General features: G+C 46.1%; 3 protein-coding genes across 5 annotated transcripts in view; 2 read left to right on the top strand and 1 right to left on the bottom strand.

Moving 5' to 3' along the window:
* RIN3 (Ras and Rab interactor 3) overlaps window positions 1–24,649 on the top strand; it is a 124,306-nt gene extending 99,657 nt beyond the window's left edge. For both annotated transcript variants that reach the window (XM_086708951.1, XM_086708950.1), the window contains exons 8-10: window positions 14,980–15,111; window positions 20,609–20,772; window positions 23,502–24,649. In XM_086708951.1, coding sequence (XP_086565077.1) covers window positions 14,980–15,111; window positions 20,609–20,772; window positions 23,502–23,822 — 617 coding nt within the window. In that variant the 3' untranslated portion in view covers window positions 23,823–24,649. The remainder of the gene's footprint in view (window positions 1–14,979; window positions 15,112–20,608; window positions 20,773–23,501) is intronic.
* Window positions 24,650–33,500: 8,851 nt separating this feature from the next.
* On the bottom strand, window positions 33,501–69,079 carry LGMN (legumain). Its single transcript, XM_086708949.1, has 14 exons — window positions 68,947–69,079; window positions 58,884–59,050; window positions 47,928–48,025; window positions 46,586–46,667; window positions 44,812–44,897; window positions 43,436–43,511; window positions 42,666–42,728; window positions 41,812–41,878; window positions 40,844–40,962; window positions 40,668–40,757; window positions 38,538–38,738; window positions 37,278–37,448; window positions 34,304–34,371; window positions 33,501–34,035 (listed from the first exon to the last, which is right to left on the bottom strand). The coding sequence occupies exons 2-14, from the start codon at window positions 59,019–59,021 to the stop codon at window positions 33,993–33,995; spliced, it is 1,302 nt and encodes a 433-aa protein (XP_086565075.1). The 5' UTR covers window positions 59,022–59,050; window positions 68,947–69,079; the 3' UTR covers window positions 33,501–33,992.
* A 154-nt stretch (window positions 69,080–69,233) lies between these two features.
* Window positions 69,234–135,363, top strand: GOLGA5 (golgin A5). 2 transcript variants are annotated; one of them, XM_086708948.1, is made up of 13 exons: window positions 69,234–69,625; window positions 103,937–104,510; window positions 111,558–111,785; window positions 113,540–113,759; window positions 114,215–114,338; window positions 117,061–117,264; window positions 120,953–121,123; window positions 123,552–123,680; window positions 126,160–126,258; window positions 128,182–128,407; window positions 131,446–131,551; window positions 132,940–133,003; window positions 134,871–135,363. In XM_086708948.1, exons 2-13 carry the CDS (start codon window positions 103,967–103,969, stop codon window positions 134,949–134,951), a joined length of 2,196 nt encoding a protein of 731 aa, XP_086565074.1. In that variant the 5' UTR covers window positions 69,234–69,625; window positions 103,937–103,966; the 3' UTR covers window positions 134,952–135,363. The 2 variants fall into 2 exon arrangements, with proteins under 2 accessions (XP_086565074.1, XP_025775319.2); XM_025919534.2 differs by lacking the exon at window positions 69,234–69,625 and adding an exon at window positions 101,620–101,827.
* Window positions 135,364–143,279: the final 7,916 nt, after the last annotated feature.

Below are 143,279 nucleotides of genomic sequence, written 5' to 3'. Positions count from 1 at the left end.
GCCCTTAGCAGGCGCCGGGGAGGCCTTTCCAGGTTCAGAGCCCTGTTGGGGCAGGACGAGGCATGGCGGAGTGGAACCCCGGGCACCTCTCCAGCATTACCTGGGGGTCACGAGGGGGCCAGGATTAGCTGCCACGATAGAGCACGGCACACAGGCCATGCTCAGTGTGTGTGTTGATCAGGAGAAGGTGCTATATTCGTGTCCTATGGCTGCCGTCACAAAGGGCCATACACGAGGTGGCTGAAACAGCACCAATTGATGGTCTCATGGTTCTGGAGGCTGGAAGTTCAAGATCAAGCTGTGGGCAGGGTCATGCTGCCTCTGAAGGCTCTGGAGAAGAGTGTGTTCCAGACCTCTCTTCTGGTAGCTTCTGGTAGTTCTTGGCTTGTGGCAACACGCTCCAGTCTTCACACGACATTCTCCCTGTGTGTGCGTGCGTGCGTGTGCGTCCAAACTTCCCCATTTTGCAAGGGCATCAGTCACATTGGATTAGGGGTCCTCCCTACTCTGGTATGACCTCATCTTAACTGATGACATCTGCAACGGCCCTATTTCCAAATAAGGTCACACTCCTAGATACTGAGGGTTAGGGCTCCAACGTACGAATTTTGGAGGGACTCAGTTCAACCCACAACAGCCACCTCAAGCAGTTAGCATTTATTGTTTGCTCACGACGAGGTTTGGCAGTTATGCTGATCAGGTCAGGCGTGCCTGAGCTTGTCTGGGCTGGCTCATGGGTCTGTGGTCAGTGGGGTTGTTTGGAGGCTGGCTGGGCTAGGGCGGCCTTGCTCATATGTTGGGGGGCTGAGTGGCTGTTCACTGGTCTGGAATGCAGGTTACTGGGCCATGTTTCTCTTTCTCCAGCAGGTGAATCTGGGCCTGTACCCATCACTGTCACTGGGGTCCAAGAGAGCAATTGAAGCCTGCAGGGCCTCTTAGGATCTGAGTTGGACTGGCACAACACAATTCTGACATTTCACTGACCTATTTAGTCACAAGACTGGCTCAGATTCAAGGGGCAAAGGACTAAACTCATTTGATAGGAAGAGCTTCAAAGTAACATTGCAAGGGGGTACAGATGTAGGGAAGGGAATATTGGGACCATTTACAATCCGTTTACCACAGCACTCCTCTAGCAGACAAGAACAGGCATTATTGCACCATGGTGTATGCCTTGGTGAACAGAACGATGGCTGGATTTTATCCCCTGATCACCTCTTCAGCTGGATGCCCTTTTGCAGTGAGCAACCTGTGTGCCCGTACATGACAGCCGTGGTAATGCAGAGCAAAAGGATTGTTACCTTTGTTGTCACACAGACGTGGGTTTAAATTTCTGATCTGTTGCTTACTCTCTTTGTGACCTCAAATAATTAACTTCACCCCTTAAAGCTCAGTTTCTTCACCCAAGGAAGCTGTTTTACAAAGCGGAAACTCAGACCCCTAATAGTTCAAAAGCCATACTCAGTCACTTATGAATATTAGAAGCAACATATAAAATGACATGTAAAATGTCAACCTCAATGCGCAGGACCTAACAGACCCAACAAATGGTGGCTGTTTTAGGGGAGGGATTCTCTCCATCTACCTTGGAGAAGAGCAGGCCCGTTTGGCCATAGGCCAGCAAAAAGCAATTGAGGGATGGTGCAAGGTCCCCTTCCCCTAGGAAAGCTCCCTCATAGGCCTGGTACTGGCCACCATTCCAGGTTGGAGTCACTCTTTGGGGTTAAATTGACTTGTGTCCCATTGCTGTCATTAGAACGAACACTGTTCCCTCTAAGCAGATACCATGTTCAGTTAGAGCCGTTGAGCCGCGCCTTCAGCATTTAGCGTAACGTTGGAAATGTGACTGGAAAAGAGACTCTGGTAGTGGGGACGGTATGGCAAAGTGGAGGTTTTCTTATCGTGGGGCGGATGTCAGACTTTGAGACCCAGCGTCCTGTGCAGTCCGGACCCCAGAGAGCAGTCCAGCATGTGAACTCCACAACCAAGTAAACTCCTTAAAAATCCCCAAGGAAATAAGGTGAGGGCAGCAAGCAGCCTTCAGAACCCCGAGCTCTCAATCAGAGTTCGACGTGCTTGGTCCCGAGGGTGTGGGGCCCTGGGAAAGTATCCGGTGTGGCTCACGGCAGCAATGTGGAACGGAAGGTTAAGACCCTGTTGTCAGGTGGCAAGGGGCCGGCCAGGACCTTCTCAGTCCTTCCCAGAGCCAGGCTACCCCAGATGTGCAGCAGCTGGGGAGGGGAGCTCGGGGTGTCCTGCCCAGTGTGGGCAGGGAGCAACAGTACAACCGGATCGAACCAGAGAGGAGCCAGAGCCCCGCAGGACCCTTTGCTGGGAGCAGCCTCAGAGAGAGAACAGAGAGGCTGGCCTGGGACCTCAGAGGCATGTGGTCGGGAAAGATCCAGGTTTCCTTCCCAGCTATGTGACTGTATCCTGGCTACATAGGTGCTTGGAGCCTTAGTTTACCCCTGTGTTAAACGGGCAGAGCCATACCCACCTTATGGGGCCATCACGAGATGTAATTAAGTCTGTAAAGTTGCATCTAGCTCAGCGGCTGTCACTTAATCAGGGCAATTACCTTCCCTGTCTGAACTCCTCATTTGGGGAATCATTTCTCCCGGGGCCGCGCCGAGGCTCGGGGTAAAATCCGAGCTAAGGACTCTGCAGACCCTGAGACGTTATCAGGGAGACGGTCTGGGGCCTGAAGGGGACAGTTCCATTCCCAGTAAGTCCTGGTTTACTCAGAAGCCTTGGGCTTTCTGCAGTTGTTTTAAACACCCTATTTCTTGCCAGTGACTTCAAACACCATGATTCTTGCTGACCGTGAATTTACTCACTCAGACCTTACCAGAGACCAGGGAATGGGGGAAGGAATAGCTAATGTCGAGGGAGAAGGAAAGGAAAGAAAGGCAGTCGCTGGAGAGGATGTGCCCAGGCAAGGCACATGAACGAACAGAGAGGAACGAGGACGCTCAGAGTTTCCCTGTCCTCGCGGGAGGGAGGCTGGACTCTTCTCTGCTGATTCAGAAGCCAGCTCCAGGCAGGGAAACTCTGAGCCCAGAAATTCAGGCCAGGGCCGGGGCTCCGTGGGAAGATTTCCCCGCTGGGAACAAATGAGTCTCTTGTCAAGGAGCAGTGTGTTCCCCTCCCGCTGCTGGGGGAGCACTGGGCTGTGAGCCCGCGGGCTTCCAATCTCACCTCTGCCATTAGCAGGCTGGGGCTGCCCCGCTCCGAGCCCCGGCTTCCTCACCTGGGAGGAAGCAGCTTCTGCCAAGAAAAGCGGGGGCTTTGGCCTCGTTCATAGACCTGGGTTTGAACTGTAGCTTCAGTGCTGTAGCCTTGGACATGAATCTCATGGGGCCTCTGCATGCATATGAAACAAGGATGATAAGACCTGCTAATCAGGTTGTCATGCAGGAGCGGGGAGAACACCTAGAAGGCATCTGGATGTTTTCCATCCAGGAGGGACTAATCTCCTAGGGACTAATCATCTCCTAGAACCTTGGTTTTCTCACTCATAAAATGGGTTTGGGAATGCCTCTCAGGGCTGTTTCGAGGACCAGATGCAACCAAATACTTGTGTGAGTGTCTGACATGTTAGGATGCAGGAATGGCTGCTGCCTCCCCACCACTCAGTGGTCTCCATGCTGGGTTCCAGGAGGCACCCCAGGGGCCACCAAGGGGACACAACACAAGCTGGGCCACGACCTTGTTTGTCCCTGTTTTACACATGGAGTCCCACATGGGATTTTGTTTGCAATAACCAGTTCTGCTGCTAAATATTTTAGCTTTTAAAACTTCCATTTGGAAATGGGTTCAGACTTCACAAAGCTTGAGAATAGAAATACTACATTAAAGTAAGAACATCCAGGGGTGCCTGGGTGGTTCAGTCAGTTAAGCGTCCCAATTTGGCTCAGGTCATGATCTCCCGGTTTGTGGATTCAAGCCCCTCGTCTGGCTCTGTGCTGTCAGCTCAGAGCCTGGAGCCTGCTTCCAATTCTATGTCCCCCCCTCTCTCTGCCCCTCCCCTGCTCTCGCTCTGGCTCTCTCTCCCTCCCTCTCTCTCTCTCTCAAAAATAGATAAACATTTTTTAATAGGAACATCCACATACCCTTTGTGGATTGTTAACATCTTGTTTCATTGGCTTTATCACTTAAACACTCTCTCTGTGCATACATAATGTTCTTCCTGAATCATCTGAGCTTAAGTTACTTACATCTTGGCCCTTTACCCCTAGATACTTTTCTAAGAACAGGGACATTCCCTTGCATAACGACGGTAAAGTTGTCCGCTTTGTAAATTCACGCTGATACAATATTTTTACCTCGGCCACCCTCTGTATTCCGGCTTGTCACTGGAGCTAATAAGGTCCTTGCTGGCTTTTCCTCCTCCCGTTCTGGATCTGGTCAGGAGTCAGGTATCACAATTAGCTGTCATGTGTCTCTTACCTCCTTTAACCTGCAACATTTCCACAGCCTTTCTCTCTTTGCTTTTTTATGACATTGATGTTTTGCAGGAATACGGGTTTCCCTCCCACCACCCCACCCCCTCACCGTTGGTTCTTTTTGATGAAAGTTCCTCATTTTGTGTTTGTCAGATGTTTCCTCATGATTAGATTGAGGTTATGCACTTGCAGCCAGATCCCGACTGACTCTTAAATTCTCTTCTGACTTCGACATTCTGCGATCTTAGGACCCGGCCCCCTATCCCCAGACACTCAGCCGACACCTCCCTCCTGCCAGATGCTTCCCGAGGCTTGCTGCTCGAAAGTGTGGTCCGCAGACCAGCAGCCCTGCATGGAAGCTCTGGGAGCTATCGGTGGCCCCGTGAAAAGGCACACTCCAGCTTGGGTCCCGCCTACCTCTACCACTGACCCACTCAAAGCCGAAAACAGCCCTTCCCTCCCACTCCCACCCCCACACCAGTCCCCTCATCTCCAGGGAAGAAGCTCCACCTGCCTACCTCTGACATGACACTGGCAATAGCCTGTGGTGTCCCTGTGGCCTGGATGCTGGCAAGGCCCGCTGGCGCACAAAGAGAAGGACTGAACTTGGAGACGTCTGAGTTAACTGGCCGGGCCGTCTTTCCCAGAAGGGTATTGTTCTTTATGCCCAGGGTTCAAAAGGACCAGGATTTGAAGCCAACGGCTCCTCACTCCAAAGCCTGTGCTTTTGTGACTATAGGCAGCAGCCAGCCTAGAGACAGATCCCAAGGTTCCTGAATCCCAGTCACGTGCTTCCTCTACGGTGGCAAGTTTAGGGGCCCGAGTCAGGCAGGGCAGGTGTTCGTGGAGACAAATGGCTTTGGGTAAGCCTGGCCCTCCATCCTGCAGCAAAGACCAGACTGGGTTGCTCATGGACTTCATGAGGCTGGGGGAGAGCAGCCAGAACTTCTAGAATCATTTCTCCTGTTGCTTCCACAAACAAGCTCTTCCCACCTTCTCAAAGTCTAAGAACCTTCTCAGTGTCGAAGAACAGGGTTGGCCCCGCCCCAAAATGCAAGAGGGAGGAAGGAGGAAGGAGTGTGGGGTGTACGTATGCGGGGCGCTTCCTAAAAGAACAGGAAGAACCTTCTTTTGATGGAGAGCAGGCAACAGGAGGGGGGCAATGACGGCCAAGAGGTTGCCTTTTTTCTGTGCCTTCAGTAGTCCGTGTAAACACCCAGATGCCATGCCGCACGAGATGCAACCTGGCCCCTGACCCTGGGGGAGGGGTGTCCAGCAGCCAGGTGTTTGGATGGAAGGGCCAACGGGGTGGTGGTCTGAGGGTCCTGGAGCCCCTCTAGCCCCTCACCATTCACCCCACTCGCAGACATCGCAGAGCCAGCTGGGAATCTATAGCTGGTTCAGGTGGGGGCAGAGGCTGCGAGGGCAGACCCCGGGGAGCCTGTGACATTGACCAGGGGTCAGGGGGACACAGAGGGAGGTCAGGCTCTTGGGTTTTTTTTTTTAATCTGTGTTAAAAAAAAAAAAGTCTCCTCCGATTTCTGATACAGAAGTCACTAATAATGTTTGTTGTTGAAAAAAGATGATGAGTATCTTGTTGGATTTCTTTCTGGTCTTCTTGAAAGAGATATAGATAGGTAGATAAATAGGTCATTAGTTAAGGAAAATACTTGCTGCTATATTTGCTAACATATTGATACATATTATATATATATTGCTATGTATTATAGCTATGTTGCTAATCCCCGCAATCTCTTACCCAATAAAAGTGCATTTCTCACTCATGTAAGTCCAAGCGGGTGGAGAAGGGGGGGCGGGGCTCTGCTGCATCGAGTCATTCAGGGATCCAGGCCGAGGGAGACTGTCTGAATCCTCCTGGGCATTGACATCCAGGTGACAGAGAGAGAGAGAGAGAGAGAACACAAGGGCCAGGCCTGGAAGCAAAGCACAACCTTGCTTTTACGCCCCCCACCGCACAACAGAAATGGCGCTCGGGCCCTCTAGGATGTCGTGCTCTGAGCATCAGAAGACACGTTGCCCTCCTGGCTGGCATTTCTCACATGCCGGTAGCCCGACGGGCACCGTGTTCATCACTGCCCACCTGTCTTGCCACCGAATCCTCAGAACCCCTTCTTGAGGTTAGACACTATTGTTGCCCCCACTTTAGAGCCGAGGAGACTGAGGCTCAGCGAAGCTGGGCAGCACACTCAGCGTCATCCCCGAGCAGGCGAGTGGAGCCAGGTCCCGCGCCCAACCGTGCGCTGTCCTCCCTCTCTGGGGTGTCCTGGGGTCAGCGAGGACCTCAGAGAAGTCAGGCCCGAGTCAGAGGAGGCCTCGCGCCTTTTCCAGCCAGGCTTGGACTTTGGGCCGCAGGGCTCTGAGCCCGCGGCCTGTGTGGCTGGACTGGCTCGCGGGCTGAGCTCTCCGAAGAGGAACCTGGTGAGCTGGAGTAATTTCCTCGGGGATGCGGTGTGGCTCAAAGCAGAACTGAGGCTTAAGCGGCGTCTGCAGAAAGCCCACACGACCCAACGGGGCAGCTTTGGAGGGGGGTTCAGTGGGCGGAGGGCTGGCTTCTCATCCCACGTCAGCCACAGACTGCGGGGAACCCTCCACCCCTCTTCCCTCCTCCCTGGGCTCCCGCTCTTTCAGCCGTGCAGCTGCAAGTAGTTCAGACTAGACCAGTGGTTTTCAAACTGGCAGCCGAGAGCTCCCCAGAGGCCACAGACATAGCCGAGGGCCATTTGCAGGGGACAGTGGAGGGAGAGAAGAGCAGGCCAGCCCCCACGGTGAATCAACCAGAGAAGCCAAGTTCTTCCTAAAATACCCCTTAATGAAAGGCTTCCCTGGGCGCCTGGGTGGCTCAGTCAGTTAAGCGTCAGACTCTTGATTTTGACTCAGGTCGTGATCTCACGGTTCGGTGGGATCCAGGCCTGAGCCAGCCTCTGTGCTGACAGTCGGGAGCCTGCTTGGGATTCTCTCTCCCCCTCTCTCTGCCCCTCCCCAGCACACACGTGCTCCCCCCCCCCAAAAATAAATAAACATTAAAAAAATGAAAGTCTTCCACTATAAAAGTAAACTGAAAACCTCCTGTTACAGGTGCTGCTCTCTACTTCCTACCATCCCGTGTGTTTATCAAATAAGTTCATTCATTCAACAGTGGGACTAACAAGAAATGACAATAGGGATGTTAACAGGAAAACCCAGTCCCTGTTTTTAAGATGGTCACAATTCAAGTGGGATAACGGAGCATTAAACAAGTGACAGTCATACCGTGTGACAAATGGTATCCATTCATTCATTTAGCAGATATATTTATTAAGAACCCAGTGCGTGGGGCATCTGGGTGGCTCAGTCGGTTAAGCGTCCGACTTTGGCTCAGGTCATGATCTCGAGGTTCATGGGTTTGAGCCCTGCATCAGGCTCTGTGCTGACAGCTCAGAGCCTGGAACGTGCTTCTGATTCTGTGTCTCCCTCTCTCTCTGCCCCTCCCCCGCTCACACTCTGTCTCTGTCTCTGTCTCTCTCTCTCTCTCTCAAAAGTAAATAAACATTAAAAAAAAAAAGAACCTAGTGCAGGTCAGGCACAGTGGAAATACTGGATATGAACAGTGAGCACGATGAAACCCTTGCCTTCACAAAGCTTTCATTCTATGAGGCGAGGCAGGTAATCAATAAGAAACCAGAAGCATAAACTATGTCATTAGATGCTGAAACGTGCCAACAGGCTGAATCAAACACGGAGAAGGGTCTGGGGAATGTCAGAGGTGTTTGCCGCTCTGCATTGGGTGGTCAGGGGAGGCCTCTCTGAGTTAATGTACAGTATCCGTTTTCCCATTCTGCAGGGACAGGGCAGGGGAAACCCATCATAAGGGCATTAACCTAGTTTGTGGGAAGTGGGGGTCTTCAGTTAATACTTCCTGGAGGAAGGAAGTGACTTGAAGTGGGAATCATGGTGGAAAGTAAGAGTCAAAGTACATCACAGTCCTGTACCTTGTCTGCCCCAGGACTATTGCATCAGCCACCACTTTCAGTAAGAGCCCGGTCAACAAATTTGGAGGGACAGTTATAGTAAGATGATACACCCTTCCTCTATCTAGATCAGGAGTCTGCAAACTATGGCCTGCAGGCCAACTCTGGCGCCCTACTTGATTTTGTAAATAAACGCATAGAAACAGCCACACCCATTCATATACAGTATCTGTGGCTGCGTTTGTTACAACTGCTGAATCCAGTAGTTGGGATAGAGACCACATAGCCCTCGAAACTAAAAATAACTACTACCTGGCCCTTTACAGAAAGATAGGCCAACTGCTCATTTAGATCATTGAGAAATGATCTAAAACCTAATTTTTAACCCAACCACTCACTTGAGGTTCACAGCAACCTGGCATGACAATCGGAATTAATTTTTTTTTTTAATGTTTATTTATTTTTGAGAGAGAGCAAGAGACACAGAGTGTGAGTAGGGGCAGAGGCGGGGCAGAGAGAAGGCTCCAGGAGGAGCAGAGAGCAGGCTCCAGGCTCCGCGCTGTCAACACAGAGCACGACGCGGGGCTTGAACTACGAGCTGTGAGATCATGACCTGAGCTGAAGTCGGACGCCCAACCGACTGAGCCACCCAGGCGCCCCCAGTCTGAAGTCTGAGTGAGTTTTATCATCAGCCCGTTTTCACATGAGAAGACTGAGGCTCAGAGTGAGCGGTCCCAGATCACACAGTGAAGGGACAGAGTTGGGGGCTTCCTGATGCAGTACTCACACGGTCTGCACGAGGCGAGCGCATTCAGCGCCTTTTTATCAGAACTCTCCTCGAAAACCTGCCCGCCGATGAAATATGCATGAGGCACCGAGCCAGCCCTTTAATGTGTGATTGCCCACCGCCCCCCACCCCCCATACCTACTGATGGAAAACAGATGTGACTTTGGCATGAAAAGAAAGCAGAAATCACTAGGCACTGCAGGCTGTGGCCCAGCAGGGCTCTGGGAGGCACAGCCTGATGGACGTGGTCTCTGACCCGTGCAAGCCAGATGTTCTGATCACGGAGAATTACTTTGGAGCTGTGCCTCTGTATCCCAGTGCTGCTGGCTGAGGCCCCCTGTGCACAGGCTGAGCTCATGCCTTGGGCTCCTGGCTTCACGGGAAGGAGACCGCAGCCCTACCTAGCCCTGGAATATCAGAGAGCTGGAGCATTTAAACAATGCTTGTGGCTTATGTTTGTCTGCAAGTAGCTATCAAGTCAGAGAGTCTGTGTGGGCCTTTCCCACCTACATCAGCGAAGAGAGACCCAGATTCTAGTCATAGATCCATCACTAACCGGCTGTGGGGCTTTGAGCAAATTTCTCTGGTCTCTGAACCTCGGCCTCCTCACAGTGAGATTGGGCTTGATGAATCCAGGGCCGCTGGTGTCCTGAGTCAGCTGGTCATGCCATGAGAGCTAATCATGTGCCTCTCTCCCGTTCCACGTTCGTGTCGGTAGCTTGAAATGGGCCGCTGTGGAAATATTTATACCACAGAAATTGGCAAACCCTGCAAATCAGAGCTTATTTTTCCCTTCGGAGAGGCAGTTGTTGGCCATTTCCCAGCTCACCACTGTCTAAGACCCACAGAGGATCCTAGTATCCTTGACCATGGCCCCAGCCCTGGACAGGACAGAGCGGAGGCCAGTGGGAGCACACATGTGGCTCCATTCAGTCCGTTGTCAATGTCCAACATCCCAAGCCCTGTGCTGGGGACTGGAAAGGCAGTGATGGGGCAGAGGCTCAGAAAGGTTAAGAGACTTGCCCAAGCTCACCCAGCCTCCGTCCTGGCCCTCGAGGAGCTCATAGTCCAAGGAAAAGGGCAGCCTCTGAAGTCGAGGTGTTTGGGAGCTGGAGCAGGAAGTGCTCACCTGTGCCTGAGGATGTGGGAGACGGCAAAGAAGGAGAAGTTTGTTCGGGAGAGCTAGGGAAGGTGTCCCCGGGAGAGGGAAATGGGTGTGCAAAGGCACGAGGAATGGAGTTCGGGGAATGGCCCATGACTCAGCACGGAGGAATTTGTGTGAGAAGGTGATGAAGGCAGCATGTCGTTCTGAGCTGGAAGTTGGAATATAGAATAAGCAGTGGTGGCTGGGGGCAGTCTAGGAGGGCTTCGTGGAGGAGGTGGACTTGAAGGAAGAATGTTGAAGTACCAGGTACCTGGGATTGTGGGTAAGAAAAAGTTGGGTTCAAGTCCTGGTTCACCACATCCTAGCCATGCAACCTTAAGCAAGTAGCTTAACTTCACTGGGGCTCACTTTCCTCATCTATAAAGTGGGCACAATGGATCTAACCCACCTCACAGAGTTGTTTTAGGAATCCATTGGTATAATATTTATAAAATATGCTTTGCTTTTAGAATGGCCCACAAATGTTGGTGCTGTGTGGGAGGGGGAAGGTAAGGACAAGCCATGCTTGATAGGTGACTGTGGCAAATACCAAGGGGCCAGAATGCAGGTGACTTGTTCTCAGGCCATCAACTAGACAGTGTGGCTGGAAGAGAGTAATCATACTGGACAGGTGTTTATGGGCCCAGTTGTGGAAGGCCTTGAATGTCAGGGTAAGAGATCCAGACCTGATTCTCTAAGCAGGGGGGAGCCATTGATGGTTCTTGAGAAGAGAAATAGCATGATCAGAGCTATACTCGCAGGAGATGGGTTAGTGGACAGAGTGGATCAAAGGACAGAGACCCTGCTGGGAGGGCAGGCGTAGGGAAGTAGGGCCGGAAAAAGCAAAATGTGAGTGCAGGGAGCAGTTAGAAGGAAGATTCGTCTGGGACTCTGACCTGCCTGGCCACAGGGAACAGAGAACCCCAGAGGAAGAAGGGGACTCCCAGGCCTTGCACCCTGGGACGGGGGGCAGGGAGCCGTGGGCTCCTTGACAGAAATGGGAAAGTTTGCAGCCAGGGCTGGTTTCCAGGAAATGACAAAACACTTGGTTTGGCCCCTGGTGAGGGGAAGGACTCGTGGGGTGTCTGTAAAGGTCCACCGGAGCCTGGGGAACTTGGGGAGGCACCCCTTCCTGCTCACCGCTGCTGTGCCCTGCTCTGTGTCCCGGGGAGACAGAAAGGGGATGTTCACGGGTAGCTGGAGGGACAGTCGTGGGATCACGAGAGCCCTTGCAGTAGGTGGCTAAGCAGAATGTGCTGGGGACTGAGGAAGTGGGCCCCAAAGCCCTTCCTGAGCATTGGCCAGGCTTCTCAGGGAGAGCATGGGGAGACAAAGAAACACATGAACCACATTCTATCCCCCACAAGGCACAGAGCCGCAGTCCGGAGGGCCTCTGAATCCTAAACTTAGGGCCAGAGCTGGACCATCCTTGCTGAAAGTCACTGCCCCCGGAAGCAGAGCTTCTGGCCCTTAGAACTATAGACATTTGGGGCTGAGTAAATCTTTATGATAGAGGGTTGTCCTGGGCATCGCAGGTGCCAGTAGCACCCCCACTCTGATGTGACAACCCAAAAGGACTCCAGATACTGCCAAGTGACCCCTGAAGGGCAGAACCACGCTGGCGGAGAACCACTGCTCAAAAGCAAATTTGCTTGCCTGATTGTATCCCTTGGTGAGCTATTAACACAATACCAGGACGAAATCAGTGTTCTAGTAAAATTCAGTAAAAATTCAATCAGCTCTAGGCCGGTGCGTGAGTTATAGGTGCATTCCAAAAGGCACAGGACTGTTTCACATCAGTTCCTAACTCGTAACTCAAACAAGAAAAGAATCTCCTGTAGGCCAGGATTCTAATAATTAAATTATCAGCATGAAAAACATCTCCCGGCACAAAATCTTTCCCCAGGAACTCGTTGGTTGTGTCTCTGGCTTATAAAGGTTTAGGGGAGAGCTTTCTCCAAAACGGATTAATTTTGTGTAGGGACGGGACAGGAATTTTGAAACAAATAACCAGAGAGCCTCGGAACACAGAGCTGCAGGGGTGCCTGGGTTGGCTCAGACAGTTAAGTGTCCGATTCTTGATTTCGGGTCAGGTCATGATCTCATGGTTCATGGGTTTGAGCCCTGCACCAGGCTCTGTGCTGACAGTGCGGAGCCTGCTTGGGATTCTTGCTTTCCCTCTCTCTCTGCCTCTCCCCCCCTCAAAATAAGTAAATAAACATTAAACACACACCTGTGCGCGCGCACACACACACAGAACTGGAATGGGAAGAAGGCATTTCCATGGGAGCATGTGGGAGTGCTATGGGTAAATCCTTAAATCCTTGTATAGAATTCTCACCAAAATCCTATGGGATGTCGTGTAATCTGTGGCACATCATGCATGACTAGAAATACAGGCTCAGAGAGGTCAAGCAGTTAGCCCAGGTCACACAGCTGGTAAGAAGTGCATTGAGGCTCACGCTCTGGGTCCGGCTCTGCTTTTCAGTGCTGTGTGTTACCAACCCCTTCAGCCTGTTTATTTCACAGGTGGGAAAACGGAGGCCCCTTGAGACAGCAGAATAGAGACGTCATAATAGCTCACTTTTCCGTAGCACTTTACAGGTACCAAACACTTTGCTGTTTTGCTCACCTTATTCTCTCAAAAATCCCAAAAGGCCATCAGGGCTCGTGCTGCTGGCCCCATTTTGCAGATGTAGGAACTGAGTGTGGCCAGGAAGCCGGCCACAGGGCACACTGTTTTCTGGGAAACCGACCAAGGATGGGTTGTAAGCAGAAGGGGCCCCCATGGGAGAGACATCGTCAGAGGCCCCCGCGGTGCCAGCACTGTACCGTGGGGAGCGTGGAGGAGGAGCGCGCTGGCCTGTGCTGGAGAGGCGTGGACACACGGAGCCCACGGAAGCGCGGCTCGATCGTGCCTCCCGGCACCCAGGGGTGGACGGCCTGTGCAGGCATGGGCAGCGGGACACAGGGCCTCCGGAGGGGCTGCTAAACTCAACACTGAGCTTCCACTCTTCTCAAACCTCTGTCACACCATCTCCTTTACTCACATCTTTCTGGTCCCTCCTGGAATCCAGAAAAAATCAGATCTTATTACCTGGGCAGGTGACACCCAAGGAATAGGGTGGTTAGTACAAGGGCCTAAGTGAATGAATGAATGAATGAATGAATGAGCGAGTGGGTGGGCTCTTATGAGCAAGACTCCTCCTGGGGCGCCTGAGGGGCTCAGTCAGTTAAGCATCCGACATCGGCTCAGGTCATGATCTTACAGCTTGTGGGTTCGAGCCCCGTGTGGGGCTCTGTGCTGACAGCTCGGAGCCTGGAGCCTGCTTCCAATTCTGTGTCTCCCTCTCTCTCTCCCTCCCCCACTCACGCTCTCTCTCTCCCTTCAAAAATATATAAACATTAAAAAAAAGAGGGGGGGGAATGCCAATGTGCCAACTGAGGGACTCCAGGGGATTCTGTCCTTGTAGGAATTCTTCCCTCCACATCCAGCCCGTGCCGTTGTATTGCCAGTCAGTCACCAGAGCCATCCCGGAGCCCAACAGGGGAGGCATCTCATAGGCCCACTGTCCACCCTTGTCTCTGCCCCAAAGCATCTATTATTGTCAAGATCCTCTGAGCCATGAGAACATCTCCCACAAAAGCAGAAGTGATGAGTTATTCCTTTCAGAGGTATTTACGTGTTAAAAGAACCCCTCAGGACAGGGCCCTGCTTAACCCAATACAGTGAAGGTTGAATGGTGGGATTTCCAACCACGTAGTACTGATTGAGGGAGGGCTTTCTGTTTTGCAGATGCAGAGGGAGATGTGGTTAAAAGGGACAGGGGAGGGGCGCCTGGGTGGCGCAGTCGGTTAAGCGTCCGACTTCAGCCAGGTCACGATCTCGCGGTCTGTGAGTTCGAGCCCCGCGTCAGGCTCTGGGCTGATGGCTCAGAGCCTGGAGCCTGTTTCCGATTCTGTGTCTCCCTCTCTCTCTGCCCCTCCCCCGTTCACCCTCTGTCTCTCTCTGTCCCAAAAATAAATAAATAAATAAATAAATAAATAAAAACGTTGAAAAAAAAAAATTAAAAAAAAAAAAAAAAAAAAAAAAAAAAAGGGACAGGGGACCCTCCCGAATACATCACTGTTAGACAGCTGCTTCTGGATGGCTTCCTGAATAAGTGTGACATGAACTTGACTGTCAAGCAAGCAGCGAGGGTGGGAGGCACCTGGCTGGCTCTGTCGGTGGAGGGTGCAACTCGTTCTCAGGGTTGTGAGTTCGAGCCCCACGTTGGGTATAGAGATTACTTTAGGGATAAAAATCTTAAAAAAAAAAAAAAAAAAAAAAAAAAGTTAGCAGCCAGGGGCATTGAGGGGGAAGAGCTGGGGAAGAGGGAGGGGCTGGGACTTGACCACTCCAGTGGAGGGTGGCTCTCTCAGTTCCTTCTTCCTAACCCTGGGCTGTGTCTCAGACATCCCTGAGAAGGCTGGTCCCAGGTTGCCCCTGTCCTGAGTCCTGAGAAGGCTGCAAGGTTCCTCTTCCAGGGGAGACCAGCCCCCACCCAGCGAACCGCTGTCCTCTTCCCGAGGGCAGAGAATGGCTCACAAGGAGAACCTCACACTCACTACTTTCTGCATCCTTTCTCCTCCCAGGGAAGCCCTATGGGGCAGACGACTTCCTGCCCGTGCTCATGTACGTCCTGGCCCGCAGCAACCTCACGGAGATGCTCCTCAACGTGGAGTACATGATGGAGCTCATGGACCCTGCCCTGCAGCTGGGCGAGGGTGAGTCCCCACCCCAGGCCCCTCTCCAGGCCGCCAGGGTCCGCTGCACGGCCCAACAAGCAACTTCCCGGATGCCAGATTCCACTGAGCCCCGAGGACAAGACACAGGGCCTGGACACGGGCCCTGGCCTGCGGGAGCTCACAGACCAGCAGGGGAGCTGGGCCAGTAAAGAGACCCTGTCACCACTGCTTGACAGATGCTGGAATGATGGGAAGTCCACAGTGTATAGGCGCGTGGTGCCCAGGCTGTGCAGTCAGGGAGGGCTTCCAGGAGGAGCTGATACCTGAGCTGAGTGTTGAAGGCTGGAGAGGAGCCAGACCATGAAAGAAGTGGGAGAGCCATTCTTCACAGAGGGAACAGCATTTGCTGGTAGCATAAAAGATAAGGCTGAATCAGTGGGTGGACCCATCAAGGGAAGGAGTCTGAGCAGGGAATAATGATCAGTTCTTAGACTGATCCCAGGGGTGGCCCTGGGAACTGTTGGCCCCCTCCTCGTTCAGCCGTGGCCAGGTCCTGTGTCCATGAGAGAAGGTTGATGCTGGGACATGGAACCTGCACTCCCGAATAGGATGATGGCAGAGGTGTGTTTGCTCACCCCATGCTCAGTTTCCCTTCCCCTTTCCTCCTTCCCACCACTTCCCCCCCACCCACTTTGCCTTGGCCACTCCTCCACCAACAATCCTTGAGGTGCAGACAGCCCAGATATCAGCTCTGACACATCAGCCACAAAGGACGAAGTGAGACTCTCGGGGCCCGAGTGTCCTCTTTGGGCCTTGTGGTTCTTGAGATAAGCTGGCCCACTTTACATCTGTTTGCATTTTTAGCGTGTGTTGGCCTCTGGGGTGACAGTGTGACATGGGTGGTTCTGTGAGTTCTTGGAAACTCAGGGGAGCGTGTAAAGCCTTGAAGTTTGCTGTCCCGTATAACTTTGACTAGGGCCCTGGGACCTCCGGAACTATTTTTTCTCCTCTTCAGTTAAAAATGTTCTGCAGTTAACCCTGTGTCGGGCTCCACTCTGGGCATGGAGGCTGCTTAAGATTCTCTCTCTCCCTTTCCCTCTGCCCCTCCCCCACTCGTGTGTGTGTGCACTTGCATGGGTTCTCTCTCTCCCCCTCTCTCTCTCTCTCTCTCCTCTCGAAAAAAATTCTGCAGTTGTAACAACCTGTCTTCCAGAGGGTGTAGGAATTCAGTGGAAGCCAGGCTTCCTTAGGCAGTGCTTATCTGCTGTCCAGTACATCCATCCATCCCTCCATCATCCACCCACCCATCTGTCTAATCTATCCATCCATCCTTCCATCCATCTATCCACCATCCACCTATCCATCCACTCACCCGTCCACCCATCCATCCATCATCCACCCACCCATCATCCACCCACCCATCTGTCTATCCATCCATCCATCATCCATCCACCCATCTATTCTGTCTATCTATCTATCTATCTATCTATCTATCTATCCATCCATCCATCCATCCATCCATTCATCTACCCATATACCTACCCACCCACCCATTCATTCATCTACCCATATACCTATGCACCTACCCATCCACCCACCCTTTCTTTCATCCATCCATCCATCCATCCATCCATCCATCCACCAACCCAACTATCCATCTTTCAAATTTTCCACCAAGGGCACTGCTGCTGATGTACGTGGGAAGAAATCACTTACAAATCCTATTAAAGAACTAGCCCCAACCCCATAGGTTTTTCTAGTGTCTTAGAGACAGTGTTGGAGAAAAACACTTGAGGGGTGGAATAATGGAGCTAGACCATGGGGCTCTGCCATGGTCTGAGTCCTGGCTTGCTCTCTAGCAGCGGTCAGCCAAGCCTTGGCCACTATGACTCCTACTCCCTTCTCAGCCTGAATCTTTATGGCCAAAGGAGGCTCTAGGCCAGGCATAGCAGCTGAACAGGGAGAGGGCAGGGACGTCCTTGGCCCAGCTACCCTCTCCTAATGGGCCTGCGATCCCCACCACAATCCTGCCATGGCCTCCTAGGATCCTTCTTTCTATTCCTGAGGCTACCCGGGGTTTGGGTAGGAAAGCAAAGGTCCTTCAGGCGGGAATGCTGGTCTATTCTGGGCTATGTTAAGTGCTTTTGAGACAAGGCAAGTACCAGTAAATACATAAAGGTCTTAGTTTACAGTTTCTGACCCAAGGCTGCCTGAATACCCTGTACCCTGCCCTCTTTCAAACTGAAGTAGTCAGTCTCTGGCTCCATGGGAAGATTTCTTTTTTTTTTTTTTTTTTAGAACCTAGATCCTTTTTTTTTTAAGGTTTATTTTTTTATTTTTGAGAGAGAGCGAGCACAAACTGGGGAGAGACAGAGAGGGAGAGGGAGACACAGAATCTGAGGCAGGCTCCAGGCTCTGAGCTATCAGCACAGAGCCCAACGCGGGGCTCGAACCCACGAACCCTGAGCTGAAGTCAGATGCTTACCCAGTGGAGCCACCCAGGCACCCCCATGTGGGAAGATTTCTAAGGAATCCTTGAGGTGTTTGCTGGAAGTAGAGAGGCAGGCAGGGCACACACAGCCTTGCCATGCACTGTATACGGCCCCTCCCAGCATCCCTTCCCGGCCCCCACCAACATTGGTGATAGAGCCTGCCCATGGCAGCTCTGAGGCCCAGAGGACCAACTTTACATCATGCTGCATACACCAAGAGGCCTCCCTGTACCTCTCTCTGTTCCTACTCTGATAGTCAAGGTGGGAAGTCCCAGCACCCAGGACAGGCCCAGCCTCATAGGCGAGGCCTCCGGTAGTGAGATGATGTGGGTGTCTTCAGCTTGGGCCGGGGAGTCCACCCTTCAAGTCTGACAGCCAGCAGACCTTCATCTAGAAGTAACTGGGCCGAGGGGCAGAGGGACAGAGCACGAGGGGGACAGCGTTCCTGCGTTTCCCCAGCTTTGCAGCCTGTCCTAACTGGCTGGTATGGCACACAGGGTGCTCCGTTCCCAAAGCCCCTGAGGCTCAGATACAAAGAAGAGCCTGCCTTACAGGGGGGTGGGTGCTCTGAGGAGCTCAGAGATGCCTGGGACGGGGCAGGCTCTCAGGGAGCCCCCACTCTAGAGAACGTCAGTTCCTCCATCTTAAGAGGAGAACTAATACCAGTGTAGTAAAAAGAACGGTTTGCAGGCTGGATTTCGGCCCCGGTTCTGCCTCTGATTGGCTGGAGACCTTGGACAAGTCCCGTAACGTCTCTGGCTTGGGAAAGCACATGTGCTGGGCTAGATGTGGGGTTTTCACACTGTCTGGGTGCCCCAGCATCCTGCATTCAACCAAAGGCCTTGAGAGTCTGACTGCATTCTTTGACACCCTCATGTTCTTCCAGCTGGTTCTGAGTGCTGCTAATTTGGTAAAAAGACCAGTTATTGGGTCCTGCTTTCGTTGAAGCAGGCTTATCAGGCATGAGAGATCAGGGACTTCCTATAAGAAGTAGAGAGCACCTGAACATTGGGCTGATCGGATCCCAGCCTCCTTCTAGCCTCTCTCTCTGCAGCTCCCACAAATCTGGGCAAATACGGGCAGACGGGAGACCCTGGCAGCTGCTGTGCACCTGGCTGGAGCCAGCTCAAAATCCAAACCTCTTCTAGAAGCACCCCCATGGTCACCTTTGCCCACATCCCCTCTGCACTGATTGACATCTGGCCATGCTGTGCCAATATCTTTTTTTTTTATTAAAAAATTTTTTTGGGGGGGCGCCTGGGTGGCTCACTCAGTTGGGCATCCGACTTCGGCTCAGGTCATGATCTCGCGGTCCATGAGTTCGAGCCCCGCATCGGGCTCTGGGCTGACAGCTCAGAGCCTGGAGCCTGTTTCGGATTCTGTGTTTCCCTCTCTCTCTGACCCTCCCCTACTCATGCTCTGTCTCTCTCGGTCTCAAAAATAAATTAAAAAAAAATTTTTTTTTAATTTTTTTAAACATTTTTAACATTTAATATTTTAACATTTTTTTTTAATTTTAAAAAATTTTTAACATTTATTCATTTTTGAGAGACAGAGTGTGAGTGGGGGAGGGACAGAGAGAGAGGGAGACAGAATCCTAAGCAGGCTCTATGCTCTGAGCCATCAGCACAGGGCTTGATCTCACGGACCATGAGATCATGACCTGAGGTGAAGGTGGACGCTTAATCAACTGAGCCACCAAGGTGCCCCTGTTTAAATATCTTAAAAGGGGTAGTGAGTTTTCTCCATCAAAGGACAACACTCTCCCCAAAGGGAACAACCAGCTCCCAAACTCACAGTGGGAGGGGTTGCCTGCCACCTAGTGGTCCTGGCAGGCACTGCATGGCATGGCCCCAAGTCAAGGGGAAGTTGTCTGGGAGAAGGTGAGAAGCCTCTAGAGCATCTCCCTTAGGTCACCTAACTACCTACATTACTCACATTCGATTAAGCCCTGCACTCGACAGTATTCATCTCATTTACTTTTTACAACATTCTGGGAAAAGTAAATGAGGAAACTGAGGCATAGAGAGGACAGTAATTCCCCCAAGATCACAGGGCTGGCTGCTGAAGGGCACAGACCTGGACTGTGCTCTCTGACTCCAAACCTGAACGCTCCCAGTCAGTGCACTGCACTCAGCTCCTCCGTTACTAGCCAGGGAGACATGATCACTGGTGGGGACAGTGCCTTGGAGGCATGCCAGCTAGAGGAGATGGGCTCTCAGGGCAGCGAGGGCTGGGGCCCCAAGGAAGGGTGCCCGGCACAGTTGGCTTTAAGCTCAACTACAAAGGGATGCGCATGCCTGGTTTATTGGCTCTTCTCTGATACGTGATGCCAGCCCAAGTTCTGTGTTCGCCGTGACATTAGCTCACAACCTCCCCAGCCAGGGTGTGGACTTTTTCCATATTGGTGTGGAATTTGTAGACATGTGTTGGCAGCTTCATCCAATGCAACAGGCATGCTTGGGGCTGCAGGTGACTCACGGTGTAATAATAATGGTGTGAATCAGAGTAAGGGGCTGGTTCCTCTCTTCAATCAAGAAGTCCTGGGAGGGCCTCCTGGGCGGCTCTGTGGGTTGAGCTACAGACTTCGACTCAGGTCATGATCTCAGTTCCTGAGTTCCAGCCCTGCATCCGATCGCCGCTGCCAGGGCAAAGCCCGCTTCCGGTCCTCTGCCTCTCTCTCTCTCTCTCTCTCTCTCTCTCTCTCTCTGCCCCTCCCCACTCAATGCCCCCTCCGGCACGTGCGCTCTCGCTCTCGCGCTCTCTCTCTTTCTCTCTCTCAAAAATAAATAAACATTAAAAAGATAAATAAGTTCCGTCTGAAAGGGAAGCCAAAGACAATCTTTGAGCAGAGCCTGACAGCTGGGACGGGGTTGGGGAGGGGGAACGCTGGACTTGAGGGAGCCTGTGCATTTGCAGGGGTGAGCGCAGGGCTGCAGCTCCGCAGGGGAGGGTGCTGCAGGTGCGCCCCAGGCAGCGGCGGGCGGAGCTTGGAGAAGCGGGCGAGGGGTCCCAGCTCAGCCTCCACACCCTGGTCTCCGCAGGTTCCTACTACCTGACCACCACGTACGGGGCCCTGGAGCACATCAAGAACTACGACAAGATCACGGTGACCCGGCAGCTGAGCATGGAGGTGCAGGACTCCATCCACCGCTGGGAGCGCCGGCGCACGCTCAACAAGGCCCGGGCCTCGCGCTCCTCCGTGCAGGTGATGCGTGGGACTCAGGGTGGGTGGGGGCCGGCGGGACCGTCCCGCGGACGCCAATCCCATGGCCCCCCAGCTCAGGAGCCCGACATCGACGGGATACTTTAGAAAAGTCTCTCCAGGCAGCATCAGTGTTTTAGTTGAGCAGGCAAGACAGGATGGGAGAAATGAGACTTTTGTCCAACACTCCTTAGTGTCTGCAGTGTCCTAATGTCCTAGTGCCCAGCTGGGCCTGGAGATATGGACATAGTCTTGCCAGTCCCACTTTGGGGAGCCCACGGCCTGATCCACGGCCTTGCCCCTTTTGTTTCTGGACAAATGCTGCCAAGGTGCCTCTGCACCTAGCCTGCCCCTCCAATCCAGCCCCCATCCCTCCCCACCTCTCTCTAGACACACTCAGTATTCAAGCCATGGACGGCGGGAATCCTGCCTCCTACACTCTCATCACCCCACACACCCCCACGCTGCGTCCAGTCAAGCTGCTCCCGATACCCTGAACGTGCGGAGCTCCACTCCCTGGCACTCAGCCTCTGGCCCCACACTGCTGCCACAGCCTGTCCTCAGTTTCACTGAGAAGTCTTCTTTGAACGACCTCCCCACCCGTCTCCCACTCCCTATGGCCCAGGTTAGATGCCCTCCTCTGTGTTTCTTGCTGCTACTTCCCCCATTATATCCCCATGGCATATATCACACCATGTGACCATCTGTGTATGAAGCCATTGCCCTGGAAGGGAGGGCCCGTGACTCACATGTCTGAGGGGCCCCAAGCCCAGGGCCTGGGACAGATTGGGATAGGGGTGTGTGCAGAATGAAGACATTAAAACATCAGGCCAGGCAGCAATCCAGAGCTGTAAACACTCTACCGTCTCACTCCCTTGGCACCTGGAGCACACTAGACCTGAACCCCACCCCTGGCTTTCAAGATGGCCCCACTGTAACAGATAGAGCCCAGGCCTGGGAGGCAAAAGCCTGGAGGTCTGGACCCAGCTCTGTACTAGCTTGCTATGTGGCCAGGAGCAGCCCCTGCCCCTCTTCGGGACTCAGTGGATCAGATGAGCTCTGCCTCCCAAGTACATGTTCTAGGCTGCCAAGATGATATCCCCCCACCACTTATCAATGGTGTCTTGATAATATTTACCAACTGGCTTCTGGGGAGAAAAAAGGCAGCTCTGATTTTAGCTGCTGTCAGTTTCCATGGTGCAAATACTCCCATCATGGCCAATTTCAATCTACTAACTTGGGATTGCCGAACTTGGAATTGGAAAGAGATGTATGCAATTGGCTTTCTCAAGCTGGATATGAGCCAGCATAAGTTGGTACAGGCGGCCTCCAGCACATCACTGCTCCCCATTCCCTCCTGGAACGCCCGTCTCTCCACCAACTCTGGCAACAGGGGCTCTGCTGGCCCATGTCTGACCATGGCATTGCTCACTTCTTGCTTCTACTTTGTAGGTTCCCAGTGCTAAAGCAGGCAGAGCATCAGTGCCTCTCACTGGGGAGGTAAAGCTTGAGAGGCTTGGATGGGGGATGAGGAAGCCCCCCAGCACTATTTCCGGGGTCCAGGGAGGGCACCACCCCCTGCTTCCTCTCAGCACCTCGTCTGCACTCACCACCCTGTAACCATAGTTATCATCACTCTTAAGTTGCGGTCGCCTTGTTCCTGCTCATCATCTTCCCAATGGTCAGACAGCTGTACTGCGACCAGCCTTCCACAAGGGGGCAGCCCCTCACACACCGCTTCCTACCTGCCCTCAAAGTGCTGGGGGGAAAGGGGACTCTTCCAGGCGCTGAGCTAGTTTGTCTGCTTCCTCCCAGCCAAGGTTGTAAGGGAATGGTGTCATCCCAGTTTAGAGTTGAGGAAATGGAGGCGCAGAGAGGTCAAGGTCACACAGTGCATGGGAGCAGATTCAAAGCCAGGCAGGAACTCAAGGGCCCATCCTTCCACCATCTGGTTCCTCCTCTGGGGCTCTTGGAAGGTGTAGATGCTGTTCAGGTTTGTGCGTGTGTTCCTATACCCAGCCCCACAGGCATCGCCTCACCCTTGCCCGCCTAGCTCGGGCGGTGCCCCTCTCCCTCCGTCCTAAACCCGCCTTCAGGCCCAGCTCCCCTACCCTTTCACTAAGCCCCCCTCCTGCCCCTGCAACGAGGAACCTCCACCCCCCAGGCTGAACTGTTTCCAGCCTTAAGGACTGAACTGTTTCGCCAGCCTTAGTAGCTCCAGCTGCACCGTGAGCTGCTGGTCCTGCGGTCTGCACATTCTATTTTATTTATGCCAGCCTCGGTGCCCCAGCGTCGGGCCTGGGGTGGGAATGCAGGGGGAGCCTCGGGAGGAATTGTTGAGGAACTGAGTGACAGATGAGCCCGCGGACTGGCCACCAGGGGGCGTGCTCACTCCTCATTGCCGAGACCCGCCCCGTCTGACTCCCCCAGAATGGTCAGCCCGTTGGGAGGCGAGGCTCAGAGAGAGAAGGACCTTGCCTTGCGGAGGTCACACGGCAGGGTCAGCCGCAGATGCTCCTACTTCCAACCCCCCGACTTCCAACCCGCCCCTGCAGTCCCCTCTCTGTGTGTAGAGAGGAGCCGGGGGCCCAGAGAGGGCATTGGACTTGTCCGAGGCCACTCAGCCCCTCGGCGCCTTGCAAGCTCCCAGCGTCGGGGTGGGGGTGAGACGGGATTGAGACGGGATGCCCCCCACCCCGGTGACGCAAGACCCCTCCGTCTCCCTCCCGCAGGACTTCATCTGCGTGTCGTACCTGGAGCCCGAGCGGCAGTCGCGGACGCTGGCGTCGCGGACCGACACGCTGGCCGAGGCGCTGTGCGCTCAGTGCGCGGAGAAATTCGAGGTGCTGCAGCCCCAGGACTACCGGCTCTTCGTGCTGGTCGACGGGCGCTGCTTCCAGCTGGCGGACGAGGCGCTGCCCCACCGCATCAAGGGCTACCTGCTGCGCAGCGAGCCCAAGCGCGACTTCCACTTCGTGTACCGACCCCTGGATGGCGGCGGGGGCGGCGGGGGCCCGCCCTGCCTCGTGGTGCGGGAGCCCAACTTCCTTTGAGGCCAGGGCTCCCCCCGCCCCTCCAGTGGCAGCGTTCAAAGCCTGGCTGGCGCGGAAGCGGGCAGACTGGGCTCCGGCTCGCTCACCAAGCCCCCAACACGTGCATGCAGGAGCCCCCCATCTGAACACGCGCACACTCCCAACGTGGATGGGATGCCCACCTGGCACACTCATTTGCAACATACCGAGCATGCGTAGGCCAACACAGCAGAACAGCTGTGAAGATCCTGTGAGGAGCGTTCGAGGGGCCAAGTTCTTCGTTAGACACAAGGGGAGACTGAGGCTCAGAGAGAAAAGGGACTCTGCAGCCAGCTGCGGCAAACAGAGCCCAAGCCTGGCCCCCTGTTCACTCACAGCCCTTCAGGCTGGTCCTTCTGCTCCAGCCTCAGCCCGCCCAGTCCTGTCTTTTGTGGGAAGGGCTGACTTTCCCCAGGACTGTCCTTAGGAGGAGCGGCCTGGCCACAGCTGCCCACCGCGCCCCCAGGACGGAGCTGGACGTTTTGGCCCCTCCCAGCATCTCAGGAGCATTTCTCAGGGTGTGCGTTGAGACGACCCCCCCATCCCTACACCCCCTACACCGGAGACTGCCCTCAGCTACCAGTGCCCGCAGTGGCCCTCCTGCCCCCAGGTTCTGAGTCCCTCCGGAAGCAGCCAAACACCAGATCCACCAAGTAAAGGCTGGCTCAGCGTCTACAAGGACAAGTTCAGCTTCGGCCACAGGAGAACACTGACAGAGCCCTTTCCCTGGTGGGCACGCCCCAGGGCTGTGGCAATGTGGCCAGAGACGCCGTGTGGGGAGAATTTAATAAAAGCCCTTTTAAAAACGGCATCTTTTTTCCTCAAGAGGCTTGAGCCCTGCTCAGCCGGCCAGACCCCCCCCCCCCCCATGAATGCCTAACTCCCTTCCCAGATGGGGTTCGGAAGACCTCCCCCTCCTTTCTCCCGAAGGCCCTGTCTTTTGACAGAATCTGCAGTGTGCTATCAACCATCCTCAGCTCCCATGGCCGTGGCCCCTGTCTGCCCCTCGGCCTGGTCATCTGTTGCCTCCCCCACCCCACCCTTGGTTCCCGTCATTCCCACCTCTGTATCATTTCAAAAATGATCTCACACCTTCCTGCTTCTGCTTCTTATCCCTGGAATACCATTTCCTGGAGTCACTGGTCAAACTCCTATTCATCCTTCAAAGCCCATCTCCTCTAGGAAGACTCCTCTGACTTCCTAGGCTGGCAAGAGAGTCCTTATACACGTTTCCACAGCCCCCCAGGCTCATCTCCTCACGAGAGATAGCAAACTGCTCTTGTCTGTTGATACTTCTGCTCTGTCCTCCAGATTCCAACCATTCACATCTGTGTCGTCCACGCTGATTAAAAATATGTATCTGTTGAGTGCCTGTTAACTGTCAGCACTCTTCTAGGCCTTGGGAAACAGAGAATAAAACAGACAAAGTTCGGACGGAGCCCCAGCGTGAACGGCATGAGCAGTGTGCCCAGGGAAGGATGGCTGGACTCGCCCGAATTAAACCTCTGGGCATCAGCCGGCTCGTTTAGCCAGTCAACAAACAGCTGTTGGGCTCTGGGCTCTGGCTCCAGGCCAGCCCGGTGTGAGATACAGGATTGCTTCAGGACGCTGCTGGCCGGGAGGACTTTCCAGGCCAGGGGTGAGCGTAGATGGGCAAATGTACAGAAACCGAGGGTAGCCAGGCACGGTCCCAGGTTGCCCCTCCCTCTCCTCCTCCCCCCGCTACAGGATGCAGACACTGTCCCCTTCCTGGGGTTCCAGTCCCCACAGCCCTGAGCTGAGCTTGCGATGCGGCCTTGCGCCCCCAGCGGTAAGGTAAGTGCCCACCGCCTCCGACAAGGCCCGAGGCAGTTGGGGAAAGTAGAGGGGCCTCAACATGGGGTGGGGTTGGGATTCAGAGGGTGGAGTGGGTCCTAGCGCAGCCCTGGGGTCTCATGTCCAGCTCCCAGGAAGGGCAGAAGCAGCCAGAGAGTTGGGCTGACGGGGCCGCCGTAAGATCAGTGCGAGTGTGTGTGTGTGTGGGTGTGTGCAGGGCCCAGCATCCTCAGGCCAATGCCGGGATTCACCCAGGAGAGGCCAGAAGGCAGGAGGGGTGGGGCTGCCCGGACTCCCTGTTGTCTAGATGTCTCTGCCCACAGGGAGGTGTGATCGGACAAGGACAGGGGTGCGGGCCTCATCCAGGGCGTCACACACGCTGAGCCCTCAGGGGAAGCCTGGCACTGGTTAGTGATTCCCCAGCATTCTTTTATTTAATCTGCAAACAACCCCTGCAGGGAGGTATTTGCAGATGAGGACATCGAGGCTCGAAGAAGGGGGCATATGAGTCTGCTTGGGCTGCATAGCAAAATACCACAGACTGGGGGGCGTAAACAACACATTTGTTTTCTCACAGTTCTGGGGGCCGTAAGCCTGAGACCAAGGGGTCAGCAGGATTGAGTTCTTGGCTCACAGGTGGCTGCGTCTCGCCGTGTCCTCATGTGGCCTTTGTTCTCTTGCATGAGCCCCCCTCTGTCTCTTCCTCTAAGGACACCAGTCCTATTAGATTAGGGCCCCACCCTTCTGACCTAATTTACATTAATGCCCTCTTTTTGTATATGTATATTTATATTTTGGGAGAGCACAAGCAGGGAGGGGCAGGGAGATGGGGACAGAGGATCCGAAGTGGGCTCTGTGCCGACAGGCTGACAGCAGTGAGTCCGATGCGGGGCTCGAACTCACAAACCGTGAGATCAGGATCTGAGCCAAAGTTGGACGCTCAACCGACAGAGCCGTCCAGGCGCCCCACCTTACTCCCCTCCTTAAAGGCCCTGTGTCCAAATACAGTCACTTTCTGAGATACTCGGGGTTAGGGCTTCCACATAGGAACTTTGGGAGGACACAATTCAGCTGATAACAGGGTGTTGTACCCAAGCTTGTGCAGAGGTTTGAACTCAGGGCTGACCTACCCCAAAACCTAAGGCTTTTTCCTGACCCACACAGCATCACAAGTGACTTGGTAGAAAACCAGTCATCAAACCTTGCCTGTTAGGTCCCAGCTCTGGGTGAACTTGCCTCAGGCAGCCAGCCATGGTGAGTGTCACAGGGTGGCCCCGAGCAAGCGGTCAGGAGTCCAGAGCTGTGCATCAGTGTGTGTGTGTGTGTGTGTCCAAGGGTGACAGGGACAAAGAATGTGACAGGGGCTCATCTGTCTCCTCCCTGGCATGTGTCCCCTCTCCCCTTGGCAGGCTGGCTCCCTCTTCTGCTTTTACTAGCCTTCAGCCTGAGGCTGGAGCTGGGGCCAGCCTTGGAGAAAGCAGCCACCAGCTTTCTGCAGAGAGACTGAGTCACGCCCGGGCCCTGCTACTCCTGCTTCTCCCAGGCCTCCCAGTGACAGCTGGGTACAAAGTCCTGCCCATCGAGAAAAAATCTCAAACAGGCCCTGAAGATGCCTGGCCCGTGATGGCCTCACAACACCTTAAGGTGGCGTATCCGATTTGCCCAACTATGAGCTGGAGGGACGAGGGGCGGGCCTACAGGAGAGATGCGCAGAGAACAGAGGCCCTGAGAGGGAAGAGGGGCAGAGAGAGGGGGAGAGAGCCGTCTGGCTGCAGCAGACACCCCCCCTCCCCGGTCCCCCACTACAGACACACCCATCTTCCCACTTGGCAGGCCGAGGCTGTGTCTAGAAGTCTTGGCACACATTTGCAGACGCGATTGCTGTGTATGCCCTCAGTTGGCCTGGATTCCGGGACCGGAGCTGCCTCCTGCTGGGCAGTGTCATCTGGGAGGAAGTGGGCAGCAGCTGTGGCAGGAACCAGGCCCTTCCTTCGCAGGAAGGCTATATAGAGCTGGGCTCTGGGGACGAAAGTGCCAGCTCACAGCGGTGGCTTCCCCTCTTCCCCAGGCACCACGCGATTTGCCGGGAAACATTCTTTTCTGAGGAAGGCTCTCCAGGAATCGTTTCAGCCCACGCAACCCTAAGCCAAAAGGAAACTCCAACATCTGTTTGCTTTCAAAGTCAGAAAAACCTGCTGAGCAGTAAGGGTGGGAAGAACCTCGGAGACCTGGGCTCCAGCCCAGCTGGGAGCCCTCAGCAAGTCACGGAACATCTCCAGCTCCCTCTTTTTTTTTTTTTTTTTTTTTTTTTTAATGTTTATTTACTTTTGAGAGATAGAGACAGGGCACAAGCAGGGGAGGGGCAGAGAGAAAGGGAGACACAGAATCTGAAGCAGGCTCCAGGCTCCGAGCTGTCAGCACAGAGCCAGACATGGGGCTCAAAGTCACGAACCGCGAGATCATGACCTGAGCTGAAGTCGGATGCTTAACCGACTGAGCCACCCAGGCACCCTTCCCTGCTCTTAAAATGAGCGTTTATATCCCGATTTCCCAGGCTTGTTGCAGGGACCACACAAACTCCTGCCGGGGGGGGGGGGGGGGGGACAAGCAAGGGAAGCCTCAGATCTTTTTGAAAAGGTAAAAATAAATTGAGGGCTTGCATATATGGGCCGGGAGGTCATTCACGGCCAAGGTTGCACAGCTGAGGTGATTAAGTGGACTGAAATTCAATCTGGACTCCAAGATTGGCTACTCCTTGGAACAGCACCATGTCCGCTCAGAAGAAGAGATGCCTTTTCCAAATCTATACGAAGGCACTCTATGGTCTATAGGGTAGAGGTGAGCTCAAATCTGGGGGTTGCTGAGCCATGCACTGATTTTCAGCTTAGTGTGACCAGTTTGATGACAGCAGTAAGCACAGGATGCTCTGGGGCCTGAGGGAGTGGAGGGTAACCCACTTGGATGAAGCAAAGAGGGCTCCCTGGAGACAGGGATATTTGAGCTGGGTCTTGAAGGATAAGGAGCTGGCCGAGGGCAGGAGGGACTAGAACTGCAACATCACCAGGAGACAGTCCGTATGTCCCTTGCATTTCCACATGTCTAGTGACGGGTCATTGACAGCTTTTATTCTAGTCATCTTTTTAAGAGTATTTGAATAGCCTTGAATTATATAGTTTCCCCCTCTGGAGAAGAAGGCAGATTTTTTTTTTTTTTTTTCCTGACCAGGAAAATGAAATACTCTCTCTCACCTTGGAAGACAGTGTCTCCCTCCAGGGCAAGAGTTGCACAGGTTTGCTAGCAGCATTTTTGAAAAGATCAGGGAGTTTTCCTAAGCTCAAGATTTCTCAGCCATGACCCAGACCCCACTGTGTACACAGCATCCGCCTGGGCCCACCTTGGCCTCCGTACACATGGTGGGAAGGGAGGATGGAAGCAAATGTGAAGCTCATGCAACCTGAGTGTGGGGAGTAACATAAAGTCCTTTGTCTCTGCCCCAGGGGTCTCCTATCTTCTGCCAGCACCTATGAAACTGCGGCAAGTGACCTTGTTAGCTTGCAAGTGGGGTAAATTCTCAGACCCACAGTTCTTTTTCCTTTTAATGTATTTTATTTATTTATTTATTTTTAAAATTTTTTTAACGTTTTATTTATTTTTGAGACAGAGAGAGACAGAGCATGAACGGGGGAGGGGCAGAGAGAGAGGGAGACACAGAATCGGAAGCAGACTCCAGGCTCTGAGCCATCAGCCCAGAGCCCGATGCAGGGCTCGAACTCACGGACCGCGAGATCGTGACCTGAGCTGAAGTCGGACGCTTAACCGACTGAGCCACCCAGGCGCCCCTGTATTTTATTTATTTTTGAGAGCGAGAGAGAACGTGAGCAGGGCAGGAGCAGAGAGAGGGGGATAGAGGATCTGAAGCAGGCTCTGTGCTAACACCAGAGAGCCTGATGTGGGGCGCGAACCTACCAACTGTGAGATCATGACCTGAGCTGAAGTCAGACCGAGGTGACCCAACCCAGACAGTTCTTGACAAAGATAAGAAAATTAAAAACCTCAGAAAAAAACGAAACCGAAGAATGCTGTATGCAGGGTAACCGGTCATTTCAAGGTGGCCTGAGGCCAGGGGAAGTGCGAGATGGAGCGGGGCCCAGCCCTAGTAATCCTGGTTGGCACACAAGGAGTGTGGGAAGTTTCCACTCTCCTGTAGCGGCACTGGAAGGGGGCCAGGCAGGAGGCAGGGGGTCTACAGAAGCCGGCCGCAGGAACCTAGGGCAGAGGTGAGGTCTGGACTGGGAGGGGGTTGGGGACGGGCAGGTTAAACCTGAGAAGCATTGAGGAGGCAGCGGCAAGCAGGATGCGCTGGACGGTGTGAGGGAGAGGAAGGGTCCTAGGTGGGCCTCTGGATTCCCGGCTTGCACGCAGCGGTGGAGGGATGTGCTCTCCACTGAGCTCGAGGGGCACACAGGCTTGAGGGGGGACCCGACTGCCCCAGCTTCAACAGAGTACAGCGGATTGAAACCCATTAGATGTGTTTACATCCATGAGTTCAAAATATTTAGAAAGTTTACTGGGTCACCTTTTGAGGGGGAGAGGGAACCAATTCAAACACAAATACATAGCAGAGAAGTTATTGCAGCTAATAAAGGAGAAGAAAATGATAGAATTTTACCAGTTTGCAATCCTCTGATGAATTAATGGATACAGGCACTGAGCGTCAACTACTATGAGAAAGGAGTAGGGGCGCCTGGGTGGCTCAGTCGGTTGTGTTCGACTCTTGGTTTCGGCTCAGGTCATGATCTCACAGTTTGTGGGTTCGAGCCCCGCATCGGGCTCCATGCTGGCAATGAGGAGTCTGCTTGGGATTCTCTCTCTCCCTTTCTCTCTGCCCCTCCCCTGCTTGCTCTCTGTAAATAAACTTTTTTTTTTTTTTAAAGGAACAAACCTCAGCCGGCGTGCCTCCTGAGCAAAGAGCACAGCCTGCTTTCATCCTTTGCCAAAAGGAGCCAACCTGAGCATGCTTGAGCTGCTGATTTGTAGAGGACACGGAGGAGTGAGCCGGGAGCATGCTTAACACCATAGCATGCAGTCATCAAAACCCAGGCTGAGAAACTCTACCACTCAATAGCCTGGGTTCAACAGAAGCTGGAAAGAGATGGGGAGGAAATCTGTAGGTTAAAGGAGCTGAAAAGACATTTACCGTTTTTGTTAAGTGGGCAAGAGCGAACAGTGTCTGGGGATGCACACGTGTGAACGCCACAAAGAACACAGGAGAGTGGTCATGGGGGGGGGGGGGGCGGGGGGACAATGCCGTGACCGGGATGGAACAGGAGGGGCTTCTGGATGGCTGGTGTGGTTTATGCGTCGACGTGGAGTGAGCCACGGCGCCCAGATATCTGGTCAAATGTGATTCTGGATGTTTGTTGCCAAGGTGTCCTTTGGATGTAATGACCAACAGGGAAATTGGTAAGACTTTGAGCAAAGGGGATCGTCCTCTGTAATGTGGGTGGGTCCCATCCAATCAGTGGAAGGCCTGCCTGGAGCGAAGTCTGGAGCAAGAAGGAATCTACCTGCAGACAGCTTTTGTACTTACGCTGCAACCCCCCCCCCCCCCCCCACCCCGGGTCTCCAGTCTGCTATTGGTTCTGTTTCTGCAGACGACCTTGACTACTACAGCTGGTAAAGTTCAGTTTCTTGACTTCGGTGATAGTTACAAGGATGTTCACCTTATAATTCACTAAGCAACATATTTGTTTTGCATGGTCTCCTATACATTTTTATAATGAAAAGGTTAAAAAAAAAGTCTAATTTGCATATAGGTATGTTAATAGAGAGGAAGGGGATTCTTGATGAATACCAAACTGCTCTTTGGGATTTATGGGGAGGAAAAGAGATGGCCACAATTTGCTCTGAATATTTTTGTGTTATGTGACTCTTATGCCAGAACATGTCTCTACGTTTTGGATGTAATTACAAAAAAAAAAAAAAAAAAAGGCTGATCTTAGTTGTGACACACATGGAAAGTTCAACCTCATTAGAAATTGAACAGAAAATTACAATATGAGGCACAGAGAGCCCATTTCTACTGGGGGCCTGTGGAACCACAAGAGGAAGGGAGAAAAAAGAAACCAAAGCACTGTGAACTATGCAATTGCCGTTTATTTCAGAAACAAAATATAGCTGTTCTTAACCCTTAGGACCATGAATGCTGTTGGAGTTTCTGTATTTATTCAGTAGATAAAACATATTTTCATTCTCCAGAGGACAAATGGAGAACAAGAGTATCACAGTTCGTGGAAATAGAAGAACAGAGCTTCTTCCCACCTGTATCTTGAGGCCTTTTTAAAGTACTCCTTTTAAAAGTTCTCCTTTTCAGTGCTCACGTTTCTTTGAACATCAGCCAGCCCTCCGTTTCCCCCATCACTGACCATTCGTGACGACACACACACTATGCTTCGTGTACTTGTTACCTAACACCCTAGGGCTCCCCCAAATCTGTAGGATGGTAAGAGTTCTTTATCCTGAGGTCCTTTGATAGCCGGAGGACAACCTCGCTGAGAAAGGGTAATCTGTGCTGGTAGAAAGTGGGCCCATTACAGACAAAAGTTAACACCTAGAATTTGTCACGGGCATAACCCTTCTGGCCAGTGTCCCAACGTCCGATCCATAACTCCAAACTTTAAAGGCATCCATCAGGGGTGCCCGGGTGGCTCAGTCAGTTAAGCGTCCGATTTTGGTTCAGGTCTCATGGCTCGTGGGTTCAAACCCCACGTTGGACTCTATGCTGACAGCTCAGAGCCTGGAACCTGCTTCAGATTCTGTGTCTCCCTCTCTCTCTGCCCCTGCCCTGCTCACGTTCTGTCTCTCTCTCTCAAAAATAAACATTAAAAAAAATTTTTAAGGGCATCAATCACTGTTAAGTAAGACAGGTCTCACTTCATAAAGACAGGTGGTCATGAATATCGGGGTTTACTTAGTGTTTCGCATTTGCTTTCTCTCTAGCTAGCTAGCTACACAGCATCTGGCTATATGGCTTGTTTTTAAAAACAGCATCACTGAAATGTAACGAGTAAACTGCATAATTCCACTGAACGTGTACAATTCTGGGGCTTTTTTGTATTTTCAGAGTTGTGCGGATATAAAACATTTTTAGTCACCGCTAAAAAGAAATCTGCATAGCGATCAGCTACAGCTCCTTCCCCGTTCTCTGCTCGCCCCACTGCCTGGCGCCATTCACCCACTTTCTGCTTCTATAGACTTGCTTATTCTGGACAAATAGATACGAATGGAATCGTGTAGCACATGGTCTTTGGTGACTGATAACTTGGCTTAACGTTCCCACATGAAGAGCTTCGTTCCGTTTTAATGCTCTGTGATATTCCGCTGCGTGGATATGGTTAGTGTTACTTACGTGTCTTTAGCGAGCCCGACGTTGGGTACCTCCCAGTGTGGGGCACTGGGCCAAGAAAACAACAGTAACTTGGGCAGTCTCTGCCCTCCAGGAGCTGAGACACCCCCTCCCCAGTAAAGGCAGATCTTGATAGGTGCTGTAAGAGATACAAATCAACACAGAAAGGGGAGAGGACCTTCGATGAGGGGGTCAGGGGGCCATGAGGAAGTGGAAGAAGGTTCAAGGGAGACATGGCACCTCAGATACACCTAGAGAACCTACCACACGCAGGAAAAGGCACTCTGGGGCAAGAGGACCAGTAAGTAGCAAAGGCACAGGAGGCTGAGAAATCCGAGAAGTACAGAGGGGCAGGAAGGGCAGAGCCGTGGGAAGGGGTGAGGGAGCTGAGACCCAGAGCATACACTAACCAAGTCAGGGGCCTGAAATTAATACTCAGATTCCATTATAAAATTTTATTTTTTGAGATTTGCCCATTATTGATAAATAAGATACAAAAGCAATCAAAAATCATGAGATTTCTAAAAATAGTTTTCCGTTTGGGGCATACATCCCTCTTCGATAAAATCACCCTACCTGCTTCAAATTCCGCAGAACAGACTTTCACTGGCTACAGAGGCCCCAGTGAACTTCCTGCTCCTTCAAACCAATGAGCACAAACACCTCCCAAGAAGCAATTATACTCAACAGAGCTTTCCCCACACCAATCTGTGGTTTTATCGGAGCATCACACGGGACCTGCAGGAGGCTGGGGAAGTAGGCAGCGGTGAGCAGGTCTCTGTGCAAGGCCTAGAGGGTGGCCCGGGAATGTCCGCGCTCCCCAGGAGGGCCTGGGAGGCTGGCCTCCCTCTTGTTCTACCTCTTCTGCCCGGATTAGCACGCATTCTGAGTGGCAGTGTTCCCACGTGGAAACCCGTCAGGAAGGCAGTGTTTCAGTAGTAATGAAGGCACACCTTGTCCATGGACAATTTTATTCTGTGCAAAACAGGAAGAAGACGTTGGTGACCCATGTCAACTCTGAAGAAAATTAACACAAACCTAATCCAACCTGGAACAGGTCATCCTTTATGACGGACCCACCCAACAATTATCTCACGGAGGATGCATCAGTTTTGGATTCCTCTCCCGTGAGAGGGGGTGGCTGGCAGAAGTCAAAGTGTCCACTTGCAGAAAAGGTTTAGCAATGCTGCTTGCTTCTGCTTTTGGACTGACACTGACCCCGCAAGGCCCAGGGCTGGCTCACCTGTCAATCGGATAAGGTTTTTCACAAAGGTTGACCAGCACGTACAGATGTCTCAAAGCATACTCGTACTAGAGGAAAACACCAAAAAAGACATCGTCAAACACCATCACCACCACACAAGCAACTTCTAACCTGGGAATATCCCACTGTTGTGGTTTTGGGGGTAAAGCACCTCGATCTGTGCCTCTTGAGCTTCTTCAGCTCATGGATGCCCCCCTCCACTTTTCGGTAATCTGGAGAAGATTCATGGGCTCCCTCTCCTGTGAAAAATGCAGCCCTGCCTGAGGGCTGGCGAGCCTCCCGGAGCGTTCTCGGTGCCGGGCCAGGCCTCCTGACTGAAGAGTCCACATGGCCCTGCTCCCTTCTATTACCTAGGACCTCCCCACCCCGCCCACCTGGCTTTTGGTTCTGGGAACCTCATTCTGGGAGGGACGCACTGATGAGAGATGGATGGGGAGTGGATACCAAACTGGATGGCACGCAACAGGTAAGACTGAAATAACCGGGATGTTTGTCTTGAAAAACCTTCAGGAGAATCTGAGAACTCTCATGGGGAAGAAGGAGCAGATTCATTTTGTGTGATTCCAGAGCACAAAAGAGTAACACCACCAGGGCTCAGTTGGCTAAGCGTCCGACTTCGGCTCAGGTCATGATCTCACAGTTCGTGGGTTCAGGCCCCGCTGAACAGCTGTGCTGACAGCTGGGAGCCTGGAGCCTGTTTCAGATTCTATGTCTCCCTCTCTCTCTGCCCCTCCCCTGCTCACACTCTGTCTCTCTCTGTCTCTCAATAGTGAATAAACGTTTAAAAAAAAAAAAATTAAGAATGGATCTTGAGAAGTAAAATTTCTACAAACTTGTAATACATTTATTTTTAGTAAAGTTAAAAAGTATTACATATAAGCAGGAAGGTGTACAAATCAAGGGCATAGCTCAGTGAAATTTGAAAAAGTGAATATATGTGTATAACCACCACAGACGGTCCATCATCCTAGGAACCCGAGAACCTCCTAGAAGGTCCTTCCCAGTCATTAATTGTACTCTTCCCCAAAGGTAAGCAGTAATTACCAACACCAAAGATTCATTTTGCCTGTTTTTGAATTTTATGTAAATGGAGTGATGCTGTATATACATTTTTGGGTCCGTGTCTTTTGCTCAGTATTGTATTTGTGAGGTTCATCCATGTGGTATGTTGCAGGAGCTTGTTCATTTTCACGGTTGTACAGTGTTTCATTATATGAACATACCACATTTGTCAGTGCTGTTGTTTTTTTTGTTTTTGTTTTTGTTTTTTAATCAGTGCTACAATTGAGGGACATGTCTGTTCTAGTATTTGGCTATTTCGAATAGTGCTATTAGGAATGTACCTGTACTTGACTCGTAGTACAGAAGTGTGGACACTTCTGTTCGGCGTATACTCAGGAGTGGGACTGCTGGGTTATAGAGCAGGCCTAACTACAAATCTACCATAAATGGTACCAGTTTTCCACAGACGGTGACCAATTTCCACTCCCAACAGCAACGAATGAGACTCCCATTCGCACCTCGTCATGACCGGGAGTCATCGTTTTCTGTCTCTTTCATTTTAGCCATTCTGTTAGATTTGCCTTTTTCGTGTTTTGTTTTGTTTGCTTGTTTGCATTGCCCTGATGAATAACGAGGGACTGCGCCGGTTTTGTTGTGTGTGTGGCTATTTGGGTATCTTTCTTTGTGAAGTTTTTATTTAGCTCCTTTGCTCATTTCTCACCTGGCTGTGTTTGTGTTTTTCATAAAAATTCATTAGCATTAAAAATACGTATATAAAAAAAATTTTTTTAAAAAGAGTAACACCACCAGGAGACAGTGCATTTATTAAATGAGGGGGACATTTTAAATTATTTAATAGGTAAGAAAAACACTTCCCTTACAAAGGTAAATAAATGAAAAAATAAAATCGAGAGCTTCCAAGTAATGGAGAGCTACATCCGAAGTGCCAAGGACTCCATCTCTGGAAGCATTCAAGCATGACCAGGTGTGCCCGTCACGGCCCGACAAAGCTTTCTACGAGGACGGAAACGTTCTACAAAATTCTCCAGTTTGGCAGCCGCTGGCCGCCTGTGGCAACTGTACAACTGAAATGTGGCCGATGCCACTGAGAAACTAAGCGTTACTGCGTTTGAATTAATTTAATTCATTTAAGTTGAAATGTAAGTAGCCATACGAGGCTGGCAATTACCGTACCAAAGAGCACAGCTCTAAAGCAGAAGTCGGCGAACTTTTTCTGTAAAGGGCCGGATTGGAAATATTTTAGGCTTTGTGGGCCGTATGAACTACTCAATTCTGCTGCAGTGTGAATGCAGCCATAGACACGATGCCATAATCAGAGCAGGGCTGTGTTCCAATATAACCATTTATAAAAACGGGCTGCGGGTAGGATCTGGCCCGTGGGCCGGTTTGCTGACCCCCTTCCGTAGGAGGATCCCGGCATCACGTAGCGCTGACCACAGGCGCCTTCCACCTGACGTTCTACAATCTGCAGAAGCTTGTTACCTTGTCCTCCACGGGCCAGCACCTGACTCCAACAATAAGGCTTGGGGAGGGGTCAGAACAGACCCGAAAGGGAAAAAGCCTATGTGACCGGTGTTTGGCCGGGACAGCACAAGTGTACAGAGAAGGAATGCGCCTTCAGTCAAATATAAATGGGAGTTGAGTCATGACTGGTAAGCTCCTACCCACAAAACAACTGAGTGTGTCTGGGGCCAGGATTTATGGTCAGTGAATTTGGCTGAACTTCCTCCTCTTGTCCCCATCAAAGGCCTCTGAATGAGTCCATTGTTTCCTCAGCCTGGATGGAACCTTCTACAAGGCAACGCATCCCACGTGATTTCTAGTGGACAACCTTAATTTAGCTTTAGGGGTTGAAGACACAGGGAAAGGCTAAGTTGACCCAGGGGAGGCAGGGTGCAGCAGCCAGCGGCCGCCGGGGGTCCGGGCTTACCGTGGGTGAGTGCCAGTTGAAGCAGTGTGTGCGGAAGTGAGACACGGCTGCCTGGTAGCAGTCGTGCGCCGTGAGCTCGGCCCTCTCAGACAGCAGCCCCTCTGCCTCAGCACCGGACCTCGCAATCAAGGAGACGATCTTTTGCACTGACTTCTCAATGACATGCCTAGCCTGTGAAGAAACACATCTTTTCAAAATGTACCTTACTTAACGCAGTCTCTCTTGGAACCCTGGATCAGGTTAGGAGCCCATTTAAAGGCTTCTCTTCGTGCAACTTCTAACCCAGGATGTCGAAAGAGATGCCAACAGAGGCGTCCTACAGAAGGCAAGAGGTTGTGCACGCGAGGCTTCTGGAACAGCTAGAAGCCTTTAGAAATACCCTGCCTTTCCGATGTCTTCTCGCACAACGTTAACATTTAAATCTAAATACCTAAAGAGCAGGCATGGCCCACTCTGAGAAGAGGAGGGGGACGTAGTAATTGTGTCAAAGTAGACTGTTGTCCCACAAACGGTGCAGTGTGTTCACAGGCACTTTGCCTCTTCCAGAAACCACCAGACAGATAGAGGGGCACAGAGCAGGGCATCGTTTCCTTCCCAAATGATGAATAAAAAAAAATACCTTCGCACAAAATGAGTTTATTACTGCTATTTCTAAATCGGTTAATATTTTTAAAATCTCAGTGTTCAGGGGCTCCTGGGTGGCTCAGTGGGTTGAGCATCCGACTTTGGCTCAGGTCATGATCTCATGGTCCGGGGGTTCAAGTCCCACATCAGGCTCTGTGCTGACAGCTCAGAGCCTGGAGCCTGCTTTGGATTCTGTGTCTGCCTCTCTCTCTGCCCCTCCCCTGCTCACACTCTGTCTCTCTCTCTCTCTCAAAAATAAATAAACAGTAAAAAAAAATTTTTAATCTAGTGTTCAACTAGCAAAATAAAAATGTCTTCTAAGCAACTAGGTATAAAAGGGAAACACCCACATGCCATGACTTCTTGGCAGGATACAGGACAGAAAAAGAGGTCAAGGTCAGCTTACTAATGAACAATGAAGATGAGGACAGCCACTGCTCACTCCTCTGTTACACAGAGCACAGACTAGTCTCCTTTCCCACATACCCCCGTGTGCCAGGCGGAGTGGCCCCAGAGTGCTGTCACCTGGCTCCAACAATGCTGGATAACTGTCAGGAGGCAGAGACCAAGTTCATACATGCTGCCCAGTGAGGCTGGGAGCAGTATCCGGAGATGGTTCCTTTAACCACTACTTACGTCCAGATGCCTGTGGATCTTCTCCACGAGCTTCCTGGACTCCTGAAGATCATTGGTGCTCATCAGCTTCCTTTTCATGATGGTGAGGGGCACCTCAGGGCTTGGGGTGAGGTCAAGGTCCTTGACCGGAGGCAGGGAGATGGGAGAACTGGCTTTGTGTTTCATACCCTGAAACTGCATCACCTTCATGGAAGAGATCGACTGAGGAGAGACGGAGAGAACCAGTCTGAGTGGGAAGAGTGGATGTGCCACACATACCCTGGGTCCCGCCTCTCCGTGGGAGGCTCACAGTTCACACCACGTGGTTTCAGGACCACCGAACAGCCACAGTTGCAGCCGGAAAACAGAGGCTTGGCCCTCAGCAGTGAGCAATGCAACACATTTGAGCTCCTGAAATCCACCGATGATGAACTTCAAAAATACCCAGCATCCAGGGGCACCTGAGTGGCTCAGTCAGTTAAGCGTCCGACTTTGGCTCAGGTCATGATCTCATGCCTTGTGGGTTTGAGCCCCGCGTTGGGCTCTGTGCTGACAGCTCGGAGCCTAGAGCCTGCTTTGGATTCTGTGTCTCCCTCTCTGTCTCTGCCCCTCCCCCATTTTCACTCTCTCTCTCAAAAATAAACATTAAAAAAAAATAAATAAAATAAAATAAAATAAATATCCAGCATCCTTTGGAGGAGAACTGCTAATTATTTCATATATAGACGATCCTTACTCCACAGTCATGCAGAGCTGGGGCCAGAGTCGTTTCAACCAGTGACGACCTGGGTTGTGTTCCCCTATCCATGTTAACCTGCCTGTCCCTAGAGACCAGGAATAGGAAAGTGCAAAGCGTCCATTCAGGTTGCAGCTGAGGCCTGGGTCCACTGAGATGGACAGAGCTAAAGCCACAGAGGGTCCGGCTGACAGTCGGGGCCAAACAAGCACGATGGCCAGACTCTGTTTGCCTGCACAGGTCACTCCAGACTGGATCCCAATCAGAGGAAGAGAAATGCTACAAGTATTCTTGTTCCTAAACCAAGCAACAATACTCTAAAAAAGTTCTAAGACAAAAAAATAAATACGCAGAAACATGTAACATTTGGCAAAGATCCATCATACCTCTTCGACCAAGACCAGGAAGGGCCAGCGCCGAGGAAATCACAAAGTGAACAGGAAGCCAGGGACAAGGAGCTGTGGCTGGGTGCCCTCTCCCCCGTGAACCCCCCACACGGCCAGGGCGGTGCCACGTCTGACCCTGCCTCATCCAAGTCACCTCCCCCCTTGCCTTCTCTCTGCTCCCCGCTCCGGAACCCCCACTCAGAAGCCCGGCCAGGCCCGCGGCATCCTGAAGGCCTGTCTCGTGGCCTCCAGGCCCCAGTCCACACTCTGTGAGGGACGAGCTGAAGGCAGCTGGCCTGACCAGCTCACAGGTTTTTCTAGAAGGCCCATGCTTGGATCAGAGGAACGGGTCTCAGCCGGCGAGCACTCAGATGGTGGCAGGCCGCTTGGGGAGTGGTGTCTGGTCACATGGAGAGGTACACAGACCCCCTCCTCCTCTGCGCATCCCAAGGGCTGCCCCCCCACCCCACGCCTGCCCGTGGTGGCACGTAAGGCCCAAGCCTTCAGCAGACACCTGCTGTGACCTCTGTCTAGGCAGCCCTGATCATCTTACCCATTTAACCACCTAGGTCCCTTCTGGGCAGTGGCGGGGAGGGGAAGGGGGGAGCGGAAGTCCCTAAGTTCTAGCCAAAGGGTGAAAGTAACAAGTGCAACGTGCAGGATGTGGGGTCCTAGGAGGCAGAAGCTTTCAATCCAGGGACCTCTTAGTGTGTGCCAGCCCTGTTCAGTGCTTTGGGTGCACGACCTTCTTTAATTGTACACTGAGGCTCTGACCAAGGAGGAAAGGGAGATTCAGTGAAGCTAAGGAGCTCGCCCTGAATCTCACAACTCTGAGAGTTTGAGCCTGGTAAGGTCCGACTCCAGAGCCCGGGCCCGGGGCCCAGGATGCAGTTGGCTCTGAGAGGCAGGGACATCGCCGCCCTGGCCATTTCTCCCCTGGGTCCCCATCTCTCTTCGCCAAGAGATCGACGTTCCAGGTGAGTCAGCCTGAGGCTCGGGAATCCATGAGGGCCAGGCTGCCCTTCTCACCTTGTTTCCATACTGCATGACGTGGCTGGTGTTGGTGTGGGATTTCACCAGCTGGTACTGCTTGTGGAGGGTCTCTTTGGTCAAGTCCTCCTGCAAAGATGCAAACGTTGAAGTCCTCTGACAAGTCAGAGCTGACGGCTCAGCCTCAGCTGGACGGCCGGACCCTCGGGACTCACCACATCCGAGTCCTCCATCCAGTTGACGCTGTACCAGTCCCCCAGGTACGTGGACCTCTTCTCATCATAGTAACAGGCATAGGACGACTCGGTGGGGTTGGCAGCCGTGGTCGCGTAAACTAGTAGGAGTTAAAGACATCTTTTGATTATGTTCTCCCCTCTGCCGTGGCTCCCACCCGATGCGTGAGCCTCTTCCTCCTGCCCGGTGTGATCAGAGCTCGTCACCTGCCAACAGCACGGGCAGGACAGAGAGACACGGCCGTACCCAGCCCTGCTCACTTGTTTACAGCAACTGCCTAAGATGAAATGGGGAAGACAGAGAAGCTGGCTGACGGACGCGGCCGGCGGTAATAAGCAGCCCACGTGCTTGTTAGGATGTTAAGCGATTCTAGAATAATCTGAACCATTTCAATAGCTCTGGAAACTTGAACGTGTACCTAATTTCATTTCTGGAGAAAGCTAACATTTACCAAACAAACGAACACTTTGAATATACACAATAGCTACCGTTTACTACCCAGCTGCTATGGGCTCAAAATCATGCTAGGCAAGTGGTAGCACTTAAAATGCAACTCTCCCAACAGACAGCATCTTCATCCCCATTTCACAGACGGGGGTAACTGAGGGCCAAAGAGGGTAAGTCAACTGCCCAAGATCAGATGGCCGGCAAGCAGTGCATCACAAAGGGACCGAAGCTGGTCCAAAGGCTATGTGATCTTGGACTTAAGTAGCTTTACTAGAACCTGGAAGAGCACCATGAAGCTCACATCACATTCTTTATTGTTTATTTATTCTTTATTCCTGCCCACAGTAAACCCTTCACCCCTGCTTCTGTGCACCAGGCTGCCCTAAGCCCCTTCTTATACACATCGCCTGGTTCTTCACGTCGGCAGAATCAATGACCAACTGCGCCACTGAGCAACCTGCCCACCCAGCCTGGCTCAGAGGCCAGCACGACCACCACGTACCATTGATGTCGGAGGGCAGGTGGCGCATCATGGACCCAGACTCACAGGCTTCGATGTAGAACACCATCTGTGAGGTGAAAGAGACACATGACCTCACACCCTGGCCAGGCACGGACCTCTCACAAATGCGGGCTCTGCTCACATTCCTGTCCCATCCTTAAGGGTCTTTTAACTCTTGCTTCTGGGAGAGATCTCTGCCGTGAGAGGCTGCTGCTGGAGGCTACAGAACCTGCTGTCGTGCAAACCGGAAGGACTCAAACCTATTCATCGCTAACAGACGAAAATGATCCATTAGTTGAAATGGTGCAGAGCGAATGGTGCCATAGATAATGCTAAGGAAAACTGTTCCACCGTCCAGTTCAGGGAGACAGTGCGGCAGGCCCTCTTTCCACATTTCTATCACGTGCATGCTCGAGCTGGTCAGTTTCTATAAAGGGTGCTACAAGGGCGAGCGACGGCCAACGTGAAAATAAGACGATGGCGTTTTCCTCCCCGGCTGCTCCCAGTTGAAGTCAGTGCTAGAACAGTGGTCTTCAAAGTGGTCCCTGGACCATCAGTATCCATGTCAATTCAGAAAGGCAAGTTCTCAAGCCTCTCCCCAGGCCTCCAAGTCAGACTCTGGAGGTGGGGTCCACACTTTGTTTTAACAAGAGCTCCAGTGATCCTGATCTAACAGCTAAAGCCCTAGAATTACAACAGTTTAATCCCGGGAAACCAGCGGTCAAGACCGATCCCGAGGAGACTCCCCAGAAAACAGCCATTTGGGGCTGGGGCAGTCACGGTATACGGCAGGTTCTGTGTCTACTGCCTTCCTTGTACTCCTCCCCACAGGCTGCCCCAAGCGCTGACGTTACCTTTTGGTACATTTTGTGTTTGTACATGTACTGGATGGTCTTATTCAGATCCTTTATGTGAAGCTGAAACATAAGAATACGGACATTCAGACCAACATCTCCAGAGAACCCCCCTAAAAAAAGTCCTAATGATGCTTTGTAAATTGTTATTTACCGGTCCTTAGAAAGAATCACGGTGAACAGCACTATCCCAAAGTGGCATCTCATGTGTTTTATTCAAATATTTAAAAAGGGGAAGAGAGGGGCGCCTGGGTGGCTCAGTCGGTTAAGCATCCGACTTCAGCTCAGGTCATGATCTCACACTTCGTGGGTTCGAGCCCTGCGTCGGGCTGTGCTGACAGCTCGGAGCCTGGAGCCTGCTTCGGATTCTGTGTCTCCCTCTGTCTCTGCCCCTCCCCCGCTCATGCTGTCTCTCTGTCTCTCTCAAAAATAAATAAATATTAAAAGAAAAAAAATAAAAAGGGGACAAGAATGTGCTCTCTCTTCCATCACTTTGTCTGAAGCGTTCAGAGACCGTGTTCTATTACTGCCTCTACTGCAATGCACCCAGGTCTGGAGACCTTTTACTAAGGCTCAGATACGAAGACAAATGTAGGCAAAACTTGCCAGACAGATTTCAAGCCGCTACGCGTGTCCCCCACACTCACCTGCCACACACAGAAACCAACCCTGGCAGGACATGAGAAACACACATCCCAGGTTTCATGTCAATGCCAAGGTTTTGTTTGCTAGTCTCCTACTTTGCATTTATAATTTTAAGGAAAACTCACGTCGTCATTAGGAAACACCAGTATTCCAGTAGCTCCATGATCGGTGAAGTAAACGAACACATGATCCCGGGGGCCGCTGCCGAGAGAGCAGGACACACAAGGTCAAAATTTCCACTATTTCACTTTGACTTCTCTGAAAAGTTGCTCCATCAAAAAAGTAAGAAGATGCTCCAGGACTACGGTCTACTGTTGGGTGGTGCCCTCTGCTCCTGCTGAGGGTGATCCTGAACCACAAGGCACATCCCAGAGCCTCAGAGCTGTGAGTTACAGTCCGGGAGGAGACATCTGCCGGGTGGCTTGGCTTATGGACCAGGTATGATTCAAACAGTGAGGTCCTTGGGGCGCCTGGCGGCTCAGTCAGTTGAGCGTCTGACTTTGGCTCAAGTCATGATCTCAAGGTTTGTGGGTTCAAGCCCCACGTCAGGCTCTGTGCTGACAGCTCAGAGCCTGGAGCCTGCTTAGGAGTCTGTGTCTCCCTCTTTCTCTGTGCCTTTCCCGCTCATACTTGGTGTGTGTGTGTGTGTGTGTCTCTCTCTCAAAAATAAATAAATATTAAAAAAAATTTTTTTTTTTTTTCAAACATTGAAGTCCTTTGGCAATCGGGCCTCATGCCAGTGGCCATACTCTCCAACCAGAATGCCCTAAGATGAGGGAAGGAGGTCAGCACACACAGCTGAACACAGTCCTTCAGCTCAGACTTCTTCCCTTCCAGGCCCCTCAGCCTGCACACAGTCTGCCCACTGTGTGCCCGGCCCACCTGCCCATCCTTGTGCCCACTGTTCCCTTCTGGCATGAAAGGAACAGCACCATTTGCCAAGGATCTGAGAGAGTCTGAGGGCATGTTACTGAAGTCCCTGACATCACTTAAAGTGCTACATGAAGAGATGCTAACAAGCCATCGGTCACGGTCACCCAGGGCCGGCAGCAAGCAGTGGGGTGGTTTTCCCCAGAACGAAGGTGAGAGCTGTGTATACGCATGTACGCCTCTCCCCCACTGGGCTGACCTCGAACACAGCACAGAACTGGAAGGCCAGACCCTACAACCTGACCGGCCGCAGGGCTTCCCGCCTGTCTCAGTGTTTTGTGCTGGCAGTGAAAAATACCAGCCCTAGGATCGTGGACAACAAAAAGCAGTCGCTTCAAGTGACAGAGAACATTTCATTAATGATAATGAAGGACCCTGGCTCCTAGGGTTAATTCAGTACAGAAATACGCTCCCCAGTGAAGCCATCACTTCCGTGCGGCCTGTCGTAAGTCAGGACAAAGCTCCCGCTCTGTTACTTCTCATGAGTAAACAGGACGGGAGCAAAGAACAACACCTATTTGGGGGCCAAGTCATTAGGAAAGTGTGGGAGCCTTTATAAAACAGACATTACCTCTTCAAGACCTTTCCAGATCCTTTGCCCTTCACTGCTTCTTCATCACCTCTTAACACAGCAAGGAAATTTTCTGGGGTCACATCCTACAAAGAATTTGGAAGTCAAAATCAGACATAGGTGTCATTCTCAATCAGAGCATTTGCTGAGTCTGTAGCAGACCTGAGCCAGCGGTCCACAGATCTCTGAGGCTCAAGGTTTAAGAGCAAACACTTTGGAACCAAGGTAGACCCAAAGCAAGGCCAGTGTTTCTGGGGCCTGTGCATGACCTCTTCTCAAATATCATCTTGCCTTTGGCTGATGGCAACTCAGCAAGCCCGCCTTTCCTTCCTAAACATCCCAGAGTCCATGTGCGGAAACCCAAAGATGCTGGTAGGTAGGGACACACAGCCAGGGAAGAGCAAAGCACCTCAGAGGCACAGCAGAAAGGGAGGAGAAGCACCAGCACTGGGCCTCCCTTTGCATCCAGCTTGCTGCCTAGGAGGTCAAATCCCAAGGACACCTGATGTCCTTAAAGATTTTATAGTGCTGATGCCTGATCGTTTAAAAAAGCAATACAGGGGCACCTGGGTGGCTCAGTCGGTTAAGCATCTGACTCCTGATTTCAGCTCAGGTCACGATCATGGGATCAAGCCCCAAGTCGGGCTCTGTGCTGAGTGTGGAGCCTGCTCAAGATTCTTTCTCTCTCCCTCTGCCCCCCTCTCCTGTACATGCTCTCTCTAAAATAAAAGATAAAAATAAAAATAAAGCAATACAGAAAAGTACAAAGGGGAAAAACAATCACCAAAAACCCTACCCCCTACCACTAAGATTCCAGGTATTTCTTTATCACACTATATAAAAACAATTTCATAAAAATGAGACCATCTATGTTACAAGCATGATGTGTTCAATTCAACTGTGCTGGAATTTAAAAAAAAAAAATTGAAAGAATTGCTGAATTTCAGATAGATGCTCCTTTATTACCAGGAATATTAGTTCCTAAGAGATCCCTCTACAATCCGGAAAGCCATGCGGTGGCAGTCATTATGGTATCTTCAAAAATGTGTCAATTGATAAAGCCTCAATCAATTGGGAGGGACAGAATTCAATCGGGAGCGATATAATTCATAAGTGATACACAATTACAATTAATGAAAAACTATCTCAGCAAAATCCAGTGATGCTTTCTTTGCACCAGGGCTGGTGCTGAGAAAATCCATTTTCAGACAAGAGCACAGCTCTATAATCAGATTAGCAGCAAGGATCTCTGCTAAGATCTCAAGAAAATCAGGTATTGTTGAAGGAAATCCATTATCAGGCTTAAAGTAGAAGGCTAGATGGGGCACCTGGGTGGCTCAGTTGGTTAAACGCCTGATTCTTGATTTCGGCTCAGGTCACGATCTCAAGGTTTGTAAGTTCAAACCCCACATCAGGCTCTGCGCTGACAGCGTGGAGTCTGCTTTGCGATTCTCTCTCTCTCCCTCTCTCTCGGCCCCTCCCGCACTCACGCACGCACGCTCTCTTTCTCTCTCAAAATAAATAAACTTACCAAAGAAAAGACTAGAAACTAAAGATCAGTAGACTACAACTTACTTCTAGCTTTTTTCCTTTTCTTTCCTCAGCTTTCTTTCAAAACTCTCAGAAATTACTCAAGTGCAAATCTTAATACCAACACGAAGCACCGCCCAGAAATCAGTGTCGTGAGGTTCTGATCCCGGAAATGCGAGAACGAGGGGCATACTGTCACTGAAATGAACACAAGCCCTGCTGGCTCCAACCTCGCACCGCTCACCTCGCCGGTGTAGTCCTTCAGGACCCCCGCGTACACGTCCGAGCCATTGGGTCTGTTGATCACGATTCCTGGCGTGGGGTTGCTGAAGAAAACAAAGAAACCGAGGGACACATTTGAAGCACGCGGTGTGATATGGCTCTGAAATCTCTCTTCAAAACTATGCCCCCGTTACGTACAAAAACAGTGAGTGACCATGTTTGTCAGAGACCTTTCTCATCACCCTCACAGCCGCCAACGTGCTAGTGACTTTAGAGCCTGGGGATCTCAGGCAGCCCACAGTTCTCCGGTTCTTGGTGGGAGCAGTGAAGGGCTGTCCTGAAAATGACAGGTGTGGCTGGCCTCCTGCGGGAACCGTACAGCCTTCTGGGGGCAAGACCCGAGCGAGAGATGTCTCAGAGCAAAACTCTTTACAGAAACAGATGGGACGGAAGACAAGACTTTAATACAAGAGCTCAGGCGAGAAAGCTCAGAATGGATTCTGTGCTGTCGTGTGATCAGCCGTCCTTGGCCACAGCAGGGAAAACAAGGAGTGGGGGAGACTAGCACCGGTGCAGTTTAGTAGCCATAATGCTGCTCCTGATCTCAAGACGGCAGATAAGCAGGCATGAGACGACTATTTGTAAAGCTGAATTCAACAAACAATAAAAGCAAATTAGCACGGAAAGAAGGGCAGTAGGATCCAGCCTATAAATAAGAGTTTCCTGCGCACAGGGCCACCGAGGCAACCCCTCTGTGCTGCCTGCCCCTGCTCGGAGGTCGGGAATGAGCACTGCAGAGCCCAATGGTGAGTTCTCCAAGCTGAGAAGGAACCTACACTTTTTTTTTTTTAATTCTTTTCTTGACGTTTTATTTGAGAGAGAAAGAGAGAGAGAGAGAGAGAGAGAGAGAGAGAGAAGTGCAAGCGGGGGAGGGGCAGAGAGAGAGGGAGACACAGAATCACAAGCAGGCTCCGGACTCCAAGCTGTCAGCACAGCGCCCGACATGGGGCTCGAACCCACAAACTGTGAGATCATGACCTGGGCTGAAGTCAGACGCTTAATCGACGGAGCCACCCAGGTGTCCCAAGAAGGAACTTACACTTTAAACTCTCCCAAAGCCACCAGCCCCAAACACCCTTCAGCAGCTCCTATGCCAACTGACACTGCCAGGGTGCCCCCCCCCCCCCACAGTTGTGTTCAAAGCTCTACATGAAGCAGCCCTGTGGGATTTCATCTGCCAGTCTGTGCACGTTCTAATGTTTATATTCTAATATTAATTCTAAAGATTCCTTTGAGCGGGTATGCATTTAAAAAAAAAAAAAATCCCGAATTCATCACCAAGTTCAAAAACACTCCCTACTTACTCTTCAGAGTTGGCAATGTCATCATACATCATCACAATGATCTGTTCATCAGGAATCCCGTTTCTGTGAACAATCTGGTAGGCGTGGCATGCATCCGCCTGGGAGAAAGGATTTTGTCAAGTTTTAGATTCTGCCCAGAAGGAGGTCAATTTTGGAGTTCTAAGGAGCAACACGGTTCTTTCTCATGGAACATGTGTTATAAATCACTCCTTATTGTTCGAGTATTTAACTTATTTTAGGGGAGCCTGGGTAGCTCAGTCGGTTAAGTATCTGACTCTTGGTTTTGGTTCAGGCCAGGATCTTATGGTTCATGAGTTACAGCCCCAGGTCAGGCTCTGCGCTGACAGTACAGAGCCTGCTTGGGGTTCTCTCCCTCTCTCTCTCTGCCCCTTCCCTGCTCGCACACTCTGTCTCTTTCAAAAAATAAATAAAATCAAAAAAATTAAAAATCAATTATTTTAAACCATATACATTAGTCTTTTTTCAATTCAATTTTTAATTTTTTGAAATGTTTTTATTTATTTTTGAGAGAGACAGAGCGTGAGCAGGGGAGGGGCAAGAGAGAGAGGGAGACACAGAATCTGAAGCAGGCTCCAGGCTCCCAGCTGTCAGCACAGAGCCCGCTGTGGGACTTGAACCCACAAACCATGAGATCATGACCTGAGCTGAAGTCGGATGCTTAACCAATTGAGCCACCCAGGCACCCCTTAACTCAATTTTTAAAACTCCCCACCTCAAACATTAAAAAAAAAAAACTTTTTTTTAAGGGAGGTGACACCTGGGTGGCACAATCCATTAAGCGTCCAACTTCGGCTCAGGTCATGATCTTGCGGTCTGTGGGTTCAAGCCCTGCGTTGGGCTCTGTGCTCACAGCTCAGAGCCTGGAGCCTGCCTCAGATTCTGTGACTCCCTCTCTTTCTGCCCCTCCCCTGCCCGTGCTCTGTCTCTGTCTCTGTCTCTCTCCCAAAAATAAACATTAAAAAAATTTTTTTCTTTAACTCCCTACCCACACCCATTATCCAAACTCTCATTCACCTGGTAGCTGGCATATATGTGGGTTACGCACAGCACCACCACTATGGATAACAAGGGCCTTAAAAAGTCTTGAAGAATTTACTTTCATTTTTCCACACCACATAAAAGTCTCCCAAAAGCAAAGAATTAGGTCTGAAAAACAGAATGATGAACCACAGATTAAAAACTTAGTTTTGGATCAGACAGGATTCTTCCAATTCAAGTAATTTTGGCTGCCATCGTCGCTGTTCAGGGAATTGAAAACTCAGAAGGTCAGCTCAGGTATTGAAAGGAGGAAATGTACTCTTTAGTTAAAAAAAAAAAAAAAAAATAGCAAGAGTGACAACATTAGGGCTTAAAGAAAAACTCTGTTAACGTGATTCCTTGTCCATAAAAGGGTGAAGGCATTCTTTGCTTCCTTTTTCAGATGACACGTGGTCCACTCCGGAACCTGGGAATCATTTGAGGTCAGTGAGGAAAAACTTCTCTCACTTTCTGCTCCTGTGTGTCTTTCACGAACAAATAGACACACATGAAGAGCATAGTGAGCCCAGCTCTCTGCCCCTCTGAGGAAGGGAGCTCTAGGAACTGGACCTTCAGTACACATCACATTCTACACAGTACGTAGCATGGCAATAAAGCTTATCGAGCATTAAAACCCGGCGGTGTAGATGCCTCACAACAAATGGACTTCACAGCTAGCGATGGGTGTTAAATACACAGTTCTGAATGTTGGGCGAGTGAGTCCAGGGTCTGGCACTCCGGAGCTGTTGCATGAATGGGTGACTGAATCAATACATAACAAAAGCTCATACATTTACTGACTTTCTAGTACGTGTCAGGCACCGTGCTGAGACTTTCTAGGCGCCACCTCATGTGACTCTCATAGCAATGCTACATGACTAAGGTAATGATCCCTACTTTATAGGAGAGGAATCTGGAGCTTAAGGAGGTAAGGTGACCTACTCAAGTCACCCAGCTCATAGCGAGATATCCCAGGCACTCTGCCTCCAGAACTTGACGGTGCTTCATGCAGGGACAACAGAGAAATCGGAAAAATTAGAGAAGCCTAGAGAGGGGGAGGAGCTGAAAATGTGAACAGGTTGTTTTAAGATAGTTACTAAGATAAGTATTTTATACATATACAAATTGCTAAAATGTTTAAATCCCCGTTTCTGTGGAACAAGGAAGACCTTCAATACTAACAGTCGTAGGAAAGAAAATAGCCCCCACAGATGTCCACCTCCTAATCCCCAGAACTGGTGACCATGTTGCACTACCTAAGAAAGGGGAATTAAAACAGACGGATTTAAGATGGCTCATCAGCTGACCTTAAAATAGGGAGGTTATCCTGCATTATTCCAGTGGGCCCAGTGTGGTCACAGGGGTCCTTGTGTGTAGAAGAAGGAGGCAGTGAATCAGTGTTGCAGGGATATAATGTCAGAAAAGACTCAATTGCACCATTGCTGGCTTTGAACATGGAGGAAGGGGCCATGAGCCAAAGAATGAGGACAGCCCGTAAAAGCTGGAAAAGGTAAGAACATGGCACCTCCTTCAGAGTCACGAGAGAGGAACACAGCCCTTTTGACATCTTGATTTAATGTAGTAAGACCCCCCCCCGTTCAAGTTTCTCACCTCCAGAACTGTAACATAATAAATGTGCATTGTTTTAAGCCACTAAGCTTGTAGTGATTTGTTATAGCAACATTAGAAAACTAATCCACTGATGGTGGAAGTTTAGTGTGATTGGCATTCTACTTGGGAGCATATCTTGCCATTACCCAATCAACTTGAAGCACATTCCCTCCAACCCAGGGATTCTGCTCCTAGCGAGACCTTAAAAAAACTCTAACCTGTGCAGTAGAGGATTATTCATAGCAAAAGAAAAAAAAAAGGAAGAAAGAAAGAAAGGGAAAAAGAAATAACCCAAAGGACCATCAGTAGCTGGAAAAAATAAACTGTCATATGCTCATATAATGGAATACCATAAAGCTCCGATGGATGGATGGATGGATGGGTGGGTGGGTGGATGGAAGGAAGGAATACAATCCATGTTTCAAATAGATGAATCTCAGGAACATAATGCAAACAAGAATAAGTCACACAAAAATGCATTCACTATGATTACAGTTATATAAAGGCCAAAACAGGCGAAAGTAAACATTTTGTTGTTTATAGTTAAATACACATATGGTAAAACCAGAAAGCAAAATGAAGGAATGATTGACAAAAAATTCAGGAGCTTGCCATCAGGCAGGAAGGGAGGGGGACTGAATCAGACAGGGCATAGGGTCTTAGTAATGTTTTTTGTTTTTTGTTTTTTTTAGTCTGATACAGGTATTCATTATTATTATTATTATTATTATTAATAGTCTTTAAATTGCACACACAGGTCATATAGATAGTTCTTTGCTTTCCTTTTCATTAAAAAAAATCAAACCAATATTATGTCAGATTTAACTTATTCTTATGATGAAAGTGAAAGTGACCAGGTATACCCACCCACTCCCCTTGGTGACAACCATCCTATTATTTATTCCTTTTGTCAGAAGCCAAGTTCATTTAAAAAAAATAAAAATAAAAACACTTAAGAATAACTCTAACAAAAGTGTCAGACTGGTACACTGAAAATCTGAAAATGTTGAGGGAAATTAAAGAAGATCAAAATAAACAGAGAAACACCTCATGTTCATGGATGAGAAGACTTAGTTAATTCTATTTTAAAAATGTTTTTAAATGACCAGCAGGCTTTTTTGCAGAAGTGAACAAGATGATCCTAAAATTTATAGGAAATTGCAAAAACCCAAGAACAGCCAAAATAATTTTGAAAAAGTTGAAGGACTTTTACTTCCTTTTGCATACTATATGTATTATGTACTGTATTCCTACAAGAAAGTAAGCTACAGAAAAGAAAATGTTACTGAGAAAATCATAAGGAAGAGAAAATGCCTGTATAGTACTGTATCATATTTATTGAAAAATATCTGCATATAAATGGATCTGTGCCGTTCAAACCTATGTTGTTCCAAGGATCAAATGTACATCAGGGACAGAACAGTCTTTTCAACAAATGGTGCTGGGACCATATGGAAATCCACACAAGAATATGAACTTGGGCCTTCATTTCACACCACTCACAAAAATTAACTCAAAATGGGTCACAGGCTTAAATGTAAGGGCTACAACAATAAGACTTTTGGAAGATAACTTAGGACAAAATCTTCAGGACCTTGAGTTATAACTGCAAAGATGTTGTAGATATGACACCTAAAGTAAGGTCCATAAGCCAAAAAAATTGATACGCTGGACATCGGCAAAATTAAATACTTGAATGCTTCAAAAGACACCATTAAGAAAATGAAAAGATAAGCAACAGGGTAAGAGAAAATATATACAAAACACGCATCTGATAGAGAATTTGCATCTAGAATATGCAAAGAACATTGATAAGACAATCAACCCAATCAAAAGTGGATAAAGGATTTGAATTAACGTTTCACCTAAGATACACAAATGGCTAAAAAGCACATAAAAAGATGCTCATTATCATTAATTATTAGGGAAATGTAAATTGAAAGCACAAGACACCAATTCACAGCTAGACAGACAATAACAAGTGTTGGTGAGGATGTGGGAACCAGGAACCTCCTCCATTCACTGCTTGTGGGAACGTAAAATGGTGCCGCCATTTTGGAAAGTGATTCAACAGTTTCTCAAAGGTTGAACTTAAAGTTACCACATGACCGAGCAATTCTTTCTGCCCAAGAGAAACAAAAACATTTATCCAGCCAAGATTTACAGACCAATGTTCTTAGCAACACTGCACATAATAGGCAAAAAATGGGAACAACTCAAATGTCCACCAACTGGTAAGACGACAGATAAAACGTGGTCTATACATACTCTTTAATATTCTTTGCCAATAAAAAGGAACAAAGTACTGACATGCTACAACACAGATACATCTCAAAAACATTATGTTCACAGAAACAGAAGACTACATGTCAAATGGCTCCACTGATATGAAACGTCCAGAAATGGCAAATTTATAGAGACAGAAGGTGTATTTTCAGTGGTTGCCTTCTGAAGCTGGGGGCTGGGGCTGCAAATGGGCTGGAGGGAATCTAACTGGGTAGATGGAAATGTTGTAAAACTGATTTATGGTGATGTGTGCACAACTTGGTAAATTTACTGAAAAAAATCATTGAATTATATACTTGAAATGGGTGAATCACATGTGATATGTACAACATGCCTCAATAACGCTATGTATTTTAGAAAGGGCAGGTTCAGCGTGTCCCGTTTTGGCACTTCTCCTACACGATTTGGACTCCTCACCACCACCTTGGCAGGCACATGCTTTCATCCCTATTTTGCAAATGGGGACAGACTCAGCACAGACTCGGCAATTCAAACACAGGTCTCCTGACCCCGACCATGCCTTGTGCCCTTCTTCCACAAGAAGCAGTCTCACAGTCAGGTCATGGGTCTCTCCGAGGTCCAGAGGTACTTGGTTGCCTCTAACTTTGTTAACCTAAAGGGGCTCCTTGTTAGACTCAGTATTGACTGCTGCTCAAAACAAGTAAGAGTAGGGTTAAACCAAGTCAAATACTTGAGAAATGGTGCTAAAAGCCACTTGAATAACTTCCTTTGCACTATCTGGCCCATATGTTATTTTCCCCTGAAAACCAGAAAAGCCTACAAAGCAGTATGTGAGGACGGTATTGAGCAAGATTTTCTAAAGAAGGCAAGGCCCTCTGGGCTACTGAGCAGACACTGCCATGACTCAGCTTGGTTCACAGCTTGTGTTAGGAGTTCTGACGACAGGCCTGTAAAGCATCCCGTGATTCCCTGATGCAAGCCACTGTCCGACAATGCCTGCCTGTGATGCTGCCACCTCAGGCCAGCTGTCAGCCAAATGAGAACCACCGCTTTAGAACAAAGGTTAAACTCAATTGGCACATTCCGGTCATGGTCAGTGTAAAGGGGTCCACTTGCGAGCCAGGTAAGGATCTGAGAGAGGCGCCTCCTGGTCTGCTCATTGCCGGATGTATGCATATTATCACTTCCTGGTACATACTGTGTGCTGCCTGGGTGAGGCAGTCCCTGGGTCAGGGACTTTGCAGAGTTGCCTCACTGAGCCCACCACCAACTCGAACTTTCCAGAGGAGAATCAGAGGTTTAAAATGAGATGGCAGGGGAGTGGGTGGTAAAGTTGAAAAAAAAAAAAAAAAAGAAAAGAAAACAGAGACAGAGAGCAGTGGTTGCATGGGGCTGGGATGGGAGCAGGGACTGACAGCAAACCGGCATGAGGGAACTTTCTAGAATAATGAAAGTGTCCTAAAAATGGACTGTGGCCATGCTCGCAGGGCTGTATAAATTTGCTGAAACTCACAGAAAGTATACAATTATAACAGATGAACTGTAGGACATGTAAAGGTATGCCTCCATAGAGCTGTTTTAAAAAGTGGTGATTGCACCCATTTTTTAAAAAAATCTATAAAATCAAGTGCTCCTGCATGGCTCAGTCAGTTAAGCATCCAACTGATTTCGGCTCAGGTCATGATCTTATGGCTCGTGGGTTTGAGCCCTGTGTCGGGCTCTGTGCTGACAATGTGGAGCTTGCTCTCTCTCTCAAAAGTAATAAAAACATTTTTTAAAATCCATAAAATGAAAACTGGTCTTTTTTTTTTTTAACTTTTTAATGTTTATTTATTTTTGAGAGCCAGAGCATGAGCAGGGGAAGGGCAGAGAGAGGAGACACAGAATCTGAAGCAGGCTCCAATCTCTGAGCTGTCAGCACCGAGCCCGATGTGGGGCTCGAACTCACAAACCGCAAAATCATGATCTGAGCCGAAGTCGATGCTTAACCAACTGAGCTACCCAGGTGCCCCTAAAGGTGGTCTTTTAGAAACGTGATGACTCTGTCGCTTGGCCCTCTATCACACGTCTTTCTCCCAGTTCCAACAAGAAGAGTGAGTTCTAGGCTTCTCCTTCTCCCTCTCTGCCTCAACTGAAACCCGCCTATCTGCCTCCCAGCTCCTGGAACAGATGCTCTTAAAGCTTCCAGGAGAAGGTGGCGGCCCCCTTTCTCTCCGCCGCCACCCAACTCCAGACCAGACCAGCGGAGTGGGGGGGCGTCTGCCAACACATGGCAAACCTTGGAGCCCCACTGCCAGCAATGGCCTCAAACCCTCCCAACCCCCATCCTTTGAGTGACACATGGTCACATGTGCCTCTCAATTCCTGTCACCCCCAAAGTCCCCAGGGGGCCGTGAACTTCGCCAGCAATCTATTTCAACAGCCACGGTTCCACCTGAGGTCTTCCTCCTCCACATGCTCAGACCTGTCCTGAAAGAAACCCTCCTCCAACCCCAGTTCCTCCTGTAGTGGCTCATTCCATTCCCCTTGACAAGCCTGTCCCCGAGTGCTGTTTGCACTTCCAGACCTCTCCCTCTCTCCTCCGCCCGGACACTGCAGGCACTTGCCCTGGCGAGGCCTTACCTCCCCCCTCTCCCCTGCAACTGGCTGAGGGCACCAGATACAGACCTTCCACCCACCTCGCCTCAGACGAACCCCCTCGAGGCCATCCAGTAATCCCACCCCAAAATGGAAATCAGAGAAACCCAGTCTGTCAAGACAAAATATGATTTAAATAACCATCATCACGCACACAGCAAAGCACTCAGCAGTTATTTAAATTGTGCCTGGTGTCCCCGTCCTTCCGCAACAAAAGGAATTTGTGGGAACAAGCGCTGTGTCAATCCAAGAAGGTAAACCTCCATCAAAACATAGGTTGAGGGGCGCCTGGGTGGCGCAGTCGGTTAAGCGTCCGACTTCAGCCAGGTCACGATCTCGCGGTCCGTGAGTTCGAGCCCCGCATCAGGCTCTGGGCTGATGGCCCATAGCCTGGAGCCTGTTTCCGATTCTGTGTCTCCCTCTCTCTCTGCCCCTTCCCCATTCATGCTCTGTCTCTCTCTGTCCCAAAAAAAAAATAAATAAACGTTGAAAAAAAAAAAATTAAAAAAAAAAAAACATAGGTTGAAAAGTCTGTGTAGGTTCTAGGAGGAAAGTTCTTTCAAATGCTCTTTTAATGATTAGTCTCCAAAGCCAAGAAGGCCAATGTTGGCAGCGGCTGAGGACAGAACCAGGCCAGTAGTGCTAAGTGCTGAGTTCAGCGATGACTCAGCGCTCGCGTTTCCTCCGCTCGGCCTCTGTCCTCTTTACTCAAGGATGAGTGTTTTTCACTCTTTCTTTTGGGAAGCAAGTGCTTCCCTTCATTCTGTTTCGATATTATTTTACCAGGGGAAACTAGCACCCTTCAACAACAACAACAACAAAAAGCAGAAAGGGTTTTCTCAGAGGAAAGGGTCATTGGAACCCTATACTTTATAATATTTAACCAATAATATTCTTTCTAAGTGGGTTGTACAAAAACCAGCGTGGCAAGGGGTGCTTGGGTGGTTCCGTCGGTTTTAAACATCTGACTCTTGATTTTGATTCAGGTTATGATCTCATGGTTCAGGAGTTCAAGGCCCTCATCAGGCTCCATAGCATGCAGCCTGCTTGGGATTCCCTCTGATTTCCCTCTCCGTCTCTCTCTTTCTCTCTCTCAAAATTAAATAAGTAACATTTAAGGGGCGCCTGGGTGGCTCAGTCGGTTAAGTGTCTGACTTCGGCTCTGGTCGTGATCTCAAGGTGAATGAGTTTGAGCCTGGGATTCTCTCTCCCTCTCTCTCTCTCTCTGTCCCTTCCCCACATGTGTGTGTGCGCTCTCTCTGTCTCTCTCTCTCAAAATGAATAAACTAAAAAAAAAAAAAAAAAAAAAAGGCTGACTGATGAATCATCCTGTTCACCATCGGTGACCTGTATTTAACACCTTATCTTTCTCCTGCCTGGGAGAGGGAGGAGAAAATTGAGAGACGGATCAGCCATTTACTCAGGTTGCTCCTCCGTAAATAGGTCAGGTCTGTGGTTAAGTACTAAGATGTTAAAAGGGATCATCTTGCCATGACAACAACGTTTCAGTCAAGCCAAATTTCTTGTTCGGCAAACACACAAAAACATTCACGAAACAGGTCATTCAATAATCATCACGTTCCGGAGCTGGTAGGGAGGTCTTCTAAACCAATGCCCTGCCTAACAGATATGAAAACAGACAGCCCCGGAGGGTAACGCGCGAGCAGCGCTGCCCAGGCCGTGGGTGCACAGACTCCAGGCCTGTGTGCTGTCCTGTACAGCAACTCCCGGGGCAACCGAACACTTCAAGTACGGCCCGTCCAAACTGCATAGATCGTGAATGTAAATGCATACCAGATTTTGATGATATAGTGTAAGAAAAAAAAAAAGGTAAAATATCTCATCATTAACTTTTTATATTGATTACAGTGAAATGATAGTTTGCATATATTGGGATAAATAAGATGTAGCAAAGTTACTTTCATCTGTTTCTTTTTATTTCTCAAAAATGTGGTTGGGGCACTCGGGTGGCTTAGTCGGTTAAGCATCTGACTTCGGCTCAGGTCATGATCTCACGGTTCGTGAGTTCGAGCCCCACATCGGTTCTCTGCTGTCTGTGTAGGGCCCGTGTCTGAGCCTCTGTCCCCCTGTCTCTCTAGCCCTCCAGCATGCACATGCTCTCTCTCTCTCTCAAAAATAAACGTTAAAAAAAAAAATGTGGCTACTAGAAATTTTACCACAACACACGTGGCCCTCCTACTAGACGGCGCTGTTCAGAGCTAGTCAGCCCAGGTTTGATCCAGGCTCAACCACCTGCCGTCAGTGCCTCACTGGGTGGAGGACTGACTTTCTATGCCTCAGTCCTCTCGTTCACAAAGAGGAAACAAGAACTGGGCCTACTGTGCATTGCTCCACAACGACGGGGTGAGATGAGTTCACTTGTGGAAGCTCTCTTAGACGAGAAGCCAGCACAACCTGCATCCTGTTTCTGAGAATTGACAGATTAACTGATGGTTTAAGCAACAACTTTACCGAACTCTAATTCACATAAAAGTCAGCTTTATAAAGTATACAACCCATGGTGAGCCACAGTCGGTTAAGCATCTGACTTGGGCTCAGGTCATGATCTCCTGGTTCACCGGTTCAAGCCCCGCGGTTGGGCTCTGTGCTCACAGTTCAGAGCCTGGAGGCTGCTTCGGATTCTGTGTCTCCCTCTCTCTCTGCCCCTCCCCTGATCATGTTCTATCTCTCCCTCTCAAAAATAAATAAACATTAAAAACAAAACAAAACAAAATATACAACCCAGTGGTATCCAGGATATTCACAAAGTTGTGTAACCACCACCCTCTCGAATTCCAGAACATTCTTATTACCCCAGAGTCACTCCCCATTCCCCCCTCCACCCAGACCTTGGCAACCACTGATCAATTTTCCATCTCTACAGATTTCCCTATGCTGGCCTTTCATATCAGTGGGATCCTATGTGGTCCTTTGTGACTGGCTTCTTTCACTCAGCATGTTTTTATGGTTCATCCACGCTGAAGCCTGCTTCAGTACTTCATTCCTTTTTGTGGCCAAATAATACCCCTTGTATGGACGTACCACATTTGTTTATCCACTCGTCAGTTGATGGACATTTGGACTGTTCCCACTTTTTCACCAGCATGAACAATACTGCCATGAACATTCATGTACAAGCATCTGTGTGGACATATGTGTTCATTTCTCTGGATGCATACCTAGGAATGGAACTGCTGTGCCATGTGGTGACTCAATGTCTCACCTTTTGGGGAACTGCCAGTGATCCAAAATGGCTGCACCATTTTACGAGCCCCCCATTTCTCCACATCCTTGCCAACACACATGCTTTGGCCAGCCTTTGGGAGTGTGAATGACTTTTTAAAAAGTCTGTTCTATTGACAATGTGCAGGATTGTTTACAGAATACCAGGGTCATACAGAAAAGCATTAGTCATGGTCTTACCTGGTGCCTATAATTATACCAGCCATTTGAACCTGCGACAATCACCACCCAGTGCTTGCCCCCATCCTCGGGATCATCCATGGGAACAGCACCGATTCCCAGGACCACGCTGAGCAACACAGCTCCTTCCCAAATCATTCTGTGCCTCAGAGTTCAACGGCAGGAACCTGGGGAGAAAAAAGCAGAGAGTCAAGCAAAAAAGGAATGACAAAAACAGAATATTGTTGGTCCCTAAGGAAATATCACAGCAAATGGGTCAAAAAGATAAGACCAGTTAGTCATCAGATAGAACAGGCTAAGGACAAAAATGATGACTGAGCAGAATTTTATCTTTAGCTCTGTGACCCCTTTCCCTAAGGGGAAAAAGGTCTACTCATATCTCCCTCACTATAGGTTGAAGTTATGGGTATAAACCAAAGAATACTGTGAAAACTCTTTAAAAAGTTTTTGTCATGGGCGCCTGGGTGGCTCAGTCAGTTAGGCGTTTGACTTCAGCTCAGGTCATGATCTCGCGGTTCATGAGTTCGAGCCCCGTGTCGGGCTCTGTGCTGACAGCTCAGAGCCTGGAGCCTGCTTCGGATTCTGTGTCTCCCTCTCTCTCTGCTCTTCCCCTGCTCTCGCTCTGTCTTTCTCTCTCTCTCTCTCTCAAAAATAAATAAACATTAAAAAAACTTAAAAAGTTTTTATCACAACTTGGAATACAGCAGATAAAACTCACCACCACCACCAACAAAACTCACTGTATTAGAAGAATGTCTACCACACTGTATGAAATGTTTGCAAGGAAAGAATACATATGTAATGTGTGCGTAGAAAAATGTGAAGGGCAGACATAGAAATTTAACAGTAGATAGTGATTGGCGGCAGGTAGAATTCAGGATGATTTCCTCCTAGCTCTCTTTTTACTACAATTAACAGATATTATTATGCAATAAAGTTCGTAAAAATTCAAACACTGAGGGGCAATTTATAAGTTTGAGTGAGTTACCTGGATAAGCTATAGTCAGACATTGGCAGCTCAGCTCAATGCCTTTGTACAATATTTACAACCATACACGAATTCAGTAAAGCAGGCAGAGCAAATATTTTATTCCTTGTTATAGGAAGGGGAGATTAAAGCAAGAGAAGTGACTTGTCCAATATCCAGTCAGCCAGCTCTGGCCAGAGACCAGAACCCATGCCTTCTGAATTCCTGGTTCAGGCTTTCTGCCACACAGTTCTACATTGAGACTTTATTCTTTTTTTTTTTTTTTTTAATTTTTAACGTTTATTTATTATTGAGAGACAGAGATAGAGCATGAGCATGAGAGGAGCAGAGAGCAGGGGAGACACAGAATCTGAAGCAGGCTCCAGGCTCTGAGCTGCCAGCACAGAGCCCAATGCGGGGCTCGAACTCACGAACTGTGAGATCATGACCTGAGCTGAAGTCGGACACTTAACCAACTGAGCCACCCAGGTGCCCTGAGACTTTATTCTTAATGAAGTACATGCCCAATTTTATACTGCACGGCCAAAACTTTAAAGTTTTAACACATAAGAGGCAGTACCCAGGCCGAGTCCCGGCGACTTTGCCTTACTCAGATCAGACACTGCCCTATGTCCTCCTGAATGTTATTCTAAAATAACAGCCTTCCTGTGACAGATACCAAGCCTGTCACACTAAGAGAAGAGGAAAACCAGTCTCCGAGATGTAGGGATTCGGCAGAACAGTCTGCAAAGCTGACCTCTGACACTTATGCCATTTGTCAAATAGGGCTCACTCACCCATTCACTTACTCATTCATTCATTCACCCAGTTGGCCAGAGTCTCCTGGACACCCACTCTGGCAAAAAGCATGCTGGATGCTCTGAACGCAGCAGGACAGGACAAAGCCTCTATCCTTGGTGAGCATGCTGCCGGCTAAGGGATGAACCACCTAAAAGCCTAAGAAACCACCCTTAGCATTCTGTACCTAACACTGCTAAAATTCAAAAATGGATTGAGTAGTGGATTTTCCCCCAAAAAGTGAGGAAACAGGAAGCCCTGAATCCAATAAAAGTTTAAAAACCTAACAGTGTCTTAGTCCAGTGCTTCTCCAACCTGACCGTGACCCACATCCTCTGGAGATCTTGTTAGGATGCAAATTCTGATTCAGGAGGCCTGGGCTGGACCTGAGTCTCTGCATTTCTAACGAGCTACAGGTGATGTCTAGGACTATATTTTGATGCAACAGCGTTCTTCATTAACCTTGGCGGGCTCTAGTTCACCTCTGGCCCAAAGTCTCATGACCTGAGGCTACTCTTTCCCCGCCACCCCCTCCAGGGTGATAGCCCCTCCAGGAACTCAATTCTTAACGTGTAACCCGAGTTGGTCCTAGATCCGCATTTCTTTAGCACCACGCAAGGTCTTCCACAGGTGAACGGGGAACCATGATAAGATGCCCCAGATTTGTGTTTAAGCTTATTCAGAAATGGCCATGCTTTTTGTTTGTGCTTGTTTTAGAGTGAGAGAGGGCAGGAGCAGAGGAGGGGGACGGTGGGGGGAGGGAGAGAGAGAGAGAGGGAGAGGGAGGGAGAGAGAATCTCAAGCAGGTTCCATGCTCACTGTAGAGCCTAATGTAGGGCTCAATCCCACGACCCTGGGATCATGACCTGAGCTGAAATCAAGAGTCGGATGTTCAACTGACCGAGCCACCCAGATGCCATAGTTGGTCTGTTTTTTAGTATGGTATATGACAGATGAAGTCAGAGAACAGATGAGGGCAGCAGACTGCCCAGGCGGCCATCCTGGTACCCAAACCAGCTGGCCTATTAATGTATTAATGTGCACATGAGGACACTCTCCCAAGTCCTCTGGACCTGATGGGGGCTCGCCACAGGGCTGGGAGGTAACGGCAGAGGTGACAGTGACGACGGAGATGACCCCCCCAGGAGCTCTTTGACCCCAAGCTTGCCAGGCGGCCTCCTCACTGCAGTTAAGCCTCCCTGGGAAGCCTTCCCCCGGGCCAGCAGCTGGCACCTTTCTTCTCTAAAAAGCTGGACAGAACTATTTTACCTTGCAGATCGCACCATCTCCCTCAAAACTGTCCGGCTCTGTCGCTGTCCTGTGCGCACAGCCAGAAACCATACATAAACCAGTGGGCATGGTGATGTTCCAATAAAACCAGGGCCAGGTCTCTCTGACCCGCCCCAGGGAGCGAGAATATACTCCCAGCCAGCCCACATGACGTGACGGGCACAGCGGCCGGTTCTTATCATCTTCCATCGGCAGTCATTAAGCGGGCTCTCTGGTGGGCACACCAGTCTCTTCCAAGTTTGGTTCACGTGACTTAATCACAAGGAGGCTCATTCCTCTGGAGGCCCTGCCATGTGACTTTTTCCCTTCATGTTTAGGGACAAAAAGAATATATAAAGGGACGCCTGGGTGGCTCAGTAGGTTAAGCATCCGACTCTTGATCTTGGCTCAGGCCATGATCTCACGGTTTGTGAGATGGAGCCCCTGTGTCGGGCACTACGAGGACAGCATGGAGCCTGCTTGGGGTTCTCTCTCTCGCTCCCTCTCTGCCCCTCCCTCTCTCTCTCTCAAAATACATTAAAAAAACAAAAAAAAAACAAAAAAACCCAGAATCAAGAAGTTGGCCTGACTGTGAACCCTAGAAGGGACACCACCAGCTTAACTGCCTATATTGGCAAACAACACAGCAGGTACTGAAAAAGCACCGCCAGGTTATTTTTACAAATTCAAATTCATTTGTCATTCTTCTACTAATACACTAGCATGCTACCCCTCAGTGGGGAAAAGTGCTTTGTTAATATGCAAGTGACATTTTCATAGCTAACATTTGGCAACGGTTCCTGTCTGCGATTTTTTGTTGTTGCTGTTTCTTATAAACACGCAGTACGGTTCCTTGAACAGAATGGCAAGTTAAAGGCCTCACAGTATGACACTGATGGAAAGTATCACTTAAAAAAACAAGTGTTAATACCATTTGGGGAAACATATTGGGGTCTAGAATGAAGATGAGTAACATAAGCTTTCCACTGCCTTCAGCAAGAACACGTCTCAAAGCAACCAGCCTCACCCAGCCATTTCCTGATCAGCAATACTCTTGACAAAGTCCAAGCATCAGGCAAAAGTCACAAATAATCTCGCGACATGCCTGTGATTCTTGTTCTGTCAAAGAGAAAAGTTCACGAAGGCAAAGTAAATGATCCCTACTGAACTAGCTCTTCAGGATGGCTATATTTTTTTAGTTTATTTATTTATTTTGAGAAAGAGATAGAAAGTGAGTTGGGGAGGGGCAGAGAGAGAGAGAGAATCCCGAGCAGGCTCCACACTGCCAGCACAGGGCCCAATGCAGGGCTTGAACTCATGAACCGTTAGATGATGACCTGAGCCGATACCAAGAGTCAGACACTTAAGTGACTGAGCTGCCCAGGCACCCCCATGATGGCTATTTTTACAGTCCGACCCACCCACCCATCCATCCAACAAACACAGCACAGAACGGCGAACCAAATGACAGAATCCTTCACTGAGCTGACATTCTAGTGGGAAGACACACGACTGAAATCCACACGTTGTCAGGGGGGATGACCATCAGGAGCAAATATAAGGCAGGAGGCAGAGTCCAGTAGAAGTGGGAGGCATTATTTTTCAAAAGGGAAAGACTTGTCTACGGCCACACCACCCTAAACGCACCCGATCTCGTCAAAAGGGAAAGACTTTAAGGAAGTGAGGAAGCCCACCCATTCTAATGGCAAAATGTGTCCTCTACAGAGGGCTGTCGAGTTAAATCAGCCACGGCACACACTTGCGATGGGGCACTGTTTTAACCTGTTTTAAAACAGTGGAAAGATCTCCAAGGGGACTGTAGTGGGGATGTGTTTAGTCTGCTAACCATCTGTGGGGAGAAAATGACACAGACGCGTGTTACCCCTACCAGAGGAGAGAAGGTCTCCCCTACAGAGACACGTGTTCACATGCTGCACAGGGCGGCACAGTGGGATGCTTGCGGGTTTCTGCAATGAGCCGCGCCATGTTCACTCCACCCAATCCTCGCGAAAGCCTGTGAGCCAGTCTCATCGCTCTATTCAGAGCTGAGAAAAGCGAGGCCGGACAGGGAGACAAATGAGCTGGTAAGCGGCAAGCCTGGGGCTGACACACAGATCTGGTCCAGAGGCTGCTTTTTTCGCTGTGTCACCTTGCTCGTCACAAAAAAAGAGCTGTTTATGTGGATGTCTGCAAAACCGGGTAACCACAGGTGGGTGCACAGCACCCCCTACCCAGGGCCCAACCCCTCCACCAGCAGGTCGTCCCCGGTGCTCCTCACCACCTTACTATTTTAAGGCACTTGTGGGCCATCTGTACAAGGAGCTCTTCTCTTAAAAGAACCTACCAAAGGAGAACCTGAACCACACAAAATCAAGACCATCGGTCAAACCTTTACGAATGAATTTTACCCGCCTCCAATGACAAGTCCTCTGCTGTTCCCACTAGCCCTGCGTCTCTCTCAGGCTACAGAGTTACACAAGGTCAGTAATTCCATCAAAGGACTCCACTTGACTTGAAGTATACTAGCAAGTAAGGTTCCATTCATTTGCTAGGTGTGGGACAGAGTGCCCATTCTAGATAAACTGTCACCAGCAATACAAGTAATGAGGAGGCCCCAATCACAGGACTACCCCAAGTAGCACAGTCAAGTTCAAACCAACGTCTGACACCAAAGCCCACACCTTAACCACCACTGGGTGTGACCTCAATGCCAGTCCCCAATTTGCTACTGACTCTTTAGAAACAGGGAACCATCAAAGCCAAGCAAAGCAGCTAGCTAGTCAAGGACATCTGAAAAGAACCTTCCGATCCTGAAGGTCTTTGATCCTGCTCTCTACTCTCCTGGGGCTTACAATAAGATCAACATTAGTGGACCCTGACTGACAGTATGCAAGACACAGGGAGAGATGATAAGGACCCATCCTTGACCGAACTGGAGTCAAGTCCCTCTGAGCCCCCTTCTCACTAGGTCTTGGCCTGGTGAGCTCAGTTTAGCAAGAATCAAAGCCCCCCTTTGATATCCAATCAAGTCCCACTTAGTAATTTTCCGTCCACTGACCCCGTCCACCTATAAATCCTAGCTATCCTTACTGTATTCTGAGTTGAGCTCAGATCTACACTCAAGCACCTGTCCCTAATAAAACTGCTGGAATAAAACCTGTCTTGCTGTTTTTAACAAGCGTGTAGTGCCAAGTTCTAACATAGGACACACAGCTACTAACTCACAGGAGAAGCTTCCGTCTCTAGGGAATTGTCTATCTGTACAATGATAGTAGAACTAAATTATTTAGGGCAGATTCAGCTCTCAAACCTTTAAACTTCCTGTCTGAAGACTGAGACTGAAACAAATCCAACTGGATCGTATCTTAAATCTCAATTGAAAACTGTATCTTATTCAGGGTAATCAATATTTTTCCTATACGGATAATTTCTGAGTCCATGGCAAACTGAATTCTATATTAGAGTACGTCCTTCAAGGTTACCTAATTCTGACTCTATGGAACTTTTTCTTCACATCTCTGTAAACTGGATTAACAGCAATGCAAACAATTCTTTTTTTTAATGTTTATTTTTGAGAGAGAGAGAGAGAGAGAGAGAGAGAGAGAGAGAGCACAAGCGGGGAAGGGGCAGAGAGAGAGGAAGACACAGAATCTGAAGCAGGATCCAGGCTCTGAGCTGTTAGTACAGAGCCTGATGCAGGGCTCCAACTCATGAGCCGTGAGATCACGACCTGAGCCAAAGTCAGCCCCTTAACTGACTGAGCCACCCAGGCACCCCAAACAATTTTTATCTAAAGATATACAAATGAATTCTATCAAGCTGAGGTTCAGTTGATTTCTGGTTGTAGAAAGAAGCCAGTTTTGCCTGCCATTTGCATATTTATTTCATTATTTCTGATCTACAAATATATCCATACCATGGAGTCGCCTTTGAACTGGTTGTAACCACCACACTAAGTTTCCTCAATGTAAGTTAAATGTAATCTTTACTACTTGCTCACCCTTGTATCTATAGAGTGATGACTTTGCCTTTTTAAAAATTATTTTTTAACATTACAAAAAGTCTGAGCAATTGAAACATTTCAAAATGGACAGTCAATAAACACTTTTAAAATCTCCTAACGGTTAGAATAATTTTGGAATTTAGCAAAGTAAAATTTGCCCAATGGTTAAGTTTATCCAAATTTTTATTTTCACGGCTATCTGACACTTGAATTCCTTTTACCAAAATTACTATTTTTGAAACCTGATATCAGTTTAGTTTGTAGAATTTTACCAAAATGACTGAAAGACCTTTACAGTTAGATGTTAATTCTTAACTTAAATTTTGTTAATTTATACTTCAAGAAATTGAAGGGTAGGGGCACCTGGCTGGTTCATTCAGTTAAGTGTCTGACTCTTAGTTTCGGCTCAGGTCATGATCTTTCGGTTCATGAGTTCAAGCCCCGCATTGCGTTCTGCACTGGCAGTGGGGAGGCTGCTTGGGATTCTCTCTATCTTCCCCCTACCTTGCTTGCTCTCTCTCTTTCTCTTTCTCTCTCTCAAATAAATAAACTGTAAAAAAAGAAACTGAAGGGTAAACATTAAATTACAGAAATGTACAAAGTATAATGTAAAACAACTGTTAACTTATCATTAAGCCCATGAACTGTTAATATTTTGCAAATCTGTGAAGAGTCTTTCCCCATAAAACCAATAAAATGTTACAGATGAAATTTGTTTCCATATCTTGTTCTATTCTTCCCACACCACAAGATAACCACAATCGTAAGTTAGCATTTTTTTTCATTCACTTTATTATACCTTTAAAAACACATATGTGTGCTTTATAAACATTCCCTTCTAAAGGACTTTTAGGCAGTTTCAAAACATTATCACTATAAACAAAGTTGCAATAAACATCCTAATACTCCTCTCCTTGCATACAAATGTATATTTCTTTAGGCTACTTTCTAGAAGTGGAACCACTAGGTCTTCAGGTATACTCATTTCGCTAGTAGCTATACTGTTCTAAGATACCCTTCTATCACTAGTGAATCTTTCCCTCAAATACCTATCATTTCTTTTTTTTTTAAATACCTATCATTTCTTAACTGCACTGAACTTTATAATTCCTAATCTGATGGACATAAAGTGATCTCATTATAGGTTTAATTTGCATTTTCTGGATTACAAGAAAATTTAAGTGTTATCATCAGCTTACCCTTTCAGATTTCAACATCTTTGATACATGTGACAATTTCCCCATCATTAACTGGGATGTGAATTATGGTCTACAAAGCAACTTCTGCAGTTAAAAAAAGAAGTGCTGGGTGGTTCTTCTCGAGATAGTGTATAGGTTGGAAAACTCAAGAAACAGCATTCACTTCAATATACTTTTACTGAACAATATTGGGTATGGTGTATTTCACCTCCTTAACAGTTCAGAACGTTTTCTCTTTTCTTCTCCTTCCCAACTGCAACTGTTTTTCAAAAAGCCTCACCAATTCTCCTGGGAATTACTGCCTGTGCTCCCTGCTGTGACCTCTCTCCAATATTTTTCCACACTACAGACTACCTAACGTACACATCTACTGAATTCAGCTTCCCAAGCTTCCAGAACAAGATCTAAACCTCTTACAGCAGCACAGGACGCCTTGCAGGATATACCGCTATCTTCTCATGAAACAGAGCTCATGAAATCCACCACCCACATGAGATCCCTTGTTCCAACCAGGTTTCAAGATTCGAGTCCAAAATCCTTGCTCTCTCTATGCCTTCACCCACTGTTTTCCAGGTGAAACGTTCTTCTCCATCACACTAGCTCTTGCGCATCCCTCAAACTAAGTTCTACCTCTTCCCACAAATCTAGATTTGGGCTAGATTTGCCAATGGGCTGCCCCTGGGCAAACCCTTTTAACACCGGACTGGTTCTCTATAGGCTGCCTCTCCCCTTTACAAATGCCCCCTGCTCAAAGAGCTTAGTAAGGCTCAATAAACGTTTGCTAACTAATGGAACCCTACAGTAAAAGAGCTGAGCTACGCCACTCACCACTTACACAGTGCAAGTCTCAAACCCCAGGCATTTATTTGCATCTATAAAACGAAGCACGTGGTAAAAGTTCCTTTTTCCAACTCCCGGATCCTACAATTCTTGGCCTGGAATGACCCATGTCGGTACAACCTCACCTCTAATAGGGGCAGGGGACCAAACCAAGCTTTCACCTTCATGCTTGAAGTGAATCATCCTATGAGTCCCACCAGCTCAAGCCTCTGGGAACTAGGGCACCTCTAACTTCTGGGAAGGGATGTTTTTACACGTTCGGGTATTTCTGTTGTGGTAGTTAAGTGGGTGGAAATGGATGCAACCCTCCGCATTAAAAACTCCAAGAAGCTGGGGCGCCTGGGTGGCCCAGTCGGTTCAGTGTCCGACTTCGGCTCAGGTCACGATCTCACCGTTGGTGAGTTCCAGCCGCCCTCCGGCTGGGTGCTGACAGCTCAGAGCCCGGAGCCTGCTGGGGATCCTGCGTCTCCCTCTCTCACGGCCCCTTCCCCGCTCGTGCGCGCTCGCTCAATCTCTCTCTCAAAAAATAAACATTTAAAAAAAAAAAAAAAAAAGGGCAGCAAGAAGCTGAACTGCTCCCAGATCCTGAAGGTCGGAACCAAGCCCTAGACCCTGCCCGGCACGCCCTGCCTGTGGGACCAGAGCAAAATACTCTCTCCGCGCGCCCGCTTCTCCCTGCGCCTGGGAAGAGCCTGGGCTTCCAGCCAGAGCTCGCGCAACAGAGGACCCCCATCAGCCCACGACCACCCTCCGGAGGGCGGGCTGAGAGGTCGCCGCATTTCCCTTGGGATTCACCGCTTCCCGAAATCCTCTTTCCCGGGGTGAGAAAAGGATTACTCAAAAAGGGTCGGGGAAATTGAAAATCGCGGCCGTGAGACCCAGAGCCGCGGCAGAGAAGCAACCCTGACCCGGGACGTGAGCAGAGAAGCAACCCTGGCCCGGGACGTGCGGCCTAGCCCGGGTCCCCGGATGGGGCTTGTAATTACCTGCAGCAGACCGACCGCGGAGGCGGCGGCAGCGGCGGGCGGCAGGACCGTGGGAACTCCTCGCGGCGCGCAGCCTCAGACGAGCCACCTCGTGATGTCCGCCCTGCAGTGATTGCGGAGCAACGTCCGGCTCCAGACTTTAATGGCCAGCCGCGCTGCGGTGATTGGTGGAACTTCGGGGTGGGCGTCTGAGAAAGCCAATGGAAGGCGGGGCGAGGCGGGGCCGGCAAACCAAAGGGACTACAAGTCCCAGCATGCACCGGCCGGGGCTTCTAAGCCAGGGTCTCACTAAGCCTGGGGAACAGGGTTAGCAACGAAGTAGGGTTGGGGGGTCCCGGGGTGCGCGGGACCTCCTGGTGATGCAGTAATTCCAGAAGTGTCCACCAAAGGATCAAAACCAGCGCGCGGAGCACTTTAACCCAGTGGCTTCCAAACTCGTCGCACTTTGGAATCATCTAGGGAAGTTTCAAAAGTACTGAATGGCCCTGTGTCACCCCAGACATGTTGTGAGTTCGTGGTCTGCACTTGTCCTGGGTTTTGGAATCTTTAAAGATCCCCCGGAGATTCGGATATGCAGATCCGTTTAATCCTCGAGACAACCCTATGAGCGATAGGCACTGTTATTGTGGCCCTGGCTTTGCAGGTAGGACGACTGAGGGAGGTTCGGTCACTCACGGAAGGTAAGTTAATCTTGTGATCACATAGCTGTGAAGTGGTGGGGCCAGAACTCACACCCAGGCAGTCTAAGTTCCAGAATCCTATCCTCTTAATCCCTATGCAATGCTGTTTCTCAAATGTTTGGTATTATCTCACAAGGAAATGGGAAAAAGAAGAAATACTATGCGTGCCAGTGCCATGTGGCACAGTAAATTGAACTGAATGGAACTGATGTGAGGGAATAAGTGCAATCCTACCGAAGGACATCAAGTGTAAGATCTAGGGCCACACTCATGGGTTGCCTCATTTGATCTTATTTTTTAATCTTTTCTTACTGTAAGTCCTGTGTCAGCAGGCCCTGGGCCTGCTCCCTATTTTTGTAAATAAAGGTCTGTGAGAACAGAGCCACTCCTACTGGCTTAGCTATTATCTCTGGCTGGTCTTGCAAACACTGCAGAGTTGAGTAGTTGCACAAGAGACCATGTGCCCCACAAAATCAAAAATATTTGCCGTCTGACCATTGACGGAAAAAGTGTGCCAACCCTGAGTTAAGTACTCCTCCACACTCATAGCTTCAAAGTGACCATGATCTTTAAGCCCAGCTCTGTCCAAGTCCAAAACCAATTCTCATGACCGCTATGCTTTCACGGTCTTCCTCCGAGGGGAGTGTTGGGAGGTCATTCAGTCATTTATTCAAGGGCACATTTCGTGGATTTCCCTTATGTGCCAAGTGTAGCTGAGCCTTGAGAGAAATGGGAGTCTGTTCCTTCCCCCTTGGAAATTCACTGTCTAGTAAAAGAGGAAGAGCGTGTCCTCAACCACTCCCTCAAGTCACCCAGAATAAATGGTGACATTTGGCTGGTTAGGTTTTCACAGGTGAAAGGGAAAAGAAGTGGTGGCCTGATGCCAGACATGTTTAGGCAAATGAGGGGCCAGGGAGAGTCCCTTCCGTCTCCCTCAGCAACTCTGAGCTCAGAGTGTGGGACAAGAGAAGATGGCTGAAAGTTGAGGGAGGACTGATGAGCTGCTGGGGTTTGCCATGGTAATGGCCGGGCGAACCTCAGAAGAGACTGCAAGGCGGCCAGCTTAGCCCAGTCGCAATGAAGAGGCTGAGAGGAGAGGGGCCTGGAGTGAGAACCGGGTTCACGCTCTGCCGTCCAGCTACCTGGATTCCAATCCCAACTCCAGCACTTACGAGCCGTGTGACATGAGCTAAAGTTACTTAGCTTCTCAGTGCCTGGGTTTCCTCAACTGTAAAATGAAAGAACAGCACCTACTTTGTAAGGTCTCTTTGTAAATTACATGCCCCACGAATATTAGCTCCCCCCCCCCCCCCGCCCCGGGTGAAGAGCATGATGAGAACAAGATGGGAAACTCTGACCTTGGGCACCGCGTGTGCTCTGATACCTGTATGTGCATTAGCGGATGGTGTGGGAAGGGCAGCACCAGTGGGGTGCACCAGGAGGGAAGAGGGAGGCACAAAACAATTCCAGGGTGGCAGGAGGGTGGCAGGCTTCCTGTAAACATATAGGCATGGGGACACCCCCTCAAATGTCCCCAGAAGAATTCTCACAAGGAAAGTCACAGTGTGAAACTCAGGGCTTAGCGAGGCTCAAACCAGATATAAATATGTGATACTGCAAGAATGCGGCAGATAACCCAGTCACCAGAGATAAGAGCACTGAGGAGCCATTTCACATTCGGTCCTTTTTTTTTCTTTTTTAATCTAATAGTGGGAAACTATGTGCAAGATTAAGATTATAAAGCAATAAGAGTTGGAGAGAGCATGAAAGAAATTGGTTAAGTTTAGAGGAAGGTTCCTTCACCTGAGCACGACTGACATTGGGGCCGGGTAATTCTCTGCCCTGTGGGGGACGTTGGGGGACTGTCCCGCGCCTTGAATGATGTTCAGCAGCATCGACATCCCTGGAGGCGATCCGGAGCACCCTCCCTTCAAGTTGTGACAACCAAAAACATCTCCAGAGGTTGCCTAAAGTCTCCCTGGGGAGGGGGAGGGGAGGGGCAAAATCTGTGCACACACACCTCCCTCCACCTTGAGAACCACTGGTTCAGAGAGAGAGAGGGCTCAACATACCATTCAGTCAGTCAGTCAGTCAGTCATTCTGTTCGATGTGAAGATTAAAGGCATGGACTCTGGATCCGGACTTCCTGGGTTTCTCCTGGCCGGGGGGGGGGGGGGGGGGGGGGGGGGGGGGGGTCCTGGACCATCCCTTCACTTCTCTGTGTTTCGTAGGGTTGTTGCTAAGTTCAAGTGACTTGAAACACAAAGTGAAAAAAAACTCAGAACAGAGTCTAGCCAAGTGCCAGCTATTTATTGAGTGCATGGTAAAGTGTCAGGCATTAGCCTGAGCCCTGAGGATTCCTACAGTCAATTGTCCCCACCGCAGAGAGACCGACCTTTTTTTAAATGTAACTGTTTCAACTGAAGTATGTAATATTGTTGATCTAAATAAAGGGGTAAACGGAGGCAAGTGCAAAAAAGATGAGTTTATTTGGGAATAGCAGAGGAATTGCAATTTGAGACAAGCAAACTGTCCCAAGCTACAGGGGAGTCCATTGAGGGTTTGGGGTAGGTTGTATTTGGGGGCAGGGGAAAGTTCAGCTAGAGGTTAATTAGAATCAAACTCAAATGGAGACCAGTTTTGAAAATGAAGGGGTTCAGGACAGCCCCCACCCTCCCAGAATGTGCCACTTTTTTTTTTTTTAACGTTTACTTATTTTTGAGAGAGAGAGAGAGAGAGAGAGAGAGACAGAGTGGGAGTGGGAGATGGAAAGAGAGAGAGAGGGAGACACAGAATCTGAAGTAGGCTCCAGGCTCTGAGCTGTCAGCACAGAGCTCGACCCAGGGCTCAAACTCACAAACAGTGAGATCATGACCTGAGCCAAAGTCGGACACTCAACCAACTGAGCCACCCAGGCGCCCCTGCTCCTCTTATTACGTAAAGTGCATAGGTTTCTCTGAATTCCAGACCGCTATCCCCTTTCCTTAGTTCAGCATGACTTACGTTTTGCTTGTGTTTAGAATTTCCATGTCCGTGTGGATTCCCAGTACATCATACACCATGAAACTTGATTTTCTCCTGTCAACCTGTCTTATGTCAATTTGATTCTTAGTCCAGCTAGAAGGACCTTTGAGGGGACCAGAATTCTTGCTCCCTGACCTAGTAAAATGTATATAATATAAAATTTGCCATTTAAACCATTCTTACACGTACAGTTCAGTGGCATTACTCACATTCACATGGCCGTGTGGCCTATCCACTTCTGAAACTTTTCATCAGCTTAAAAACTGTCCCCCTCTTCCTTGAATAAAATCCTACCTGGCTAATATCATCTGACTCCTGCTTATTCCCATGACCTCGTTTCTTGCCACCAGACTCGCTCCACTCCAGCTCCTGTGGTCTTCTTGTCTTTGCCTATGCAGTTCCCTCTTCCTGGAATGCCCTTCCCCTTCCAGTCGCACAGCTGGCTCCTGCTCCTGAGAGATGCCATCCTAGGCCAGCTGACCTAAGATAGCACAGAAAAGCCCGTCTACTCTATAGCCTTTCACCCTGCTTTACCATCTCTCTTTATACATTTCTTAATTTCCTACCCTAGCGCCCCAATAAAATTGAAGAGCAGAGGCTGAGTCCCTCTTATTTATTTCTATACCCCAGTGCCCCAAATAGTAGCTGCCATGTCAGTCAATAAATATCAGTTGAATTAAATGGCAAGATAAAGGCACATTCAGGTTGCTGTGGTCCTGAACACATGGGGGTGGGGGGTGCCGTCTATTCCTGGTTGTTTTTGAAAGATTTCCAAGCAATCAGTAAACATTTATTTAACTCTGTGGTAGACAGTGTTCTTAGAATGGCATGCCCAAGTAACCCTTAATCAGGTATAATCTCCTCTTCCTTCAGGGTGGGTGAAACCTCTCAATATGATGTGTTAAAAAAGAAATGGCAGATCCAAAATGGAGTCGCTTATGCTAAGCCCCACGCACCAAACCAAGACTTCGTGCCTAACCTAATTGCAGTTTCAGCCTTTCCCAAGAGTGGAATTTTAAATCAATCAGCCTGGAATTTTCCTGATCGACACTAAGGAGATAATCTGCATGATAGATGCCTACCCTTCCCACCCCCATGGCCTCCTGCCCTCCAGGAAAAGTGACCTTGCCTGAAACAGTCCTGTCTTTTCTTTTACCGATAACTTCCTTGTCCCACCCATTTCTGCCTGTAAGTCTTCCATTTTATACAGCTCTTCTGAGCCTCTTTCTACTTGCTAGCAGGGTGCTGATTCGTGAATCATTGAATAAAGCCAATTTGATCTTCAAATTTATACAGTTGAATTTTTGCCTTTTTAACAGATTACATATCGCTCCCATGATTATGTTATGTGGCAAAGGGAGATTATCTGGGCAGGTGAGCCTACTCTAATCATGAGAGCCCTTCAAAAGCAATTGCCTCCGGTTGGTGGTAGAGATTCATTGCTGATAGAGACAAAGGCACATCATAGTAATTACTCAATAGTTGTTCATTTTCATCTTCATTCATCCCCACTGCACTTTCTAGATGAGTCTTACAACCATCTTGCAACCTGCCCCCTACAGAGCAGCCTGGCAACTGACACTTTTAGATCTTACACTTCTAGAAAGAAGATCTCTTCTCTGTCCTAACCAAACCTTACTGTGGCCTACAAGGCCCTCCGTGACCTGGCTCCCCTGCTCCCTCTCTGACCTCATCTTACCACCTGCCCCCTCCCTCCCTCCTTGCCAGCCACATTGGCCTCTTGGTGACACTGAGACATGCCCATTTCATTCCTACCACAGACTCTTCCATTGGCTTTTTCCTCTGCCTGAAAGGCTCTTCCCACTGAATTTCCAAGACTTATTTATTTTTTTATTTGTATTGTGAAATATAGCAAGTGCACAGAAAAGTGCATAAAATGTAATTGAATGAATAGTTGTAAAACAAAATCACCCATGCACCACCCAGGTCAAGAAATAAAATGTCACCAGCACCTCAGTAGCCACCATATGCCCCAACCTGGCCAAAATTCCTTCCCCACCCTCCAGAGACTGATCCTGTCATTATGGATGGGGTTTTGGAGTGATGGGGCTCAGAGCTGACAGCCAAGAAAGAATTCTTGAAGACATCTTTGGTGCAAAAAGATGATTTTATTAAGGCACAGGGACAGGACCCGTGGGCAGAAAGAGCTGCACTGGGGTTGCAAAGAGTGACTGGTTATATAGTGTGGAGTTGGGGGAGGTAAAGTCAAGAGGAAATTTCTTAAAGTGATTTCCATATGCGAAAGAAGACTCACAGATTACTGGAGGCTTAGCTATTGTCAAGCTAAGGTTGTTTTTCTCTCTAGCAAAGCATTAGCATTAAGACAGTAGGGAGGTCCTGGAGATTAGGCTATTAATAAGATTGCCCTTTTCTCCTAATATTACTAAGATATTTGTAAACTGATGGAGACTCGATCAGTTTAACCATTTGTTTTCTGTCCTTTTCTTTGTTCTTGGGCAGCTGGGAAAGCCTGAAGAATTTTATACATTTCCCACCTGCGGGGAGGAGGGCACATTTCTGGGGTGTCAGCTTGCCTTATGCTCTCTCATCAGTAATGACCATTATTTCTTTGCATTTCTTTGTACAGTTAACATCTAAGTTTGTAACTTTAAACAATATAATTTGATTTCACCTCCTTGCCCACCAACAGAGGTGAGTCATTGAATTCACACAACTGTGATCATACTGTTCTTTTATGCCTTGTTTCTTTATTTAAAAATACTTTTTAATGTTTATTTGAGGAGAGAGAGAGGGAGAGAGAGAGAATCCAAAGCAGGCCCTGCACTGCCAGCACAGAGCCCAATGCGGGGCTCAATCTCATGAACCGTGAGATCATGACCTAAGCCAAAACCAAGAGTCAGACGCTTAACCGACTGAGCCACCCAGGCGCCCCTTTATTTAAAAATTTTTATTACTGGGGCACCTGGGTGGCTCAGTCGGTTAAACATCCAACTTCAGCTCAAGTCATGATCTCGCGTTTCATGAGTTCAAGCCCCACGTCAGGCTCTGTGCGGACAGCTCAGGTCCTGGAGCCTACTTCGGATTCTCTATCTCCCTCCCTCTATGCTCCTCCCCCACTCACACTCTGTCTCTGTCTCTCTCTCAAAAATAAACATTAAAAAAAATTTTTTAATGTTTATTGTTGAAGTACAGTTGAAATAAAATGTTATATTAGCTTCAGGTATACAACACAGAGGTTCGACAATTCTGTACGGTACATAATGCTCTAACTTTTTTTATTGAAGTATAATTAACATACAATTTTATGTTAGTTTCAGGTATACAGCACATTGAATCAACAATTCTCTACATTATTCAGTGCTCACCGTGATAAATGTCATCACCGTACGTTTTTACAATAATAGTGACCATATTCCCTATGCCGTACTTTTCGTCTCTGTGATTTATTTATTTTATAACTGAAAGTTTGTACCTCTGAATCCCCTGTATCTATCGGGCCCAGCCCTCCACTCCCCTGCCTTCTGGGAACCATCCCTTGTATTTTAAGAGTCTCTTTGGGTTTTTTGTTGTTGTTTTTGTTTCGTTGTTCATTTGTTTTGTTTTTTAGGTTCCACACATAAGCAAAATCATATGGTACTTGTCTCCCTCTGTCTGACTTATTTCACTTTTGCATGACTTACTTCTTTTGGTAAATGTTACGTGGAGGACAGTCTTCCCCGCGGCCGCTTATAGAAGTAGCCCGTTCGTTCTCATCGCAGCATCTTACCTAGTATCATTTCACGAGGAATCATCTTTCTGCTGTCAGTGAACATCTGGGCCGTTTCCCAGTCGGAGCGATGCTGACATGAATATTATTATTTCCGTGTCCTGGTGCACACTGTGCATGAGTTTCTCTTAGGAGTACGCGGGATAAGTGACATTTCAACTTTTCTTCACAAACCCAAACCTGTTTCCAAGTGGGTTGTCCCACTTCACATTCCCACTAGCCATGTATGCAATTCTCATTTCCTCCACGACCCCACCCACACTTAGTACTGTCAGACTTTTTACCAATCTCGTAGGTTTATGATGGCACTTCGTTTGGGATCTTTAATCCACTTGGAACTGATTTTTGTATATTGATCGAGGTATTTCCTCACTTAATTCAGTTTCAAATGTCATTTTCTCAGAAAGGCCTTCCCAAATATTAAATAACATAGACATCCTTACCCCTACCCCGCACCCTCCCTCTAGGGTCCCTTCCATCTATCACTCACCATCCTCTTACCTGGTTTTCTTTTTCTTTTTTATTTTTTTTTTAAGATTTTATGTATGTATGTATGTATGTATGTATTTTAATGCTTATTTATTTTTGAGAGAGAGCTAGCACAGGGGAGAGGCAGAGAGAGAGGGAGAGAGAGGATCCAAAGCAGGCTCCACGCTGACAGCAGAGAGCCCAAAGGGGGCTTGGACCACAAACCATGAGATCATAACTGGAGCCAAAGTCAGATGCTTTAACCAACTGGGCCACCCAGGAGCCCCTGGTTTTCTTTTCTTTGTTTTTTTATTTTAATGTTTTTTGTTTTTGAGAGACAGAGAGAAACAGAGCATGAGCAGGGGAGGGGCAGAGAGAGAGGGAGACACAGAATCTGAAGCAGGCTCCAGGCTCTGAGCTGTCAGCACAGAGCCCGATGTGGGGCTTGAACTCACAAACTGTGAGATCATGACCTGAGCCGAGGTTGGACGCTTAACTGACTTAGCCACCTAGGTGCCCCTAGTTTTCTTTTTCTTAACTTCCAACATTGTATTCTGTATTTATTTTTCTTCTGACACTGTATGTTATATTTATTTGGTTGAGTGATATTTCTCTTCTTAACGGATACCAGCTGTGGTCTAAAGGCTTTGCATGCATTCTTTTTTTTTTTTTTTTTTTGCATATATTCTTTTAATCCTTACAATAATCCCATGAGGAGCAGTCCTATATGGCAGATACTATTATTAGCCCATTCTATAGATGAAGAGACTGAGGCTGGAGAGATTAACTAACATGCCGAAGGTCACACAGCGATAAGTGGCAGAGCCAGGCAATAATGCAGGGGTTCCCTGGTTTTTGTATGGTTCTCCACTAGAATGTGAGCTCCAGAAAGACAAAAGCTGTGCACGTTTTGCTTATCTTAGTACCACTGGTGCTCAGATAATGCCTGGTAAATAGGAAGTGCTCAATATGTGCTTGTTGACTAGCCTTGGAAAAGCCCTGCTCTAAGTTCTTTTTAAGAGCTGGATGTGGTATCTGAGATTGATCTTTAGAATTGTAGTGGAGGCTGACTTCAGCTCAGGTCGTGATCTCACAGCTTGTGGGTTCCAGCCCCGCATCAGGCTCTGTGCTGACAGCCCGGAATCTGGATCCTGCTTCATTCAGATTCTGTGCCTCCCTGTCTCTCTCTGCCCCTCCCCCGCTCACGTTCTGTCTCCCTCCCTCCCTCTCTCTCTCTCTCTCTCAAAAATAAATAAACATTAGGGGCGGCTGGGTGGCTCAGTCAGTTAGGCATCCGACTTCAGCTTGGGCCGTGATCTTGCAGTCCATGAGTTCGAGCCCCACGTCAGGCTCTGTGCTGACAGCTGGGAGCCTGGAGCCTGCTTTGGATTCTCTGTCTCTCTCTCACTCTGCTCCTCTCCCGCTCATGCTCTGTCTCTCTGTCTCTCGAAAATAAATAAACATTTTTCAAAAGTTAATAAAAATAAATAAGTAAACATTAAAAAATTAAAAAAAAAAGAATTGTAGTGGAGAGATGATTAAATCTAGTTCTCATTCCCTGCAAATCATATTGCCTTAGAGTGCTTCCTCGATGAAGGCTAAGCCAGGCTACGTAGCCTCAGCACTATTGACATCTTCGGCTGGATAATTCTTTGTGTAGGAGACTGTTGCATGTGTGTATTACAGGATGTTTAGCAGCCTCCCCTCCCCCAGCTGTGACACTTCAAATGTCTCCAGACAGTGCCAGATGTCCTCTAGGAATTGTCATAGATCAGGTCCCTAGAAGCAAAGCCTGAGAGATGATTCTAGTGCTACTGAGCTGCAGAGGGCTCGCTCGTGGTACAGACCTGGAGGGGACTGTTGGAAGGGGACAGGGCAGGGGAAAAGGGTCAGGAAGAAGTGGGCCTCAGGCTGATCCCATGAAGACTCTGAAGTACAGTTTTACCATAGAGATGTTTCTACCCAGAGGCAAGAGGGCTGAGCTGTCAATTCCCACATCAGCCAGTCACTGGCCATGAAGAGAGAGTGTTACTTCCCAGGCATCTCCTGGCAGGGGACAGCTTCCTTTAGCCCATTGGCAGGGTGGGAACTGAGCAGGGCACCAAGAACATCCCTTATACTGAAACCATCACAACTTACATGTGACGCTCAAGTCAGGTGTATATGATAGTTTTCTGGTTATTTGTTTTTGATAGACTTTCTTTTTTTTAGAGCAGGTTTTTATTTTGCTTTGTTTTATTTTAGAGAGGGAGAGTGTGAGCCAGGTAGAGGGGCAGAGGGAGAGAGAGAGAATCCCAAGCAGGCTCCATGCTCAGCATGGAGCCCAACAGAGGGCTTGATCCCACGACCCTGGGATCAAGTCCTGAGCCAAAATCAAGAGCCGGATGCTCAAACGACTGAGGCACCCAGGCGCCCCTTTTAGAGCAGTTTTAGATTCACAGCAAAATTGAGCAGAAAGTACAGGCAGTCTTCATATATGTCCCCCATCACCCACGTGCACAGAGCCTCCCCAAGCATCAACATCTTGGTCCATTTACGACAATCAGAGAACCTATGCTGACGCATCATTGTCACCCAACGTCCACAGTTTACATTAGGGTTCACTTCCGGGGTTGTTCGTTCTATGGATTTTGACAAATGTATGATGTAGCCACCATTATAGTATCAAACAGATTAGTCTCACTGCCCTAAAAATCCTCTGCTCTCTGCCTGTTCATCCCTTTCCGCCAACCCCTGGCAACCACTGATCTTCTTACTGCTTCTATGGTTTTTGCCTTTTCCAGAATGTCATATAGTTGGAATCCTACAGTATTTAGCCCTCTCAGATTGACTTCTTTTTTTTTTTTTCTTTTTTTTTTTTGAAGTAATCTCGGGGCACCTAGGTGGCTCAGTCAGTTGAGCATCCGACTTCGGCTCAGGTCATGATCTCGCCGTCTGCTGTTCGTGGGTTTGAGCCTGCATCGGGCTCTGTGCTGACAGCTCAGGGCCTGGAACCTGCTTCGGATTCTGTGTCTCCCTCTCTCTGCCCCTCCCCTGCTCGTGCTCTGTCTCTCTTTCTCTTAAAATGATAAATAAACATTAAAAAAAAGAAAGGCCATATTGCCTCGTTCCATTTATATGAAACGTCCACTAGGCAAATCCACAGAGTCACAAAATAGTGGTTGCCAGGGGCTGGGAGAAAATGGGGAGAAACTGTACAACAGGTACAGTTGTATTTAGGGGTGATGAAAATGTTCTAAAATAGACATTGGTGATGGATGCAACAACTGAGAATATGCTAACTGCCACTTTGCACTTTCGATGAGTGATTTTGGTGGTATGTGAATTACATCACAATATAATTGTTACTTTTTAAAGTTTGTACTATAGAGCTAAGAGGTATAAAAATTTTAGCTGAATATTTATGTGGCATCCGGCTGGAGCATGCGACTGTTAGTCTCGGGGTTGTCAATTCGAGCCCCACATCGGGTGTGGAGATTACTTAAAAATAAAGTCTCGGAAAAAAATTCTAGTTGAATATTTTCTCTGGACATTTGTAACAATTTATTTTTTTATTTTTCTTACGTTTATTTATTTTTGAGAGACAGAGAGAGACAGAGCACAAACAGGGGAGGGGCAGAGAGAGAGGAAGACACAGAATGTGAAGCAGGCTCCAGGCTCCAAACTGTCAGCACAGAGCCCGACGCAGGGCTCGAACCCATGAACCGCGAGATCATGGCCTGAGCCAAAGCCGGACGCTTAACTGACTGAGCCACACAGGCGCCCCCAATTTATTTTTTTTAAGTTTTTAAATTTATTTTGAGAGAGACAGAGACAGTGCATGTGGGGAAGGGGCAGAGAGAGAAAGAGAATCCCAAGCAATGCAGAACTCGAATTGGGACTTGAAATCACCAAACCATGAGATCATGACTTGAGCCAAAACCAAGAGTTGGACACTTAACCGGCTGAGCCATTCATGTTCCCCTCTAGACATTTTTAATGAAAAGTTGAGTTTCAGGTCAGAAAATGACGTCCATATTTACATAACTTCATCCTTCAAAACTGCCTTCAATCCTTTCTGGAACAAGACTGAGAGTAAACAAAAAAGATAAAGACAGAAATACCTGATTCGTCTTTGCATTCCCCAAGTGTCTTGACCTTTGGGGGTTTAGATATTGTCATAGGTGCCTTTGTAGTATATTTTCAGAAGCAGGAGTGAAACCGAGAATGTCACGTTGGGGTCCATGCCCAGGGGTCACGTGTCCCACTCTGCCGAGTCTTGGGGAAGTACTCTTAGTTACCCACACAAACAGTCAACATCTTCTCCCTTGGGCCAGTAAACACTTCTTAGTCATTTGGCAGAAGCACTTCAGAACCTTTGACTGTCATGTGATGATGTGGACTGGTCTGGGTCAGGTGACTGACCCAGATGATTTCCCCTCAGTGGAGCCAAGCATTTCCTTTGAGCTGTGTCCCTGGCGAAGCCTCTCCACCTGTTGATCTGCCTAGAATGTCCTACCTTAGTGTGTACTGATGGGAGGACTGACAAAGAATTCTTAGACTCCCGGAATCAAAATGAGAAGAGAGAATGAGCAGTGAGAATGGAAACAAATGAACGACCCAGAAGCTGGCTGGGCAACCTTGCACCAGGGGCTCCACCACCAGGGGCCTTCTCCCCTTTCTCATCTTGAAAATGAGAAATTTGAATTCAATGATCCCTCAGACCTCTTCCCACTTGAACAGATCGCCTGGCCTAGGGCTTCCCAAACTCTTGGATTTCTCAGATCAGTACAGTTTTTACAAACATTCAAGAGTTGACACAGGGTGTTTTCTTTTTGTTTTTTTTTTTTTAATTTTTTTTTAACATTTATTTATTATTGAGAGACAGGGAGAGACAGAGCATGAGCATGGGAGAGGCAGAGAGAGAGGGAGGACACGGGGTGATTTCTTTTTGCTTTACATGGAAGGGCAATGAAAAAACAACTATTATTACTGCCAGTTTTCTATCACATCATTTTCAGAAAGGAAAGATAGATTAAAAAAAGTAGGAAGGACGTAATCTCAGAATGAAAGTTCTTGTTAAGAACAGGGTTGGCAACATCAACGCCGTGTACTGGTTCTGTCTTCCTCATTTTTAAAAACAGCTTTATCAAGATATAATCTACATATCATACAATTCATTCCTTTTAAGCGCACAATTCAATATTTACAGTAAACGCATAGAGCTTGCTCAGCAACCATCTCACGACCTAATTTTAGAACATGGCCATCACCCCCAAAAGATACCTTTTGCCCATTTGCAGTCACTCCCCATTCCCACCCCCCACCCCAGGGCTGGGCAACTGTCATTCTACTTTCTCCCTTTGTAGATTTGCCTTTCCTGGACATTTAATATGATGGAATCATATACGGCCTCCTCTGTCTGGCTTCTTTCACTTAGCATAACATTATCAAGGTCTATCCATGTTGTAGCATGTATGAGTACTTGATTTGTTTTCCTGGCTCAATGATACTTTACTGTACGGATATACCACATTTTGTTTAATGTCATTTCCATTTGTTGGCTATTATAAATAATGCTGCTAGGAACATATCTGTCAACAAGTTTTTGTATGGAATGTTCATATACAAGTTTTTTTTTTCTTATTGTTTTTAATTCTCTTGCGAATATACCTACAAGCAGCATTGCTGGATGTAGCAGGCATAATAATGGCCCCCTAACCATGTCTTCGTCCCAAGCCCCAGAACCTGTGCATACATGTCCTTGTGTGGCAAGAAACTTTGCGGGTAGGATTAAGGATCTTGAGATGAGGGGCACCTGGCTGGCCTTGTCAGTTAAGCGTCCGATTTTGGCTCAGGTCATGATCTCACGGTTCATGAGTTTGAGCCTCACATGGGGCTCTGTGCTGACAGTGCGGAGCCTGCTTGGGATTCTCTCTCTCTCTCTCTCTCTCCTTCTCTTTCTGCCCCTTCCCCGCCCTCGCTCTCTTTCTCTCAAAATAAATAAACTTTTTTAAAGATTTTGAGATGAGGAAATTATTTTGGATTATCAAAGTGGGGCTAGTGTAATCATTATAAAGGAAGGGGAGACATGGGGCGCCTGGGTGGCTCAGTCGGTTGAGCGTCCGACTTCAGCTCAGGTCAGGATCTCGCGGTCCGCGAGTTCGAGCCCCGCGTCGGGCTCTGGGCTGATGGCTCAGAGCCTGGAGCCTGCTTCCGATTCTGTGTCTCCCTCTCTCTCTGCCCCTCCCCCATTCATGCTCTCTCTCTGTCTCAAAAATAAATAAAAACGTTAAAAAAAAATTTTAAAAAAATAAAAAATAAAAAAAAATAAAGGAAGGGGAGACAAAAGCCAGAAAGTGTCAGGTGGTGCAGCATGAGATAGACTCTGGCTGTCGCTGAGTGTGGAGACGGAGAGAGGCTATGAGTCAAGGAATGCAGGCAGCCTCTGGAAAAGGCAAGGAATTCCTTCCCAGGGCCTCCGGAAGGAACACAGCTCTGCCAACACCTTGATTTTAAGCCAGTGAGACCCATTTTGGACTTCTGACCTCCAGAACTATCGGAGAATACATTTTTGTTATTTTAAACTGTCAAGACAGTGGTAATTTGTTACAGCAGCTGCAGGAAACAAATACACTGGGCTATAAGGTAATCCCAGCTTTACTTTCACGTTACTAACAGACCCATTGAGGGAGTCATCAGTGGATGGAATTAAGAGCACGTTTGCCAGGTGTATGGGTTCAAATCCATCTCTACCATTTATTGTGTGTCATCCCAAGTAGGTTTTTTAGAAGTGGTGCATTTCTGGAGCACCTGGGTGGCTTAGTCGGTTGAGCATCCAACTCTTGATTTCAGGTCAGGTCACAATCTCACAGTTTGTGGGATCGAGCCCCGCGTCGGGCTCTGCGCTGACAGTGTGGACCCTGCTTGGCATTCTCTCTCTCCCTTTCTCTCTCTGCCCCTCCCTTGCTCTCTATCTCTTTAAAAATAAATAAATAAACATTTAAAAATAAATAAAAGTTGTGCATTCCTCAGCTTCCCCATCTATAAAATTGGGTAAATAAAAGTATGTTTCTTGCATTCTGTTATGAGGATTAAATGAATACGTTGAATCGGACTTCGTATAACCCCTACTAGATGAGAAGCACTACACAGAATCATTTACCCTTATCATTATTCACATGATCTTCCCCAAACAAAGAGTAATAGCCTGTCCCAGAAATGAAACCAAAAGTCTAGTCAAACCTTTCAAAAAGATGTTTTCTTCCTCCCAACAATCTTATTAAAATTTCCAAGTTCTTAAAACCAAGTTTACCCTAGAACTCAAGCTAAAGGTTTCAAGAAAGTCTCCTCCTTAGAGAATTATCTTTGAGAAGAATGCTTTTCCCTAAGCTCCTAGCTGTAGAAGACATCAGAGCCCCAAAATGCTCTTGGCAGTTCTGGTCCCGTCCAAGACATCTTGCTCAGAAATCACCGCTTAGTCCATGAACAACAATCTGGTGTATGTTTTTATCCAGTCCCTCAAAACATTGTAAGCACCTCACAAGTGTTGGCTGAATACCAAATAAATAAATGAGAGGGAGTTGAGCAGAAGAGCCCTCTAGTTCAAACTTCTAGTGATCTTCTTTCCAGAACAGATGAAGACCCTTTTATGACTTATGGATATAAAAAATGGGGAACCTGAATAACTTTGGGGGTGATATGGCACAGGACCCTAGTTTTGCAAATAAAAAAATTGAGAGACTGAAGGAAACATGCCACCTAACAGTATCCAGCAAGTTGGCCACAAAGCAGGACTTGAACACAGCTCTTCTGTTCTCTGGCCCAGATGCCTCTCAAGATGTTGCTACCGATGAAAGGGGCTAAGACTTTGGACTAAATGGGGTGATCTCAGGTCATGCCCTCAGAATCACTTGTTGAATCAAGTTCCTGGTATCACCTTGTTTCATTTTCTTATACTTCTTCTCCCAAATAAGGCTTATTATTTTTAATTTTTTGATTTTTTGATGTTTATCCCTTTTCTGAGAGAAAGAGACACAGAGCGTGAGCAGGGAAGGGGCAGAGAGAGGGAGACACAGAATCCGAAGCAGACTCCAGGCTCCGAGCTGTCAGCACAGAGCCCGATGCAGGGCCTAAACTCACAAACCACGAGATCATGACCTGAGACGAAGTCGGATGCTCAACCGACTGAGCCACCCAGGCACCCCTATAAAGCTTTTTTTTTTTTTAATTTTAGGGTTCAGTAAATCAAGGAAATGCTTTCAGTACTATCTCTTTTCATATCATCTATCTTCAGCTCTCAATGAGCGTGAAAAGACATTGGCAAAAGCCACTATTATCTTTGGCCGGTATCCTGGGACCCATGACTTCCCCAAACCCGGCCTGAATTACACAAATAGTAAGACTGGCTTGTGATGTTCAGCAAAACACAGAGACAATAATTAACATGAACTCAAAAATGAAAAGAGTTAGTAGGAGGCCAGAGTTCCTCTTTTTCTTTCTTCCTGTACAACAAAGCACTTGATTAAATGTGAGACTGCTGACTGAAGAAATAAAAAATCAAAACAGGAAGTGATAAATGGCTAACAAAGCACTATATTAGAAAAGAAGACTCTTAGATAACCTTTATGCTTTCAGAAATGAGTAGACAGAACTTGACTCAATGAAAAGTTATGCAGAGTATATGAACACATTCAACATCCATTCTCTTAGGAATACTTAATGTGAATAAACTCCCAGGGCCTCTTACCTTCCTCTTTTCAGGGAAGGGGTAACCTTATCACATGCATAGATTCATATATAAAAAATGTCAAGATACAGACCTATTTCACCAACATAAAATAAACATAATCTTAACACTATTACCACCCTAAGTAAATAATTCCTCAATATCATCAAAATCCTGTCATTATTCAAATTTCCCCACTCGCCTGCTTGCTTGTTTTCTCTCTTTCAGTTTCTTGGTTTTGTTTGTTTCAATCAATATCCAAGTAACAGCCCTACATAGATACATAGGAATCTATAGGTCTCTCTCTGTGTCTCTCATTTCTGTTATAGTTTTATTTTTTTATTTTGAAATGTGTTTGTTGAGGGGGATGCCTGGGTGGCTCAGTTGCTTCAGCATCTCACTTTGGCTCAGGTCATTATCTCAATGTTCGTGTGTTCGAGCCCCTCCGCCACTCGCACTTTCTCTATCAAAAATAAACATTAAAAAAATTTTTTTAAATGTTTTTTTAGGGGCGCCTGGGTGGCTCAGTCGGTTAAGCGGCCGACTTCAGCTCAGGTCACGATCTCACACTCCGTGAGTTCGAGCCCCGCGTCGGGCTCTGTGCTGACCGCTCAGAGCCTGGAGCCTGTTTCCGATTCTGTGTCTCCCTCTCTCTCTGACCCTCCCCCGTTCATGCTCTGTCTCTCTCTGTCTCAAAAAATAAATAAACGTAAAAAAACAAAAAAATTTAAAATAAATGTTTTTTTAAATGTGTTTGTTTTGAGGAAATCAATTTGTCTTATAGAATGTCTCTCATTTTGGATTTTGCTGATTATATCTCTATGGTGTTAACATGTTCCACCCCGGAGGCTTAATAAGATTCAGATTCTCATTTTTGATGAGAATGTTTCTTCAGGAAGCACTCCATGCCTGGTTACCTCTCTCTCTTTTTTAAGTAACAGCGTTATTGATGTACAATTCACATCCCATAAAATTTACTCTTTTAAAGTATATAATTCTATGGTTTTCACCATATTCACAAAGTTGTACAACCAACACCATTATTTAATTCCAAAATTAGATAGAATTCCATCATCCGGGAAAGAAACCCCATACCCATTGGCAGTCACTCCCCATTCTCCACCTCAACGCCCTGCAAACACAAATCTGCTTCCTGTTACTATGTTTTCCTATTCTGTACATTTCGTTTACACTTGACCCTTGAAGAAACAAGGCAGGGGTTAGGAGCACTGACCCCACCCCCCCATGCAGTTGAAACTCCATGTATAAGCTTTGACTCCCGCAAAACGCAACTACTAATAGTCTACTGTTGACTGGCATCCTTACTGATAACGTAAAGAGTTGCTTAACGTGTATTTTATTGTTATATGTATTGTATACTGTATTCTTATAATAAAGTACTCTAGAGAAAAAAATGTTATTAAGAAAATCATAAGAGAAAATAAATTTATGGTATTGTACCGTTCATAAAAAAAATATCTGTGTAGAAGTGGCCCTGCACAGTTCAAACCTGTGTTGATCGAGGGTCAGCTGTAATGGAATCAGGAAGTATGTGTGTGTGTGTTCTTTTTAATGTTTGTTTATTTTTGATAGAGAAAGACAGAGTGCCAGTGAAGAAGTGGCAGAGAGAGAGGGAGACACAGAATCTGAAGCAGGCTCCAGGCTCTGAGCTGCCAGCACAGAGCCCGACACAGGGCTCGAACCCACAAACCACGGGATCATGACCTGAGCTGAAGTCGGATGCTCAACTGACTGAGCCGCCCGGGTGCTCCAGGCAGTATGTGTTCTTTTGTGTCTAGATTTTGTTAAGCACTTAGCAGAATGTTTTCAAGTTCATCTGCATTGTAGCATGTATCAATACTTGTTATGGCTGAATAATATTGCATTGTATGGATATGCCACATTTTTAATCCATTCAACAGTTGGTGAATATTTGTGTTGTTTCCATTCATCTATGAGGAATAGTGCTGCTATAAACAGTCGTGCACAGGTTTTGTGTGGACATGTTTTCGTGACTCCTGGTACACTAAGGAGTAGAATTTCTGGATCGTTACTAAAACCTGTTTAAGTTTTCTTGCAGTTCTTTTTTGTTCTTAGGATGTGTATCTATGAGAATGTGCAGTCAAATTATTTTTTTTAATGTTTTATTTATTTTTAAGACAGAGAGAGACAGAGCGTGAGCAGGGGAGGGGCAGAGAGAGAGCGAGACACTGCATCCGTAGCAGGCTCCAGGCTCCGAGCTGTCAGCACAGATCCCGACGCGGGGCTAGAACTCACAAACCACGAGATCATAACCTGAGCCAAAGTCGGACGCTTAACCGACTGAGCCACCCAGGCGCCCCCAAATTATTTTGTTTTAAAGTCACTTGAAATAGCTTCTGTCTGTGTGGTAATGCCACAACTCAATACACACATTTTATTTCATTTTCGCTTCTGATTTGAGAGATTTCTATTTTTAATTTAATTTTGTTTTATATTTATGTGAAATATTCATATGGGCTCCCCATGTTCCTTCTTTGCTCCGTTCCCTAAGAATCCCACTGAAAAGTGATTGGGCAGTGTCAGGTGAGGAAGACAGCCAGGTCTGGAGGTACCCCAGCAATAGTCAGGGCTCAAAGAAGGTAAGAGGCCCAGCAGGTCAGTGGCCTGGCAGTTGGGGCCTCAGAAGGGAAGGTGGCTAAGTTGGCCAGTGGCAAAGCAGAACTGGGAGATCAGGTACGTGAAGTGGGATTGAGCAAATACATAAATACGTTGAGGGTAATGGGTAATGGGAAGCAGGCTTCTCATTATCAGGAAAGAGAGTTAACCAGTCTTAAAAGGGATCAATCTAGAATGAACCTTGTGGTGTTGGATTGGAATTGGGGGCATCGCTAAACTCATGGTTTGCAAAACAAAAGATGGATATAGAAATAGACAGCAAGTAACAATGAACAAACTCAGCACTCAGATCTTGGTTTCTAAACGCCTTCTTTTCCCCCTGGCAACATGAACAAGGGACCCTTGGAGAAGTTACTTACTCTAGGAGTGAGGTACAGGAGGTATATACTGAGCCTGAAACATGCTGTGGTGTCAGAAAGCAAGGACGTGCTCTACTGAGGGTGACATCTCAAAGGGACAAAGAAGCCAGATTCTAGGGCAATTTGGAAAGCAATTAGTGAGAGTAACAGATTGCATTCCATCACCTGAAACAGGAATCCAGCGAGTGAGAAGAGAGAAAAGCACTTCCTGTGGTGGAATGGTACCTGGTAAATGTGGGAGGAGTGAAAGAATCATCAAATCATCACCTGGCAGTAATTAATTCAGTCAAGAAACATGGACGGATGCTAAATCCAGCAGGTAAATGGACGAGAAACAGGATAGGGTCTTCTCACTGTGTTCTTACTTAGCGGGGAGGGGAAAGCCTTCTGGTATCTCCTCAAAGCCCACTAATCCTACTTAACAGGCCCCACTCATGGCTTCATTTGACCTCCACTACCTTCTCCTAGGCTCTGTCTCCAAGTACAGTCACAGTGGGGTCAGGCTTCAACATGTGAATTCAGAGAGACTCACAATTCAGTTCTGTCGGGAAGGCACGCAATTCCTGTCCCTTACAAGGTCCTGCTGGCTGGGCTAAGATTCAACTTGACATGAGAAATCAACAGGAGAAAATTAAGTTTCATTGCATATGTATGGGGAATCCACGCAGACAAGGGAATTCCAAAGACAGTCAGGCAAAATGAGGTGTGTATTTCCATCCTAAGTAAGGAGAGGAGGGCAGGGTTCCCGGGACTTCAAGGGAAGGAATGTGCTTCATGAGGCAATAAAAAACACAGATGTTAGGTAACTAGATGTTTGCCCTGCCATATACATAGGACACTCAGATAAAATTTATCTCTGGTAATAATCTTTATTCTTGGAAAGGCCTTCAATTGAAATTCTTCTATTTAGCTAAGGGAGGGGGAAGTTTCTCCTGAGTCCGCAGAATCCCAGCATCTCAGAGCTGGAAGGCACTTGGAGATTACTTGGTGCTGAGTGCAAACACATTTAACTCCCTCAGGGCTCCTCTGGGTTATCTCAGCAGATTCTTGATGGAGTGCAGGGAATGACTGGGTGGGGCTCTGGGTCCCCTCTTTCCCATGCTGATTGATGCTCTTCATCCACACTCCTTAATCAGGACTACTCCACTTTGATGTATCTTATATATGGGTTGTAGACATAGGATTCCCCTTAAAGAAAGAATTCTATGTATAATGATCACTCCCATATACCTTAAAAACCACTAATGACCCATTTTACATCTAAGGAACCTGAGGCCCTGAGTGATAGGGTTGTCCATGATGCCAAAGTAAAGCACAAAATGCTGTTTGTTGATGCCCAGGCGTGTGCTGTTTCCAGGGCAACTTATAGCCTTTTCTCTACCCGGCCCAGCTGCTGACATAGAGTCATATGGGGTTTGGGGGCCTCTTAGCAGGGACAGAGACAGGTTAAGGAGGGGCATAGATGGGGGCCTAGGAAGTTTCATTAGGGGCTCAGAGCAGCTTAGCATTCCAGATGGCATGGAAAATAGAATTGGCCTGTCACATCTGAAGGAACTTCCAAAAAAGTGTGGGAACATGAAGTTCCTGTGCATCATTCAGGGTCAGTTCATAGAAAAATTACATTCTGTGCTCCATAAACAAAAGAACACAGCAATCCTCCTTTTACTTGTCAATCCAGACAGAATATACATATGTACAAATAGACATATGTATATTTTAAGTACTCAGTGCCTCCTGCTGCTGGAAGATGAAAATGCACAGATTTTATCCTTCAGATCTTTTCGACAAGGACGTGGAACCACAGAACCCAGGAGCTGAAGAACACAGGACCTTTCAAGTGAGGGTCACAAAATTCCTAGGTGCTGGGCAGGTGATGGAAATGAAGAATATAATGTGATGCCAAGAGGCAGGACCACAAAGACGTGGGGAGTGCATGTAGCCTCCTACAGTACTCAAAGTTTAAAAAAATTAATGTTATTTATTTTCTTTTTTCTAATGTTATTTATTTTCACAAAATAATGGTTTCTCACGGCACAGAGGCCAAAGGGTACGTACAAAAGAGGATTCATTGAGGGGCCCCTGGGTGGCTCAGTCAGTTAAGTATCTGACTTTGGCTCAGGTCATGATCTCATGGTCCGTGAGTTCGAGCCCCACGTCTGGCTCTGTGCTGACAGCTCAGAGCCTGCTTCGAATTCTGTGTCTCCCTCTCTCTCTGACCCTCCTCCATTCATGCTCTGTCTCTCTCTGTCTCAAAAATAAACATTAAAAAATTATTTTTAAATAAGAAAAAAAAAGAGGATTCATCAAAGAATAAACCACCCTTTCACCCCTGATGCCCAGGCAAGTTCCTCCCAGGAGGCAAAGAAAGTGACCTTCAAGAGATAGATTCTACCCTTAAAAGATATTTTATACACACACACACACACACACACACACACAAAAGGATATTTTATACAAATGATAGCATATATGAACATACTTTTTTCCTTTCAGATTTTTTGTACATTGTTCAGCTCTCACAGCTCCTTAAGAGCTTCTGTATGTGTATGTGGTTTTTCTTTTTTTTTTTCTTTTTTTTTTTACATTTATTTATTTTTGAGAGACATAAAGACACACACACACACACACACACACACACACACAGCGTGAGTAGGGGAGGGGCAGAGAGAGAATGAGACAGAACCCAAAGCAGGCTCCAGGCTCTGAGCTGTCAACACAAAGCCCAATGCGGGGCTCAAACCCACAAACTGTGAGATCATGACCTGAGCTGAAGTTGGACGCTTAACTGACTGAGCCACCCAGGAGCCTCGTGTGAGCAGTTCTTCAAAACAGGTGTGTAACATTCTGTCAGATGAGTGTACCAAGATTTTTAAATCAACGGACATTTAACTTATTTCCAGTATTTGCTATTATATAAGCAATATTGTAATTAATAACTCTGTATATGTCATTTTGCATGTGTGTAAGCATATCTGTGGTATAATTTCCTAAAAGTGGAATTACCTTCCTAAAGAGTATGTGTATTTAAAATTTTTTTTTAATCTTTATTTATTTTTGAGAGAGAGACAGAGTGTGAGCAGGGGAGGAGCAGAGAGAGAGAGAGAGAGAGACAGAGACAGAGACAGAATCTGAAGTAGGCTCCAGGCCCTGGGCTGTCAGCACAGAGCCCGATGTGGGGCTCAAACTTGCGAGCCTTGAAATCATGACCTCAGTTGAATTTGGATGCTCAACTGACTGAGCCACCCAGGTGCCCCTGACATCTTTATGTGTGGTCCGAGGTAGTAATCTTTTTTTAAACTTTTTTTAATCTTTATTTTTGAGAGACAGAGAGAGACAGAGCATGAGTGGGGGAGGGGCAGAGAGAGAGGGAGACACAGAATCCGAAGCAGGCTCCAGGCTCTGAGCTCTCAGCACAGAGCCCGACGCGGAGTTCGAACTCATAGACTGTGAGATCATGACCTGAGCCGAAGTCGGATGCTCAACCAACTGAGCCACCCAGGTGCCCCAAGTATGTGTATTTTTTTAAATTGCTTTAATTGAGATATAACATATATGCAAGAAAAATTAACAAGTGCACAGTGTTTAATGAAGACTATTTACATGTGTATCCACACGTATTCTCAACGCCAAACTCCAGATGCAGACATTATCAGCACCCTGGGAACCTCCATCCCCACCACTCCTAGTCAATATCTGGCCCCCTCGCCCAAGGTAACTATTATTATAACTTCTGTAATCAGAGGTTAGCTTTGCCTCTCCTTGATCTTCATAGAAATGGAATTATAAATATGTAGTCTTTGGACTGGCTTCTTTTAACTCAACACCACGTCTTTAACACAACTCTGTCTGATTCATCCATGTTGTGGCACGTAGTTATAGTTTCTCGGTTTTCATTGTACGTGTTTTTCACCAGATTATAAGCTAGACCTGTAACCGAACCAACGTGTGTTTGCTCCTTGGTGAGTCACAGATACACCAGGTGGGGTTGGCGCACAAAGTAAACTTTATTTGCAGCAAAGAAGGGGGTCATAGGGAATAGCTTCCAAAGCCGTGACTGACTCCCTGACAGAAAGTGAATGGGTGCCTTTTATTTAGGGTTGGGATGAATATTTAGGTAGGGAAGACTTGTCATTGCATGTAGAGGTAGGCATAAGGTCACGCACGTGACTTAAAGAAACATGCCAACACACACATTGCATGTTATGTAAATGAGACTGAGGCTTCCTCCTTGGGTGGAGATTTTAGTATTCTAATAAGGTAAAAGTAATTGCCAATCATTCCAGGGGTCACTCCGTGGTCCCTCTCAGTAGGCATGAGTCGGGGGTTTAGCTCAAAAGGCCTGGGTGGTCTTGGCCAGCGGGAGGTCTTATCACGGCGGTCACTACCACCTGAGGGGTGGTTTCAGCTTTCATTTGCCTGAGTTTAGAAGTAAGCCAGAAAGAAGAGTTTATGGAAAAGTGTAAGACAAAGGTCAGTACCAGCAGGTGGGCAGTAAAGGTCAAGTCTTGGGGTCTAGCTGGTGACAGACCTATGTTTAGCTTTAATAAACAGAGGCCAAGTTTTCCAAAGTGCTTCTATCACTTACGCTTCTGTCAGAAATGCCTGCGTGTTCTAGCAACTCCATTAATTCATCAGTACTTGATATTGCCCATCTTTTTACACTTTAACCATTCTAGCGGCTGTATAAAGATATTTCACTGTGATTTGTCTGATGACTAATAGCTTTTTCATGTGCTTTTGGCCAATTATATATTTTCTCTTGTGAAGTGCTTATTTAAGAGATTAGTCCGTTTTTGTTAGGTCGATTGCTCCTTTTTATTGGTTTGTAAGAGAGCTTTATGTATTGTGGGATACAAATCCTTTTCAAATGTATGTGTTGTAAATATCTCTTCCTAATCTTTGGCTATCTTTTTGCCCTCTTAATTTTTGATGAAAAGAAATTCTTAATTTTAACAAAGCCCAAGTTATCAGTATTTTCTTTCATAGTTAGTATTTTGTGTGTGTGTCTTATAAAGGGTTTTTTTGTCTGCCTCAAGATCATAAAGATGTTCTGTTTTCTTGTAGAAGCTTTATTATTTTCCATTTCACAGTTTGATCTGTTTTGTAACTGATTTTATTTTTATTTATTTATTTATTTATTTATTTATTTATGTTTATTTTTTAGAGGAGTGAGAGATAGAGCACGAGCAGGGGAGGGTAGAGAGAGAGGGAGACACAGAATCTGAACCAGAACCCGATGCAGGGCTCCAAACCACAAACTGCAAGATCATGACCTGAGCCAAAGTCAGATGCTTAACCAACTGAGCCACCCAGGTGCCCCTTTTGGAACTGATTTTAAAAGTAGGAGTGTCTTAGTCCATTTGGGCTGCTATAACAAAGAAACTAAGATTGGGTGGCTTATAAAAAACAGAAATTTACTCTTGACAGTTTTGAAGGCTGGGAAGTCTAAGGTCCAGGCACTAGTAGATTCAGTGTCTGGTGAGAATCTGCTCTCGGTTCATAGGTGGCTATCTTGTTACTATAATCTTACATGGTGGAAGCGGCAAGGGGACTGTTTTATAAGGTCAATAATCCCATTCATGAGGGCTCTGCTCTCATCACCTAATCACCTCCTAAAGGCCCCACCTCCAAATACCATCACGTTAGGGATTAGAATTTCAATATATGGGGGCCTGGGTGGCTCAGTCCGTTGAGCTTCTGATTTCTGCTCAGGTCATGATCTCGCAGTTTGAGTTCAATCCCTGCATCAGGCTCTGTGCTGACAGCTCAGTTTCTCTCTCTCTCTCTCTCTCTCTGCCTCTCCCCCTGCTGTGCTCTAGCTCTCAAAATAAACATTAAAAAAAATAAGTTCAATATATGAATTTGGGGGGTACACAAACATTCGGTCTGTAGAAAGGGGATAAGAGGAGCGCGTGGGTGGCTCAGTTAGTTAAGCGTCTGACTTGGGCTCAGGTCATGATCTCACAGCTTGTGAGTTCATCAGGCTCTGTGCTGATAGCTCAGAGCCTGCTTCAGATTCTGTGTCTCCCTCTCTGTCTGCCCCTCTCCCACTCACACTGTGTCTATTTCTCTTTCCTTCAAAAATAAACATTAAAAATTTTTTTAAAAATGGGGCGCCTGGGTGGCTCAGTCAGTTAAGCATCCAACTTCGGCTCAGGTTATGATCTCACAGTTCAGTTTGTGAGTTTGAGCCCCACATCAGGCTCTGTGCTGGCAGTTCAGAGCCTGGAGCCTGCTTTGGATTCTGTGTCTCCCTCTCTCTCTGCCCCTCCCCTGCTCACACTCTGTCTCCGTCTCTCTCAAAAATAAATAAACATTAAAAAAAATTTTTTTAAAGAAAGGGGATAAGATTCATTATTATTATTTTTTTTTTGGAAGAGAGTGTACATGCATGCATGTGTGCACTCATGTGCCCCCGCAAGCATGAGCAGGGGAGGAGCAGAGGGAGAGAGAGAGAAAGAGAGAGAATCTTAAGCAGGTTCATGCGCAGCACAGAGCTTGATGTGGAGCTCCATCCCACGACCCTGGGATCATGACCTGAATCGATATCAAGAGTTGATGCTCAACCAACTGAGCCACCCAGGTGCCCCCAGATTCATTTTTTTCCCAGGTGGATATCAAACTCTGTAAGTGGTTCATGCATTTTCAATTTTGACATGCATTTCCACATTGCCTCCCCCCATAGAAGTTGTATCAATTTACATATCTGTTAATAATATGTAAGAATATCTATTTCTCCACACTCTCGTTAACACAACATGAGTGTATGTTTGTGGGATTTTAAATTAAACATTTGGCTTATGGCCCAAACAAAACAAACAAAACAAAAGCAATTAATTGAGGTTGCAAACTTAGGACCACCAATCCCGGTTCAATTATTCATCTCAAAAATGAAGCCTGGGAAGTGGGACAATCTGCTGAAGCTCACACAGCTAGGAATAAAACTACGATCAGAACAAAGGTCTTCTTACGTTCAGCCTAAATATATTCTAGTTCATTATAGTCTGATACAATTATTTTCTGATAAAATTGAGAGCCAGAGATTAAGACACTTGAAACTAATCGATAGTCACGTAAGAATCCAGATCATCCCATTTCTGCCTCTTTCCCATGCTGTCTCAACTCGTACATTACTATTCATTCGTTACTCAATATGTCAGACCATCCACCATGCTTTGACGATACAGCCACAGACAAGACAGACAATCCCTGCCCTCCTTCACGTAACCACTCTTGTGTAAATGCTATGAAGCAGAAGAATAGGGTGGAAGAAACAGCTGTGTGATGCTAGTCAGGTGGGAGACACAGAAGGGGAGTCACTCCCCACAAGGAGCTTATATTTTTACATCTGGGGGAGGCAAACACTCTGAGATGTTAGCGTATCCAGTTTATTAGGAAATCTTAACTCACTTGGGGCACCGCAAGGAAATAAATTCAATTTCTTCCATTCATTCTCTTCAACTACACTTTCGATTTGTAGGAGATCCCACTTTTTCTTCTGAATGATAGTTTCTTTGAGACGATCTTGCCTGATTCTAGAACTTATTAAGACAGAGTTGTCCTAGTATTTAACATTCAGCTCTGTTTAATTTCTTCACTTAGATTCGAGTTATCACCTGGTATCATTCCCTTTGGGTTGCAGGATTTCCTTTAATATTTAGTACATATTATATATTATTATGTAGTATTTATTTCTCTAAGGCAGATCTACTAGCCACAAATTCTCTCAGTGTTCATCTGGGAATGTCCTCATTTGACTTCATTTTTGAAGGGTAGTTTTGTTAAAGAATTCTTGTTTGACAGTTTTTTTTCTCCTTTGGCCCATCAAATACGCCATCCCACTGCCTTCTGTCCTTTATTGTTCCTGATGTGGCATCAACCTTTATTCTTATCCCCCTGTATGTGATGAGTCCCTCAAAAGTCAGGCAGTGTACAAGTCGCCTGCCCCATCTTTTATTCTACTGGGCTTTCTAGTGTCTCCTCTGTATCTGTGCAAGGCTTTGTATTGAGCCAGGATAAGAGAGCCAGGCTCTCTCAAGATTCTCCTGAGCTCACACAGCCTTGCAAACAGCCTCCTCCCAGACCCCCAGAGTAGGTGGGAGCTTATCAAAGTCCGTTATGGCTGCCTCGTTACCTGGATCTCCCTGCTAAACTTCTAGGAGGCTTTCTTGTCAGTTGTTGGCTCAATCACTATTGCAACCTTGGGCAGCTGCAATGTTGGAGTTCCAAACGGAGGCTTCCCCTGGGTCATGAGGCTTTTCTGGCTCCACTCCAAACCAAGTTGCCCTCTCCTGCACAAAGCTGCTGGTTTCCCAGCTTTCCCAGCCGTGGTAGAACAATCTCCATGGACCTTCGGTGGGAGTTTGGGCATCTCTCTGGGCTAAAATGTCATACACCCTCAGTCTTCCTACCAAAAGTTTAGTGACTTTTCTTGAATAAATACTTCTTAATTTGTGCTATGCCTTTGATTGATTTCCAGGGAATTGAAATGATTTTTGTCACAGTTTTGTATAATCTCATCATTGCCATTGATGGGGACGGGATTTGCTGAGTTCCTGACTCTACCATTCCCCAAGTCACATTACAGCTCTGGTCATTTAAAACTTTATTCTTTTTTTTAAAAATTTTTTTTTTTTCAACGTTTATTTATTTTTGGGACAGAGAGAGACAGAGCATGAACGGGCGAGGGGCAGAGAGAGAGGGAGACACAGAATCGGAAACAGGCTCCAGGCTCTGAGCCATCAGCCCAGAGCCCGACGCGGGGCTCGAACTCACAGACCGTGAGATCATGACCTGGTTGAAGTCGGACGCTTAACCGACTGCGCCACCCAGGCGCCCCTAAAACTTTATTCTTAAACTCGATTCCAAGTTCTCCTCCCTGGAGGAGCACCCTCCCTGCTCCCCCTAGAGCAGACTAGCTTGGTTGCACTAGAGGCTTAGAGTGGAGGCTGAGGTCTCCGTCCGGTCCTCACATGCCTTCTCTCCCTTCTGTTTTGAGGAGTTAGCTCCTCTGGTGGCATGAGGGCAGGGAGGAAGGGAAAAGAAAAGAGCACATTTTCTTACCTACTGGACAAGGCTGTGACCTCTCTCTCTTGGTTGTGCCGTTTCTCTGGCTAATCCAGCCTGGTTTCAAGGACTTCTGGGTGGAAGGTCTCTATATGCTGACTGTCTCAGGGAGTATATGTAAAAATTCTTGAAACATTTTTCTGGGGGCCTGCCTGCTGCTAATTGACATGGAGATTTGGCTCTGCTTCAACTTCTTTAATCCTCAGCCCCTTCAATGTTTTGTGTTTTTTTTTTAATTTTTTTTTCAACGTTTGTTTATTTATTTTTGGGACAGAGAGAGACAGAGCATGAACAGGGGAGGGTCAGAGAGAGAGGGAGACACGGAATCCGAAGCAGGCTCCAGGCTCCGAGCCATCAGCCCAGAGCCGGACGCGGGGCTCGAACTCACGGACCGCGAGATCGTGACCTGGCTGAAGTCGGCCGCTTAACTGACTGCGCCACCCAGGCGCCCCAGCCCCTTCAATGTTTAAAAGCACTAACCTGGCTTGAGTCCCAGACATACTACTCACTCCCTGTGTGACTGTGCAGCTGCACCCCAGCAGGCTCTAAGCTTAGGGTAGGTGACGGTCTGGTGAGGTCAGAGGAGAGACCTGGAGACAGCGATTGGGACACAGGTTTACTGGGGTAATTTACATATAGGGAGCCCAGGAGCAGCCGACTGGACAAAGCATCCGCTGCTGGGATCTACATGCAACGAGTTTTTACATCACAGCACCTTAACTTAGCGATTTTCAGTGGCCCCCTGGATAAATGCCTCGTAGTGCAATTGCTGGGTCATAGGGTAGTTCTATTTTTAACTTTTTGAGGAACCTCCATACTGTTTTCCAGAGCGGCTGCACCAGCTTGCATGCCCACCAACAATGCAAAAGGGATCCGCTTCCTCCGCATCCTCGCCAACATCTGTTGTTGCCTGACTTGTTAATGTTAGCCATTCTGACAGGGGTGAGGTGGTAGCTCATTGTGGTTTTGATTTGTATTTCCCTGAGCATAAGTGATTTTTAGCCTTTTTTTTTCATGTGTCGGTTGGCCATCTGGATGCCTTCTTTGGAGAAGTGTCTATCCATGTCTTTTGCCCATTTCTTCACTGGGTTATTTGTCTTTTGGATGTTGAGTTTGATAAGTTCTTTATAGATTTTGGATCCTAACCTTTATCTAATATGTCTCCCATTCTGTCGGTTGCCCTTTCCATACAAATTTTAGGATTATTTGTTCTAGCTCTGTGAAGAATGCTGGTGTTATTTTGATAGGGATTGTAGATTTGATAGGGATTTGATGTAGATTGCTTTGGGTAGTATTGACATTTTGACAAGATTTGTTCTTCCTATTCAGGAGCATGGAATCTTTTTTCCATTTTTTTGTGTCTTCTTCAATTTCTTTCATAAGCTTTCTATAGTTTTCCATGTATAGATTTTTCACCTCTGTAGTTAGATTTATTCCTAGGTATTTTATGGTTTTTGGTGCAATTGTAAATGGGATCAATTCCTTGATTTCTCTTTCTGTTGCTTCATTGTTGGTGTATAGGAATGCAACCGATTTCTGTGCATCGATTTTATATCCTGCAACTTTGCTGAATTCAAGAATCAGTTCTAACAGTTTTTTGGTGGAATCTTTTGGGTTTTCCATATAGAATATCATATCATCTGCGAAGAGGAAAAGTTTGACCTCCTCCTGGCCAATTTGGATGCCTTTTATTTCTTTGTGTTGTCTGATTGCAGAGGCTAAGACTTCCAATACTATGTTGAATAACAGTGGCTAGAGTGGACATCCCTGTCTTGTTCCTGACCTTGGGGGGAAAGCTCTCAGTTTTTCCCCACTGAGGATGATATTAGTGTTGGGTCGTTCTGGACAATCTTTGTTATAAGGGAGACACTCTGGGTTGGCCACCCCCAATGCCCCTGACCTTGAACACTGAACAATACATTCTGCTGCACATCCTGCTTGATAGCAATATGGACAAAGGAAAAGATTTCTACATTTTCAAGATAGTGATTAACAGGGGCATTCAGGGTATGCTTGCACAAACAAGCTATCCAGCAGGTACCATACAGTGACTGTGGGAAAGTAACTAAATCTCTCTGAATCTCAGTGTCTTCATCTATAAGAGGGGGTTATGTGTTAGTTAAGGCTGTCTGTCTTAATCTCTCTCTTAATCTCATTAGTTAAGGCTGTGTAAGATACAGTGCCAAATCTCAGTGCCACCTCAAAGCAAAGGATGGGGCACCTGGCTGGCTCAGTCGGTTAAGTCTCTGACTTCAGCTCAGGTCATGACCTTACGGTTCATGAGTTTGAGCCCTGCGTCGGTCTGTGCGCTGACAGCTCAGAGCCTGGAGCCTGCTTCGGATTCTGTGTCTCCCACTCTCTCTCTCTGCCTCTCCCATGCTCATCCTGTCTCTCTCTCTCTCTCTCTCTCTCTCTCTCTCTCTCTCAAAAATAAACATTTAAAAATTTTAAATAAATAAATAAAAGTGAAGGTTTATTTTTCACTCCTGTAATGTGTTAGATGTGGGCTGCTTCGCATCTTTTTCTTTCCAAGTCCCAGGGGGAGGGAGAAGCCCTAACTGGACTAGCCATTCTCATGAGAGAGGAAAAGGATCAAGAGAGCTGATAGAAATATAATGGGTCTTAACACTTTTGCACAGATGTGGTGAAAGGCCTTCTGTTCACATTTCATTGGCCAAAGCAAGTCACAGGATCAGGCTTGACCTCAGGGAGGCTAGAAAGGACACTCCTCCTACAGAAAACATTGCAACCACCTGGCAACAGGTAGTGATGTATAATCCTTACCAGGAAAAGCTACATAAAACCTGAGAACAAGACCACCTATCACAGGATAACAACAGCACCTTCCTTACAGTTGTTGTAAGAATTAAATGAGGTGAGCGTTGGTGGCATAGTGGTGAGCATAGCTGCCTTCCAAGAATTAAATGAGGTGAGGCACATCCGATGCATAACCGTATTCTGCACTTAATAAGGGCTCAGAAACTGTTAGATATTGTTATTAGTCCTTCCAGCTGCTGCTGAAAGTGTTTCCATTCACTAGCCTGGGCTGAACCTGACTTGGGAAGAAGAGAAACAGGAATTGTAATCACTCCCAATATTCCATTGGAGAATATAAAACACTGAGTCTAAGGGCACAAGCTTTCGAGAACTGTGGACTCCTCATTAAGACAGATGATTTTAGACAAGCTACTTAACCTCTTTGAGCCTTAGTTTCCTCAACCTGAAAATGGGGATGTATGGGACTATTGTTGTAGGCTTGTCAACAGTTAGAGCCAGATTAGCCCAATCCTGTGCACCATAGCAGGAGCTGAGTATTTTATTGAGTGTGGATTTTAGACTATTTTCAAGTATTCTAGGAACTGTATGCATAACATAACTACAATATTGCTGTATGGAAAGACCCATTATGGGTCTTTTCCACCGTTTGGGTCTCGGCTTAAAGGTCACCTCTTCAGAGAGATCACACCATTTAAAGTGTTTCCTCCACCTCCAGTCACTTCTCCCTTTTTGTCTGTACAACTTTGATAGCGTTCTTAAAAATCGTCTTGTTCAGTCATTGGTTTATTTAAAATCCGTCTCTGCCACTAGAAAGGAATCTCCAGGAACTCAGGGGTCTTGTTTTCTGTATTCCCATCTCCTGCCCTGGGTCCTCAGCATCCTTACCCTAAAAACTGGCAGGGGAAGAGGGAAAGGTGAAGGCTGGGGGTCCACCTAGGTCTCACGCCCCGCCCAACTCAGGCCTCAAATTCCTTCCAGGCGGGGTACCGCCTCAGTCACCCCGCGGTGCCGCCCAGGGTCCCGCCCCCCTGGGGGGCGTGGCCTACAATGTTATGCCGGCCGCGTGCAGACCGTCGTCCTCCAAGGGAGGAGAGCTACGTCGCACGCACCAGGCGGAAGAAGGGCGTGGCCAAGAGCGAGGCCCCCGCAGCCGCCGGCGCCACCGCCTGAGTCGCCTCCAGGTGGCTGTTGTCGGTCCCGGGCCGCTCAGGCAGCTCGGAAGCCACTCTGTTTTGGGGTCCTCGCCGCCCTTCCACGTCTCCCGGAAGAGGAGCGGGGCCGCGGCCGGGCCGGGACCAGGTTTCGTCTGCCTGGCCCTCTCGCCGCCGGCTGCCGAGGTGGGGGCGGCCCTGGCGGGCGACGAGGCCGCGGTGCAGCCGCTCCAGAGTCCTCAGGTGAGGCGGCAGCGTGAGCCCAGTGGGCCGGACGGGTCCGCCTAGGGCGTTAACGGCCGTAGGCGCGGGGTTGGCGTCCCCTAAGCGGAGACTCTGGTCTCTGCGCTTTTGGGGGGCTGAAGGAGAGGGCAGGAGAGCCCCCTCGGGCCTCAGCCGGCATTGTTTAGTGCCCTGCCCTCTCCTCCCTCCCCGCCCCCCGCCCCCAGCCTGGTGTGGCAGCTCCTCCCCCTCCAGAGGTTCAGCCTGGCGGGTGGGGAGCGAAGCGGGGGTCTGTACTCGCCTACCTGAGATCTGTTGACGACAAAGTCCCTGGGACCGACCGACTGACCCCCAGCCTCCCTTCCTCTGTGTTGACACCTGGCCTTCGAAGCAGACCCTGCCACTGCTGTCTGCGGACCCATCCCCAGGCCACGCACTGTCACCCTCTCTTCATCTCCGTCCCTGTGGCCATTTCCTGGGGCAATGCCTGAGAAGTTAATTACTTGGGGGCACTGCACCTCTGAAGTCCGCTGGAGTTGTCAGTGGGGCAAGTGCCGCTGTTTGTATTTAATTGGATAATCAACATTAAGGCATAGGGTTTTGTTTTAAAGCCCCATTAACTTTAAAATAGGAGGCAAGATATAGGGGGTTAATAAGTGTGCTTTGACTCCTTTAATTAGTAAGGATCATTTGCCGCCCAATCGCCACCAATGTCTGCTTGAGAATAGTACTTGACATCTGTAAAGAGTTTTATATGTTACAGAGCATTGCACCTCCATTTTCATTTGAGGTCACATAAACTGTGAAATATACGGGTATATAATAGTCCCATTTTGTAAGGAACAGGTTTAGAGGGTGAGTTTCTTCTTGAGGTTATTCAGTTACTGAGAGGCTAGATGGGAAAGGCAGTGGTTAAAAAAAAAAACTGGGTTTGGCTGACTTAGATTTGAGTTGCTAAGCTGCCATCGAAACTCTGGGATCTTTCTAAGTCTTTTCCCCGTTTGTGAAAAAAGAATATTGCTACTTACTACGTAATGTGGTTGTGAAAATTATGTGTGATAAAGGTAATGATTGTATGGCATTTGACATACAAACTACATTCAGCAGTATTTACGGATGCCTGCTGTGTGCTGAGAATTCAGTGGTAAGCAAAACAGACCTGGCCTTCATCCAGCCACTTCCCTCCTCCTCTTTCCAATAGGAAGAGACAAAAAAAATCATATAAAACATGGAAGGTTGTGAGAATAAAGCCTAGCATGCGAACAGAGAATGATAGAACCTAATCTAGATGGAGAGAAAGAGAACTGTGTTTTGGAGCTCATGACATTCAGGTGAAGTTTAAGAACAAGAAAGAGTTAATGACGAAAGAGCATGCCAGGCACCACAATGTGCACATTCAAGAAATGGTTGTTGACTTTTTTAGTACACTTCTGTATCTGTAAGGACTAATTACTTCATCGTTCCGATTCATTCTGGCACACCAAAAGGTACTCAGATCTATTTATCAAATAAATGGCTGTGCAGTCATTTTTTTTTATTCTGAACTTAGCCAGTGTGCACATAGTAGGTACTGAGAATGTATATTATTGTAAGTGTACTTTAGACCGATTATATATGTGCACATCTAAATTATCCATAATACTGCTGCATTTAAACATGGAGATTTAGTATCAATCAGAAGTTTCTTCAAGTTTTAGCACCTTAAAACAAACTTCAGGGAATTCTTTTTATTTGGTTGAGCTGGAATTTTACTATATTGATTATTTGCTACTTACGTTTGCTACAGTAACATTTGCCTATTGTTGAAATAGGAGTTATAACAGTAGAGATAGCTGTAATTATTATGGTAATAGCAACTATTAAATGAGTGTCTACTGTGTGTCAGGCCTTTTGCAGAGTTTTTTTTATAGATTACTTCATCTTAAAGCCGTCCTATAATGTGAATGCTCTTATTTTCCTCATTTTCCAGGTAAAGGTTCTCAGTTTCAGTGAAGTCGTTTGCACAAGGTTACATAGCTAGTAAGGGGCAGCGCTAGGCTTTCAGTCCGGGACTGTCTGACTCCGGAGCCTGGTCTTCACTGCTGTGCTCTGCTGTTATGCCATACTGACCACTTTATGTCCTTTTTACAGGTTCACCAATAGGATTATTCTGCTACCATCATGTCCTGGTTTGCTGATCTTGCTGGGAAGGCAGAAGATCTTTTAAATCGAGTTGATCAAGGGGCTGCAACAGCTCTCAGTAGAAAAGAGAACACCGGCAATATCACATATAACAAAAATGCTGACTATCCTGAACTTCAGCAAAATACAGATTTGACTTATCAGACTGGATCTAAAGCTGCTTATATTTCCTCAGCAGCTGATAACATTAGAAATCAGAAAGCCACTCTCTTAGCTGGCACAGCAAATGTGAAAGTAGGATCGAGGACATCAGTGGAGACCTCTCATTCTGTTGAAAACACGTCTGTTCCTAGGCCTTCATCCCAGTTTGTTCGAAGAAAAAAGTCAGAACCTGATGATGAGCTGCTGTTTGACTTTCTTAATAGTTCACAGAAGGAGCCTACCGGGAGGGTGGAAATCAAAAAAGAAAGGAGCAAGACACCTGTCCTTCAGAGTTCTCGGACAGCAAGTGTCGGTTCTGTCAACACCAGCGTGACCACCGTCAAAACCGTTGAGGAAAATCCTTCTAGGAGCCAAGGCAATGGTAGTTAATCAGCCCTCTGGTTTCTTTTAGAGTTAAGCAAATGGGACGTGTCATAACCTGAAATGTTCTGGCAGTGTTTCTCATCCTCTGTTATGTTACCTTTCCCCACTGGTGTAAAGGCAGCTTCTAAAATGTGGAATGAACGTGGTAGGCGACACGGAAGCCATTAGTCAGCGTACAGTTATAATAGGGACCTTTGAATGTTGTCTGTTGGGTACCTTTACCCAGCCTAGCATCTAAGAAATTCTGCCCAGATGATTCTCTAAGGTATTTTAAACTACAAAAAAAAAAGACAATTTTGAAATCTGAAAGAAAACATAATTTTGGACTTGGAACTATCTCAATTCATTTCTTTTGGGGATGATAAAATAGGAGGCTGTACTTCACATTTATTCTGGATTGTGAGGGCTTTCTCTGTGTGTGTGTGTGTGTGTGTGTGTGTGTGTGTGTGTGTGTGCGTGTGCGCGTGTGTGTGTGTTTACCCCTTGCATCCCTCAGAAATAAAGCTGAGAGACTGAACTTCGATCCGAGTTGAAGGGTTGAAGGCATTGACCTCGTAGTGAAGTAACAGTTTAGAATTCTGGTTTTCATTGCTGTGAAATTACCTGTATATATAGATCTTCTCACCTGCAAAAATGAGGTTAACGTGGTAATATGGCTTAATTCAGGTACCTACTAACCATTTTAAAATAGCAAACATGGTAGGTTCTTGCAGAGATTCTTTATAAAGTTGATGGTTAATGGAAGCTTGTTATTTTCTTAAATATTAAAGCTTCTCCCGTAGTCCTGGCTGTTGGTGAATAAAATCTGTCAAGATAAAGTGGTAAAGAGGCAAGTGTTTGGGGCTTTCAAGACAGGATCATGCAGTAACAGCTGACTATGTACACACACTCCTAAATTTCTTTTTAACAGGGTCAAGAGGGCGAGAGAGACATGTAAACATAATTTATGGGCACCTGGGTGGCTCAGTTGGTTGAGGGTCTGTCTTCAGCTCAGGTCATGATCTTACAGTTCATGAGTTTGAGCCCCTGCATCAGGCTCACTGCTCTCAGTGCAGGGCCCACTTGGATCCTCTGTCCCCTTCTCCCTCTGCCCCTCCCCCCCTTTCTCAACAACAACGACAACAAAACTATAGTATATTAGTATATAGTATAGTAAATACAGAAATTGAAATACGGCTAGAGTATTGTGGAGCCATTAAGGAGAAAGTAACTAAGGTATTCAGGTAAGGATTCACAGGGGCTCTGTGATTTGAGTTGAGTCTCAAAGAATGAGTAGAAGTTTCCAGGTGAAAAAGAAGGGTTGGAGACAGCATTCAATGCAGAGATTCTGTACACGTTTGGTAGAGTAGTTGTTGTGGGCACAGTGTGTAGGAGACAGCAAAAGAAAATGAAGGTAGCAAAGAAGGTTGGGAGCTGTTTGTGAAGGCCCTTGTTTGCCTCCGTTTACATGTTTAAACCCATTATTCGTATACATCATTCTCTTTTAAAGAGTGGTCCCTGGACAACATGCGTTAGAAGCACTTGTGTGATTAATAAAAGTGAATTATTGTGTGCCTCCCCAGACTTCTTGAATCGGATTTTCCGGGGCTGGAGGTAGGGCGTGTGATATTTTTGTTGTTGTTCTCCAGGTGATTACTAGGGCCAGATAAATTGTAAGTGCTATAGCAATGGGATGCTAATAGAGGTCTTTCAAAGAAAGTTGATGATATTTTTCTACTTTTAAGGAAAACCACTTACATTTGATTGTAAAGGATGAGTCAAAGGAAACCTGTTGACAGGGAAATGAGTTAGAACCAGTTAATACATGGGAGTTATAAAGATGAAGTTTTGTTTCTCTAGGGCAGGGTCTCAATCTTGGGACTATTGGGTGGAATAAATCTTTGTTGTAGGAGGCACCATCCCTGGCCTCTTAATCCATTCGATGCCAGTAGCATCCCCAATTGTGATAACCAAAAATGTCTCTCTCTTCCCCGCCCCCCTCTCTATGTCTGTCTGTCAGTCTGTCTATCTATGTCTATATAGCCAAATGTCCCTTGGGAGCAAAATCACCCTAGGTTGAGAAGCAGTGCCCTAGGCTGCCTAGAAACGTCTATAAATGGAATTGATGGGTTGTAGGGTGTGACAGGGTTCCAGGTACGGTAGTATACCAGAATTGTTTTCTCAAGAGGTGTACCAATTTATACTTGAACAACTATGGTTAATATTGCTTCTGCTCTGCATTTTCACCAACATTGGATATTTTCAGTGACTGTTTGTGTTTTGCTAATCCGGTGTGTTATTTTTCTCCTTACTAATGAAGTTGAGCATCTTTTCAGTCTGGGAAGTGCTATTCAAGTCTTTTGATCAATTTTTTCCAATGGATCATTTGTCTTTTTCCTTATTGATTCATAGATATTCTTTATATATTCCAGATGGTGATTCTTTCTACACCTCCTTCTGTTTTACCTTGGTTTTCCCCCACTTCTCTCTGTGGTATCTCAGTAGAGTTCTTAATGTACATGAATTTAGCGTTCTTTTCTTTGTGGTATTTTTTTTGTACCTTAGAAAATTTTTTCCTGTCCTAAGGACATTTTTCCTGTCCTAAGGATATTTTCCTGTATTCTAAAGGTTTTATAGTTTTGGCTTTCATATTTTTCTGTTTATTTAAAATTTGGGGGTTTTTTAGATAAACGGTGTAAGGTAGATGCCTATCTAGTTCCATTTTTTTCCCCCATACTGTTATCTCAGCATTAGTCATTGAAAATATTTCCTTTCCCTGTCAATCTGCAATATCACCCCCTGGCATTTTGTGCCCATGTCACGCTGTCTTAATTCATGTAGTTTTATAGTGTTTTGATATCTCCTAGAGCAATTTCTCCCATCTGGTCTTTCAAGAATGTTTTGGCTATTCTTGGACTTTTTTGTACATCCATATTCATTTTAGAATTTGCTTTCCAAGTTTCACAAAAATTCTTTTGGCCTTTTTATTGGGAGTCTCTTGCTTCTGTTTGGGTGAGAATCAGCATCTTTACAAAACTGAGGTTTCTCACCCATAATAACATGGTACAATTTCAACTTAGTTTTTAAGTGTCTTTGTTTAAGATTTTATCATTTTCTTCATGAAAGTCTTGCATATTTTTTGTCAGATTTATTCCTGGTAGTTTATATTTTTTGAAACTTGTAGATGGCATCCTTTTTAAAGTTTTACTTTCTGTTCCTGATGTATTGGCTTTTGACACACAGCAGCCTACATAGCTCTTCATCTTTTATTTTTCTGTACATTCATTTAGATTTTCAACAACACAGTATCTGTGGATAGTGACAGTTTGGTTCCTTCTTAACCCTTTAATCTTTAAAAAGAATCTTTTTCTTGCCTCACTGCATTGGCTTGGGCTGAGAACCAGTATCTTGTTCTTTGTCTTAACCATGGTTTACAGTTTAACCAAATATAATGTCTGTGTTAGTTTTTTTATAGGTACTTTTTATCAGGTGAAGACTGTTTCTATGTGTATCTAGTTTGAGTTGTGTTTTCTTAAGTTTATTTATTTTGAGAGTGAGAGCGAGCGGGCGAGGGGGACAGAGAGAGGGAGAGAGTGAGAATCCCAGGCAGGCTCCGAGCTGTTAGCACAACATAGGGGTCAAACCCACAGCTGGTGAAACCGGTTAACCTACTGAATCACCCAGCCATCCCTCTAATTTGAGTTTTTATGTTGAATTTTTACAGTGTTTTTTCCTGTATGTATATCATATGTTTTTTTAATATGCTTTTTGTTCCTTAATATTAATATGGGATACAAATCAATTGACTTTTTTAAAACCTAAAACCAGACTTGACTTTCAGTTTGCTAATATTCCAGTTAGGATTTTTGCATTTATTTCATAAGTGAGAGTGACCTGTAATACTGTTAGGTTTTAGTATTACAGCTATGTTAGCCTTATAAAATGAATTTGAAAGTGTTCCCTCTTTTTCTGTTGTCTTAATTATTTGATGTAAAACCGATATTATTTATTCCCTGAATTTTGCTGGAACTCACTGGTAAAACCATCAGGTCTGGAGTTTTAACTATTGATTCTGTTGGTTTTCTATTTCCTCTGTTTTTGGTGAGTTACATTTTTTTTCCTAAGAGTTTGTCTATTTCATATGTACTTTGGGGGATTGTATTTATTTTACTTAATTTTAGGAAAATAGTAAAAGGGTCATAGCTGAAACCTTAACCCAGTTGGACACCAACCTAATCATTCATACTAACCCTGCAGAAACCAAAGCTTGATCACAGATACTACTAGAAGAATATCAGTATCTGGCACTGTGATAAATGCCTGTTTTTTTAAACAGTGTTAATGAAGTATAACTGACGTATAATAAACTACACATACTTAAGTATACAATTTGATAGGTTTCAACATCATATACATTTAAAAATTTATTGGCATAATGTTTGTGATATGTCCCTCAAAAGACCATTTTAATTCTCTCTAGCAGATTTCTATTTTGTTAATTTCTGGTCTTTATTGTTAATTTTTGCTTTGGGGTTTATTCTGTTTTAAAATTTTGTGTGTGTGTATGTGTGTGTTTATTTTTGAGAGAGAGAGACCGAGTGTAAGTAGGGGAGAAGCAAAGAGAGAGGGAGACAGAATCTGAAGCAGGCTCCAGGCTCTGAGCTGTCAGCACAGAACCCAATGGCACGGCTCAAACCCATGAACCGTGAGATCATGACCTGAGCTGAAGTCAGACGCTTAACCAACTGAGCCACCCAGGCGCCCCAGGGTTTATTCTGTTTTTATAGCCTTTAACTCATTTTCTTCCTTTCATTTTTGATGTATATATTAAATACAAAAAATGTCTTTTTATTTATTTTTTTTAAATGTGTATTTATTTATTTATTTTGAGAGAGAGCAAGCAGGGAAGGGGCAGAGAAATGGAGAGAGAGAAAATCCCAAGCAGGCTCTGTGCTGTCCGCTCAGAGCCTAATGAAGGGCTTAATCCTACAACCCTGGGTTCATGACCTGAGCCGAAATCAAGAATCGGATGCTCAACCAACTGAACCACCCAGGTGCCCCTATAAATGTCTTTTTAAATACTACTTTATGTATATCCCACAATTTTGGATATATACTTTATTTCTTTAAAAAATTTTTGATTTTGGGGCGCCTGGGTGGCTCAGTCAGTTAAGCGACCGACTTCGGCTCGGGTCATGATCTCACAGTTCATGAGTTCGAGCCCTGCATCGGGCTCTGAGCTGTCGGCACAGCTGACACATTCTGTGTCTCCCTCTCTCTCTGCCCCTTCCCTGCTCATGCTCTGTCTCTCTCTGTCTCAAAAATAAATAAACATTAAAAAATTAAAAAAAATTTTGATTTTGGAAATTTCAGATATATCAAAGTAGATTTTGGTGACTCCCTCCAATAATACCTATTATCTGACTACATTATCTAAACAGTTTTACAGCCGTTCTTATTTCTTTTATACCCTCCCATTTTCCATCCCTTCCTCTACCTGCCACAGAATTATTTTGAAACAAATCACAGATCTCCTATCATTTCTTCTAGAAATATTTCATTTGATGACCCTAAAGAAATGCAAGCTTTAAAAACAAACATCCACACCATAATCACCCTAAAATTTTAATAATTCCTCAGTATCACCTAATACCTAATCATTGTTCAGATTTCGATTTCTCATAATTTTTTTCTGTATATTGAAGTGCACAAATCTTAGCTATACAGATAAATGGCTATGCCTATGTAACCCACACTTTTATTATGATAAAGAACATTTCCTTTGTCCCTTTGCCTCTTGTCTCTTTCCAGTTCATCTTTCTACCCCATTTCCCCAACTACCACTGTTCTGATTTTTTTCACCTTAGTTTTTCTCCTAAAACTTCCATATAAATGGAATCATATAGTATGTCCACTCTCTTATCTTTTTCCTCACCACATTAGTAAGATCCATGGATATATCAGTAATTTGTTCTGAGTATACCACACTTTAGTCCCTTTTATGGACAATGGATTGTTTCCAGTTTTGGGTTATTGTAAATAAAGCTGCTATGAACATTTTTGTTCTTGTCTGTTTGCGGGAAAATGTTTTCATGTCTCTAGGAAGTGGAAAGCTAGGAAGGGAATTACTAGGCGAAATGATAGCTGCATATTTAATTTCATAAGAAACTGAAACCTTTTCCCACAGTGGTTATACCATTTTGTGCTCCCACCAGTAAAATCTAGGAGAGCTCTGGCTGCTCCATGTCTTTGTCAGCATTTGGCATCGTCCTCTTAATTGTAGCCATTTTAGTGGGTGTGTATTGGTTCTCGTGGTTTCAATCTGCATTTTTCCTTGATCACTGATGATGTTGAGAACTTTTTTATACGATTATTGGTCATTAGTTTCTCTTCCTTTCTGAAGTGTCAGCTCTTTTGCCTGTACTGTTACTATTTTAGTCCATTTTATCATTTAGCTATATAACTGTACCTAGTTTTTTTAGAGCAAGTTAAAAATGCATCTGCATCACATTTTGTAACAAAAGCAGGATGAATCTGAATTTATGAATCTCTAGCTCCTTGAGTAAGACCTTTTAGACTCAAGTTTGGTATGTAACAAATTGCTCCAACATATTAATACTCTCCTTGCCTTGAAACCCACAGCTGTTCTTTCGTGCCTTTCCAGTATTTTCACTGTTGGGACTTGTCTCTTTTTTTAAGAAAATACTTTAAAGCCCAAAGGGAGACTGAAACCCTTTTTACCTAAACCCAGCCACTTAAATTCTCTCTGGTTTTCTCCTTCCCACAACTGTATTCTTGTGTCTGTTCTGCATCACCATTCATTCAGTATATCCAGACTTTGAGATCCTTAGAGGTCTGTAGCCTCCAAGTAGGAGCATGAAATTTCATCAGAAGGAAGTCTATTGAAAATTTAACCTGTATTTTATTTAAATTTAAGCCGTCATTTTAGCTGTAGCACTCAACTTGAGCCAAAAGGCATTCTACCAAAGTAAGCTACTAATGTGTATGCAGTGCCTGTTCTGGTGTAACAAAAGTGTATTCTTTTTTTTTTTTTTTTTTTTTACAGAAACCTCTCATAATTCAGATTCTGGCCATGAAGTTCAAGAGGATTCTTCAAAGGAAAATGTATCATCAAGTGCTGCCTGTACTGACCACAACCCAGCACCTACTCCTGATGGCAAATCACATGAACTGTCTAATCTTCGGTTGGAAAACCAACTGTTGAGGAATGAGGTTCAGTCTTTAAATCAAGAAATGGCCTCATTACTTCAAAGATCCAAGGAAACTCAAGAAGGTAGAGCCTTATTTCAATTGTGTAGGGTTAGGAATTTAACATTTCAAAAATAAACGAAGATTTCATTACATCAAAACTTAGAAATATTTCAGATGAGACTTATAAAATAGCATTTTCATAGAAACAGGGCCCAGATTTAGAAGTGAGACCAGTCATCCTCCCACTGACCTGAACCAGAACATTGGCTTGTTTGGTCATTCTTTAGGAATCATGAAATTTAGGGACTGAGAACGGAACATCAGTGATCATCTGATTCATTTGATCGATTTATTCTGAGCATTCAGGGGGAGCTGCTCACGAGCCAAAGGTGTGATTAAACAAAGTAGTGGGCACCAGTGGGCGAGGTCACGGTATTGCACTGCTCCTGGGGCTGTAAAGCAAACATGGAATTCAGTTTGAAAAGTACTGTCTCGAAATGTGCAGTGAAGTGGCCCTAGAGTAGAAAACCCTTGGATTCCTCAGAAATAGGTAATTTAAAAGTAAAAAAATCCCACAAGTGAGGTAGTGGTGGGGAGTATGTTAATGTTAATGCAAGTGTGGCCAAGGGAAGATAAGAGAAGTCTCTGCCCTGGATCCTGGCAGTGATTAGAAAGGAGTGTAGGGACAGTGGGAAAGTTTGGCCAAGACGTGGATGGAGGCCCAGAAGAGTACAAGAGGAAGGAAGTTTAAGACTTGTTGGGCTGACTTTAGAAAAAACTTCACTTTACCAGACTAACGTGGACATGGAAATAGAGACCTGAGACCATGTAGAGTTTGCTTTGATGTTAATTTTGTTTTGCCGGCAGACTGTTGTTACAGATCATATGTAAGGATGTGGAAATCTTTACTGAGCTGTTCTTTCTAGATTTAAACAATAGGGGGCACCTGGGTGGCTCAGTCGGTTAGGCGTCCGACTTCAGCTTGGGTCATGATCTCATGGTCTGTGAGTTCAAGCCCCGTGTTGGGCACTGTGCTGACAGCTCAGAGCCTGGAACCTGCTTTGGAGTCTGTGTCTCCATCTCTCTGCATCTCCCCCACTCACACTCTGTCTCTCTCTTTCTCTCTCTCTCAAAAATAAATAAGGATGAAAAAAAATTTTTGGGAAAACATCTTTTTGGGGTGCCCAGGTGGCTCAGTTGGTTGAGCGTCCGACTTTGGCTCAGGTCATGATCTCATGGTTTGTGGGTTCGAGCCCTGCATCGGGCTCTCTCTAGTCGGCACAGAACTCAGTTCGGATCCTCCGTCTCCCTCTCTCTCTGCCCCTCCCCCACTTGCACTCTCTCAAAAAATAAAACATTAAAAAAAATAGCATCTTTTTGCTACGATGATTGAGAGAAACAGATTCTTTCCTGTGTTTATCTTCAGGTTTTGGTTTTGTTTGTTTGGTCTTACTGGAGTGTATGCCCTTGGTTTGGATTTGCATTCGTCCTGTCTCTACGAATTTGCATTCTCAGAACTCTACGAATCCACCGACCATTTTAGTGTTGTGAATTCTGCTCTATACTGGTTTTGGCTCCCAAATACTTTATGCTATGTCTCAAAAAAATTTTTTTTTGTAGAAGAGCAGCTATTATCATGCCCCGTTCCAGCCTGTTAACTATAATGTAGATGTGAGTGTTGGCCTTGAGAAGTGGGTATCCCATTTGGAGCAAATAATCTGAAGATACGTCTAAGCCCCCAATTTTGGCAGTCAGTCCTAAAGGCGCAGAGGAGAATCTGTGTGTGCTGTGAGAAAGGCGTGTCTGCTTAGAGACATATCTCTCTGTCTTTTTTAGAATTAAACAAAGCAAGAGCGAGAGTTGAAAAGTGGAATGTTGACCACTCAAAGAGTGATCGAATAACTCGAGAACTTCGAGCCCAGGTTGACGATCTGACTGAAGCAGTGGCCGCAAAGGACTCGCAGCTGGGTGTGCTGAAAGTGAGGCTGCAGGAAGCCGACCAGCTACTGAGCTCCCGCACAGAAGCCCTGGAAGCCTTACAGAGCGAAAAATCGAGGTAGCTCACTCTAGAAGTCATGAACAAGGGGGCTGGGACGTTTCTTTCCAATACAAGTAATTATAAACACTGTAGTATATCCCACTTTGTGGAAACTTAGCTTTTGAAATTTACAGAGGGGAAATTTATGTTTTTTTTAATGTGAAATGTGTGTGATTAAAAGTCGACTTACTAGTCGAATCTTGAGATGCATTGTTAGCAGAGTCTGCATTTAAAAATATTTGAAGAACGTCGGGTCATTAATCTTTTGACATATGATGATATGTGCTGTGTGCTTATATTTGGATGCCTAAAAATATAGGTTACGTTGCATTAAAAGGCAGAAAGATTTCTTTAAGATTATTTTAGTCAAGCCATCTTTTTTGTGCGTATAAGCCAATGCTCTAAAAATTATTCTACCTGACCACTTGTACACTGTGGAAACGAGCCTCTTCGAGTGATGTCTTGTCTTTTAGAATAATGCAGGATCACAGCGAAGGTAGTAGCCTACAGAACCAAGCTCTGCAAACCCTTCAGGAGAGACTGCATGAAGCGGACGCCGCCCGGAAGAGAGAGCAGGAGAGCTGCAAACAGATGCAGGTTCGAGAGGAGGCATGGCTTTCCTAACATGTTTTCTGCCAAATAAAATTCTGCAGTGCGTTTCAGAAAATTCTCTTTCTGTGACAAAATCCAAGTATTTGGAAATTTAGCTTGATCCTCGCTAAATTTAATCCTACGTATTGAAATACATTTAAAATGAAGTTCAGTATCCTTTATGATTGACAAGGCATCGGCAGGGGGACGTGGGGGCTCTTCTTCTGAGAGGGTATTTGAAGGGACGACGCACAGGTCGGACAAGGGTCCCAGAGGGGAGGGGTGTTACACTCTCTTGAGAGAAAGCTCTGTCAGATAATAAAAGGGGAGCAGCCCCTCAGCACCCCTTAAAAAAAGAAATACAATTAAAATAGTTAATGTTCATTAGAGACAGACATTTTTTCACTTAATTTTGTTGTGCAACCAACATTACCATTATCTGATTAAAAGCTGATTTGGGGCTTCTTTCTTACAACTAGATGGTGCTGAGAAGCTTTTGAATAAAACACTTAGAAAAAAGTTGCTGATGTGGGGCATCTTGTTGATGTTTTTATTTAAGCTTTTTCTGATTCCATTTTATCTGATTTCATTTATTTCTAGAGAAATGTACCTAATATATACTTTTACTCTTTAAAAAAACCTTTTCTTAAAATTTTTTTTTTAAAATTTAATGTTTATTTATTTTGAAAGAGAGAGAGTGCAAGCAGGGGAGGGGCAGAGAGAGAGGGAGATGCTGAATCCGAAGCAAGCTCCAGGCTCTGAGCTGTCAGCACAGAGCCTGACATGGGGCTCAAACTCATGAGCCGCCAGATCATGACCTGAGGTGCAGTGGGACGCTTAACCGACCGAGCCACCTAGGTGCCCCTAAAAAATATTTTTTAAGTAGGCTTCATGCCCAGTGCGGAGCCCAACGCAGGGCTGCGTTCGAGACCTGAGCTGAGATCAAGAGTCAGATGCTTAGGGGCGCTTAGGTGGCTCAGTTGATTAAGTGTCCAACTTTAGCTCAGGTCATGATCTCAAGGTTTGTGGGTTCCAGCCCCACGTCAGGCTCTGTGCTGACAGCTCAGAGCCTGGAGCCTGCTTTGGATTCTGGCTCCGGATCTGGCTTCGGATTCTCCCCCTCTTACTCTACCCCTTCCCCATGCTCTGTCTCAAAAATAAATAAACATTAAAAAAAAGAATAGTATGACTTCAATTTGAAGTCATTAAAAAATAAAAAGATGCTTAACCAACTACCACCCAGGTGCCCCAAATTTTACTCTTAAATTAATTTTTGCATCCAGTTCTGTGGTTCTCAACCCCGTCTATACATTAGGATCATGTAGCTTTTACTACTTTCTGATACCAGGTCTCCACTTCGAGGGAGCCTGATCACATTGTGTGAGGTAGGCATAAGCAGTGGTATTTGAGTTTTATAAGATTCACAGGTGTGTCCATTGGGCAGTGAGGTTGAGAACCACTGGGCCAGGCTGTCTTTTCAACAGGTGAAAATAGTTCAGTCCTGAAAGTAACTATCAGCTAGTGTGGGCTTTTTGAAAATCTTATGAGTGTATTTTATTTAATACAGTATATCCAAAGTACTATCATTTCAACATATAGTTAACAATAAATATCATTAATGAGATATTTTACATTCTGTTTTGTATACTTAATTTTCAAAATATGGTATATTTTATACTTAATTCAGTCATTCAGTGGCTTTAAAAGTTTCTTAAGCTAAAAAATTACATTGAGCAGTTGATTAGAAAAATGTGAAATAAAAGGAAAACATTAGCCATACTGCTAGGAAAGATGTAGCTATTTACTTACGTCTTTCATTTGCTTTCTGATAGACTTTTCTGTTTTCTGTAGGCCTTTTATTCATTGATCAGCTTAGTATCAGGCTGACCAGATTCACCTGTATCCAAGTGACCAGATTTACCTTGGAAGTTTCTTAAAAAACAAATTTCTTGGGGTGCCTGGGTGGCTCAGTCAGTTAAGTGTCCAACTTCAGCTCAGGTCATGATCTCGTGGTCCGTGAGTTCGAGCCCCGCGTCGGGCTCTGGGCTGATGGCTCAGAGCCTGGAGCCTGCTTCCGATTCTGTGTCTCCCTCTCTCTCTGCCTCTACCCCTCCCCCATTCATGCTCTGTCTCTCTCTGTCTCAAAAAAAAAAAAAAAAAAAAAAACCAACAGATTTCCAAGGGGCGCCTGGGCAGCTCAGTCGGTTGGGCGTCCGACTTCAGCTCAGGTCATGATCTCACAGTCTGTGAGTTTGAGCCCTGCACCAGGCTCTGGGCTGACAGCCCGGAGCCTGAAGCCTGCTTCAGATTCTGTCTCCCTCTCTCTCTCTCTGCCCCTCCCCTGCTCATGCTCTGTCTCTCTCTGTCTCAAAAATAAATAAAAACATTAAAAAAAAATTAAAAAAAAAAACAACAAAAAACAGATTTCCAAGCCTAGTCTTAGAAGTTCCAATTCAGTAAGCCTGGGGAAGGCCTTCGGTGGCTGCATTTTTTTTAAAACTCCCTAATTGATTCTGATGCATTGCCACGTTTGGGAGCCAGCAACCTTAAATTCTCTATTCTTTAGTTCTTAACAAATGAGGTGGTATGTTTTGTTTTGTTTTGTTTTTAAACCTCCCTGTTAGGTTGTTGGACTGAGCTAAAAAAAATCCCGTAAGACATCTGATTAGGTGGTTGTAAAATATATCTCAAAGGAAATGATGTAAGCAGATATAAAAATTTGTCACAGAATGAGTTTGCTGCACGCCTTAATGACATGGAAGCGGAACGGCAGAATTTGGCAGAAGCGGTTACTCTGGCCGAACGAAAATACTCGGACGAGAAGAAGAGAGTTGACGAGCTGCAGCAACAAGTCAAAGTGTTTAAGTCCAACTTGGAGTCCTCTAAGCAGGAGCTCATCGACTACAAGCAAAAAGCTACTAGAATACTCCAAGTAAGCTTGAGATGTACACTGTGGATGTTGGGATTCGCCAGTTGGGAGACACTTTTTGACTCCACGTTGATCTGTGAGAGGATTTGTTCGTGTTTGGCTGGGTTGGCTCACGTCAGGTGCCTTACTCAGGGGTTCTGTAAAAGGCTAAAATGTCGCTTGTTCCAACCACCTTTCTTTCTTTTTGCTTAAAATTCATTCTGCCACTGCCCAGGCCAGGCCCGCCACCTGTCATCCTAACCACGGCTGTATCGATGATCGTTGTTAAGCAGTCACTTCCTTCTTCCTTGCTGATCCTCCGTCAGGTTTTTCAGGCAGCTTCCCCCGCCTGGTATCTCAGCCGACCTTCCCTTCCACTCCGCTGAAAAACACTGTGTCAGTCTCCAGCTAATGTAGTCTTCAGCTTCTCCTTCCTTTGCCTCCTGTCGGAGGGAAACGTCTGCTTTCGTCAGGAGGCATCTTCAGCCTGTGCGTTGGTTCCCGCTCCACCTCATTTAAGCTCCTCCTCCTGAGTCTGTCCTCTCCCTGTTTTTCCCCTCTCTGCTGCCTTCTTCTGGCTCAGCATACTCAAGAGCACATGGTCGCTTAGCGGAAGAACAGACAAGGTCTTCGAACTCCTGCCTAAGGAAAAAAACCATACTTTTGGCTTTTTTGACCGCTTCGATCCATTTCCTTGTCCTTTCTCTCAATGTCAGACTTACCAGAATTTTTGTAAATATGCTGTCTCTATTTTAGACCTGGTAACTTTAACTCCTTCGTGTAATTTCTGTCCCTGCTACATTTCTGAAATTGTCTTCCCAGAGGCCTTAATGACCTGAATATGTACTTTCTTCCTTTCTTAGTTTCCACCCACTTTGATTTTGGTGGAGTATTGGACACTGTTAGCCCCCTTCCCTTCTTGAAACTCCTGCCTTCTGGTGCCACTCGCACTGCCTTCTCTCTCTCTATCCTCTCTCACTGCTCTTTCTGTCTCTGTTGGGCCCTCTTCCAGTCTCCAAAGAGGAGAGTCCTCCCAAATTCCATCCTAAGCCCTCTCTAACTCCTTTCTTCGCGTTATCATGTATATATCCCCTCTGCCTGTGCCTGCCACCTTGATGTGACTTCAGCTTGTCTCCAAGCCTAACTTCCTGACCTGTTTCTAAGTGCCTGCCGTGTTTCTCTACATGGGATGTCCCATCCCCCAAACCAGCTTCTCCTTCATTCTCTTATTTCGGTAAATATCATGCCTTCTTCCCAGGCAATATGAACCACAATGACATTTTGACTCCACCTTTTTCCTTTAGCTCCTGCCTCCTGTTGGGTATGAGCACCTTTTTGATTCCTCTTTCATGAGACAGCATGTCTGTCTCCTCCAAACCATTCCAATTATTTTTGCTATGTCACTCTAATTCATTTAAAAGGGTCCTTATTGAGTACTTAACTATTCACGAGGCATTATGGTAGGTGCTGAGGGTATGTCTTCTTTCTGAAAAGAGCAGTTAAGTTAGTAAAAAAAAAAAAAAAAAAAACCTAAGGTAATTGGCGGGATGAAGTTATCGATGCATTAAGCCCCTAAAATCTGCCAGGGGGAGTCAGGGGCAACTGGAGATGCCGTATAAAGAGGAATTGGAGGAGGAGTAGGAAGACTTAGGAGGAGATTTCTGATAGGACAGCCTGTGCCCTTGCAAAGGGGGCCTGAGGGAGCATGGCATGGCATATGTGGTGGACGACAGCTAGTTGCCTTGACCGTGACGGTTAGGGATGAAGAGGCGAGAAAGAGAAGGAGCGGAAGGACTGGCCGTGATGAGGATGCGAGGGGAGAGTTGGCACGGGACCCGGCTCTTAGGAGGTGCTCAGTGAATTTCCACGGATGTTGAGGGGTGAGGACGGGATGGCGAGATGGAGACGGCAAAGAGGAGAGTATCAGAACGGATGGTGAGGAATAGTGAGGACTGGTCTAATTTGTGGTAGTGAGGGTGGCAGACGGGACAGACTTGGAGGAGGTGGGGTGTGCGAGATGGAGAGATTTAACTGGAGGAGGGGGGAAATGGAAGTGCAAGGAAGGAGGACTCCGGTTTTCTGGTTTGAGTGCACAAGAGATACTCCCCTGCCGTGTGGCAGAGAAACAGGGAAGTCGGTAGGCTAGCACTGGAGGGTAGGACAGGCGATGACGAGTTTGCAAAACTGATGTGACATTGGGGTGAAAGTTTTTGGAAGGTGATCAGAAATACAGGCCTGGAGCTCAGCACAGAGGTCTGGGCCTTAGCCCAGAGAGAGAGGGAGAATTATGTTTATTATAGAAAATTGAAAAAAATACAGAGAAGTTTGAAGAAGTCGCCCAGAGTTCTACCACATAAAAAGGAAAGACTATTTTTGATGGAAGAGAGTGATGGTCATTACTGCTGGCCTAGAACAATAGCACTTTTTAAACTAGTCTTCCCATGGGGCGCCTGGGTGGCTCAGTCGGTTAAGTGTCTGACTTCAGCTCAGGTCACGATCTCGCGGTCCGTGAGTTCGAGCCCCACGTCGGGCTCTGGGCTGACGGCTCGGAGCCTGGAGGCTGCTTCCGATTCTGTGTCTCCCTCTCTCTCTGCCCCTCCCCCATTCATGCTTTGTCTCTCTCTGTCTCAAAAATAAATAAATGTTAAAAAAAAATTTTTTTAAACTAGTCTTCCCACATTAAATCGCTTTTTCCAACTCCTCTTTTCTACCAGGGGTTGGTAAACCTTTTCTGTAAAGGGCCAGATAGTACATATTGCAGGCTTCGCAGGCTCTCTGTGGTCACCATCACATACTCTTTATTTTTTTATGATCCTATAACCGTGTAGAAACCCTCCTTAGCTTATGGGCTGTCCACCGACAGGCCACAGGCCAGATCTGGCCCGTCAGCCATAGTCTGTGAATGCCTACTTTATACCCCTGCCAGATTAGCCCTCCTAAAATACAGCTCTGGTCATCTCACTTCCCAGTCTACTTTTTGATCATTTGTTTTGGCCCGCCAAATAAGTCAAACATTTTAGCCTGGCATCTGAAGCCCCCACAGATTGGACCTAACATAGTACCTCAGCACATCTCTCAATACCCTGATGCTGTTTCTTGTATACCCTTGTTCACCCTGATGCTGTTGCATTTTTATGCTTTGCCCTGTCTTCTCTATACCTGTCCAAATCCTAGCCATTTTTCAGGATCAGCATAACTGCTGCTTTCTGGTAAAGCCTTCTCTTCCCCAGATGTGGTTTTTCCTTCTTGGAACTCTGCAGGTAGTCTTGGCAGATGCCTCTCTCAACTTGCTTATTGCCTTTTACTGGATACTTGTAACTTCCCTTCTGGTTTATAAGGCTGAGGGTACCATCCCAACGGGGGACATCTTCATGACACAGACACTTAGCACAGTGCCAAACCCTCTGTAGGCATTCCGTAAATATTTGTTGAGTAGCATGTGATGGAGGAAAAAAGCATGAGGGAGGAGAAGAATATATGAGAAGAATCTTGTTAATAACAAGTTCACAACAATAACATGGGCCTGGGGACCAAAACCCAAGGACGGTCTGTGACAAGGCTCTAGTGCATTTTCATCCCAATGTGGACTTTCTTTGGCGGAGAATGTAATTGGGCTGTTTGCACAGTGGCTTAGGTAGTGCAAGATTGATGGTGTTCGGTATACAGGCTAATCTCAGTTTTGCTTAAAGAGGTTCCTTTTTTTTTGTAATAGTCTAAAGAAAAATTGATTAACAGCTTGAAAGAAGGCTCTGGCTTTGAAGGCCTCGATAGCAGTACTGCCCACAGCGTGGAGCTGGAAGAACTTCGCCATGAAAAGGAGCTGCAAAAGGAGGAGATACAGAAGCTGATGGGCCACATCCATCAGCTGAGGTCTGAACTACAGGTAAGATTCACTGCGGGTCGGCTGCACAGACAACCACCCACCCCCAGCTGTCGGCAGGCGAGAAGAGGGGGCGTCTGTGGTTTGAGGGAAGACAGAGGGAGACAGAGAGTGGAACTTGTGTGGGACCAGCAGTGACCATGTAGAAGTGAATCTAAAGCGATAGGTTTCTTGTCCACTGACTATGAAGTTCTGGGAATAACAAACATAGGTAACTAGATTCGTTCGTTAAACAAATTCTTACCCTGCGTCCCCCATGTGCTGGGCATCCTGTAGGCTCAGAGTAACAGCAAGGAACCACACAGAACCTTCGTATTTATGGAATTTACAATCTAGTGGTTAAAACACACATGAGATTTGGGCTTGTCTATAAAACTGGGATGTTTTCTGATACTGGAATGGACACAGGACGGTCTCTTCATTAGAGTTACAGGCATAATCTTAATAATTTATGACTTATGTGAATTGCTGTTTTTAATCCACAAGTAAATGGGGCCTTTCATTTAGATTCAACATGGAGTCTTTGATGTAAATATCCTAGGCGGAGTCTCTGAGAACGAGAGAACATAAAGTGCTGGCTAACAAGCCTTCTTTAAAAGAAAAAAAAAAAAAAACATTTTGCAAAGAATATTCATCCGTGCGCGAACTCAGCAAGTGATTGGTTTGTGAGATGACCTACAAAGGAAGGTGTGGAAGTTGTGAGGGTAGGGTTTCTTGTCTGGCGTGTGGCTTGGATATCAGACTTAGCAGACGTGTTACCTGTGCCAAACACTTGGTATCACTGAGCCTGAGTTTTCTCATCTGTAAACTGAAGGCAAACAGAGCTGCTCTTGAGGATAAGGGATATGTGTAAAAGGGCCTAGCATTGTTCCCAGCATGGATTAGGCCCTCAGCAACTGTTAGCTGATGTTACTTCTGGATTTTTTCATATTGGCCAAGTAGAAGAGCTGATAAAGACTGTTGCCCTCATAGTCTGTAAAGTAGGACTTTTTTTTCATGTAATTTTGAATTCCAAAAATTCAGTCCCATGAATTTAGAAATGGACTGGATGCTAATTCTATTCACACCTTGTCTTATTTATACATGTATTTTGGATGAGATTATGAAAAATAGGACTTGTTGTATTTAATATCTCATCCTTACCCCAGCATCACTGATGACGTTGACTATTCTCAAGAAGTTGATGAAATCTATAGTAAGGATTAAAGTATCTCCATCAGAATGAGAGAATTGTTACTGGCCTACAATAGCTATCCTTCACTCAGCACTTCTGTGCCAGGCATCGCGCTGAGCTCTGAGCGTACATCCTTCCATTTGTTCCTTACCATAAACCTGGAAGGGAGGTATGGTGCGTTCTCTTTCTGTAGTTTGAAGAAATCTAGTCATAGAGAAGGAGAGCAGCTTCCCTGTGACTAGGAAAGTAGCAGATTCAGGGTTAGAACCTTAGTCTGTCCGATTCCAGAACACGTTCTTAACCACTGCCCATCCCACCTGCTGCTCAAGAATTCATTTGATTAAGTCAAATTGATGGCAAGATTAATTTACCTACTACTCACCCCGAAAACTCAGGGGTAGGGAAAAATAATTGTACTTATTGCTGTTTTCCTCTAAATCCACAAAGTTGTGTTATCTGGGAATATCTGTTATTATCTGGAAGTAGCATTAATCTGTCCGTTCTTCCAAACAGTATGTGAAGTGCGGAGCTGTGGAGAGGAGTTCAAGACAGAGTGTACCAAAAGATCAAAAGCAGATTGAGATGCTGATTTTCGTCTCTTGTGGGCCTGTATGAACGGACGCATGCTTAACCCATACAGGGGAAATAGAGAAACCTAGAGTTCTCTTCTTTGCCACTAGCAGATTTGATAGGAAATCTAGAAGGTGGTTTTTGAGTTTGAAGAAGTGAGAATAATGACGCTAAGTGAAGGAGTGAGAAATAGAGAAAGATCTAAAAACATAATGGTAATAAAGCTAAAAAAAATGAAATAATAGACTAACCTGAGGGTAAGAGAGAACAGTTATTTCTTAGTTTCTGTTGAGTACTTAGCACACATGCAAAAACTAACTATAACCTGCATTCCCACGGGACCAGTGCAGCAAAGTCCTTTTTGATGTTATGTTTCTGTTCCTTTTGAAATTGTTAGCTTTTGATTAGAGCTATAAGTCTCCCAGGGAGCCACTGTTTACGCATGCTCATTAAATCACATGGTTCATGTGCTGCGGCAGCTATGGTAACCTCTTCGTGTCTCTCACCATTTGCCATATTATACAGTGAAGCGTCCGTTTATCTACTCCTTTTGGGCTGAGACCATGTCCTCTCATCCGTATCCCTCTAGTGCCCGCTGAGCCCAGGGCATGGTGCACAGTGATAACTCAATAAATGTTGAAATGAACGGTTAGTTATTGCTTTCACATATAAGGCTCATCGTTTTAGGATATGGAGGCTCAGCAGGTTAGTGAAGCAGAATCAGCAAGAGAACAGTTACAAGATCTGCAGGACCAAATAGCTGGACAAAAAGCATCTAAACAAGAACTGGAGGCAGAATTGGAGCGACAGAAGCAGGTAAAGATTTTAGATGGGCGATTACCAAGGAAGGTGCTTTGCTGGCGGTCCCGTGAGGCTACTCTTCTAGTAAAGGACCTCACTGACACTCTTGTAGGATGGGTTTGGAGTAGTGATGGTAAATGCGACCTTCTGGGTCCCTCCTGCCTTGTCACTACCCACCCCTTCACTGTTTATTTGACAGATGAAAAATAGAACCACAAAACGGTTATGGGACTTGCCTCTTAGCACACAGCTAACTAGAGAATAGAATAGAACCCAGAATTCCCATCCCAGAGTTCTTTCTACTACCTCACCTGTATTTCGGTATATCTCCTCGTCACAGTGTGTATGTACAGAAGGCTTAAAAAACATCAGTTGATTCTCACGTTTTATTACATTTGTACTTTCTAGGAACAACAGTAATATTATTTACTAGAAATACAAAATACATTATTGCCATATTAAGCTGTTCTTTCTGTTTGAGAAGAAATATTTATACAGTGTTCTTATAAGTCATATTTATAATTGTATTTCTTTGTTTGCTCGGCACTTGTTTGCTCCCCAAGCCAAATTATTTTACTTTAATAGACTTACGTAATAGTTTCATTATTAAAACAGTTAAACATGCTTACAGCCACATTTTCAGAACAAGATGCTGTATCTAATGTTAATAACATCTGTAATTTACTGAATAATGACATTGTTGTAAGCACCTAGTACACATTATCTTATTTTATCCTTACAATAAAATCTGTATTTACTTTACAGAAAACTATTCTTAGAATTATCTGTGCATCACTTATAACATTTCCAGCCTTGTGCATTTATATTCTTAGATCTTTTTTATTAGGATTTATCATTTCTGAAAATTGTTCTATTCTCAGAGAAATATTTGTTTTTATTATGAACGTACCACTCAGAGCTGTTTCCTGAGTAGTAAGGAAGGAAAAACATTCACCAAGTAGCAGCCTGCAGATACATCATAGTCCGTCTTAGATAATTTAGTTATAAAATTGGCCACCCTTTCAGAAATTGCATTTTAATTTATTCAAGGGGCCATTATTATATAGTGAAAGGCAAAAATTTGATGGCCTTGATGGTTAGATAATTTTCATTTTATTATGGCAGATGGTTTTACCGCATCCGCTGCCAGTGCCTGTCTTTAAAATGATATAATTAAGTAGAGGCAAGTGCAGCTGAATGTAGCTCTAGGCTGTTTATTTAGTCATGAGATGTTCTGGGTGTAAGTGCTTAATCTTGGGATTAAATAGTCCTATGGTGGTCCTTATTAATTTAAGTAATTTCAGCCTTAAATTTTTGCTAGCCTAAGAGCTTAAAAGAAATCAGACCTTCTTGTAAATTGAGATTCTCCTACCCTAATTACTGCCTCATTTTCTTTATTCTCACTTATCTCAGTTTTTTTTAATCAGTAAAATAAGCAGGCTGAACTAAATGTTTTAACATAGTCTAGCAGCTTGATCCTGTCTCACGTTTACTTCTTCACGTAGCTCCCTTTATTTCATCTGCACGGTTAAGCATAATGCTTTTGAAGGTTTTTAGTTAATTACTCTGTCTTCCCTGGCATGTGCTTTGTCTTAAATTGCAACTGACACCAACTCATCATATGCATTATACAAACCAGCAGCACATTCATGCAGTTGTTAATGAATCTGGAGGTATTTCTTTCTTTTAATTTTTTTTCTTAAATTTATTTATTTTTGAGAGAGACAGAGTGTGAGCAGGGGAGGGGCAGAGAGAGGGGGAGACACAGAATCAGAAGCAGGCTCTAGGCTGTGAGCTGTCAGCACAGAGCCCGATGTGAGGCTCAAACCCACAAGCTGTGAGATCATGACCTGGGCCCAAGTTGGATGCTTAGCCGACCGAGCCACCCAGGTGCCCCTGGATGTATTTCTTTTTTTCCCTTTTAGCGATGATAGAGCAAAACAGGTGCACGATATTGCCTGGTCCAAATAAGTCCACGAAGAGCTGCTCAGCATCATTAATCAGTACAGAAATGCAAATAGAAACCACACTGAGATGCCAGTACGTACCCATAGAATAGCTACACTTACCAAAACTAACGGTACCAAATGTTGGGAAGGATGTGGAAGAACTAGAACTCTGTCATATTGCGTGGGAATCCAGACTGGTGCAGGTGTTTTGAAAACAATTCACAAGATAATTTGGCAGGTTTTGTTCCTCTAAGTTAGACAACACTTACGTGATCAAGTAGATCTCTTCCTACACATCTACCCAAGAAGAATGAAGACACACAATCACTTACAGAATCGTGCTTGGTTATTCATCATGTACGAATTGATACAGCACGGTGGAGTACCGTTCATCAGACCCGTCCAAGTCTGTTCATTTGTTCATTCAGGATAGACACAGCGCATGTTGGCTGAGGGCCTCCTGTGTGTCAGGCACTGTTTTAGGTACTGGGGATGAAATGGGGGACACTGATAGAGCTTCTGTTTATTCATGTTTCACTTTGTAGGAATTCCACTACATAGAAGAAGATCTGTATCGAACAAAGAACACATTGCAAAGCAGGATTAAGGATCGGGAAGAAGAAATTCAAAAACTTAGGAATCAGGTATGAATGAGTGCTCACAACTTGGGAAGAGATACCATTGCAAAGCTAATTTTTTTGTAGAGGCTACAGAATGACCTTCTTTTCCCATATTTTCACCTGAGTTCTGCTGTTGCAGTAGTGAGGTGTTACTTTCAGTCTGATACAGAAATTCCTCTAATGCCATTTGAGGCTGCATTTGCTGTGTTCTCTGGCTTCTACAAGTGTCTTGTAGCCAAAGCCATCCGAGGACACGTGATTTACCTCAAATTTCATGTCTTCTAACTTCAGTGATGGTTGTGCCAGTTGCCAGTTTCATAATTACGGTTTCTTTCCTGAGAAAAATCCAATGATAAATCTTATTAACAATTGATATGTTTTTCATAAAGCCACCAAGACTTATGTTCAACCCTGAAAATGTAAAACATGGGAAATAACATGTGCCCCCCACCCAGATTTACCCATATTTATCATTAACTGTGATAGAATCATGCATTCACTTATCCTGTAACTACATTATCCTTTTCTCCCTTATATTTATTGACTTAATACGCAATGAACCCATTGAACATTTAAATAATTTATATAAAGATTTAGCTGGTTAATGACTTAGTTTGAACATAAGTCAAATAATTTTGGTTTTTAAGTTCTCAGACTTCATAGTAGTCTGTAACTTAAGATATTTTAGAATATTTTAATTTTTATGAGTTGAAAATAGGAGCGCCTGGATGGCTCAGTCAGTTAAGCATCTGATTCGATTTCAGCTCAGGTCATGAACTCAAGGTTCGTGAGATCGAGCCTGCATCAGGCTCCACACTGACAGTGCAGAGCCTGCTTCAGATTCTGTGTCTCCCCCTCTTTCTGCCCCTCCCCTGCTTTGCTTTCTCTCTCTCTCAAAATAAATAAACATGAAAATAATTTTTAAAAATTAAAAAAAAAAAGTTGGAAACAGCTAACTGCTTTCAGTGTTCTATTCTTCCCTCGCCTGCCTTTGTGAAGTGCCTAACTGGTAACGTGACTTTGCTAGCAGAAAGTCAAAGAAAAGAGAGGAGCAGAAACCACCAATTGGTTTAATCCTTAGATAGAGATTCCTATATTTATTAAATGTTTATTGAGTGCCTACTAAGCCTAAGATAATTGAGCTATTTTAATTAAAAATTAACTGTAGGAGGACATCTCTTAAAGATTTTTCATCTAAGTGGAGCAGAGGAAAACCTTTGTCTCATAAAAGAAAGTCAGTTAATATACACTTTAAAAAGAAATCAGCATCTTCATATCTTGCCCCAAAACAACCACCCTTAAAAGAGCAGCCACATAAACACATAAGTTGGTGCTCAAAACCATCAGTCATCAAGGGAATGCAAACGAAAACCTCAGTGGGATACACCTGTGACTACACCATCAGAACGGTGATCAGCGATCGTACCCCTACATACCGCCTACAGAGCAGTGTAGTGAGTCGTCCGAAGTCGGACTGGCCACGGGATTGCAGAGCAGAGGTGAAAACCTCAGGCTGTGGTCTTTGTGCTGTACCACAACTGCTGAGTTATGGGGGGTTTTGAATCCAGGTGGAGAAGTTCAAACTGTCATGGATCGTGGATCAGTGCTTTCGAATATTTCTGACCACGAGGCCACAGCAAGAAGCAAAGAACACGTTGTTTCCCAGTGTTCACATGTACTTAGAAGTACAAAACTAAAACAGAAGTTTCACAAAACAGTCCTCTCACATACTATGTGCTGTATACTCTGTCCCATAAAATGTGGATTATGACCCACCAAGTTGATTTTGTGGCCCATTAATACAGTTTGAAAATCTCTTCTGTAGCAGTGAGAGTAGGATCACAGAGGTTTGAGATGTTGATTAATGCCACACTTTACCTGTGGGAATGTGGATTCTATGTTGTATAACTTTAGTTTTATGTAATTTGTGAACACTTTGCCTTTCAGCTTACTAATAAAACTTTGAGCAACAGCAGTCAGTCCGAGTTAGAAAACCGGCTCCATCAGCTAACAGAGACTCTCATCCAGAAGCAGACCATGCTGGAGAGTCTCAGCACAGAGAAGAACTCTCTGGTCTTTCAGCTGGAGCGCCTTGAGCAGCAGGTGAACTCTGCCAGCGGAAGTAGCAATAACGGGTCTTCCATTAATATGTCTGGAGTTGACAATGGCGAAGGTAACAAAAACAAGAATTTCAAAAGAGCTTTTCGTTGCCTTAATTCCAGCCTTGCTAATTCAGACATGACTTTGAAAAGTTACAGAAAGACCATTTTTATTTGTAAAGAAGCTTCGGAGCGCGTGGGTGGCTCAGTTAAGTGTCCCACTCTTGGTTTCAAGTCAGGTCATGATCTCAACATTTCATGGGATCGAGCCCCACATCAGACTCTGTGCTGACAGAACCTGCTTGGGATTCTCTCTCTTCTTTTCTCTCTATCTCTTCCTTGCTTGTGTGTGCACACACTCACGCGTGTGCACATTCTCTCTCTCAAAAATAAACAAACTTTGAGGGGCACCTGGCTGGCTCAGTCGGTTGAGCATCCAACTTCAGCGCAGGTCATGATCTCGCGGTTCGTGAGTTCGAGCCCCACATCAGGCTCTCTGCTGACAGCTCAGAGCCTGGAGCCTGGTGCCTGCTTCAGATTCTGTGTCTCCCTCTCTCTCTGCCCCTCCCCCGCTCATGCTCTGTCTCTCTCTCTCTCAAAAATAAACATTAAAAACATTTTTTAAATAAATAAACTTTGAAAAAAGAAAGAAAAGAACCTTGATCCAGCAAAGCACCCACTTTTCTTCTGATGCGAGGCCTGAGCCATCTGTTTGACATGATCTTAGCAAACAGGACAATGGACTGGTTATATATATCCCTCGCTAGTCTGGGTCTTAGAGAAGGGAGGCCCAAAGACCGATGATCATATTGAAATATGTAGGACATTCATCAAGATGTTGATGACAAGGCAGATAATTTGGCAGAGAGGGGCTTTCATGAAAACTTAAAGATTTAGTTTAATAATCTAATCTGGGGGTGCCTGGGTGGCTCAGTCAGTTAAGCATCTGACTTCGGCTCAGGTCACAATCTTGTGGTTCATGAGTTCTAGCCCCGCGTCGGGCTCTGTGCCGACAGCTCAGAGACTGGAGCCTGCTTCGGTTTCTGTGTCTCTCTTTCTAAATTCTGCCCCTTAACCACTCGCGCTCTCTTTCTCAAAAATGAATAAACATTAAAAAAAATTTAATCTTATCTGTAATTATGAATATTAAAGCTAATACTTAGTCATGTAAGTATATCCATGCTCTATAATTTTAATGAAGAAATCTGTAGATTCCCAAAATACATAACTAAGAAGAATGTTAAAGACTTTAGTATAACTTCAACACATCAGGTTTTTAATCTCAGAGCTTCATAAAGTTTACAAAGTAGTCATTCAGCAAACCTCACAGTTCTTTGGTTTTATTAAAAGTTTTTTTAAGTTTTTAAAAAATAACACGTTGTATGTATATATATGTGTGTGTGTGTGTATGTTTTTTAATAGCATGGTTACTGTTAAAAATATCAAAAAAAGGAAATTAAATCACCCAGTAATCTTACTCTCAGATAACATTTTGGAGTATCTCCTTTCAGACTTTTTTCCTATATATGTTTGTAGTATCTGTTTTATTGGTTCTTAACTTTTTCATATAAATCAGTTTTTATTATGTATTTTCTTACGGTAGTTTATGTCTATTGCTTTATATACATCCATTGTGGAAATGGCATAATTTGTTTAATAAATTCCTCATGGTTGGAGATTTAGGTTGCCAATTTTGTCACTAATATAAGCAGTTCTGAGGAAACTATTCTCTGTAAATATCTTTTATTTTTCTTAACATAAGCTATTAGAAATGGAGTTTGCTGAGTCCTAGGTATACACATTTAAAGGCTTTTGATTTTTGTTGCCAAAATCAAGTAATTATTAAGCACCTACTCAGTACCAGCTACTGTTCTAGGCATTGGAGATACAGTGTTTGACAAAAGAGGTCAAATCTCTGCCCTGTGGATCTTACATTCTGGTGCTGTGGGGGGAGCTAGACAGTAAATTATGTGAGATGGTGATAGGTGCTACAGAAGAAACTCAAGCAGAGAAGGGAGAGACAAGGTGCCAAGTGTGGAGATGGGATTGTAATTTAAATGGACCTCATTGGAAAGGTGGCACTTTATTAAAAGTCCCAAAGGAGGTAAGACAGACTAGAAGGAGCTCTACAGGAAGAGTTTCCAGGCAGAGAAGAGCAGGTGCAAAGGCTCTGAGGCAGGAGTGGTGCTGGCATATCGCAGGAACAGCAAGGAGGCCAGTACAGCTGGAGAAGACTGAGTGGGGGGGAGAGTAGTCTAAGGGGAATTCAGATAACTTGGAGGAGACTGTTTTGGCCTGAATGAAGTCGGAAGCCATTGAAGGGACCTGAGGGGATAAGTCCTCTGACTGTGCTTTAGTGAGATGCCTCTGGCTGCTGTATCCAGAATAGACTGTAGAGAGCTGAGAGTGGAGGTGGGGGACCAGGGAGGAACCATCGTATTAACGTGTGTGAGAGATGGTGGTGGTGAGGACCTGAATGGGGTTCGGAGGGTTATTTTAAAGGTGAGTGGGCAGATCGGCTGTGGAGTTTGAGAGAAAGAAAGGAGTTTTGGCCTGAGCTGATGGAACGATGCTCTCGTGTACGGAAATGGGGAAAATAGCAGGGTGAGTAGGTTGGCAGGGAGGGCAGGACGTCAGAATCATTGGTTTTGGGCATGCTAAGCCTGACATGACTGTTAGATATCCAGATGGAAACAAAACAAGACGATTGGATGGGTCTGGAGTTGGTGGTCTGGGCTGGAGATACAGAGCTGGGAGTCATCAGCTTTGTAGAAAGGGTGTGTCTGGCCTCTCTCTTGCCCACACAGGAAGAACCTACTCATTAATGCTGATTCTCAGCAACATAGTATTTGTAAACTTCAATTTTTTTGCTAGTTTTATGGGGAAGTAATTGTTTTAGGTTTTAATTTTTATTTTTGTGGATATAGAAGTTTAAGCATTTTATATAATCAAGTTTATGTCCTTTCTTTATGGACTCGCCTTCTTTGGATGTAATGCTTATTTGAAAGTTAGCCTTGAGATCTGTTTTTAATACAATATATGTTCAACTATAAATGTTAGGACATTGATTTTGGCGTTTGTACCTTAATTCATTCTTTTCTTGTTTAAACAGGCACACGACTGCGAAACGTTCCTGTTCTTTTTAATGATACAGAAACTAATCTGGCAGGAATGTATGGAAAAGTCCGAAAAGCTGCTAGTTCAATTGACCAGTTTAGGTAAGCAAGGACAGTAATGACGAATGATGGATCGTCAGCTATTTTTGTACCATTTTCTGGTGGTTTCAGTCACAGTAAGTCCCATCAGGCAGAGCTGATATTTAAAGTGACATTTCCCTACTTCCTCTCATGATAGTTCATTCAGTCTCATGAAATTGCTTTATGTGCTCTGCCAGTGCCTGTATTTTATTGAAGATTATTAACTCTGATCATCTCTCTTCTTATAATAAATCCTATTAAAAACTCTTATTAAATTCCATCGAAAAAACTTCTGTCTCATGTGAATGCATCCACTGGAATGCTTTATTTCATTTTATCGTGTGATGAGAATAAAAGATGCTACTATATATGAATGAACAGTACGCATTTTAACGTATATTTATATATACTGCATAAGTAATATATCATTTATATGCATGTTATTACATATTAATAACTTCTTTATACTAGCATACATCCACCCTACAAAGAAAATGTTTTAACAGTTTATGTATGCCTTGTTAAAGTTCATGTTTCAGTAACCCCCTAAAGTCTTTTGCCTCTTAGTGTTTATAATTAAACACAATTATAATGAGTTGTTGCAAAATAGAGCGATCTTTTCTTACCTTTTGTGTCAGAACTATGGTGTTAAAAATCAGGAGGATGATTTGCTAAGGTTGCTGAGGCCACGGGCCAAAGATGCCATAGTTGTTATCTCCAGGCTGTTAAGCACATTTATTTCAGCTACTCATTTATTCAATGTACATAATAATTTTTAGAGAAACTATATGCGAGGCGTTATGCTGATGGCAGTGAAAGACACAGAAAGGCCTAGAAGAAGGGTGTATGTGCTTGTATATGTACCATCTTGATGGGGAAAAAGTGTTTCAAAGAGGCCTAACAAGGTCTAACGTCACCCTGCTCCCGCGTTTACTGTGGTTAAGTGTTTGCTTGAGTTTCTGTAGTTCTTTGCCTTTTAGATGCATGCGTCTGTGCAGAAGCTTCCAGATTAGCTCTTTGCAGGTATTAACCAACCAGACTCTTTCCCTATTCACGTGTTGACACTTGGCTTATCTTTTGTAACTTCTTTGGTCTCTGAAAGAAAAATTATTTAGAGAGGGACCAACTTGCCTCCTGTAGTTGTAGCTGGAGATTTAAGGGAAACTATTGTGCTATATATTTAACAGTCAAGCCACAATCAATAAAGCAAATATTTGTTTACTGTGATGTTTCTATGGTTATTCCAAGTAATCATTTAACAATCTACTGTAAAATGGTTTTTCTGTTATGGTGGCCATATAAATAGTTTAAATGAGAGGACTCCTAAAAAGCCTCATTAGCTGTTACCACAGGAAGATGTGCTTTGAGTGTTAACTCTCTCCTCTTGTCCCCACCCTCCATTTGCACAGCATCCGCCTGGGAATTTTTCTCCGAAGATACCCCATAGCACGAGTTTTTGTAATTATATATATGGTAAGTAAACCTATTTGAAAAAATAATGCTGCACTTGATTTTTAATGAGTTTTTTCCAGCTGCTGATCATTTTGACCAAAAATCTAGCAATCAATTTTGAAAGAGAATAGAACTCATTTTTGGAAATTAAGATTTTTTTCTTCAGGTATGCAAGTATACTTACAGTTCGTTACATCTAAAATATAAATTGCTCAAAGGCTTTTCCTACAATAAAATTGTAGTGAGGTTTGATAGTTACCTCAATTTCTTTAAAAATTTTTTTTTATGTTTATTCATTTTTGAAAGACAGCACAAGCAGGGGTGGGGCGGAGAGAGAGGGGGACATGGAATCTGAAGCAGACTCCAGGCTCCACTCTGTCAGTACAGAACCAAACGCCAGGCTTGAACTCAAGAACCGCGAGATCATGACCTGAGCAGAAGTCAGACGTTCAACCGACTGAGCCACCCAGGCGCCCCTTATAGTTACCTCCATTTCTAAGCCCTTCTGATGATAAAAATGCAATACAAAACAATCGATTTCATTTTATGTAAAGTTTCTTTGATTGTTTTCATGTGTTTTGCTTTATTTTCTGAAAGGCTCGTAAGGTTGATTTCTTTCAGATTTCTTAGCTCTAATAAAATGGTCACCATAGTTTGGGATACTGTTTCATGTGTCTCGTGACCCTAAAAAGCCCTCTAACTGTTCTGAGTGAGGGCGGCTAAGAGTAATTAAGACAAGCAGTTTTCCTGAAAAAGAAAAAAAGCTTACTTAGTAAAGAAATTTCTCTGTGATCCACTAGAGGGAAGAGTTATTCCTTTAAATAAAAAGTTTTTAAGGAGTGGAACCTGGGTGGCTCAGTCAGTTAAGTGTCTGACTCGATTTCAGCTCAGCTCATGATCTCAGGGTCTTGAGGCTCAGGGTCAGGCTCTGTGCTGGTGGTGGAAACCACTTGAGATTCTCTCTGTGTCCTTCTGCCCCTCCTCCGCTGGTTCTCTCTCTCTCTGTCTCTCTGTCTCTAACCAAAAAGGTTTTTAAGTGAGGGATGGAGCGAACAAGAGAAAAAAATTGATGGCATCACAGAGGCTTAGAACAGGCCTACACTGAGTCGATTCCTGGTGTCAGAGACTGAAGAGCGCTGGCACCCCCGTCAGTACGAGGTGTGATGGCACACGACAGAATGGCGAGGCACGTAGCAAGGGAGCCTCACGTAACCTTAGTGCTGCCACGAGGGAACTAGTGGGAATTCATCACTGTAGGTCCCGTGCTAGACCCTAAATCAGTTCCTGAAGCTCAGCACGTTATTCCTGCAGGAATGTCTTCCCATCTCCCCTTCACCAGATGATGGCTACACCCTTTTCAAAACACCAACCGTAACTCTGTTCCAGAAAGGCTTTCCAACCGGGAGCACTTGTGTGGCTCAGTTGATAGAGTGTGAGACTTCTGATCTCAGGGATGTGAATTCAAGCCCCGCATTGGGCCTGAAGCCTACTTTAAAAAAATAAAGCCTTTCCAACCAACTTCATATATATCTTGCAATTTTCATTACGCCATCTACTCTGCGTTATAATCACCCGACTGGTTATTTATGTATACCTGTGCATATTACGAATGTGTTAAGGACATTGATAACTCTCAACTGAGAATTCTTCAGGCATCACAACTATTACTGTCCATTACATTTAGCTAGTTTAGTTGCTTGCACGTTTGTTTCTTCATCATCTACCCAGTAAACACGTACCAAGCGCCTGTGATGTTGCGCACACGGTGCCAACCCCAGGAATACGGACACAAATACGACATGCTTCCTGCCCTCAGTGCACTACACAGTAGGCCTTTGGTGCAGATTGATCTCTTGGCTAATCTAGAAACTGTTTTCTTTTTCTTTAGGCTTTGCTTCACCTCTGGGTCATGATCGTTCTGTTGACGTACACACCAGAAATGCACCATGACCAGCCGCATGGCAAATGAACTGAACCCAGTTGTTTTGGTGACTGGTCATCTGTTTTCAGACTTGGGATCTGCAGAAGGACCAGTGGCCTAAAATTGCGGAGAATGGGGTACAAGTTCATCTCATCACTACAAGCTTTGAACTCGTTCACTTATTATACAAGTGCTCTGCTGCCTAAGTCCTCCCCCCATTTCTTTCAAATGGTAAGAGTTTCTGAAACCGACAGTAACATAACAAGCTCAGCTCTGCTTTCTCTGAAGTCCAAGATTCAGTGTGTGTGTGTGTGTGCGCGCGCACGCACGCACACAGATGTGCTGGGCTCGTTCACCCCTGTACAGGCCAGCCTATGTTTTAGGTGACACGCATTATGGGTTATAATCAGGGAAACTAATTGTATTTACTGATACAAATAAAACGTTTTCTTTTTGATAATTCAGTCTGCTTTCGTATTTTCATATATTTAGCTTTGCAAATATGGATTTGCTTCTTACATGTTAAAGGCCTGATTGGTCTGAGGCTTTGTATAGATACATAAAATTTGCTGTGCATTTTTCTTTTGTAAAAAAATATTTTCTCACCCCCTATTAAATAGGACCTTTCCGAACGGGCTTTAGTGAGAAAAGCAGAAATGAGCAGTGACGTCACCGGTCACTGATTCTTGTGCTTTGCCCCCTCTCCGGGATACCCCACTCCCTCCTATCCCAGTGTGCCAGCTCCCTCGGGTTCTTGGGCACTCGGTCACCGTCCTCTTTTCCTTTCCTCTAGCCTGGACCTTGGGTCAGTCAGCTCAGGACATCCATAGCCCCTGCGTGTAGTGTTTAGGAATCAAATCTGTTTTTTCAACCTTTGCATTTTTAAAACACTCCACTGCAAAGACATTATGGAGTTATTCTTTGAAAAGAGACATTTTCTTTGCTTGAAGTTCAATATAATGTCTCTTTTGGCACTCCTTTTCCCCCACATGCCTGAATTCTTATTTTGTCCCCTGGTTACTGGTGGTCTCTCTTCGCATGTGATTAATTCATGTAGATCTTGGGCAGGGGTACAGTTCTGTCAGGAATGTTTCCGAAGCAGTCTGCTGGTGCTTAACCAAACACCTGAGCAGAGTTTCCGTTCTTAATGACATCTGTACCATGACTTTAATTGACCTATAAATTCTTCAAAATTAATACCCTAGCAGATGTATATGTTTCTTATTTTTCATCAGAAAATGAAGTTTTAAAGGTTATCTTATGTGTGCTTGAGCTTTTTCTCAAATTAGCATGAACGAAAAAGGCCGAAATGGCACATCATCTAAAGGTGGATATGAGACACTGGGGTGGAGACACATTATTAAACCTGTAGGTTTTATGTCATAGCTCTTACCCGGGTGTAATAGCGTGTTGGAGCATGAGCTGTGAGGTCAGGTCTGAGCTCAACCAGAATAAAGTAAAGGTTTAATCTTGTTAATATCTTTTAGAGGTGGTTTTCCCTCTCTTCTAATTTGGAAATTTTTCTGGAAAATGATTAAAACCAGGTTACATACTTAAAATGGAAAACAGCACATGCTTCATCATCGTGTATTGCCAGACTTCCCGTCTCTGCGTGTCTTCCTGGCTTTTGTTGGGATGCCTTGACATCTTTTTTAAGGCTTTGTACATTCTTGGCTTTGGAAATCGTTTGACAAAGTGTTTCCAAGACTATTTTTCTGCGGTTACTTTTTAATTTGAGTTTCAGTTTCACCATCCTTAGCCACTAACAAACTAGGGAGTTCTAAACAGTGTTTCCTTTCATTTATGCTCAGATAGCATGAAACCTTGACTAAAAGGATTGCATGAGGGGCACCTGGATGGCTCAGTTAAACATCTGACTTTGACTCGTGTCATGGTCTTGCGATTCATAGGGTTAAGCCCCACATCGGGCTCTGTGCTGACAGCTCAGAGCCTAGAGCCTGCTTCGGATTCTGTGTGTGTGTCTCTCTCTGCCCCTCCCCTGCTCACGCTCTGTCTCTCTCTCTCAAAGAAACATTAAAAAAGTAATAAAAAAATAATGATTGCATGAGAGTCGATCTTTTTCCTTCTCAATCCAGTGTATTCATTTAAAGACATTTTGTGTGCGTAATACATATATAGGGTATATTATTATATATACATTATATACATGCAAATATACATATATTATCAGAACGCTTGCATTGCTTTATATTTACAGCCATCAATTGGAAAATAAGATTGTTTAATTATTATAGGAATATTTCTCTTTCTCTAGACTTTGTGCTTACCAAAAGCTACCACTTCTGTTGAAGTTTATTCTGTAGAATAAAACCTTCAGAGGAAAGCAGGGGTTTTGTTAACACGTATTAAACAGCCTGGTCTGTGGAGGAGGGGGGAGGCTGCCAGGCTGGGCGGTCCAGCCTTAGTTTAAGAAGGCTTACATCCAACTCACCCTGTGGGGGCAAAAACCCAAACCACTCGAATTCGCCTCCTTGGGCTCCCGCTAGCTGTTGCAAGAGGCCAGCTGTGTTGGAAAAAGGCCCACATGGGCACCTTGGGAGGTGGAAGCAGAAGGAAAGAACTGGAAAAGCCGAAGAGCATAGTCAGGACCGATGGCCTAAGGCAGGCACTTCAGGCTGTGATTGGTCAGAAGAAAGAAATTACTGAGAAAAACATCTTCAAGGTCATTCTGAACACGTTTGACTAGTATTCCCATTGACTCCTGAATGACATTGACTCCCGAATGAGAAGAATACGGACTAAATGAACATCGCACTTGTTTTTATTTATTTTTTTTTAATTTTCTTTTTTAATGTTTTTATTTATTTTGAGAGAGGGAGACAGAGCATGAGCGGGGTAGGGGCAGAGAGAGAGAGAGAGGGAGACACAGAATCCGAAACAGGCTCCAGGCTCTGAGCTGTCAGCAGAGAGCCCGACATGGGGCTCGAACTCGACGAACCGCAAGATCATGACCCGAGCCGAAAGATGCTTAACTGACTGAGCCACCGGGGTGCCCTATGAACATCACACTTCTAATGGGTGACCTGCTTCCAGACACAGACACCCCAAAATAGGTTAGATTTTTTTCTTTTGTCAGAACATTGGAGGGTCAAGTGTGTTACGTGCAGAAGCCTTATTCACAGAAGGTTGTATTTTAAGCTATAATAAGTCTACAAAGTAATTCACATTTTGAGTGCCCGGTATTCTTGGTCCCTTCTAGGAACTGGGAGTAGCCGGGTGGGGCTCACATTTAAGTGGGAAGGCAGGCTGTCAACACATTCTTCACGTGACACTTGGTGTTAAATGCTGGGAAGAACAACGTGAAGGTCCCACGAAGTGCGGGAGGGGCGGGGGGAATCCTCTGCAGAAGTGACCACTGGCTGGCACGGGGTCCGAGTGCAGGGGTGGGTGGGCCTTACACAAGGCCAAAGCCTCCAGAACGGGGATAGTGCTTGGTGAGCCCCTGGAGGCCAGCGTGGCTGGAGCAGAATGCGGGAAGGGAGAGCCGCAGGGGCCGGTGTGGCAGGGACCCGTAGTCCAAGGGAAGGACTTAGAATTTGAAATCCCTTTTTGTTTCTCCTTAGTAAGCGCCTCCGACCCTGAATCACCAATGTCTTTAACCAGGGAAAAAGTTTAAAAATCTGTATTTTAGAAATCCACAGACTACCATTGCTCTACATACAAATGATGAATAGTATAGATTTCATTTCGTTGAGGTGACGGCAGGCTGAACCCGAGGCAGGAAGTACATTTTCCTATGTAGTTACAAAGAATGCCAGATGGGGGCGCCAGGGTGGCTCAGTCGGGTAAGTGTCCCGCTTCGGCTCAGGTCAGGATCTTCCGGTTGGTGAGTTCTAGCCTCGCATCGGGCTCTGTGCTGACAGCTCAGAGCCTGGAGCCTGCTTCGGATTCTGTGCCTTCCCCTCTCTCTGCCCCTTCCCTGCTTGCTCTGTCTCTCTCAAGAATGAATAAACATTAAAAAAAAAAAAAAAAAAAGGAATACCAGATCGACGAATTTGTTCATTTCCCCCGTAACTGTTCATCCTCCACATTCACAGTTAACTCTTCATGTTTGTTCAAGTCAAGAACAAACAAAACTGAAATGAAATCCAAGAGTACAGCTGCAGACAAACGTATCCCATGTTTGACTAACCAAGCGTAGCATGACTCACTGCGCGGTGTTACGGCTGTCACGCTGTCAGACTCATAGACTCAAATGTCTTCGGACGTTTGTCATCCTCAGAGGGCAGAGACAGTACTTTTTTTATCCACTGTTGTATCCTCAGCGCCTAGACCCATGCCTGGCCCATAACTGGCCTTCTGTTGATGTTCGCTGAGCTTCATTCACTGTTATCCGGCAAAGCCCTAAGCTCTGGTCCTCCCTTCCAGTGCGCCTTAGACCTTCACTCAGCATCTCTCCTGTTCACGCAACGCATCTAGTTCCTAAAACCACAGCAAAGAAGAGAAACTAGCTGGCCAGGTACACTGACAATAGTGAGGACTCCGATAAGGCAACTCGCCAGGATTTCCCAAAAAGGGACAGGCCATAAGTATGTAAAATACAGAAACAGGGGGTGCCTGGGTGGCTCAGTCAGTTAAGCGTCCGACTTTGGCTCAGGTCATGATCGCATAGTGGGTGGGTTCGAGCCCCGCAATGGACTCTGTGCTGATAGCTCGGAGCCTGGAGCCGGCTTCGGATTCTGTGTCTCCCTCTCCCTCTCTGCCCCTCTCCACCTCGCACTCTGTCTCTCTCTTTCAAAACTAGACATTACAGAAGTTTTAATACAAAAATAAATAAATAATATATAGAAACAAAAGGTGACCCGAGGACACTGCTGACCCGAGGTGTACATAGTGAAGAGCTTTAATCATCAGAGGAAGTTCAGTCGTGCTTCATGGATTTTCCCAAAAGATAGTGGAGAAGATTTCTGGAAGCAGAAAGAGGCTTGGGTTCAATTTCTGGAAGTTCTGCCAAGCGACACCCACATATAGTCAGGCTCTTTCCTCATATCATGTTTTCCTCTGTAGCTCACTGTACCACTCTCCTCTCGAGGAGTGCTAGTTAAGGTAAGTTTACCTAAAGTAGTAAGGTTTATGCATGCAAATTTTTCAGCTACTGACAGTTTGCTTTAACTCACATATTCGGTGTAAATCAATGGAATTCAAGAATTAATTCAAACCTTAAATGTAATTGCAGCTAGAACATGCTTCCTCACGGGCCGATATCGCCACCCACAGGGTAAGAATTGGTTCCTAGGAGGGCAGAAATATCTTACTGTTTTCGTATGTAAAGCCAGGTTTGCACCTAATGTGCACCAGGCGATCTGATGTTGAGATTTCATGGAGGGGAGTGGTGATAATGGAAGAGGCTGGGCAACACCGAGCTGGATGATGGAGCAGAGACCCGGCTCTGCCCCCGTGGAGCCTGCACTCCAACAAGGGGAAATGATGCAGATCGCAGCCTTGCATGGTCTGGTCCTCACCACCTCCAAGCTTCAAGCCGCTCTGCACATCATATTCTGCACTCCAGTCTCTTGTACCGTTCCAGTCTGATCTTCCCCAATGACTCACTTCCTCTTCCTGTGGGATGATTTTACTTCCTGTCCTGCTGACGTCTGCCTTAGCCTTACAGACTGACTTCTTTGGCTGGTGGAATGTGAGTGGAGGAGGGATGTGCCATCCCAAGCAGGAATGTTAAGTATCATCTTGTGGTTTGGGCCCTGCTTGTTCCTCCGCCATGAGCCCAGCATGTTCCAGACAGTGGCTGCTCCTGCAGCCTAGGTCCTATGGGGTGAAGGCATGGAGCAGAGTCAAACATGGAGTGTATCCAAGGTGGACATGTGGCTTAAATGAATAGTAAATCTTTGCTTCTGTGGGACCCTGAGACTTGGGAGGTTGCTTGTTAGTGCAACGTAACCCAGCGATAGCTAACTAAGTGTCCACCCATGCACCATGCCTCCTTTCAGCCTCCGGACCTCCCCTCTGCTTAGGACACTTCCCTTCTAACCTCCTGTCCCCTCCTGCTTGAGGATGGCATGTATCTCCTCCACTCACACTCCTCCAGCTTAAATGCCACTTTCTCTATGAAGGGCGAACAGCTCCCTTCCCTCCCTCCAAAAAAGAAAAGAAATACTAAGCTGGGTATCTATAGTGGGCAGGATAATGGCCCCCCAAAGATGTCCGTGTCCTAATCCCTGGAACCTGTGAACATTTTATAGCCAAAGGGACACTACAAATCACCGGTAAATTAAGGATCATGACACAAGGAGATTATCCTGAATTACCCAGTAATCCTACATCGGCCCTTAAAAGATGGAAGAAGGCAGAAGAGTCGGAAGGAGATGTGAGGGCAGGAGTCAGAGTGGTTCAACTGGTGGCTTTGCAGATGGGGAAGGGGCCACGAGCCAAGGAATGCAAGCAGCCTCTCAAAGCTGGGAAAGGAAAGGAAACATTCTCCCCTAGAGTCTCCGCAGAAGAATGCAGCCCTACCAAGTTCTTGATATTAGCTCAGTGAGACCCACTGCAGACTTCTGACCTCCAGAACTATAGAAAGTAATTTAAATTGTTTGAAGCCACTAAGTTTGTGGTAATTTGCTACAGTGACAGTAGATGACCAATAGTGTCCTTCCCTGGTTATGAGCTCCCATAGCACACAGAAATCTCTACTCTTAATACTCATGCTGAATGGAGCTGCCTCACCACTTTCTATCACCCCAACCAGACTCCAAGCTTGCGACCCCATCTTGTCTCAGTTATATCTTCAGAGCCTGGAAGGGTGCATGGCAGTTGAGTATTCAATACAGATTTCTGGAACGGATGCAATTTTAGAAACTAGGACTAAGGAAGAACAGTGATGTGTGACCTTGAAGAAATACTAACCAAAAATTAGATGCTACTACTTTCTGACTTGCTTAACTAGCTGTGGCAAAGTCACTAAACATCTCTGACCCTCCATTTCCTCATTTTTAAGAATGGGGAAACTAGAAAGACTCACAAAGAAGTTCCCCATAGGTAAAAAAAAAAAAAAAAAAAAAAAAAAAAAAAAGAAAAAGAAAAGAAAAGAAAAGAAACAGCAGTTTCTAAGGTGAAAATGTATTCAAATATTAGTTTTTTATTTGGTGGCGTGTTTATTATTTTGTAAGAATTTTTAAAAATGTTTATTTATTTTAGAGAGAGAGAGCACAAGAGCAAGGGAGGGACAGATAGAGGGACAGAGGATCCAAAGTGGGCTCTGTGCTGACTGCAGAAAGCCCAAGCGGGGCTTGAACTCACAAACCATGAGATCATGACCTGAGCCAAAGTCGGGCACTTAATCGACTGAGCCACCCAGGCATCCCTTGTGGTATGTTTGTTTTAAAGTTGAAATGGACCAAGAAAGTGGAGACCAATCCTGCTGACAATCAGTTGATCGTGTTCCCAGCAGAACATAAACAGTACCTAGAGCAAGATAATGACAAGGCCACTCTTGTGAGCACAAAAATTACTAAACACCCATTCTTCCAACCAGCACTGCTCCTCTCTGAGCATCTGCTGCTCTATCACCGATATTAATTCAAACCCCGTTTTAGCTCTCCTTCTAGACAACTATCACTGTGATACTCAGTCACCAGATCCCGCCTGCTCCATGATGGTATCCCACCCAGAACTGCTCCAAATCTTTAATGCCCTCACCATCATTCAACACAAGCCTCAACCCTTAAGAAGTCCCTTTCATCTCCCCTGTGGAGGTGCTCCTGAGACACATTCTCCCTTGCTGCAGCAAGCTTAGCTTCAACTTTGGGTGTTTGTGTTTTATTTGTTTTGAACACAGATATGGTCTGGTCAATTGACTCTGATATAAGACCCTCCTTATTAAATTCTCTACTTCCGCACACAAGCAAACGAGTTCAGAGACCCATAAAGGTTCTCCTGCTAGTTACAAACATGACAGCAAATATATCTTTTGCTTGTTTGTTTTCGTATAGTCATGGGGTTAAACTATTTGGTTATGGAACATGTCAGCTTACCAAATCTATCTGGTACCAAGTCTTCTATTTCCCATCTTGGCTAGAACCTTCCAGGAGCTTTTAGTCATTGGAGAAAACCGGTCATATTTTTTTCAAATAGCACTTAGTCCTGGGGCAAAGCCAGATATGTTCTGATGAGAGTTAATTGTTCTTTATCAGTGTGAGAGGAAGCAGGTGTGTGTTCCCTGCTGTCATCTGATTTATTTCTCCAAACTCTAGGAACAGACACTCCATCAGCCACCCAAGCAGGAAATTGCCTTTCTGCAGAAGGTAAACAAAGAGGGTTGGCGTTATTTTTAACTGTAAAATTGAACCTGAAAAACATTCAGATCACTTGGACTTCCCCCGATTATTAGAATAATATTCTTTA

The sequence above is a fragment of the Puma concolor genome, chromosome B3 (assembly GCF_028749965.1).
Source record: "Puma concolor isolate L17-30 chromosome B3, mPumCon1.1.hap2, whole genome shotgun sequence".
NCBI lineage: Eukaryota > Metazoa > Chordata > Mammalia > Carnivora > Felidae > Puma > Puma concolor.
Note: the sequence above shows the minus strand (reverse complement) of the source record. Positions and strands in the feature narration are given on the sequence as shown.

Excerpts from the sequence above, each read along its gene's own strand:
- LGMN (XM_086708949.1), bottom strand. The coding sequence starts at position 59,021 with ATGATTTGGGAAGGAGCTGTGTTGCTCAGCGTGGTCCTGGGAATCGGT. Across the intron at positions 44,898-46,585 it reads TGAAGGACTACACCGGCGAG|GATGTGACCCCAGAAAATTT; the intron begins GTGAGCGGTGCG and ends AATTCTTTGTAG. Across the intron at positions 40,963-41,811 it reads CCTGCCCTCCGACATCAATG|TTTACGCGACCACGGCTGCC; the intron begins GTACGTGGTGGT and ends AACTCCTACTAG.
- GOLGA5 (XM_086708948.1), top strand. The coding sequence starts at position 103,967 with ATGTCCTGGTTTGCTGATCTTGCTGGGAAGGCAGAAGATCTTTTAAAT. Across the intron at positions 113,760-114,214 it reads TTACAGAGCGAAAAATCGAG|AATAATGCAGGATCACAGCG; the intron begins GTAGCTCACTCT and ends CTTGTCTTTTAG. Across the intron at positions 117,265-120,952 it reads AAGCTACTAGAATACTCCAA|TCTAAAGAAAAATTGATTAA; the intron begins GTAAGCTTGAGA and ends TTTTTGTAATAG.